The sequence below is a fragment of the Triturus cristatus genome, chromosome 9 (assembly GCF_964204655.1).
Source record: "Triturus cristatus chromosome 9, aTriCri1.1, whole genome shotgun sequence".
Lineage (NCBI taxonomy): Eukaryota > Metazoa > Chordata > Amphibia > Caudata > Salamandridae > Triturus > Triturus cristatus.
The window spans coordinates 193,091,875-193,236,053 of NC_140592.1; positions in this window are offsets into that span (position 1 = coordinate 193,091,875).

Consider the following 144,179-nt stretch of genomic DNA (forward strand, 5'->3'; position numbering starts at 1 on the left):
TCACACTGATAAAGTTCCCTTCTCAAAGTCCAGCATAAAGAGTCCGGTTTGTGGTGGAGGAGGCCATGAGGAGGAGGCAGAGCGTCGGCGATGATCGTCTCTGTAGCGCAAAGTGCAGATCTAGTGTTGCCAGTCATCACAGTTGGTCATTGTAGTATGAACAGTCGGGTTCACTGGAGCTTCACGTTGATGGTTGGTCTGGCTCAAGATCTCAGTGTGAACTGGCCTGTTCGTGGTCAAGAAGACATCAACACTTCGGGATTTCTCTTTTTTTGTCCAGAGGAATGCACTCTGATGCCAACCAAGGGTTCAGTACTTGGGCATCACTTGGGGGTCAGGGATTCACTCTTGTAGAGGCCAGAAGAACTCAGCAGGTTGCAGCAGGTCAGTAAGTCCTCTGGAACTTGTTGAGTCCCTGTATTTTTGACAGATCAGCCAACTGACCCTTTGAGTCATTCAGATTCAGGTAGCCTGGGAGGAAGGGAACAGGTCCAGTCATTCTTCTCAGACAGCAGGTTAGGCATCAAGCAGCAGGGCAGTCCTCTGGCAGCAATGCAGTCCTTCTCCTTTAGTGGCTAAAGGTCCAGGAGTGTTCTGAAGAGTTGCTACCAGGGTCCAATATTTATACCTGGTGCTAGCTTTGAATTTCTAGAGTTTGTGGTAAATAATTTTCCTTTACCTGGACATAATTTGATACAGAAACATAATTAAATAGCTCAGTAAAATGAGAGGCAGAATCCGTGGTATTAGAGGTTCGGAATGGGCTTTATTCCAATAATCGATTATAATCGGTTGCTCCAAGTTCCATCACCACGGAGGTTCAGGAAGTGAAGTACATACTTTATTGACATGAAGTAACCTTTATAGTACATACATTACAATGAAGCGAATGCAATAGGCGTAACAATTGATAAGGAAAATGACGATTTGTCTGCGTAACCAAAAAATGGGTGTAATAAGGAGTAAAAAGGAACGTAATTGGTTATGATGTCACCTATAGGTGGATCTATAAGATAATACTTGGCATAGATGCGCGCGCAGCAGTATGACGTGTGATTGACGTGCAACTAGGGGGTGAAGGGGACTTGACATTTAGCTCTACATGTGGAGACAAAAAGTCTGGGGGGTCAAGTCAACCTAATCCCAAATCATATCTAACATCCTATGTTTAAAGAACTATGTTATCCACAAAAGAAGGACTCTCGGACAGAATCTATTCTATACTGACTGTGCGTGCGTGTACAAGCGTCTAAATGTCTACACTGAAAGCGAGGGGGTAGGAATATTCCATGGTAACAGGGCTATGAATTAATTGCATGAGGACAGAGAAGTCGAGCCTTTTGCTCGGTAGCTGGAAGAATGTTTACTTAAACTACTAGACAGGAATGCATCGGCTGAGGGGGAAGCAGATAACTCGAAGGCGAAATACAGTTCTTGGCAGAGAATAGGCTGATGTCAGGCTTCGTGAGCCGCGCAGAGAATGAGACAAAGTTCATGGTCACAGATGCAGGCTCGAACTGGAGTTTTCAGAGGCAGAAAGCAAGAGGAGTTTGATGACAGAATCTGGGCCTACTTGCCTGGACTGTAAAATGGCATAAGTGAACCATACAAAGCCGGTGGCCTTTCATATTTAGGAATGGAATATCCGGCCTAGTCATGGCGGATCTGACAGAGGGCATGTTGACGGTGGACGCACATGTATTTGCGTCTTCATAACTGGAACTGGAGGGAACATACATGTACTTGTGACATGCACATAGAACCGTTGGGGTCCAAGATAGGGGACATAACTGATCGGAAAAATCCATATTTCCACATTCCCTCCTTGTCCCCTACTTGCCCGTTAAGAGATATCAATCTTCATCAATCCATTGATCTGTTAATATAACATCATTTGTTCTTCTTTCTTCTTCCGGGACGAACGAAATCTTGGTGGTGGAATACACGATGTGGTACACAGACCACAAATCGCTGGTCCACATTGCAGACATAGACAGCAACTGAATAGTATGAGAAGGCCAATACCTAGGAAGGATAAAACTCTCCATCCCCAGGCTGATATCACACTCCAAAACCAACTGGACCAAGTCCAAGTGCCTGGGTTCTGGTGTATCTGGTTTACAATCTTATGAAGGCGAGTGATGGCTTTATATACAGATGGCGAATTTTCTGGTATGAATACGCAGCAGCTTGATCCGATGACCCTACAAGCTCCGCCCCTATCAGCCAGGATGACGTCAAGAACAAGACGATTTTGAAGCACAACAATCCGCATAGCAGACTGCTCTTCCGTTAAATTGCCTAAGGCGGAAATAGTCTCATTCACTACTGCTTCAAGGGTTCTAGTTAATCTACGTATCAGTTTACTATTAGTAACAGTACCTATATAAGGAAAGATGCCTTTATTGAAATCTGTGTATTTTTCCCATGCTGTTTCAGTGTAATCGACAATTGGGAGATCTCTCCGCTCTCTGTTGTGTATTAAATGAATATTTCTGTAATAATCAGGAGGAGCTAGGAAAACAGGTGGCAAAAGGAATGCAATGTAGCAGGTACCATCCCAGTCTAGAGGTAGACGCATATATGCAGTCTGACCACATATAAAGTAGGAGTGGCGATAAGCTCTAAATGAAGATTTGCCTCGATCACTGAATTCTACTATAGTAGTGCATTTACTATGGCCCATATGTATGGAACCAACCTTTCTTACACATAATTCACCCTTCGCTGGGAATACTGACATGGTGGGCAAGACTAGTTCAACTTCGGATACGACATTTAGAATCATGAGATTAGGTGTAAAATTACCTAATCCATATACTTCATTTTCTAGATCAGTTCCTGTTCTCTTGGGGCGACCCTCCTTGTCAGGGTAGCAGACCTTGAGTAAAACTAGGTTCAGATTTCCCCATACCCAATGATCTTGGTAAACTGCTGTGTCTGAGTCTATGGAATTGATTAAACTAAACCATGCTCCACAGGATCCATTATGTGTAAACGGATGTGGAAAAAAAGGCAGGACTCCTTCATAATTCTGATAGGGAGGGAGTCGGCCACACACCCAACAATTAGTGGCATTACTAGTCTGATGGGAATGATGTAACATACTAATGAAAGTGTTATTGCGCAGCGCAAGTCTATAAGACAATTCATGCGGAGGTAAGTCACTAAAAGAATGTTCAGCAGTAACATTATAAACATGTCTAGAAATAGGGTAATATATGTGCAACAATATGCTTGCAGTAATTATTAAAAGACTCAAGAAAAACAAGATTATTAATGTCACTATGCAATGGCTACGCAGTGATTTACAATACGCCTGTCGTTTCATCATTTTTCGCGACTGTCCATGATTCAGGTCTAGAGGATACATGTCAGAGACAGATTCAACCGCTTCACCTAGGAGAGGACTTAAACAATCAAATCGTCTGACGTTCTAGGCCTCAATTTAACTCTATAGAGTTCGGTTTCAGTCTGTTCAACCAAAGGAAGTTTTGAATCAGTCTGTGAGGGAGTGCAGGGCACAATGTCTATATCCGAGGATTGTCCATGAAATTTCTTGATATGACTTGAATGAATCCAGCCCTTGCGGCCCTCGATCTTCACGGCTGTTCTTGTGGTCAGCAGAACCAACTTGGGTGTCTTCCACCTGGGCTCCAGCTGAGTCTTTCGGTCGAAATTTTTCACAAACACGAAATCACCCGGAACTACGTCATGGGGTTTCACCTCAGTGTTGTCGGGAAATGCTGCAGCAACCTGTGAACGACAAGATTGTAGTGCAGACATCAAGGAAGCCAAGTAATCTGTCAGCATATTACAGTCAATATCAGTTATTTTGCGTGGTATGGGCGTCCCCCACATATTTGGTGGTCTGCCGAAGATCACCTCATACGGGGATAGCCCTGTTCGAGAGTGTGCTACCATTCTCATGTAAAAGAGTGCAACTGGTAATGCTACTATCCAGTCGACACCTTTCTCTCTGCATATTTTGGACAGTCTGATTTTCAGTATCTGATTATGTCTTTCTACGAGACCTGCTGCCTCGGGGTGTCGAACACAGTGAAATTTCCACTGATATCCTAGCAGAAGTAAAACATGTTTCATTAATTCGGATGAGAACGGCTGGCCGTTATCTGAGTAGACAACACGTGGTAAACCGTATCGTGGGAAGAATTCTCGAACCAACTGTTTGGCAGTAGTCGGGGCAGTGTAATCTGAAACCGGGTATGCCTCCGTCCAACGGGACAGAGCGCAGACAACTACGAGAACATATTTGAATCCTCGACATCGTTCCATCTGGACATAATCCATCTGGAGGACTTCAAAAGGGTGGTCAGGAGGATGAAATCCACCCTGTTCTACGGGAACGCTTTTTCCTGGGTTGAACTGGCAACAGATCATACAGGTACGGACCTTTTGTTTGGCTGCTGCTCGTAAATGTTTATTGAACCAGATGTGTTGAATGCTGTCTAGCATAGCTTTTTCTCCTAGATGCGCTGGACTATGTATAGTGTTAATTATAACTTGGACCATTGAATCAGGAAGGAACCATACAGACTTTTCCTTCATCATCCATCCTTGGTCCGTTTGGATCCCTCCTAATTCAGTCCATTTCTTTATTTCGTCTGGTGTAGCATGTGTCTGTATGTCAATTACGTCAAGGGTAGGATCTTTAACTGTCATACAATGTGTCGGTGTCGGGACTATTGTCTTTGTCATGTCGGGGGTTTGAGTTTGAGCAGTCTGTTTAGCTGTTCTGTCGGCTAGATCATTGCCTTGGGAAATGATATCAGTAATCTTCGTATGAGCCTTACATTTCATAATTGATATTGCAGTGGGTAGATGTATTGCATCTAATAAGGCATGAATGAGGGGTCCGTGCTGAATGTGGGCACCGTGGGAAGTTAAATAACCTCTCTCTCGCCACAGCACGCCGAAGTCATGTACAACTCCGAATGCATAACGTGAGTCAGTGTATATGTTGACTTTTTTATTTGTGGCTTGAATACAGGCTTGTGTCAGAGCGATGAGCTCTGCGGCTTGAGCTGACAAAGTATTTATACGATTAGTTTCAATGACTTCAGTATCTGTGGTGACTGCGTAAGCAGCCACTAACTCTCCTGTACTTGTTCTCATACATGAACCATCTACATACAACGTCAGGTCTGGATCTGACAATGGGACATCTGTCAAGTCTTGTCTGGGTTTTGTCGTTATAGTAATAACTTCAATACAGTCATGAGCTAGTGGGTCTGTTCCGGTTACTGGCAAAAGTGTGGCAGGATTCAATGTGTTACAGCGTCTGATTTCTATATGTGGCTGAAACAATGTAAGTTCATACCCTGTAAGTCGCGCTATAGTCAAGTGTTGTGTTTGCGTTCTATTTACAAGGACCTCTACTGTGTGTGGTACTTGAACTGTCAATGGATGTCCTAACACTATGGCATCGCTTTGTCTGATTGCTAAAGCTGTCGCTGCTACTGATTTCAGGCATGCAGGCAAAGCCTGAGCTACTGGATCTAATGTACTAGAAAAATAAGCACATGGTTTGTGTGCTCCTGCTTGTTCCTGTGTGAGTACTGACAAGGCAGTACCTTCGCGTTCTGTAACAAAAAGTGTAAACTGTTTTCTGTAACATGGTGTTGCTAAAACAGGTGCTTGACATAAAGCTTTCTTTAGGCTTTCAAAAGCTTGTGTATGTTCTTGAGTCCAAGGGAGAACAGTCGATGTGGCTGCCTCCTGTGTTGTCAACTGAATGAGTGGTTTTGCTAGAAATGCATACTGAGGGATCCACTGCCTACAATATGAAGTGAGGCCTATGAAAGCCCGTACCTCCTTTTGTGTCTTGGGTATTGGCATGTTAGCTATTAACTGAATGCGGTCGGGTGTAAGCTGCCTTCCCTCCTTGGACAGCGAGTGTCCAAGATAAACAACTCGCTGGACACAGAATTGCAGCTTAGAAGGGGACACCTTGTGCCCCTTTTCGGCTAGAAATTGTAAAACTGTCAGTGATGCTTTTTCACATTCCGGTTCGCTTCTCGCGGTGATCAGCAGATCATCGACGTATTGAAGCAGAGCAGTGTTAACTGGCATGTGGATACTATCGAGTTCTCGTTTCAGTGCTTGGCTATAGATGCTGGGGCTTTCTGTAAATCCTTGAGGTGCGCGTGAGAATTTAAAGCTACGTCCATTTAAACTAAATCCGAACAAATATTGGCTTTCCGGATCTATTGGGACGCTGAAAAAGGCATTCTTGAGATCAATTACAGTAAAGAATGTTGCTTCGGAATCAATAGCTGTCAGTAATGACGAGATATCTGGGACCACAGGAAATTGTGGCACAATGCATTTGTTTAACTCGCGCAGATCAATAACCAATCGATATACTGGCGGGGCCTTAGGATCTGTTCGTTTAAGAATCGGAATTATCGGTGAATTACATACATTGGAGTCTGTTTCTACAACTACTCCTTGGGCAATAAGCTCGTCAATGATTTGTAGTAAAGCCACTACAGCATCTGGTGGTAACTTGTATTGTCGCATTCGTGGTAGCACCACTCCTGCCTTTAATGTGACTCTATATGGTGTAATATTCATGCAACCAACATCAGTAGGGCCTTGTGCCCATAGACGTGTAGGTAAAGTCTGCAGTCGGGGATCCATGTCTCTAGACACATAGTGACCTTTAAAATCACGTAAAAACAACCTTACTCCTTCCGGAGAACAACATATTATGGCTCCTAGAGCTTTCAATGTTTTTATTCCTAGCAAGTTTTCTGGACATGATTTAGTAAGCAATAAATCTGTAGTTCGGGTCAGAGGTCCTATCGTAAGTGGCAGAGGTTGTGACACTTCATTAACAATAGGTTTTCCTGAAAAACCAAGGGAAATATTCTGTGAGCCTGAGAGGGGTGCCCCTGGAACTTCACTACGTTTTATAGTTGTTCGACTTGCCCCTGTATCGAGTAAAAATTTCCTATCTTGGCCTAATAATTCACTATGTACATAAGGTCCTTCTTGATCTACAGGAATCTCGATAAGAGGTAAATCAACTTCCCTCTCTAGGCTAGTTCATGCGTAACGCTGATACTCAGGATATTCATACTGTGCGGTCTGATACATTTGTCGTGTTGTTGTCTGTGTGGCAGCAACAGGCAACGGTGGTGCAGCTGGCACAAACTGTATTGGCTGTTGTGCGGCTGGCATGGCCTGGGCATGCTGCAGAGCTCCTTGTTCATTCTGCTCTTGTCTAAATGGCCGTGGTCTTTCTTGTGTTTTACCTATGGCGATATTATGTTTTAAAACTGGACAATCGTGTACATAATGACCTGGCTTTTTACAATAATTGCATGTCCCTTTTACAGGTCCTGCTGAATCGGAATGTGTCATACCCTTTTTATGTCCTTCAGCTGGAACTGTCTGGGAAACTAACATTTTCATTTTCGTGTCTTTCATGCGTCTGTGTTCATGTTCTTGTTCCTCTCTAATTCTATTGTGATGGTACTGTAACATTTGTAACATTTGTGATGGAGTGTTACCTTGCCAGGTACTCTCGAATTTTAATACTCTATTCTTTACTGGTGGCAGGGCATTTTCTACTAATTTTGTTACAAACAGATGTGGGTATGATTCGCTACTTGCTTTTATGCCACTATTTATACCAAAACATTTCTCAAATCGGGCATAGTAATCACTAGTGTCTTCATCTTGCTTCTGTTTACAGGCTGAAATTGTACCCCAATCTTCCTTTTTCGTAGTTAATAAACGTGGCAGTACCTGTACTAATAAACCTGGCAGTGCTTTAGTTTTATCCCCAAGTCCTGCTCCTGCAGTTCGGGCCTTTTCTTCCGCTTCTAACACTGACCATTCTATCTTTTGGTCTCCTACCTCCCACTCTTTTTCCTTGAGTTTCTCATAAATACCAGCAGGCATCAATACCTTTAATATTGTCATAATGTCGGGATAGGTATACTCTCCCATGAGTAACATGTCTTTAATTTCTCGGTGAAAACCCGCTGGATCTTTGTCATGACTGGGTACCACTTTCTTCATTTGTAACAATTCTATTTTCGATATGGGCGTATATACAAATACGCGCTTGAACTCGTTGTCCTCGCCTTTTATTGGGTGCACTTCTCGTAAGGGATTCTGTCTATCCATGTGATACGTGGTTCTTTCCTTGACGGGCAATGAGACATGCTCTGCGCATACAAAAAGAATATACTGCTTTCTTGATTCTAGAATTTCTTTAATTAATTTAGTACCTGCACCTCTCCATTTATTCATAAGCAATTCAGTCAGTATGTCAGGTAAGGGACCAGGGTCCGAATGCTGACTTCGATATAGTATAATGAGTTGTTGAATCATATAAATCCCAGCTAACCTCTGTTCATCTGGGGTAAGATTCAAAAATGTGCGTACTACTGTATCATCACTATATTTTCCGGGACTGTCCACCCAATGGACAGCTGCCCTGGCTAAATCTTGTTCATCCATAGAATCGAGAAAATGATAACCCCTTCGTTCTCGGAGTAGTTTGTCGGCGGTTTGGAATGAATGCTCGTTAGACTTTATATTAATTATAGGTATTTGGAAATTCCTGTTATTATCTGGACATATCGGACGTATCGAGTCAGTAAGACGTCTATTATTATTACAAGATCTTCCTCTACCTACATAGGCTATGGTGTCTGACTGTCCTGTGGGCAGTCCTGACCCTTCTTCCTCGCTTTGTTCGAACTCGTCTACCTCTAATCTCTCTTCGTGTAGACGTTCTATTTCTTTACGGATCTTTCGGCACATGGCTATTATACAATTTTGTTTATCATGTCTCCCTTCTGATATATTCTGGCTCCATCTTGTAAGAATTTGCATTGCTTCCGGGTCTACCCCCGGTCGGTCTTGATTTCTGATCACACAGTTTATGAGGAAACGTAACAGTTCCCCCTGTATCTCTACATTCTGGTATTCCATAGCTCTGTTAATACATTCTGGATCTCGCCCTGTTTGGACAAAATGATATATATTATCTAGATGCGCAGTCATTCCTGGTAACTTTCCTAAATACACTGCGGCTCGTCTGATACGCAATGATGCCAGGGTCATTTCGTCCTCTTTACCGGGCACAGGGTCATATCTGCAATCTATAAGAAGTTCCTTCAGCGTACGGGCACTTATGAGTTTGGGTGTACGTGAATGTGCTGACTCTTGAAAAGTAAGTTTATTTATTCTGGGTGGCGTAGAAAAGATATTGGTAGCACCTCCCGTGGCCCCATCTGGGGTGTCGGGTGTGAAAGGATTCGTCGAACGTGACACAGCAACTACAGGTGTGGACACAGCTATAGAAGTAGCTGTAGGAGCGGATGCAGAAACAGATGTGCTTGCCAGAACTTGTGACTCGATTTGTTGCTGTAGGGATACGGGTGCTGGATCTTGGCGTTGGACCTCCCTGGTATGCGGTCTATGCGGGGCGGAATTTGCATATTCGGGAGCTGCGTCATCTAAATATGAGGAAAGAAAAACATCTTCTGCGGTTCTAGGATGCCCCTTAGGATGTACCTTTATTGGGAACAATGGGGGTGGCAAGTCTTTCGGTATTTCTGGAGTAGCCTTAGGTAATCCTTCGGCCAGAAGGGGATACATACCATTCATAAGGGCGTTTCTTTGTCTGTCTACTTGTTCTGATTTCACTCGGATACCTTCCTCAATTAATAGATTTTCTCGAACTTTATTTGAACTTTCTTTATTCCTTTCTTCCTGTCTACGTGCTTTTTCTGTGCGTCTATGAGATTCTTTACGCCATAAGTCAACGGCGTCTTTCTGTGACTGTCTGACTTTCCTTTTCCATAACTCTTCCTCGACTTTCATGATGCACTCTGCATCCCAGGTTCCCGCTGCGGGCCACCTCTGACTTTCTGGTAATCCCTTGGTGTAGTCTACCCATAAATCAAGAAATAATATAGCGTCTAAGCCATGTTTGTGATACATGAAGTGCCCTGGAGTGTCCCTAGGAGGAATAGGGACGGCTTCTTCGAGAACCCCTTTTCTAGTAGTGATCTGTCTTAATTTCGAAAAGAGCGGCATATTGACAACTGATCCGATACTTAATCTTGAACACACTTAATACAAAAGCACAATAATGAACAACCATTCATACCACAATATGCAGGACGTTTAACACATTTAACATTAAACATTAAAACATTTTTAACCTTTAAAATAACCAACAATGATGATCGTCTGCATAACTAATCACCAAGCTTAATTCTTGACAATAACTAGATACTTCGGAATACTTGATATACTGCTAAACAGTACAGATACACTGCTAAAACAGTGCAGACCGGATTTGTGTACCCAAACCCGTCTTGACCGGCACAACCTATGTGCACGTCAGAAATGCCTCCCCAGCAATGGTACTCACCGGGTAGCTTCGGAAACGGAAGGCCTCGGTAACTTGAACTTGAACCGGACTGGACTCGACTCGACTCGTCGGACACTGGGCTTGACTTCGAACTGGTGGGTCTCTGTATACCTCGGATCTTGCTCTCTCAGCTAGGCTCTGGTCGGGATACTTCGCACTTCTCACCGCCTCGTCTGGGTGTTGATCGCAGTCTCAGTCGCCCCCGCTTGACCGGAGGGAGATACAGGAAATCCTGCTGGTACGCGTTATTGTCCGTCCAGCTGTGGCAGGAGACCGGGCCTGCAACTCACCGCCGGCGCGTGAGATGAGAAAGTGTCCCTATTCGGGCGCCATTCATGTGGTAAATAATTTTCCTTTACCTGGACATAATTTGATACAGAAACATAATTAAATAGCTCAGTAAAATGAGAGGCAGAATCCGTGGTATTAGAGGTTCGGAATGGGCTTTATTCCAATAATCGATTATAATCGGTTGCTCCAAGTTCCATCACCACGGAGGTTCAGGAAGTGAAGTACATACTTTATTGACATGAAGTAACCTTTATAGTACATACATTACAATGAAGCGAATGCAATAGGCGTAACAATTGATAAGGAAAATGACGATTTGTCTGCGTAACCAAAAAATGGGTGTAATAAGGAGTAAAAAGGAACGTAATTGGTTATGATGTCACCTATAGGTGGATCTATAAGATAATACTTGGCATAGATGCGCGCGCAGCAGTATGACGTGTGATTGACGTGCAACTAGGGGGTGAAGGGGACTTGACATTTAGCTCTACATGTGGAGACAAAAAGTCTGGGGGGTCAAGTCAACCTAATCCCAAATCATATCTAACATCCTATGTTTAAAGAACTATGTTATCCACAAAAGAAGGACTCTCGGACAGAATCTATTCTATACTGACTGTGCGTGCGTGTACAAGCGTCTAAATGTCTACACTGAAAGCGAGGGGGTAGGAATATTCCATGGTAACAGGGCTATGAATTACTTGCATGAGGACAGAGAAGTCGAGCCTTTTGCTCGGTAGCTGGAAGAATGTTTACTTAAACTACTAGACAGGAATGCATCGGCTGAGGGGGAAGCAGATAACTCGAAGGCGAAATACAGTTCTTGGCAGAGAATAGGCTGATGTCAGGCTTCGTGAGCCGCGCAGAGAATGAGACAAAGTTCATGGTCACAGATGCAGGCTCGAACTGGAGTTTTCAGAGGCAGAAAGCAAGAGGAGTTTGATGACAGAATCTGGGCCTACTTGCCTGGACTGTAAAATGGCATAAGTGAACCATACAAAGCCGGTGGCCTTTCATATTTAGGAATGGAATATCCGGCCTAGTCATGGCGGATCTGACAGAGGGCATGTTGACGGTGGACGCACATGTATTTGCGTCTTCATAACTGGAACTGGAGGGAACATACATGTACTTGTGACATGCACATAGAACCGTTGGGGTCCAAGATAGGGGACATAACTGATCGGAAAAATCCATATTTCCACAAGTTTTCCCCCACAGATGGTTCTGGAATTTCCTTCCTCTTTCCACTGTTGCACGCCGATGTAACGGCTGAATTTTCTTTTATTGGTGAATCACCACATTCATTTCTCCATCTGTACCGTGATGTCACTACATGGCCTTGTATCTTAAAAATATGACACTAATATATGTGACATGGGCTTTAAAGTGGCGATCATTAAAAACCAACGCGTAACCAGAAAACTTTTCATCTAGGGAAGGTACACAAAGAACAAACGAGGATTCCGCTTTTTAGTTCATGGTGGTTCTAGGCGTTTTATTTGTTTGTTGGCTGTGTACATTCCCGAGTTGAAAAATTCACACAATCATGTGGTGATTTGCCAATGAAAGAACATTCAGCACTGCCATCGGAGTGCAACAGGTATCCATTTGGGATCAGTCCCCTCTTGAAGATATGAGGTAATATTCACCTTTCAGGCAGTTCCCATGTAACTTTATTGAGAGAGGTTGTTGATGACACATTAGAAAGCAGTGTTATGTATATTCTTGTTTAGATATAAATGTACCATCACCAGTCCAAAGCCCTGAAGAGAACCCTGAGTGACCATTGACTGACCTGTGAGCGCGAGCTCTGTCCTGCGAGGTCCTTCCTGTTGGGCTGTTTGTTCTGCGGCTGCACCTCGCGGAACCCGCTCCGCGGGTCCCGCTTCGCCCGTGTGCCTGGGCGCATCGTTGCTGATTCCTGACAGGGGAGCTGCCTGAATCTCGGGGAGCAGGGCTGCGAGCGCCAGGTGAGGATCAGGGACTCCATTGCCCAGGAGTCCCTGTGCTGCCATCATTTCCTGCACCTGGACGCTCTCCCTGCTGGCCACGCCCCCTAAGCACAGCTGAAAAGAGCCTGCTTGTCCCTAGCTCTTTGGGAGACATTGACTGACCTGTGAGCGCGAGCTCTGTCCTGCGAGGTCCTTCCTGTTGGGCTGTTTGTTCTGCGGCTGCACCTCGCGGAACCCGCTCCGCGGGTCCCGCTTCGCCCGTGTGCCTGGGCGCATCGTTGCTGATTCCTGACAGGGGAGCTGCCTGAATCTCGGGGAGCAGGGCTGCGAGCGCCAGGTGAGGATCAGGGACTCCATTGCCCAGGAGTCCCTGTGCTGCCATCATTTCCTGCACCTGGACGCTCTCCCTGCTGGCCACGCCCCCTAAGCACAGCTGAAAAGAGCCTGCTTGTCCCTAGCTCTTTGGGAGACATTGACTGACCTGTGAGCGCGAGCTCTGTCCTGCGAGGTCCTTCCTGTTGGGCTGTTTGTTCTGCGGCTGCACCTCGCGGAACCCGCTCCGTGGATCCCGCTTCGCCCGTGTGCCTGGGCGCGTCGTTGCTGATTCCTGACAGGGGAGCTGCCTGAATCTCGGGGAGCAGGGCTGCGAGCGCCAGGTGAGGATCAGGGACTCCATTGCCCAGGAGTCCCTGTGCTGCCATCATTTCCTGCACCTGGACGCTCTCCCTGCTGGCCACGCCCCCTAAGCACCCTCCCCCTATATCAGGTGCAGCTTCTTCCGCGGCGCGGGAGCGCGCGGGAGGGCGCCGGGAGAAGCCCGGGACAAGGGCGGGACCGTCTGTGGCCGTCCGGGGCCGAAGGTGGCCGGGCTGGGCCTACCCTCTTGGATTGTGCCTCCGACCCCTGGTCTCTTACACTCGGTGGAGCCGCCCGCCGAGTTTAATTTATTGTGAACATTATGCCGTCCCCTGCAAGGGAGAGCACCCCACTAAAACCGGGTGGAGCAAAGAATAGGACTCTAGAGAATTATTTCTCCCGGGCAGTGGGGGAGGGGGACAAAGAGTGTAATCTGTCCAGGTTAAGGGCAGAACGGAGACGCTCAATAGATAATATGAAAAACACGCCCCTCGGAGACCAACTTATTTTACCAAGGGAGGAGTTGTCCCGAATTGATGATGTCCCACTATTGCTGAGGGATTGCACTAACATGTCACCAGTTGAAGCCTTGAGTATAGCCCCAGAAATTAGTTCTAGCCCCCCAAGGGTGACCATTGATTTAGTGTCCCAACCCCCTCCGGCCCCTCCAGCCTCGAAGATTAGGAAAACTAAATCTAAGCCAACTAACACACAAGTAGCCTTTGGACCTCCTCCAAATAAACGCAGGAGGAAATCGAGGGGAGTTCAAGGAAAGAGCAAACCCAAGGTTCCACACTCGGATTTTGGGAAGTTTTTAAAAACCCCCACATTAGTAGAGAAACCATTGGTCGATTTACACCCTAAACCTATTGCTCATGAGGATCCAGCTCCTACTATGATAAAAGACACAGGAGTTGGTATTGCTAATATTCCCTTGTCTGTTGTCCCGCTGGGAAACCTAGAATTTTTGCTAAGGTCCCTGTTATTACCGATCAGCGAGAGTATTAAAAAGATTGAGATCAGACTAACCATTTTAGAGGCCACATTGGGCAGTCTGAAAACTCCAGCTGGCAGACAGGGAAGGCAATCAGAGTCCACTCCCTCCACTGTAGCCCCTAAGCAGTCGGCAAATAGTGTCGCCAATCCAGTCCCTCCACAAGCTGTGAATGTGACACCCTCGCAACAACCCACAAGGCCAAAGCCTGCAACAGCTAAGCCCCCTAACACCAATATGCCCAACCCTCCTTTAGGATCTGTACCCCCGGCACAGCCGGTAGACAAGAGCACCCCGACCCCTTTAATGAAGCTCACCCTGAGACCACGCAGACCCAATTTACCTCCAGAGACCAATGCTTTTACTGTCGTTATGGCAGGTGTCCCCCCACTTGAGGAAGGTGAAACGGAGGACTTTTGTGCCCTAAAAAGTAGGGTAATCAAGTGGTTAAACATAAACAGACCCCTCCCGACACACTTTAATAACGAAATTATAATGGTAAGAAGGGTACCATGGGTGGGAAGAACACAAAAATCCATTAAAGGGGACTGCATACTGGTGAGTTTTAGGGACACAGGAACGGTGTCCCATATATGTCAAGGGAAAAACAGATCTAGGGAATCCACCATCCAAACCCTCCATGTGTCGTTCTTTTTTCCCATCATCCCAGTCCTATCTCAGCAACCCCAAACTCATGACAACTGGGAGAGGGTTGGCAGGAGGGGGAGTCACCAGGCCTTTAACCCTAGGCCGTTTTTTTGGCCGACCTGAACAACCCTTTTTTTCCTATAACCGGTTCCATTGCCTAAATGGCCTTGAAGGGGTCGATTGACAGACAGACAATGCCCCCCAGGGTTGTATAGAAATTGGAGGTACGGTAGAAAGACTGGAGGAGCAAAGATCCAAGGCTCAGCAAATCCAGGTGGTTGGTGAGGGGGAATCAAACTGCGTTGTGCCAAAGGAAATAGTTGTAGACAAGACAGGAGGGGGACATGGGCAGGGAATGCAAAGATCAATGTGGGAAAGAAGACCAAGGGCCCAGGGGGGTGCTGAATGGAGTGGAGAGGGTGTGAGACTTATCTCATGGAATATAGCGGGTATAGTGGGCAAATTCAACAATAAGGAATGGGTGGACTTCATTAGAACATTTCACATTATATGTGTACAGGAGACATGGGCTGTGGAGAATAACTACCATCTGCAGGGGTACAAGTGTTTTTTTGTTCCCGCCCGAAAATCTAGCTCAGGGAGAGCAATGGGCGGTTTGTCCATCTATGTAGATTTAGACCTGCCAGGCACCTGGTCCTTTCCAGACTGGTTCTCATATGGGATACAGGCGGTTCGGTTCCAGGGAAAGGGGTTACGTTTCTCTGTTTTTAACATATATAGCACCGAGATAGAAAATAGCCACACCCCGGTATTAACTGAACTCGACCAAAGGTTAGGAAAAGAAATCATATCCCAGAACAAGGGACCGTCTGGTGGACTGCTTGTGGTGGGGGATTTTAATTGTCACCTTTGTCCGGCACTGGTCAAAAAGAACACAGATTGGGCGCAATGCCCAATTGAGAAGGGACCGCATTTTTCTCACTCGCCTACTGGGTCGGCTCTTAGGTTGCTTCGGCTTAAGTACGACCTAGAGCACACCATTAATATGGTAGACCCACAGTCGGATGGTACACTCCCACCAACTTTTAAGGGCAGGGGCTGCTCGTCTATTATAGATTATATTCTGGTCTCGAGATCCCTGGTTAATAAAGTAGTCAGTGTAGGGATAGACTGGAACACTTTCAGCGACCATAACCCGCTTGTTTTAATGCTCGCATATAGGGCGGGTATTGGCTCCAATGCCCATCGTTCAATCGTGGAGAGGGTCACCGATCAAGGCAGGAGACTGAAATGGTCCAAAATAGATGGGGCAAAGTTCTATAAAAACCTGAGCGATAAGGGTCTGCTGGCCATAAATGAATGTTTGGATCTGGAAGTCCAGGGACCAAGGTTATTAGAAGCATTTAACCATATTGCCAACCTGATAGACGGATTACTAAGGTCCAGTGCGCCCACGCGTAATCTGGTCAATCCCCGGTGGTTTGATAAAGATTGTTCCAAGGCACTGAGGGAACTGAAATGCTCCCTTAAGTCAAAACCACGAGATCCACAAGTAATCAGGGCATGCAGAGAAAAATATAAAAAAGAGACCAAAAGGAGGAAACTCACCCTGCAGGCAGAAGCTTGGGCAGATCTGAGAGAGGCAGGGGAAAGAAGGGACCTAGCGGGGTTCTGGAGAATCATCAATAAACCGACCTTTCAAGAAAATGATTCTCCGGAGGTAGGGGCTAACATCCTCCCGGAGCAGTGGGTTACACACTTTAGGAGCCTGTATAACCATGAATCGGGTCCCCACGTAGAGTCATCAGTAACCCCAAGTCAGGCTCCTCCGGTAGTATTTACCCTTAAGGAGATCACGGCAGGGATGGAGAGTCTAACTAAGAATAAAGCCCCGGGCCCAGATGGAATTCCCCCTGACCTTTTTCTTAGTAATATAGATCTTTGGGCCCCACTGATGACCAGGGTCCTAAACACTGCTATCACCTGCGGTCTCCCTCCATCATGGTCTAAAGCGATCATTGTGCCAATCTTTAAAAAGGGCAACAAGGACGACCCCAAGTGTTATCGGCCTATTTCCCTGATTGACGTCTCGGCTAAACTTCTGGGAAGGGCACTCCTGAACAGATTGTCCGAGTGGACCGAAGAGAACAACATCTTCTCGGACACTCAATATGGGTTCAGGTCAGGGAGGTCCACTAGCGACCAATGCCTGAACCTATATATGCTGACTGCCAAATATACTCTGGCCAGTAAGGAACCCATTTATATGGGATTCATGGACCTGGCAGCAGCATTCGATCACGTCAACAGAGGGAAGTTGTGGGACATGATGGCAGGGATGGGGATCGAGAGCGGCCTAATTACCATACTAAGAGAGCTGCATAGCGACACCACGGCTAGAGTTAGATTTAACAGGGAGGGAGGTTTGACGGACTCCTTTCCATGCAAAAGTGGAGTCAGACAAGGTTGTATTCTTGCCCCTTTTTTGTTCTCCCTTTACATTAATAATTTGGAACAGTTTCTTTTGGGCTTAAAGGCAGATTCCCCAAGGGTTGGGACGCGGCAAATCCCTGTCCTGCTTTACGCAGACGACGCGGTCTTGCTGGCGCGTACACCACGAAGCCTACAGATTCTGATAGATGGGTTCGTCAAGTTTATGAGCGATCTGGACTTATCTGTCAACCTAAGCAAATCTTACGTGCTCCTGGCAGGCAAAAAACCTTCCTCAAAATTTTCTTACACAATAGGCTCCCATTGTTTAGAGGAGGTTAAAACGTTCTCCTATCTCGGAGTAACCTTTGATGGTGCTCTTCAATTTAACTCCTTGGTGGAAGAGCGCTGTAACAAAATGATTGCCTCTAACGGGGCAATAGCCGGATATGGCAGGAGGTTGGGCAGATGGAGTCCGGAACAGGTGATGAACCTGTACGGCTCCATAACATGCGCTAAAGTAAGCTATGGGGCAGAAGTTTGGGGCTTCGTGAATACCTCTAGAATTGACCAGGAAGAGAACAAACATCTGAAATCTATCCTGAGGGTACCACCCAGCACTGCTGGACTCATAGCTCACAGGGAGCTAGGGAGGCCATATCTGGTCGATTTGTTAAAACTTAGGCCAATTGTGGCGTGGCTAAAAATCTGGGTAAATCCAGACGCGCATCTAAGTAGAAAAATCTTACTGGACTGCCTAGGTAGGACCCGCTGCATGCGCATCCCATGGCTCAAATATGTGAGAAACACTCTTGAGGAACTAGGGTTTGGAAACCTCTTCAAGAACCCCACCACCATTTCAGCACAGCACAAGAAACAAGTAGGGGAAATTTTCCTAGAGCGGAAAACCCAATGCCGTGCTCTGGCTGAAGGGGAAAAAAAGTCAATAAGGGCTCATACTTTGGTGAGGAGTGTGGAGGGTATGGAGCCCTACCTGTATCTTGTACACAATACACAGGACAGATTTCTTATGTGCCGTTTCAGACTGAGCCTACTTCCTTTTATGTTGGCCTCGCCAGCAGGTTTTACCATGTCAATCGAGCAGAAGGGACCCTGCGGCTGCGACAATCGGTCTACGCAGGACTCCCTTCATTTTACTTTGCTCTGTCCCTATTATTCAATGCCCAGGCGTAGATTCCTAGTAGACATCCTAAAAAAGGCCCACCTGGAACATGCCAGAGATGCACTAATCTACTTGCAAAAAGCTTCTGACCCGCTAACCTTGTGTTGTGTTATGAATTTTATCAAGGTTGCGGTCCGACTAAGGAAGACGAGGGGAGAGGATTAAAAGACTTGTGACTCCCTGTTTTAAATTTACAGCCTTGTATGTTAGTATTTTATTGTTATTTATGCACAAGGATCTTGACTAATATTTAATGCCGTTTTATCTATGTATATGTATGTGTGCTTTTATGGTGTTTTTTAATCACCGAATAAAGATTCTTGAATTGAAAAAATTGAGTGACCAGCGGTTCGAAACACGTAGGCTACAGTTATCAGAGATTCCACTCATTGTACATCTATATGAACTGTAGAATTAAATTGTACAATTGTCATCCATCCGTAATAGATAGCTTGGGACCCTATTGCCAGTACCGATAGGGTCAGGTTTTTTAATAGCCTTGGTATGACCCTCCGGTTTTGAAATTATGTACAGGTTTGAATAAGTTATGTGTATTTTCAAATGTACCAAAACCTTTGTTTTTAATGTGAAAAAGTAGTGGAATTATTTACATGTCACGTTATCAAGGTTGCACTATTAATGCTGATTCATTTGATTTATTAGGTTAACGTGGTTTGTGTTAAAAAAAGTGTGCTGTGGCTTTTTGAAGACTTGTTTAATGTATTAACCATTTTTAATGAAGGGTGATATGAACACATAGGTCCAGAGTATTGACTAACTGGGTCTTTAGTAACATGTTTTATATCAATACCAACCACCTTTTCCAGTTGTTTTCATTTTCTAAACGTGGCATTTTCAGAATTGTGACTTTAATTTCGACTTTACAATTAAAGAGGATTTTAAATTACAAGTCGTTTGCGACCGAACAGGACATTGCTACCTGTTCCCAAGCAAAAGTTATCATTTATTAAATGCAATTATGTGACACAATGCTATCCTGTGGGAGACGTAGGCTTTGCAGTAGTAAAAAATTAATTTAAAAGATTTTCACTAACAAGATGTGTAAAACTTAAAAAGAAAATTTCTGACTTTTTAAATCCAGTGCACCCTGCCCTATGGTCCGTTTAGGGCCTACCCTACAGGTGACTTATATGTATTAAAAAGGAAGGTTTAGGCCTGTCAAAAGGTAGAAATGGCAGTTAAAAACTGCACACAGGCTGCATGTGCAGGCCTCAGACATGTTTTAAGAGGGCTACTTAAGTGGGTAGCACATAAAGTGCTGTAAGCCTACTCGTGGCATTTAAGTTACAGACCCTGGGTATGTAGTACTGCTGCACGAAGGACTTATAAGTAAATGAAATGTGCCAATTGGATAGGTAAGCCGATTTTACCATGTATAAAGAAGAAAGCACAAGCAGATTAGTACTGGTTAGCATAGGTAAAATTTACAAAGTCCTAAAAGCCAACAAAATGGGTTCAGAAAACTGTAGGGGTGAAGGCAAAACTTTTGGGGATGACCCTGCAGAGAGGGCCAAGTCCAGCAACAAGCATATGATACTGAACGTCACATTTTGTTGCAGGTACAATCTCCTGATGTGGTGGACAGAGTATGAACAGGCTCTGACATGCCAAGTGTTGTCATATTTGATCTCTCAGGTGTGAACACATCTTTTACTGATGGAGTTTTAGTTGCCGTGTATTTATTAGATGTCTCAGTGTGAAACAACAATTTTGCATGTGGCTCTGTAACTGCAGAAGCTACAGGCTTTCTTTACAGCTGTGTGGGACAGAGGTAATTTGATGTCACACAAATGGAAGACCTTAGTGGGGAATACCTGAGTTTTATTTTTTTTTAAATTTTATAAAATCCCCTAGGAGCTACTTCCATTTTCTTATCAACGAGAAAACTGTTAGGTCTGTTAGTCATCTCTCCTTTTGTCAATCTGTGTTCAGAGCCAATTGCTGCAGGTACTAGGTCTGCAGTTGTGTATAGGATCATAATTAAGGCTCCCTGTTTTCTGTTTTTACAGATAAATACAGACAGAAAACAATTTATTTTCCTGTCTGTATCTATTTTTAAATGTGGATAAAAACGAAAATTGGGTTGTTTTTGAGTGATTCTAAATGCTGTCAATCATGCCTGCCAGGCCAATAGCTGTGCAGATTGAAATGTAAGTGGGTGTAACTAAATAAAGGAACATTAAACAGCAGTATATATATATATATGCAACCTTGGTACTAACCTTTGCATGTTTTCCTATAAGTGCATATTTTATCATCTGAGTGTGCTTGTAAATCATTGAAACCGGGACAGGCGACCGGGCATTTTGTGCATATATATTGGTTAAATAAATGTCGAAATATACTAATTTCAGCTTCACTTTTTCACATAACCCAAAATAAATATGGATAAATACAGATAAAATTAGCAAAAAATAAAAATGGATAAATACAGACGGAAATGTCAAAAAAATAAATACCATAAAACGGGGAGCCCTAATCATAATAAAGAGATCGGTCCTAGAGTCATCAGTTGCACACTGAAAGTTCATATCTTAATTGGTTTAATTTAGTCTGCTCCTTGGTACATTATTTGTTTGTCAATGTCATTTGTCCCCATATAATTCATACGGGAGGGTCTCCTGCCGTACACCCTTAAACTTGAGTCCTCTCCTTTTTCCACAGAGCCCTTCCGCTACCTCACCTCTTCACTGGACCTCAATTGGCGCTCAACTGGCTTCTCTCTGGTGAGAGATCCCTGTGTCACTAAGTCAACTGGAGGCCAAGGTCCTTCTGCATGCCCAGGGCGTGACCCAACTGTTGGTCCAATCTTCTCTGGGCAAGGTGGTTGATTGCAGGGGAGGGCGATGTCCTGCTCCTCTGCGCTCCAGTTCGGGGTGCAGGCCAGGTATGATGCTGCCAGTGTCTCCCCTTTTTTCACTTTCTTTGCTGGAGTGAATATTCAGTCTGACATGACCCCAAACTCTTGGTGATATTCTCAATGACTCTGCTTTGTCCACTGGTGTGAGTCAGTGCCTTGTTCCCATTTTCCCAGACACCAAGAAGTCTCCGAAGCCCTCTTTTTTGTCCCCCTTTTCTCTGGAGCATCGGTAGCGGGACCCAACGGTCGTACCTCTGGCTGCACCTGTCTCACAGCTTGCTTCAGCGGAAGGAGCTCCAGAATAGGCTAGAGCCCGGCTACAGGATGTGCGGAGGCTCCACGCGAGGCTCGTCATGATTGGCGACAACAGAGGGCAGGGGCCATCTTGCTTCTGGGGATCTGGGATCCGAAATCTGGTGGATCAAAATGGCGCCTCCTGACACAGTCCTTGCCCATCCAGGTGGTGCTCCGAGCTGTCTAATCACATCTGATATCTTTTTCATTCTTCAGACTTTATTCTTCACTTTTTGTCCCTTTTTCTGGGTCCCGGGACTGGAAGCATAGCGAAGTCGCATGTACTCAGGTCTCTAACAAGACCACACCACACACCGCATTTTTGCTAATTTACCAAGAAGGCATATTCAATTTCCAGTGCCAGACTGTTCAAAATACAATAGTGAAAATAGGAAATATGGAAGTTACATCTCCACCATTGCTATGGCGGAAGCATGATTGGAGCAGTGATGTAATTCTAACACCTATGAAACTTCCAAATACATCGTTTGTGAAATGTAATTTGTGATGCTGTGTGTAGTGTCCGGCGTGCGCGAGGCGTTCTAGCCTTCCGCGCTGCCGGTACGCGCTAGCACTGACGCGTGACGTCAGACGCTAGCGAGGTTAAATAAAGGGGCGTGGCCTCGACGAAGTTAGTCGGAGCCGCGTGCATACGAACCACAAGTCGGCTCCGGTGTATTATTAAGCGCCTATGCGCTGCCATGCAAATTAGGCCTCTAAAGGCATTACACTGGCGACGAGGGTCCTTTTGAGCCCTGATGTGCTTTTTGTGCCCCACAATACCCATTCTGGCCACCCAGTTGTCCTGAGCCTGTGTGTGCAGGCCCCCTCCTGGTGTCCTGGTGGAGCCTGCTATGCGGCCTGGTGAGGATCACTGCAAGTGCCCTGGAGGCCCACCGAACCGTCGACGGTGATGCTGTGTGCGCCCTGGTGCCCCAATCCACGGCCGGTGAGGAGTATGTCTCGCCCAGGTGGTGCCACACCTGCCCCAAGAGGTGCCTGACGACGACCGCGCCCTCCTACGGTTCGGGCCCATGCCGGGTGTGCTCGCCCCAACCCAGAAGCGCTGAAGGGGTCCCGCGGATGACGTCTGGAGGTAGGCACGCCCTCCATTGGGTATAGACGCGCGAGGGAAGTCTACGCGCCGCGGCTGGAGAGGGTGCACGCCTGGTGGCGTCGACGCAGAGGAGCGGAAGCCAGTTCCACCGCGTGCTGCGCACGTGCCAAGATGGCGTCCATTCCTGCCATTGAGCCGTTTGCCGTTGACGGTGCCCTGTCATCCCTGGCCCCGCGCTGAAGGGATTGGACAGACCATCTACAGATCTACTTCGAAAGCGCTGGCATCGCGAGGGAACGGCGCAGAGCGTTGCTGCTCCACCTAGGAGGAAAAGACATCCACCGCATCTACAAGACTCTCGTGGAAGCCACGCCAAAAACATACCACCCACTGCTGAACGCGCTCAACGCCCACTTCGAGCCCATGGCGAACAGAGACTACGAACAGTTCATCTTCCGTCAGGCCAAACAAGAGGTGGATGAGTCCCTGGATGCGTTCCATGGCAGGCTGAAGGAGTTAGCAAGCACGTGTGGGTTCCGCGACGAACAGGAGGAGATCCGAGGGCAGATCATACAGGGTTGTTACTCGTCTAAGCTCCGTATCACGGTCCTCCAGGAAGAAGGAAAGCCCCTGGGGGACATCCTCACCCTCGGACGGTCAAAGGAGCTATCGCAAGCGAGAGCCTCGCATATGGAGGCGGCCCTACATCGCCCTATCAAGACGGAGCAAGTGCAGGTGGCGGAAGCGGTGAACTTAGTGCGGCCAAAAGGAAGGCAAGCCGGAGGGAAACGGCAGCCGGAGGCAAAGAAGAAAGACTGTGGGTACTGTGGCGGCCAACCCCACCGCATGCAAGACTGCCCGGCCAGAGGGAAAAAGTGCGGCGCCTGCGGGTGGATGAACCACTTTGCGGCGGTGTGCCGGTCCACCAGAGCCAAGAAGGAGGCGGCCCATGCGGTACGAGAAGAAGCAGACAGTGAGGACATGGACGATGACACCGAAGAGTTCCCAGTCCATTATGTGTTCACAATACATCAACCATAGAAGAAGAAGCGCAGACTTCCGAAATGTCGCATCCTAGTACAAAGTCAAGAGGTAAAGGCGACAATTGACACTGGGGCCTCCATCGAGCTGATGGCCGCCAATGTCTACCACCAACTGCGGGTCAAACCCCCGCTGAGAGAGGCGAAGATTCGGGTGTTCGCATACGGCCAGAAGACGCCCATTCCCCTCATCGGGTGCTTCAAAACAGAGCTACAACATGGGGAGAGGAGCATCAACACCACCGTCTATGTCACGGAAGAGGGCAGCGGGATGCTGCTGAGCGGGTAGTCGGCCGAAGAATTGAGACTGATCTCGTTCGCCATGGCAGTCCTGGAGGAAGAACTGGATACAATCATGGAAGAATTTGGAGAAGTCTTTAACGGCATCGGGTACCTGAAAGGAAAGGAAGTATCCTTACACATCGACCCATCGGTCCAACCAGTGGCGTTGAGACACTGGAGGATCGCTTTCCACCTGCGGCAGAAGGTCGAGGAGGAGCTGGAGGCCCTGGAGAGACAAGGCATCATCGAGAAGGTCAGTGGGCCAACCCCGTGGGTATCCCCGATCGTCATCGCCAGGAAGCCGAAGCAGCCAGGACAAGTCTGCATCTGTGTGGACATGCGCCTCCCTAACGCCGCGGTCAAAAGAGAGCGACACCTGACGCCCACCATTGACGACATCCTGGGGGAGCTGAACGGGGCCAGGTGGTTTTCGAAGATGGACCTACGGTCAGGCTACCACCAATTACCACTTCATCCGGACTCGAGGTACATCACCACGTTTTCCACCCATGTGGGCCTCAGACGGTATCGGCGCCTGAACTTCGGCATCTCGAGTGCCGCTGAGGTATTCCAAAATACCATCAGAGAAGTGCTCAGTGGGCTCCCCGGCGTGCTCAATGTGAGCGACGACCTGCTCATATACGCGTCAACCATAGAGGAACACCACCAGCGGTTGAGAGGGGTCCTCAAGAGGATTCAGGAGTCAGGTTTGACCCTGCACCGGGAGAAGTGTCAGTTCCTGCAGAAAAAGATCAGCTTCTTTGGGTACACCTTCTCGGACCAAGGGGTGGCCCCAGACCCGGACAAGGTGAAGGATGTCCAAGATGCCCCAGCTCCGACGAACATCTCGGAGGCCCGGAGTTTCCTGGGCATGGTCAACTTCTGCGGCCGCTTCATCCCGGACCTCTCCAACCTCACCAAACCCCTCAGAGAGTTGACCAAATCGTCCACCACGTGGCAGTGGGGCCAGGAACAGGAGCAGGCGTTTCAAGCAACGAAGGCGGCCCTGTCCGAGGACACTACCCTCTCATACTTCGACCCGGTGAAGCCCACCAACGTGGCGGTCGACGCGAGCCCGTTTGGGCTGGGAGCAGTCCTGACACAGCTGCAGGACAACGAGGAGTGGGCACCCATTGCTTACGCCAGCCGGTCCCTGACCGAAACAGAGCAGCGGTACTCGCAAATCGAGCGAGAAGCCATCGCCATCCACTGGGCATGCCGGCATTTTCACGTGTACGTGTATGGACACCACTTCACGGTAACAACCGATCACAAGCCACTCATTCCTCTGTTCCAAGGGTCGTCCTCAAAGCCGCCACCCCGGATTGAAAAGTGGATACTCCAACTAAAAGGGTATGACTACCGAGTGGAGTACAAACCCGGGGCCACGAACCCGGCGGACTACCTGTCACGGCACCCGCGGAAAGCCACAACAGAAGAGAAGGAGGAGGCCGAGGACACAGAGGAGTACGTCCGGTATGTGACGGAGCGGTCACGACCCCTCCCAATGAGCCTAGCCGCAATCATAGAAGCCTCCGAAGGTGATGAATGCGTGAGAGCAGCGGTGGAGGCTGTCAGGTCGGGAGATTGGAGGGCAATCCAAGCCTCGCTCAACAGAAAGATGCCCCAAGCCAAGCTGACACTGGAGTCATTCCTGAAAGTGCAGAGTGAGCTGTCCGTCGACGCCCAAGGATGTCTTCTGCGAGGCCCGAGACTAGTCATGCCAGCCAGCCTCGCTCAACAGGCGGTGGACCTCGCCCACAGGGGACATCAAGGAATGGTCAAGACAAAGGGCAGGCTCCGAGCCAAAGTCTGGTTCCCAGGCATGGATGCGAAGGTTGAGCAGACGGTGAGAACCTGCACGTGGTGCCAAGCCGCAGGACAGCCGGAATGCCCTCACCCCGTGGCGACCGAAGATAACCCCCTGAGACCGTGGGAGTGTGTGAGTGCCGACTTCGGACACCTCCCCGATGGACGGTATGCGTTGGTCATCATCGATGATTTCACCAAGTACCCAGAGGTTGAAATTGTGGGGAGCCAGACAGCCACGGAAGTCATAGCAAAATTCGAGAAAACCATCGCCACTCATGGCATCTTCGGGGTGGTCAAGACCGACAATGGATCGCCTTTCCAGGGGCAGGAGTTTGCCGAGTATCTCAAGAGCTGGGGGATCCACCACCGAAAAATAACACCAAGGTGGCCCCAAGCCAATGGAGAGGTGGAGAGGTTTATGAGGACACTCAACAAAACCATTCGCATCGCCATGGCCGATGGATCTCCACTGGAGAGGGCGATATACAGTTTCCTGCGGGAATACCGGATGACCCCCCATGTCACAACCGAGGCAGCACCAGGAACAGCCACCATGGGACGAATTGTAAGTGACACGATCCCACACCACCCCACTTGGGTTCCGGCACAAGCCTCAAATAAGAAGACCCTAGCCAATCGGATGCGCTCGAATGACCACGCCAGCCAGCGAAGGGGTGCTAAAGAGTCCACAATACAACGACAGGACCGAGTGTATGTAAAGGACCGCTACCCAGGCAGCAAGTTCAGACTCCCATTTGAACCACAACCATGGGTTGTCACCCGCCGGACAGGCACGATGGTGACCGCTCAAAGAGGAGCTGAAACGGTCAAGCGAGATGTGTCGTTCTTCAAAAAGGTCCACCCCGGAACACCTTCACGTCCCGGGGCCGAGCCAGAGGGGCCGGACCCCGACCAGCCAAGCGGAGATCAGGAGGGGGAGGACGCTCGGAGTGAGGATGGTGGTTCCCAGTCCATCCCAGCCACCCCGGGGGGTAGTCTGCCTGGCGGTTCCCCAGCCTGGGCAGAGCCTAACACCCCAAGGCGCAGAGCCCCCGAGGTGGCCCTTTCCAGAGGCAGTCCGTCCCGCTACAACCTGAGGAAGAACCCGGCACCGTCATCCCAGCTGGCGGACTATATTGTGTAACCCGTAAGGACTGGCAGACTGGTAACATCGTTGAATTTTTGGTCCTATGTTTTGTTTAATGTTTATAAAGGTTGGAAGGAGTGTAGTGTCCGGCGTGCGCGAGGCGTTCTAGCCTTCCGCGCTGCCGGGACGCGCTAGCGGTGACGCGTGACGTCAGATGCTAGCGAGGTTAAATAAAGGGGCGTGGCCTCGACGAAGTTAGTCGGAGCCGCGTGCATAGGAACCACAAGTCGGCTCCGGTGTATTATTAAGCGCCTATGCGCTGCCATGCAAATTAGGCCTCTAAAGGCATTACACTGTGTAAACTGGCTTTTTGTTATAATAATGACTGTTTGCCATAAAGTTACCCCCAGTTCTACCATTGTAATATCTGGAAATGTCCAAGGCATTGAACGGCAAGGCAAAAACAAGGGTTTGAGACTGGTTCTGTAGTGTGAATAAACCGAGCCTCGGCGTGTTTTCCACATGCACCCTCTTAAAAATGTCCTACGACTACGAAAACCTTGATTAATGCCACACACATTATCGCGAACGGTTTCTAACCACCACAAATCAATGTTGTGCTTCTTGTCGATGTTTATGCACTGGGTACTGCGTGTCAGTTCCTCAATACGAACTAAATGCCCTACTCAAAGCTATTGGCACCGCACAATTAATTTACTAGGCAAGCGTGTGCATGTCCCCGAGTTGCTTTTTGTTATGTTCTCTGTGATGAAAAACACTTCTTGAAGCTGTGCTTAGGAGCTATAATTAGGAAATCCGCTGGTGCATGTCTCCCAAAACATAACAGCTCCAGACAGTTATTATGCACACACTTGGAGGGCCAGATAGATCCACCGTGTTAGCTTTCAGTAATTATTTGAAAACTCGTATTTGGAGCTATTTATACTGATAGAGATCATATCCACTAATGGTTCTATAACCACGAACGCATCCCCAATAACCTGCCAGCTACGCTCATTAGCTGCAGAACGCCGCATAAATCACGAGCCTAACCCTTAGAGCATTACAATTGGGTTAGTAGATTTTCAGTAAAATGTCCATGGGTAATTTAGTTTGAGCTCGAGGCACATAATAACAGTGCAGTACATTGTTTAATTACCGCCCTTCCCCCGTTCACTTCCGTTACAGAGTCACAGTGAAAATGTGCATTCAAAAGATAGGCTTCAGTTCCTGTTTAGTGCGGTCCAAGCTTTAGAGAAAGTAAACGTCATAAAACCAGGCATGATTTCAATTGAAGTGGGTAAAAATAGCACCTATTTGCTTACAGCGCTTAGAAATAGAATTGTCGCATGCAGCGCTATAAACACCTTATTATTATTATTATTATTTTCACCATCATCATCGGCAATTCTGGGCTGCACTGTCATTTTCGTTAAGTCACTCACTAGTATTGAATATTGGAAATGCAGTAACATGCACACAGAAAAAAAAGACAATGTGTAAGGCAAAGACTTAAAATGAAATTAAAAAGACATTAAAAGAAGCAAACTTTTTTTATGAAATGGATATTTTATCAAAAGTAGGTTTTATGTAGACTGACCCCTTTTTTGTTGTTGCAATTTATACCGACTATTTACTTATCGATTGCACTGCATGAATCAATGATACATTTATTTTACAATAAAGAGGCAACTAAAGAGATTAAATAAAATCGATTTGTATTTCACCCCGATGCTTTTTTGGACCTGAGTGTCAGCTCCAAGGCCTCAAGTGACTGCTGGTGATGTAGGGTCACACAGAATAAAATGCAGTTTCACTGCCGCTTACCCGATCAAATGCACCTTGGAGTAGCTGGTTGTTGTAAACAACATGCTCAGATGTGGTGACGAAAATACATCCGAGCAACAACCTAATTATCCGTCATTTACTTTGATTTTTGGGTCTCAGCGCAGATAAGACTAATCTAAAATTAGCCATATTGATAGCGGCCTAATTGGGTGTAGCCGATAGCCTGACAACACTCAATAGCCATCCGCCTCACTCTGAGCGCTGCACGAATATCCGGATCAGAGCAAGCACTGTCGTTTGTGGGAACATCAGACAAGCCACATGTTTGCACACCTGCAATTTTGCCAAAAGCATTTTGTGTCAGGCAAAGGAGGTTGGGAAGATGGACAAACACGTGTCTAATGTGGTAGAACTCAAAGATGATTTTCTGCGTTGTATCCTGTGGAATGGGAATCAGGAGATAAGGCCACGCAGGGCTAATCCCGCAATGTGCAGTATCTGTAAATCCCGCGGGTTATTCTTACAGGTGTGCCCACCACAGTAATACAAATCAGGGTCAGAGCTGGGAAGAACAAGAGGCTGAAAGTGTGCAGATAATCAAATACGTATCTCGCTTATGTAGAAATTATCTAGAATACGCTTGGACACAGATTTTTCCCTCACAGTGGCTACAAGAGGTGCTGCCAAGGCATAGACACAACTAAGAGAGGACACGTTTTTCAACTGCACGTTATGGGGCCTATCCACAGCTGCATTTTGTAGTATGTTTTGTAGTACTACGATAGTACACCAAAATGCTATTCACAAACCTACGTGCGATAACCCACGCCTCCACCTACCCTATCTTTTTGGAGATCTTCGCTGCGAGCCCCGCACATGTAGATATACGTTTTATTAGTAAATGAGGGATGGACAGAGGGGAGTGGGGTGAAAAGGGGGCAATACTTATCACTAAAGGTGAGGTGGGAAAGGTAAGAGTAAGGAAGGATTAAGGTAAGGCCAACATGGGTCAGGGAGGGGTTTAGGAAGGCAGGTTCACCCATCTACAAAAGACCAGTGCTGTTAACAGCAACTGCATTTCTAAAGTTACTACAGGCAAAAAGGGACCAAAAACAGTAGTAAGTTCCTCTAGCTCAGAGCTGGACTAAGCTCAGCACCGCACATGGCCAACCACTGGAAGTGCAACACCTTCCCATAGGGAATGAATACGTTAGGGAGGTACATTTTTACCCTGTATGAAATAATGTTATATTAAGTTATTTAAAACAGTTAAATGTATTAAATATAATTTAATCTTAAACATATTCTAATAAGCCTTTTTTAATGTAAAAACTTAATGTAACATTAATGGTTATTAAACTATAATTGAATTGGTTTTAATTGATTCTGTACATCACTTTTAATAATTATTAATGCATAATAAAAAATATATTATTACTGTAGGTGGGAATGTATTTTTTAATGTTAATTTCAGAAAAAGAAATTAAATTTGCTTTAATATATTAACCATCATCATCATCATTTACTTTATTTCGACCACAAGATCATAAAAGTACACACAGCATGATAAAAGTACACTCAAAAAATGGTCAATACCAGATAATCCTTTAAAAAGATACAGATAAAATACAAAGATAAAAATGACAATCAATAAAATCAAGAAGAGACGAGTGGGCCATCAAATAGTCCAAATTGGGTGATCATATGTGGTTTCCGTACTCTAAAGTGCATGTTAATTTACCCACCACTTTACAGTGTCATTCAGGGCAGATATTTGGACCTTTTCAGCCACAGCGCATACCAATATCTTGATAAACCAAAAACCACAACCCTGCTTGTATCCGTGCTCAAAAGTCTAAGCACCTCCAAATAGTGTCCGGTACCAACAATCTTACAGAGTGGAAAAATCCACTTGGCCCTCAATGATTTATACATTGGACAGAAAAAAATGATCATTGTTTTCTATATCCTTCCTCCATTTTTTGCAAAATGATTTAATATGTTAACAATAATTAAAGGTATAATTCAAATCTAAGATGATAGCACTAGAGCATGCTTTTCTTTAGTATTATATTTAAAGTAAATTAGATTAATATTTAACATAAACATATTTTTACGAAATGTTTTTAAGTTTTATAACCTTTTTACATTTTCCCTATATTTTACCATAGGGAGACTTGTTATCAACCTTTCCTGTCAAAAACAGACCTGATTATTAAATGAATTTAAAGAAATCAACCAAACTCAGACCTATTTGAAAACTAGACACTGGAGGGAGGCCAGGGTGGTGTACCTTGTGTGGATCCTATGATATTGTATTATCCACAATGCTCTGCAAACCTCAAACTTTCCCTGAAATCATGCATTTTCTTTACATTTCTTTGATGGAAACTTCTGGAATCTGCAGGGATTAACATACTTTCTACTACCCTGCATTCCCCCACTTATCTCGACAAAAACGCGACCCCAGTTTTGTAAGTGGGTCTAGTGAAGACCCGACCAGGGGCAATTTGAGTCCTTGCTTAAAGACTGCTCTCCCTATCAGAGGATCTGTGGTGTCTAGTGGAAGTGTCAGGCGATCACGTCCCACTGTGATCGTCTGACTCTCTGCATGTCAAGAGAGACATTGCTGGAAAGCTGAGTTTGTCTGCTTTCCAGTGATACTCCCTTTTGGCACAATACCTTGTGAGAACAGAGAATGGGCCGGTTTCAACCCCACTGCACTTACAGGTAAGCCAGGAATTCATTACCTGGGTGTTGGACCCGCAACTGATGTCATTGGATCACTGACGTGATCGTGGCAGTTGAAGGGCTGCCAGCTTGCCTGGACCAGAGCAGGAGGTTCCCCAGATCTGAACCGGGGGAAGTGACAAGGGGGGTGGCATTGGTGCAGCAGACAACAGCTGCTGCTCTGATGCCAGGTACTTGGAAGTGACTTCCAAGTTCACAGCACCTGGTTGTAAGCCCTGTAAATGCAGAGGTCATGTCCAGATTACTGAAGGGGCTTAAATAAATTGAAGTTTACATTAATTTTCCTTTATTCTACAATGCTCCAACGCAGTTAATACTCCAAGTAAACTGGTTGCTACAGGTGGGGCAGGAATAATTCCTCATGTGTCAATTTAACATTCATGGCCTGTCCCGTAACACAGTCCTTACACTAGGAACGTCACTATTATACCATAGGAGATTTCTATACCTGATCTTTACTAATACGTATCCCATGATTTTCCTTTCACTACATCTTGTGTGTGGTAATTGAAATTTACATTTTATTTTAAATGTGATGTCATTATGGTTTAATGATTATCATTCTTTCATTTCTGTCTACTTTGACATCTTTTATGTCAAATACCACTTTAAAATTTTTGATTCATAAATCTTTATTTAGCATTTCACATTAATCTTCACTCCAGCTGCTGGATCAGGGGTTACCTTGCCAACTCCCCTGTCAATGACACTTGTTCAGCAGCCAGGGGGTCATACAGAAAGTTTGGATCCATGGCTGGAGTGAATGAGTAAATGCTGTATTTATGTAATAATTCCATACAATTATCAACCACTACCTTCACATCTTATTTTAGTTCTCATATCATTAACTTAATGTTAATGTATTCTCAACTTTTTAGTTACGATAGTTCATTCAAGTATTGAGGCAATTTTATGCATTTCCCTTTTTTCATCGTCCTCTTACAAGTACTAGGGACACTGTGCTTAACAATGATGCATAACCATCCACAAGCAGACGATGGTAGGTATTCTAAGGAGAACACACTCATCAAAAGGTAATTAGTGTGCATTGCCAGGTAAACCTTATACTACCTCTATCTTTACAAACAGATCTTTAACCCCTCGCCTTTCATCCTGCCATTTTACCTTGCTGTCTACAGAGTGTGTCCCTCCACCTCAATGTAACACACACTTTCAATGACCTCCTGCCACATGGCCTCCTTCTATGCTTCACTGAGGGTGTGTGGCAGCAAACTATGTAGAACCCTGTAGTTGTCAGCTACATGATTTATTACAATATCTGTCTCGTTCGTGAAGCAAATGGGACAGTGGGAAAACCTAAGGGACGGGCCGTATTTGTATGCTTATACTCGTTTGTAATGATTGTCATGTATGTATTAAATCACTCAGGGGATACCTAATTCCCATTCTTTTCAATTTCCATTTCTATTCATCAAAGGTTGAGCTCTTTTACTACTCTTCAAAGAAGTACGTTCGGCAGAGTTATGCCTGAAATAAGCCTGTAATGTTACTATTAGTAACTTCATGGTCATAGTAAGTCTTAAAGCTCCCGCACCCGCATTTCTTTAGTTGCAAATATATGCTGTCTACAAACTGCAAAATACTGTATGCAGTTTGTGAATTATATCTGAGTGTAGAACTAAGTACAGTTATAGATGTACACTTGAAAAGTTACCATTATATTCCCCCACACTGTGAAGATTGTGTTCTTTCCAGATTTCACATCCATAGAGAAAATGATAGTGGATGTTTTGGTTTTTTTTCCAAATAGGAGTATATTTGTGTATACCAGATATCAACAGATCCCTGTAATTCAATCTGTGCGATTAAACACTCAGTAGTAATCAGTTTTAGCTGAACTTCTTTAAAATAGGTAAGGTACTGAAACTTGACATGAAATCTATACAGAGGTTAGGCAAATGTCATAGGCAAATGTCATGCTGGCAAGAAAGGAGCTATGATATTCTTTGCAGTTTTCATCACTGATTAAGACCCAATATTTATACTGTCCCAACATATGTTTCTATAGTGGTGACATCTAGACCTGATAGATGAAAGTCAACTATGCATGCATGCTGGGAAATCAACGTCCCATGAATGAATATATGGTAACCATATATACCAGGACAGAATGGTTTAATGATGGCTGGTATATCAAGAACAGATTTTCAATGTACTCAACTTTCCTCTTATTATTTTTGTTTCAGCATTACTACAAGTGTTTTGGGACCTTGATATCAGTCCCCTATTCTGTATGGCTGTCTGTCAACTCACTCATCAAGACATATCTGCCCAATTCTTCAACAGAGGGCAACCAATCAGATCCACTTTTGTGGAGGGTCAACTATTCAACACACTGCGTTAATTTCCCCTTCTTCTCACTGCCCGTAGATAATGGTTGGGACCACTGGGGTGGGCAACAGCGCAGAGACCAATGTTGGTCTGTTTATTTTAAAACAGGTATTCTCTTTGAACACCAGCAAGTCAAAATTACTTTTCATTAGACACACCTATCTTTTCCTTTCTCTTTCCTGGGTGAAATGAAAGATTTTGAATCAAGTAGCATCATTTCAATGTGTATGCTGGAGTGATGCCTTCATCATCCACGCTCAACCAAACAACAAATGTTCATGTTTTGGTCATCTTAATCTATATTTCAAAGTAAAACTATAAACATACACCCGTGATATATCTGTGATAGAAAACATTCTCCAGGCATAAAGCCTTAATTATTGCCTGTAACAATCAAGATAGGATTTTCATTTTGCTCTGATGATTATCTTGAACAAATAGTCACGGTAATACTTCTTGACATATAAATTGTACTGACAACATTATATTGTCAAGTCTTTCAAAATGTGAAAGTGTACATAATATACCCCTGAGATGTTTGTTAGCAACAACTATGCTTGGATAAAAACAACAGACTCCAGATTGGATTTCTTAGCTCTCTTCAGCTTTTTTTTGTGTCAAGTTATGATATGCGATCTGTGCCTAAAAGATGTTCAAGATTTGCCTTTCAGTAAAAGATGTAGGAGCATATCTACAAGGGCTTATTGCCACCGGAACGTCACTTTTTGTGACATTCCTGTGGCGATAAACCCTCCACCGCAACACCCATTGATTTTGACACTGCCCCCTATGTACAAGATTGGCGTAAAAGACCCAAAATAACCTCGTCTTAACATGAAGAGACGAGGAGAAATGATCCATTTCTCCTTGTTTTTGCTGTTTCTATGTGTGCTGCATTGTGCAGCCTGCATAGAAACAGCAAATCGCCATGAATGATTGTTTATGTACAGGAAGGTGTCCCTTCCTGCACATAAACAATAATAAAAAAATGGCGATTTTCAACTTCAATGTGTGCTGTACAATGTAGCACGCCTAGAAGTTACAAATCACCATTAGTGATTCCGACACAGGCCCTGCTGTGTTGCTGCAAGAACCAACGCATTGTGGGACCACAACTGGAGAGACCAATGCAGCACCATTGCCGCTGCATCGAGAACCAGAACATTCCCGATCCTCACGCATTGCACCTGAGCGCCAAGTCTACAAGAACAGCGTGGCTGCAGTAAGAAACCGAAGCATAATTTCTATGCACAGTAAGAAACCAACGCATTACCTCCCCTTCAGTAAGGAACCGACGCATCACCTCGCCTGCATGGCAGTAAAGAACTAACACATCACCTCCCCTGAAATAAGGAACAGACGCATCACCTTTCCTGGGCGTAAGGAACCAATGCATCACCTTCCCTGTGGCTGTTTTTGTTGATGATTGTGACACACCCAAGGTACTTTGTGTTGAAAGTGTTTCATCTATAGTTTGCTATGGACATGACTGTATTTACCTTCTAAGAATCAAATTTTTATTATTGTATGTTGGATTTTTATCATTTTGGTCTTGTTTGGTTTAGATTAAGATTACTTATTTTTGCTAAATTGGTGTTGTGTCAATTTGTAGTGTTTTCACTGTGTTACTGTATGTGTGCACAAATGCTCTTCACACTGCCTTTGAGATAAGCCTGTCTGCTCGTGCCAAGCTACCAAGGGGGTGAGCAGGGTTTATTTTAGAAGTGTATTCCCCTTACCCTGACTAGGAAGAAGGTTCCCTACTTGGACAAAGGTGCAAATCATTGCCAACCAGAGACCTCATTTCTAACATTGGTGGTCAGCGGTGAGGATTAGGACTTGCATTTGTGCTTTACATACAGTGAATGGTGTACACTACTAGTATAGTGCCGATCATTACGCAACCACATACTATTTCGCGATTTCTTAATTTTGGACTTTTTTGCAACTTGTGAACTGCCAATTTTCACCATGGCAAAACCAGCATTAATTGCATCAGCGGATATAAAGTTTAAAGAGGATAGGGTGGAAACCTACACTGTGCCACAACTGAAAGCCATCTGCAAAAAAATTGAATCTCATTAAGAGGTCTCACCAGAAAGTAAGAATACCAAAAGGGGCTGAGGGTCTGGTAAGAATCAAGGAAGGCCAGTGAACATACCGAGGAGCCTATGGTGGAGGCAGAAAATGTAAATGGGCAGCAGGATGGGCCATTGGTTCTGCCTGGAGGAAGGGTGCTTTACAGGGTGTGCAGCAGTGTGTCTTCAAGGGGTCTGTCTCCAGAGAAGATGGAGGATAGAGAAAGAAGCAGAGTGTATGAGATGGAGCTTGCTAAGCTCGGGTTGGGGAAGGAGAGTGACATGGAGGATAAGAAATTGAAGTTAGAGAGGCAGAAACTTGCCATGTAGGAATAGAGAATGCTCTTAGTGCATGGGAGAAGTTTGAAGGAACTGGACATAACAGCCAAGAGTGTGGAGTCCCGTTCCAATGGTGGCAGCTTGTCTTCAGTGCCTGGGGAAGGGAGGGTGTACATCCCTAAGGAAGTGATCAAGAATTATGTGAAAAATTATGACATTCGTCAGTGTTTCAAGGGCGATGAGGTAGCAATGAGGTCCCACAGAGTCCCCGAGAGAAACTGGGGAGCGGCTTGTGGAGCCGCTTCATGGCAGAAGGGAGGAATACCTTGCTAGACTTACCAGAGGATGATACGATGGTTTATGCTCCTCAGAAGGAAGCATTAATCAGGAGATATAGCATGACTCCAAAACTATGTAGGCAGAAGTTCAGGGCCTGTAAGAAACTTGAATCACACACTTGAGCTTAGTATGTTGCCTACTTTTGCAGAGCACTGGATGGTTGGGTGAAGAGTGGCCAGGTAAATTATTTTTAGGGGGTCTTTGATTTTATGGCATGGGAGCACTTGTCTGCTAATTGTTTTCCAGAGCTACACCAGCACTTGATTGACAGTAAGCTGACTGACTGACCCCAGGAAGCTTGCTGTGGAGACAGACCACTGGGTCAGCACCATGGTCCACAAGGGACATGTGGGCAGGGTCCCCAGCAGAAGAATGGGGAGTTCCAAAAAGTGCCCCAAAGTAATTGCTAAGGCAATTAAGGGGATGTTTTGCAGCCCCCTGGTGGTAAGAAACCATGGGTCTATACAGGAACGCCTGCAGAGAAGGGTGCCTGTACGTGTTATGCTTGTGATCAGGTGCATCACTTCATGGGGGACCTTTGTGTCCCAAATCCACAACTTCACCCACTAGTGCACTGCCCCGTGGGTTGACTAGCATAGCCTTGGGAGAGGAGTTGGGTCCTCAGGGAGGGTGGGAGCTAGCAGGATTGACCCTTGTCTCACTAGTGGACAGTAAGATGGTCCCGAGGACCAACCTGCCCGCTAACACTAAGGAATATGGGCAGTGTGTGAACATTAATGGCCATTGCGTTCAGGCTCTGAGAGACACTGGAGCCAGTGTGACAGCTGTCAGTTGTCGGATAGTGTCTGAAGAGCTGGTGGTCCCCAACGTACTTTACTCAGTAGTTGCAGCTGACAACTCAGTGTGCCTCTGCAAAGTGGCACAAGTTCCCTTTGAGTGGGGGGTGGTCTCAGGTACCTTGAAAGTAGTTGTAAGACCAGCCATGCCTGTTGACTGTCTGCTTGGTATTAACCTGGAGAGTTCCTCTTGGGAGAAGGTGGAACACATGTTTCATCTGAGATGTGGGGCTGCCTGAGTGGCGTGTTTGACCACTCGGTCAATGGCAGCCAGTAAGGGCAATCAAGGGGACCTGGAGCCAACAAGAGTGGCCGAGGTCCCTACCAGAAAGAGAAGAGGCAGGGGTTGTGGTAAACCTGCCCCCGAAGTCCCCACAGTCCAGAAGGAGGCAGACATTGAGGGGGATGCACTGGAGCCTACAGGGGAGCAAGAGGCCAAACCTGGGGACCTGCCTGAGCTGACCCATTGGCAGAAGGAAGGGGGCCCTTCCAGGGAGGAATTCTGCAAGGAGCAGCAGTGATGCCCTTCTCTTGGTGGTTTGCAGCAGCAGGCTGTAAACCAGGCAGCAGGTTATCAGTCTAGATCACATTGGACTTACTGGGAGAATGGTCTCCTGTATAGTGAGCCTAAGGTTGCTGAGCCTGTGTCAGCCCATGTGCTGGTGGTACCCAAGCACTTCAGAGCCTTCCTACTGGGTCATGATGTACCGTTGGCAGGGGATTTGCAGCACGACAAGACCTTTGGAGATTTGTCACCCACTTTTACTGGCACCAAATGTGTAAGGACTCTACCATGCATTGTAGGACTTGACAGGCAATTGGTAAGAGTGGGAGGAAGGGCAAGGATCTTTTCCAACCTTTTCCTGTAGTCAGCACCCCCTTTCAGGGAGTGGGCATTGACATTGTGGGGCCATGGGCAACATGTTCATCCTTGTCTTGGTAGACCATGCCATCCTGTACCCCAAGGCTATCCCTTTTCAGACTACAACAGCCCCTTGGTGGGCCAGACATTGATGGAGATCTTTTCCCTTTAGGGGTTCCCCAGAGAGGTGGTATCTGACCGGGGTTCCAACTTCATATCCAAGTATAAGAAGTCTTTGTGACAGGAGTACGGTGTTATCTATAAGTTCACCACTTCATCCCCTACCCACAAGGTAATTAGCTGGTTGAGAGATTCAACAGGACCTTAAAAGGCATGATTATGGGTCTTGAAAAACCCATGAGGCCCAAGTACTTCCTCTTACCATGGCTGCTGTTTGCTTACAGGGAGGTACCGCAGAAGTCCCTTTGAACTCCTGTATGGGCATCCTGTAAGAGGACCTCTGAGTCTGGTCAAGGAAGGCTGAGAGAAAGCTCCTAGTAAACCTCACCAGGATGTATATAGCAGCATGCTGGCTTTCAGGAACCAGACTAAGCACTTCAGACAACCAGTTCAGTCGAATTTGGAAGCCAACTAGGAAGAGATGAAGCGGTGGTATGGTCAGAATGCCACTCCGAATGAGTTTCAGCCTGCTCAAAAAGTGTGGGTCATGGCCCCAGTGGAGCCTTGTGTGGCTCTAGGACAAGTGGACTGGGCTCTTTGAGGTGGTGGAGTGCAAAAGTAAAGTCACCTACCTGGTGGACTTGCAGCTCCCAGGAACCCTTTGAAGGTCCTACACGTGAACCGCCTCAAGCCCCACTTGGAGAGGTCCCAAGTTGGCATGCTCCTAGCGACAGATGATGGAATGGAAAAGGAGAGTGAGCCTCTCCATGACCTACTGTCTGCTAAGGAGCATGATAGGTCAGTGGATGGGGTAAACCTCTCCCCGCCCTGACCCCTGAACAGCAGAGGGACTGCCGCCCACTGCCGGGAAAGTTTGCTACTCTGTTCTCCCTGACCCCTGGTGTCACTCAGTTGTGTGCCCATGATGTGGGCACTGGGGACAGTCCTCCTGTAAAACACAAAATCTACAAGTTGACTGACAGGGCCAAAGCTAGCATCAAGGAGGAAGTCTGCAAGATGTTGGCTCTATTGGTGATTGAGCCCTCAAACAACCCTTGGGCCAGCCCAGTGGTCTTGGTCCCGAAGGTTGCTGTACCGGGTGCCACAACAGAACGCCAGTTCACTGTGGACTACCGAGGGCTCAATTCAGTCATGAGGACTGATACACACCCCATCCCCAGAGCTGATGAGCTCATAGATCAGTTCGGAGCTGCTTAGTACCTTAGTAAGTTTGACTTAAAGTCTGGGTACTAGCAGATTGCATTAACTGATTGGGCCAAGGAGAGGTCTTCATTTTCAACCTCAGAAGGGCACTACCAGTTCCGGGTGAGGCCCTCTGGTTTGAAAAATGCCCCTGCACCTTACAGAGGTTTGTCAACCAGTTTTTGGCCTGGACTGAAGGATTTCAGTGCCGGGTACCTGGATAACATTGCAGTGTTCATTCCCACTTGGGACCAACATCTGCACCACCTCTGGGAAGTGTTGAAGGTCCTGCAGAGGGCAAGTCTCACGACCAAGTCCAGTGAGTGCCAGATCAGGCAGGGATCAGTGATGTACTGGGGGCACCAGGTAGGAAGTGGCCAGGTGGCACCCCTGCAGCCTAAGATTTACACCATTCTGTCTTGGGAACCCCCCAAGACCTAGATAGAGGTGAGAGCCTTTTTAGGCCTCACCGGATATTACGAGAGGTTTGTCAAGGGGTATGGCACCATTGTTGCCACCTTCACTGAGATGACTTCCAGGAAGCAGCCCAAGAAGGTGAACTGGACTGATGCCTGTCAGAAAGCTTTTGATACCCTGAAATCTGCCATGTGCACGGCACCCGTGCTCAAGGCGCCCAACTTCTTGAAAGAATTTGTGGAGCAGACAGATGTTTCAGAGCATGGTGTGGGGGCTGTTCTCTCACAACTAAATGATGAGGGCCTAGACCAACCTGTAGCCTTCATTAGTAGGAGGTTACTTCCCCAGAAACCTACGTGGAATGAGAGGCTTTTGCTGTGGTCTGAATGCTGAAGGAGCTGAGTTCCTACTTGTTTGGGACTCACTTCAGTGTTCAGACCGACCACAGGCCCCTCAGATGGTTGATGCAGATGAGGGGTGAGAACCCAAAACTGTTGAGGTCGTCCATTTCCCTTCAGGGTATGGGCTTTATGGTGGAACACCATCCTGGTACAGAACACACCAATGCTGATGGTCTGTCCACATTTTTTCACCTTGGTGAAGAGAACTCCCAGGAGGGTGGGTTGTTATCCCCAGTTATCAGCTGGAGCGGATACGTGTTAGACCTGGCATCCTTGGCATGGTTTTCCCTATATTTTTGCCTCTGCCTCCTGTATTTTTGCTGTGTGCTGAATTTTGTTTTTGCTGGTCTAGATGCTTTGGGCACTTTGCCACTGCTGATCAGTTCCAAAGTGCAAGTGCTCCCGCTATAAATTGTAAATGTGGATTGGTATTTCCATGATTGGATTGTTTGACTTACTACTAAGTCCCTAGTACAGTGCACTGTGTGTGCCCAGGGCCTAAAAGTCAAATGCTGCTAGTGGGCCTGCAGCACTGGTTATCCCACTCACACAATCAGGCCTTTCAAAGGGTTCTCAGACCTGCCACCACAGTTTCTGGGCTCAGTTTTTACTGCCATGTCAACTTGGCAAGTGCTTCCCTTTTATTGCATGTGAGTCACCCACAAGGTAGGCCCAAGGTACCCATGTGGGTAGGTTGCAGTGTATGTGAAAGGTATGACATGCACAGATGTATTTCATTTTTCACTATTGAAAGGCTATCTGTCCCTTAGGACAGAATGGGAGTTTATTTGTAGGATCTTATAAATATAACTTCTCATTGGGACAAAGTAGAAAGATGGAGTTTAGTATGCCTGAACTCAGAATATAAAAATGCATCTTTTAGTAAAGATGATTTTTATATTGTATGTTTGAAAATTCCACTTTTAGAATGAGGGTATTTTCTTGCAAAGCCATCCTCTGTGCCTCCAGTGGTTTGTGGATGGACTGTCTGTCTTTAGAGTGACAGGGGTTGGGGATGTGCATTTACTGTAGACATCTACTGAGGGGGTTGAGGTGTGTCCTGCCTTTGCTGGATGAGTCAGGGCTGGGCTGAATAGACCTGGGCTCCATTTAGAGTAGGGAGAGGAGATTTCCTTGCACCTGGATGGGCCTTGTCTGCCTTACACAATGCTGTTTCCACCTCCTGGCGGGAAGCTGGACCAGAGAGAACAGAACTGGTTTTGACTGAGCACCTAGCCTCTCTGTTGCAAGAAAACAAAGAGAAATTGAACATACATAGTGGGGCTCAGAGCCCAGAACTTTAGATTACTTCAGGACTCAAGAGGAACCTCTGCCAAGGAGAAAAGCAGGGAAAACTGAAGGAGAAGTACTACCCCTTTGCTGTGTGCTGTCTGGGGTTGGCCTGCAGTAGTTATTTCTTCCAACGAGAGGACAAAGACTTTGCTGTGTGCTGTGTATCCTGCTTGAAGAAGATCTCCAAGGGCTTGAAGTAGAGCTTGACTCCTGTTCTTAAGTTTGAGGCACACAAATACTTCACTACCAGCTCCCTTGTGCTTCCTTGCTGGGAGGTCTGACCTGCTAAGAGGTGCCTGTTGCATTGTTGGGCCTCTGGAGGTTGTTCCGGCTGTTGGGTGCTGGAAAAGAGACACAACTAAGAGAAGTGAAGTACTGGGTATTTTAAGCCCAGCGGTGCAGGGGAACACACCCTATGACTTCGGGGTTCTTCCTGTTTCAGACCTACAGAAACACAGAGTCTTCTGGGTGAAGTCAAAGATCAGTTTATTGGCTGCAGACCAATTACAGGCGTCCTAGAAGTACAACAGCGTGTATGTTCTCAGGAGACTGCTGAAAATCACAGAAACGGGCTTCTCCTTAAATACAGAATTTCCTGCCTCAGGCATACATTCTTTAGTTTATGATATGGCTATTACACGTATACATTACAAAACGAAAAGGCAGAGTCATGATGACCATCCCACATTCCAGTTAAGCCAGCCCGCAATTATTTACACAGCAAAGCTCAGATCCCACATCAGATATCGATAGGCCCCAATAAACATGAGCATCTCCTGTTTTGGGAAACAAGCCATAAAGCAGGAACAGTCAGATGTGAAAGAGATTAGCTGGGGGCTTGTGTAGGATGAAAAGACTTTATGGTGTGTCAAGCCCTGATGCTAATCACAGGTGGCCAGAGGACGGGGAACTCGTGAGACCAGTTTGACCTGGGGCAGCGGAGCCGAGCTGCCCAGGTCACAGAAAAGTCAAGGAAAGGCACATGTGCTCTAAAAGGCCCGTTTTAGCTTCATGCTATATAGCCTATGTGAGGGCAACCATAAGATGGCCACCGCTACAAAATGGAACCCACGCAGTGATGTGAAATAGCGTATACGCAGTGCATTCATAGCTAAAACATTACAGAAAGCACTCGTACATACCGCATTAACCATTCGCGGTTCACTACTACCGGGATAGACAGGGGTAAGGCCCTGCCTCCTACGCGGTCCCAAATTCAAAAGTACGACAGACCCTCCTTTTGCCCTTACATAGGCAATAACTACACTCATTTCAATCCGAGTCTAGGTCAATATTCACGAAGTCATGGAGATGTTGCTGTAGCATCATCCTATTACTTAGCTCGTCCCTCGATACAGGTTTCCTTACACATAATGTAGCACAGAGGCCACATATCGCAGGAGCACACTGTATGCACAGACAGAACAGGAAAAGGATGGATAAAATCATTCCAATGACCATCAGAACTTTCCTACCCCAGGCAGATATCAGTTCCCAGAACCATCCCACCAGTGACCAATCTCCTTTATCCACGTGTATGGACTCAGATATTTTATGCAGTTTGGAGATGGCTTGATAAACTGTTGGAGAATTGTCTGGTATGAAAATGCAACAACTGGATTGGATAACCTTACATACCCCACCACGGTCTGCAAGTATGACGTCTAGAACCATGCGGTTCTGCAAAGTCATGAGGCGATCCGCTTGGAGCTCAGCTGTCAAATTACCAAGGGCACCAGCCGTAACATTAACAGTGGATTCAACCACACAAGTCAGTTGTCTCAGGTTCCTACTATTGACCATAGGTCCCCAAAACGGCAGGAAACCCAAAAAGAAATCTCCTGCTTCCTGACCGGCAGTATCTTCCTTACTAATCACGCCTCTCACAACTCTGGTCTTGTGATAGTCAGAGGTGGCAGTAAATGTTGGCGGTAGCAGATTTGCAATATAACATGTGCCCGAGAAATCAGGGGGCAACCATGTATATGCTCGGTCATTGCAGATAAAATATGTACCCTTGGCAGCCAAAAACGCAGGGGAAAACTGTGACGGAAAAGTGTACGTTTCAGTACAGTCACTTCTTCCCAGTTGAGCTCTAGGATTCTGACCATTACCTTGCAAACAGAACCGACCTATGTGGGGTACGACCCAGATTGGGGATGAGATTTTCTGCTGTCTTTCACCTAGACTAATACTATACCCCGTTGCGTTCCACCCTACATAAGCTCTCAACTCTTCTTTGGGAATGGATGAGTATGCATCGATATCTCTACTCATATCGGCAACTCCTTTCACTAAAGCTTTGTTATTGGTGCTAGGTCTGATGGAACGCGGTTGTCGCGGGGAGTACGCATCTAGTGCATAGAGAAACATGGTCTGGAATGCCCATGACGATCCATTGTAACTATACGGCAGCACCAGATAGGGAATACCCTTATTAATGGTATGTGGCATTAAACCACACACCCAACAATTTGTTGTATTCATGACTAGTTGGTGCTGGTGCAGGAGCTGAATAAACGAGTTATTTACAAACTCTGATCGTCTAACTTGTTCATGTTCAGGCAGAGGGTGAAAAGAGTGTGAGGAGATAGTAGGAGGAGGTATAGGCTGTACAGTGGGTGCAATGGGCTCTTGAGAGGAGAAGAATACAAATCCTACAGTAAACACTACCATACTACATAATACAAACAGGCATAAAAATACAAAACGTTTGCTTGTCATGATTTTACACATTCTTGTTCTAAAGTTCATTTCCTCAGTGAGTCTCTCCATCTTAAAAAACTCCATCCTCTAATCGTGCCGCTCGCGGCGGGTGAGTATCTTCTGCTAAGGAGTACGCCTGTCAGTCCAGGGAACGCCCTAGACCAACCAGAACCGTCAACCTAACGTCTTCGGCCTGTACCCCAAAGTCTTGGCACCGCGACCCTGCGGCTGAACCCGGATGGTGGTTCGAAAAACAAAAATCAAGAAAGTCCTTCAGATGGGAGAGCTCTGGTTATCAAAAAATAAAAAGGTAAAGAAAAAGAATATTTATTTGTCCGTGGGCCTTGGCCTCAGATTGTAACGAAAACGGCCAGGCACTGTTTGATCTTGAAACAAAAGTTCAGGCTCTGTAGTGTCCAATCGAATTGACGGTGGCACAGCTTCTTGTAAAATATCGTCACTTTCCTGCGCTGAAGCTGTGCCTTTTATGCGTGCATCACTGAACGGCACAAAACGAGGTACAGTGTCTGTTTCAGAGTCTGCGATACCCTCCTGGACCCACTGGTCATACGGCAGAGGCAAAGGGATCCTCTTCACGTGGGCGCCGTGGATCCAGTTTTTCTTCCCCTTCACTCGAACGGCTGATCTTGTCGACAGCAGTACGAGGTGAGGGCCAATCCAGCGGGGCTCCTCATTGGTTTTCCGCTGAAAGTTTCTCACCAAGACCCACGTGCCAGGGTCGATAGGGTGTCCTGGAGCCTCAGAAGCCGGAGGGAGAGTATCATGCACCTGTTGGTGTAAAACACGCAGTTTAACCGTCAAATCATACAAGTAATCAAGTAACACTGGATGCTCGATCTCACTGAATTTCATCGGTCTTGGCACACCCCATACATTGGCCGGGCGGCCAAAAACGACCTCGTAGGGACTAAGTTCCACCCGTGAATGCACGGTCATTCTAGTGGACAGGAGTGCTAAAGGCAGGGCGTCAGGCCATTTAAGACCTGAGCTCGCCTGGATTTTGGCCAGCTTGAGTTTGAGAGCACCATTGTAGCGCTCTACTAATCCAGCTGATTGGGGGTGATTTGCAGCGTGAAACTTCTGCCTTACACCTAGTCCCTCACACACATTCTTCATCACTTTACCCACAAACTCACTTCCATTATCACTCCACACCATTCTTGGCATTCCAAACCTAGGGAAAAATTCCTTCACAAGGGCTTTGGCTGTGGACAGAGCAGTGTTATCTTTTAGAGGATAGGCCTCTATCCATTTTGAGAAAGCGCAAACAACCACCAATACATGTTTCAGGTTGTTGCACCTTTCCATGTGGATAAAATCTAGCTGCAAAACTTCAAATGGATATGATGGAGGCGCAAAATGACCAGCTGGAGTGGGGGTTCCCCTACCAGGGTTGTACTTCAAGCATACCATACAATTCTTGACCACATTCTCTGCACACTTAGGAATTCCAGCATTCTGCCATACTGGAGCCAACAACTTACAGATTCCTTTCGTACTGATATGTGCCATTCCATGTGCCATAGTAACTACTGGAAGCACATATGCATCAGGTAACAACCATCGCCTATGTTCTGACAAATCAATCCAACAACCATTCTCATCTAACTTACCCATACTTTCTCTCCACTTGCTTAACTCTTTCTCTGTGGCTTCAGCTTGAAGGGACTTTACACTCTCTATTGTGTTTTCACACATTCCAATATCACCAACCCATCTGGCAGGGCCTGCAACATACATTCGAGTCTTCACATCTTTTGCTGTTTCTTTCGCGACTTCATCAGCAAACGCATTACCACGACCAACATCATCAGTGATTTTCTTGTGCGCACTGCATTTCATAATCGGGACTTGCAACGGTAGGGTCAGCGACTCAAGGAGATCATTCACCAACTTGCCATTCTGAATCTTAGCTCCATGCGAAGTCAGGAACCCACGTTCCTTCCACAATCGCCCAAAACTATGAGCCACGCCAAAGGCGTACTGGCTATCTGTGTATATATTCACTTTCATTCCTTCAGACAACACGCATGCTCTCGTAAGGGCAATCAATTCTGCTGCTTGAGCCGAATTCTGTGGCACACGCGCAGTTTCAACAATCGTGTGCAAAGTCGTGATAGCATATGCAGCAGTCGTATCACCATTCGGAAGCTTGAAACACGAACCATCCACCCATAAAGTACCATCACACTCAGTTAGGGGAGTATCTTTAAGATCTACTCTCCCTTTCGTTTCTTCTTCCGTTCTGAACAAACAATCATGTTGCTCTATCTCATCTAGGTCTGCTGGAATTGGTAATAGTGTAGCTGGATTCAACGTGTTACATCTCTTTATGTGTATATGGTTTGCTAACAGTGTCAGCTCATAGCCAGATAATCACGCACTAGTTAAGTGTTGTGTCTTGGTCCTGTTTAACAATGTGTCCACAGCATGTGGAACCATGAAAAGCAATGTATTATCCATTACCAGTCCAGCAGACTGTCGAATAGACATAGCTGCGGCGGCTGTGGTTCTCAGACAACTTGGCAATGCCCTCGCTACAGGGTCCAAGGTTGATGAAAAATATGCGCATGGACGCGGTCTGTCGCCAAAAGGCTGTGTTAACACTGATAATGCGCAACCATCTTTCTCATGAACAAACAATGTAAAAGGCTTACTGTAGTCAGGGGTACCCAACACAGGAGCTAAACACAATGCATTACGCAATTCCACAAAACTTTTCTGACACTCTTCAGACCATGGGATAGGATTCGGTGTGTCTTTGCATGTCAATGCTAACAAAGGGTTTGCCAACAAGGAAAAATTAGGAATCCAATGCCTACAGTATGAAGTAATGCCCAAGAAAGCACGCACTTCTCTCTGTGTTCTTGGCACACTCAACTGTGCAATGGCTTGAATTCTTTCTGGGGTCAGTTTCCTTCCCTCCTTCGATAAGAGATGACCTAAGTAGGTCACTTCTTGTCGACAATATTGCAGCTTTGAGAGAGACACTTTGTGATGGAAGGCAGACAAATGACGCAACAATGACAAGGTAGCGTTTTTGCAAATCTTTTCAGTATCCGCGGCGATTAGTAAATCGTCAACGTACTGAATGAGGATAGCACCACTGGGTAAAAGCAGTGCATCAAGCTGCGCTTTTAAAGCCTGACTGTATATTGATGGACTCTCACAGTAGCCCTGGGGAGCGCGTTTAAAGCGGAAGCTGCGACCTCCTAAACTGAAGCCAAAAATGTCTCTGCTCTCCTCTGCAATTGGGATGCTAAAGAAAGCATTTTTTAAATCGATCACTGAAAACCATGCAGCGGAGGCTGGGATCATAGTTAACAAGGCAGTTATATCAGGGACAACTGGAAACTGTGGTACAACAATCTTATTAACCTCTCTAAGATCAATCACAAATCTGTAAACAGGTGGCTGTGAAGGGTCCGTTCGTTTTAAGACAGGTAAAACAGGACTATTGCAAACGTTGCCTCTTGTCTCTTCAATTACACCCTTCTTAATCAAATCACTGACAATTGCTAACAATGCTTTCTGACCTTCATTGGAGATCTTGTACTGAGGAATGCGTGGCAATCTGACATTGGCTTTTAAAGTGACCACATATGGCGGTATTTCCAAAAGACCCACATCATTGGGACCAGTAGCCCAAAGGGCATCCGGAAGGGATGACAATTCAGGTGGCATTGCATTTTTAGACAAATACATCGGGGAAATCACTTTCTTGCCTAATGTAAGTTGTACTCCTGAAGGAGAACAATATAGCGTGGCATGCAATCTTTTTAGCAAATCTAAGCCTAGCAAATTTTCACCACAACCTGTTGTTAGAATGAGGGGTGCTTTTAGCTCACAAGGTCCAACAGAAAGAGACATAGGACTAGAAATCGGGTTCCTAACTGGGGCGCCAGAAAAACCTACTGAGACATTCATTTCGCCAGACAAAGGCGCGCCAGGGAGTTTTGAATGCATGATTGAACTCTTTGCAGCACCAGTATCCAGCAGAAAGGGCTCCGTTACATTTGCTGTAGTTACTTTAACATAAGGTCCGCTCTGATCCACTGGCACTGAAACAACTCCCTCTCTCTGTCTACGGCTGTCCTAGTAATCATCATCTACTACATTGTCATCTTCTGCATAATAATCATTATTGTAGTACTGAGCTGTATTACCAGTCGCGTTGGCTTGCTGATCAAAGCTATTTATGGTATTTTGAGGCGGAAGAGGACGCGCGTTCTGGAGAACATTTCCACGCCCTCTGCCTCTAGGAGCTTGTTGACCACCTCTACCTCTTGCGCCATACGCATTACTGTTACGCTGCATTAATTTAGGGCAACTATATTTAAAATGACCTTCCTCTTTGCAATATGAACATTGGTTGGGACCTACAGGGATTCGTGGTTGATAATACCCATTCATTTGCTGACTATTCTGAAACTGTTGGGGCTGGTGATAGACACCTTGTGTTTGCCTATAATTATTCTGTCCTCCACGTGGCGGATAGGCCTGCTGCAAGAGGACCTTTGTTTTTAGTTCTTTCGTTTTCTTATCTGTTCTATCCTTCTCATCTTTGTCTCTATTCTCATAATACTGTGCAGTAGACAGTATTTGCGCTGAAGAGGAAACAGCCCAAGAACTTTCTGAGTCTTTTAGTTTCTTACACAACTCGGGGAGTAGATTCTGCACAAATTTATCAACAAATAGCCGTTGGCCACCTTCAGTACTCATGTCTTGACCACTGTGGTCGATAAACGTTTCTTCAAACCTGGTAAAGAAATCGGACACTGTCTCATCTTTCTTCTGCTTACATGCAGATAGTTTGTCCCAATTTACGCGCATCGCAGGCATTATAGTTTTCATGTAGGTAATAATTCTACCAGGGAGGTCTGCTACCAAAGGCTCAGGTTTTGCACCACCAACTTGTCTAGCGTCTGCAGCAACGATATTAGCCCATGTGTCACCTAGTTCTGCAGCGTGATCTATATTACGAATGGATCCCCATAAAGGCTGTGGAACCACATTCCCAAACAGCATATCTATGTCGGCCAAATTCATGACACACGACTCTGCAGTTTGGGATAACTCCTTATAATAACCGGTGGGGTTTTTACGGGGGTCAGGCAATGTCTGTTTAAGCGCTATTACTTCAGATCGTTTCCAAGGGACATGCACCCAAACACGCTGAAAATGTGCTGGGACAGCTGGATTAGCATTCGGATCAGCAGGTCTCCAAACTGGGGGAACCTCACGCATCGGATATTGGCGTGCTTTTACCTCCTTCCCCACAGGGAAATCCTGGTCAAACAATGATTGCTGACAATCGCCATTTCTGAGGGACAGTAAAGTCGCAACTGCTTTATCTACCTTGGGGCCCACAATTACACCTGTTTCGAAATCAAATCGCACTCGACACAATTCCTGTGGGTTTGGGTTTGCACCCTTATCCTCCAATTCCTCACAGAGGAATTCACACATTTTATCAAAGACATACCTCTGTTTTGGGGCATCCCATTGGTGAAAAACGTTAACAACCTGTTCCACATCATAGAGTGAAGGGAAACCAATCCACCTACGCGCCAAATGATCTAACACCTCTTTCTCTTCGGGACCAGGTAGCTGACTGCGCAATTGCTTACGCTGTAAACCGGGTGTCGCACTAGATGACCCAAAGAGAGGCGACATTAAACTAGTAACTACATTAGCCAGTCGTTGTCGTGCTGAAGGAGAAGTTGAGGCGAAAACGGGGGGATAGACAGAGGGAAGAAAAACAGATTCAGATACAGGTACCGGGGTAGTGTGAGAAGGAGCGCCAGGGTAAACCGCTGGTGGGCTAGGCAAAGTCGCAGAAAGCGTGGGGGTAACAGGTAGCAAAACTGGCGGCCCTTAAGAGGGCTGCACTGCAGGGATAGGAGCCAGCTGAAGAGGAGCTGGCAGCTGCGGGAAGGCTTGCGGCATATTTACTAGAGGCTGCGCATTTACAAGCTGTGGAGGTGCGGTGGCATTTTGCGCATATGGGGGTGGTGAACTTAACAAGTGGGACATTAGGGAATCTTTTTCTTTCTCTTTTATCTCATCTTGCACAAGGGATGACAAAACAGGGTGACATTTATCAATCCCTAGTTTGCGCTGTCTATGTAACTGTTCCTTCATTTGTTCCTCCTCATTATCTTTAAATTGCACAGCTGCTTGCATCACTGACATACCTCTTTCCTTCTTATCCCTTTTCGCTAGCTTTATTTCCTTCTATTTGGCTTCCTTTCGCCATAGGCGGAAAGAATCAAACATCGCCGGCCGGGCTTTCTTTTTAAACAATTTAACTTCCAAATTATCTAAGATATCTGTATCGAAACTACCATTTTGAGGCCATTTTAAAACACCGTCCTTTCTGGTGTATCGGATCCATATTTCATTATATGCAATGGGGCCCACGCCATGTTTTACATAAAGCTCATAAGTTGGAGTTCCAATTGGAGGAACCGGACATGAATCCTTCAACTGGAAATCCCTTCCACAACCCAAACAAAACAATCTACAAAATACACTAGAACCAGGCATCTTCGCTCACTAGTCTAGTTTCAAACGTCAAAGGATTATCGAATACGATAGTCTCGTGAATACACGAGTCCTCTGGCTTTGGGACTTGCAAGCACCAAATCAAAATGATCCCGAAGGATACCAAATTCAAACTGGGAGACGCTCCACTTATACTTAACTGAATATTGATGATCGATGGCGTCACCAGAAGACTCTCTCGATTGTTTCGCTCTACCAAAATCGTCAAGGGTCCAAAACAGGGCGATTAATCAGGGCAGCAGTCCTTCGTAGCCGTCGGGACGCGGAGAAACTCGCAGAAAAGACTTTTGGACCACGTCGACATGCAGGGGTCGATGAAGTGGCGGCCTTCCTCCAGAATTTCCACACGAAGCTCCTCACGAAACTCTGGCTTGGACCGGTACCGCTGAAATCGCGCCGAGTTGGGCGCCAACTGAAGTACTGGGTATTTTAAGCCCAGCGGTGCAGGGGAACACACCCTATGACTTCGGGGTTCTTCCTGTTTCAGACCTACAGAAACACAGAGTCTTCTGGGTGAAGTCAAAGATCAGTTTATTGGCTGCAGACCAATTACAGGCGTCCTAGAAGTACAACAGCGTGTATGTTCTCAGGAGACTGCTGAAAATCACAGAAACGGGCTTCTCCTTAAATACAGAATTTCCTGCCTCAGGCATACATTCTTTAGTTTGTGATATGGCTATTACACGTATACATTACAAAACGAAAAGGCAGAGTCATGATGACCATCCCACATTCCAGTTAAGCCAGCCCGCAATTATTTACACAGCAAAGCTCAGATCCCACATCAGATATCGATAGCCCCCAATAAACATGAGCATCTCCTGTTTTGGGAAACAAGCCATAAAGCAGGAACAGTCAGATGTGAAAGAGATTAGCTGGGGGCTTGTGTAGGATGAAAAGACTTTATGGTGTGTCAAGCCCTGATGCTAATCACAGGTGGCCAGAGGACGGGGAATTCGTGAGACCAGTTTGACCTGGGGCAGCGGAGCCGAGCTGCCCAGGTCACAGAAAAGTCAAGGAAAGGCACATGTGCTCTAAAAGGCCCGTTTTAGCTTCATGCTATATAGCCTATGTGAGGGCAACCATAAGATGGCCACCGCTACAAAATGGAACCCACGCAGTGATGTGAAATAGCGTATACGCAGTGCATTCATAGCTAAAACGTTACAGAAAGCACTCGTACATACCGCATTAACCATTCGCGGTTCACTACTACCGGGATAGACAGGGGTAGGGCCCTGCCTCCTACGCGGTCCCAAATTCAAAAGTACGACAGAAGCGCAAATGGAGAAATCGATGAACGCTGAATTTTGTGCACCGATCTCCGAAGTTCGAGATCCCCGCACCGATTCTGACGCTGGCCGTGCTGTGCGGCTGCAAGAACCAACGCATCATGGGACCGCAGCTGGATAGACCAACGCAGCGCCTTTGCTGCCCCTGCTGCACTGAGAACCGACGCATCCCCAAACCTTGTGCATCGCACCGGGGTGCCAAGACTAGAAGGAATCCAGGGCCACAGTAAGAAACCGATGCATCACCTCCCCGTACAGTAAGAAAATGATGCCTCTGCTCCCCGTCAGTAAGGAACCGACACATCAACTCCCCTGCAGGGCAGTTAGGAACCAACGCATCACCTCCCCTGAAGAAAGGAAACGATGAATCACCTTCCCTGGGCATAAGGAACCAATAAATCACCTTTCCTGTGGCTGTTTTTCTTTATGATTATGAAGCACCCAAGGTGCTTTGTGTTGAAAGTGTTGCATCTATAGTTTGCTTCGGACAATACTGTTTTTACCTTCTAAGAATCACATTTTTACTATTGTATGTTGGAATTTTGTTGTTTTGGTCTTGTTTGGTTTAGATAAAAAATACTTATTTTTCTAAACTGGTGTGGTGTCCATTTGTAGTGTTTTCACAGTGTTACTGTATGTGTGCACAAATGCTTTACACACTGCCTCTGAGATAAGCCTGTCTGCTCGTATCAAGCTATGAAGGGGTGAGCAGAGGTTAATTTAGAAGTGTATCCCCCTCAATTGACACTACCCCAGAAAACAGAGTGATACTTCTGTTTGTAGACTCCTGTTCTTGCATTCATACCTCACTTGTGGCCCAGCAGGGTTGAACCTGATCTGTTCTACATAAGAATGATAAAACCTGTTAAGAATTATTCTTAATGATCTACCCAACAGTGATTATGTCACCTGAGGTGAAAGTTGTGCCTTATTTACATGAACCACACAGAAGGTAAGGTACCACCAAGCCAGATAGTGGTCACAGGGGTATGTTTCTTGGGCTGCGTAAGACTCCATTCTGAAATCAGGAGCGTTATCTGTCTGGTGATCAGACACTTTTTTGGTCATTTTATTTCAAAACTCAATGACACAGGAAGATGCCCGAAAAAGAAATGCATTAATTTTTTCCAGCTTGGTAGGACAGAAACACATTGAGTACAGATTGTCCTTTTTTGTAAGGAAGCAGATTCAAAATATGCTCACATCTGTGAAATCTGTTAAGCCAACAGACCATGCTGAAGTACTTGCAGTCATATCTTAATGAAAGAGTACCGCATAAAAATGATTTGCAATACCTACGTTGTCTTGAAGCAAACAATCCTTGCTTGTTAGTAAACATCACTTGTTTTACAAAATAAAATATGTGAATATGAAGCAAGCAGTCTTTAACTAAATCTATCATGAAAGTAGCAAATTAGCCACAACTGTAGCAATCAATAGGCCAGTACTGAAAATAGTAGAGTACAGAGAAATGCCGTATCTTTCAAAGATGTATTAGTGGTTTCAGTATTATATTAAACAATAGGCCATTAGTCTGTATTTGCCTAGCACGAATAGTAAGGATGCTTTCTCAGTTAGTCTGGGATCTAAATTAACCTCGTTGTGTTCTATGTAAGAAGTGTATTTGCTCATCTTTTAATCAACAATTTGGATATCTTACTTCTTTGCACATTTCATAATATCACATATGGCCTCTTTGGTACAACAACAGATTGATTTAGTTGGATAAAAAGTAAGTATTGCATGCTTTAATCTATTGAGGGAACCATAGCATGTGTCTTCCACTTGTAGCTGCATGGTAACCTTTCACAGAGTTAAACCTCACCCATGTTCACTATTAATACCATCATCACATCAATCCATAGCCTTTTTCAGCTATCATGGCATCTGAAGGATATTAAAACGAGAGTAAGTGTGGAGCACAATTGTTGACTGATATATTGCTACAACTCAACAATCACTCTATTGTGCCTAGTTCCTTCCCCTTTTTTAGAAAAGATGTTGCATGTGTTACTGTGAAAAAAGATATGGGCTTCTACATTTTTTATTCTTTTTTCAGAAACTTTTAATTAAACAATTTCTTTCAAATAACCTCCAAAATGTGCATATAAGTATCTATGCTAAAATGAATGATTCCCTTTAAAAATGGAAAACTGTTTGTGCATCTCATGATTTATCAATCCAAAGTCTCTTTTGTCATCATTGATGGCTGCCACCATGCAGTGATTTTACACACTTGATTAAATTTAGCATAAGGAGTCAATAATCGGGTCATCCTCTCATGACTTTGATTGAATTTTGCTCTTGCTTTTAACACACATGCAATTTCTTTGCTTTTGACATATGTTTTGTCATGAATCTATCTTGTCCAACCTCAATGTTTTTCTAAATTGTACTTGCTCGGTTTATTGTTTTGGTAGCAGCAAAAACATCAATGAAATTGGCACAAACCAAGCAGTGTTGGTTATAGTATTAATTTAAAAAAAATCACCAGCCAGTTACATTTTAGTATGGGTTTTCCTTCATTTAGTTACATATAAAGATTGGTAGTTGAATTACAGATAGGTGATACTCATATTGAGACTTTGTCCAGTGATCCTTTTGACAGAACAAATATAGTGAGTACGCTTCCAATGCATTTAGATAAACTCTTTGAGAACAGAGGAATGCTTAGAAAGAAGATAGAAGTTTCACCGGTAGTGATTCAATGAAGCAGAAGTGAAATCATGGCTTTGATCAAGGGGGGGCTATACAGGATAGATTGGGAGTATTAGGAAACCCATGAGAGTGACTGGGATTAAGAGACAGAAAAGAAGGTCCATTGAGCCAATCCATGATTGTTGTACCATCTTGGGAAAAAGTATGATAGAAAAATATTTAGCTGGAAGGAACTCAAACAATTACAAATTGTATCTGGCTTAGAATAAGGTAAGTATATTGATAGTTGATTTTCTGGTCAACACGGCTAGCTTTATAACTTTAATATAGCCTTGTCTTTTAGTAGGGTTTCAACAATTATTGACAGTCAGAACCTGGCTGATTTGCCAAATTTAGCGGCTGCAAAACATGAAAATTGTGGCTAAAAAAGAAAAAAACTGCAATATTTTTACAACAAGTACATAATGTGCCTTTCACGAAAACATTTTGATCCAACCAACAAGTCAGCATTGTGCAGCAAACATTAGCTGGTGCCAGAGAGAGTGCAGAGTGCAGTTTAAAATCTGCACTCTCTGGCACCATCCAAGCAGGTCCCTGCCCATTGTGTCTTACATGCTGCTGGAGGGAACTGTTAATGTAGCTCCCCCTACCCTCCTGCCATCGTAACGTAAGGTGGGAGGAGGGTGTCACAGGCCCCTGCATTAGCATGTATTTCAGGCTGCTCAGTGATACTGAGGGGTGGGTGAGGAGGGGGAGGGAGTAGAATGGTAACAGAGGGGCAGCAAAACAATGATGGAAGGTAAGGGGTCCAGGAAATAAAAAAAGGGGAAAGGGGTTGGCCCCAAAAGCAAGGAAGAGGACTTCTGGGGGCTTGGAGGGCCCGAAGATGTTTGCCAGGCAAGAGGGCTGACAGGCAAAAGAAAAGGCAGATGAGTGGTGGGACCAGGAGAAAGACCGCCAAAAGAGGCTTGGGGCCATATTATCAAGAACGGCGATAACATTATCGCCGTTTTAGCTGCAGGAAACTGCCGCTAAAGCGGCGATAAGGGGCTTGATAATATGCCCTTGAGAATTCCAATAGAAGCCCAGGTTCTGGTGTGAAGGACATCAAACCTGGGCTTCTATTAGAATTCACAAGGGCATATTATCAAGCTTTAGTGGCAGTTTCCTGTCGCTACAGCGGCGATAATGTTATCGCCATTCTTGATAGTATGGCCCTGAGACTTTCACTTACCTGCTGTGTCCCTATCTCCAGCAGTCTTTGTTTCTCTTTTTAGTAAAATATTGACATGGCTTGTTTTAATTAGAGCTTATTGGAGGCAGGAAACAGGGCAGGAGAGAGAAATTGAAAACATCTCATTCCTGCCCAGTCTCCTTCATTGACCCAGCGCTGTACCATTTAAAGGCGGATCAAATAAGCTTCCAAGTGATTTGTTAAAAGTTTTTACTAGGGGCTTTTGTAAAAAAAGTACCAATTGTGAGATATTTTTTGCAAATCGCTAAATCGCAAAATTCTGGACGGTTTGGACAGTATTATTAAAGTTGAATGTATGAACTCTTCTGAAAGCAAATCTTGTCACATCCATAGGGCTGAACAGAGGATTAAGGTAAGAATGATTACCTTTTTTATTTTGTTAATACAAGCCAAATGTTATTAAAAGAGCACATTATATGTACTGATGCTACCATACGATTTGCAGTATATTTTACAACAGAACAATTGTAATAAGGTCTCTTTAAAAAATGTGCTAACCGAAGTATGCCAGTTTTGTGACTTGGCTAAGTAATTTGACATTGAATCGATCAGAATACTAACACATTTAGAAAAAAAAACGTACTTCTAGAGAGTGATGGGAGGAATGTGGTAAGATATTCAAGATAATCACAGCCTTTAAACACTCGAGAGCGTATTTATTAAGCAAATTTCCATCGGCTGTTTCTTTGCCATGTCTTGTAAATTATTTGTTCATTTAAAGATATGTGCATTGTAGTCTAGGGTCCAGTTAAATAAGGAAGACTTTTGGGCTTGACAACAAGAAATCGCTAGTAAAATTGCATATTATTGTAAGACTGTTCTTAAAACATTGTTTTAAACTACACGACTGGCTGCATGATTTCTATTCTATGTTTTGTTTGCTTAATACATTTCCATGTGCCTAAAGGTTCAAAACCCACCTTTCCAATAAAGATCACATCGAATTGAGAATGTAGGTGCACTTCCTTGATGTATATTGAGGAGACTCTTGCATGAAATGATTGGCACTCTACCCTGACACTCCACTCTACGAGACTCCACTCGACTCGACTCCACTCAACGGGACTCCACACTCCACCCTACACCATGACACTCTACCCCACCACACTTTATGACATGATACTCTACGGCATGCCACTCAATGCCACTCCACTCAACGACACTGTACTACACTCTATGATACTCTATGCCTCTCCAGTCTACTCCACTCTACTCCACTGTATGCTACTCCACTCTACAAGACTCTACACCACTCTACACCACTCTATTCCACTCTATTCCACTCACCTCCACTCTATGAAAGTCTCTGACACGCCACTGCATTACACACCACTCCATTCTATGACAAGACACTACACTCTATGTCACTTCACTCTAGGACACTCCATGCTAATGCACTTTACGACACACCACTCTACTTTATGACACGTCACTTCACTGTTAGATGTATGACTTCCCATTCAACTCTATGACACTCCACTCTGTGCCCATCCAATCTAGAAAACTATAATAAATGCTAGTCTATGACACACTACTCCACTCTACTCTATGACACACCACTCCACTGTAAGCCACTCCATCCTAACACACTCTACTCCACTGTGTGCTCTTCCACTCTGTGAAATGCCACTCCACTCTATGACATGCCACTCCACAGTACGACATGTCACTCCACTCTAAAACACGTCACTCCACTCTACGACACGCTACTTCACTGTACGACTTGCCACTCCTTGTACAACATGCCATTCGACTCTATGCCACTCCACTCTGTGGCACTCCACTCTAAGACCTTCTACAACTCTATGACACACCACTCCACTATACTCTATGACATGTCACTCCACTCCAAAGTACACCTCACCTATTCTATAGCAATCTACACCACTCCACTCTGCACCACTCCACTCTATGCCAATCCACTCTGCGCCACTTCACTCTACGCCACAACACTCTACAACACAACACTGTATGCCACTCCACTCTATGCTACTCCTATGTACCCCACTGTACGACACACTGCTCCACTCTGGCACTCCATGCCCCTACATTCTATGTCTATGCCACTCTTCTCAACTCTATGCATCTCCACTCTACAACACTCTACTCACTCTATGCCACTCTGCAACACTGTATTCTCCTCTATGCTCTCTATGACATTAAGCTCCACTCTACCCAACTCCCTCTAAGCCACTCCGCACCCCTTTACTCCACTCTACTCTACGACACACTACTCCACTGTACTATACTACTCCACTCTACGATGCTCCACCCTATGACACTGTATGCCACTTCACTATACCACACTGAATGACACGCTGCTCCACTCTACAACATTCCGCTGTAGAATACTCTACTCGTCTCTGCCACTCCACTCTACTCCACTCTGCGACATTCTATGACACTCCACTCTACTCCCCTTCCACTAAACTCTACGGCACTTCACTCAACGACACTCCACTTGACGACACTCCACTCTACTATTTGAAACACATTTTTATTTTTTTAAAACATTCAAATTCAGTGAAAAAACAAAGGTTGAGGATAACTTGTGTTCAGGAAAACAAAAAACGTTATTAATAATTTTTACACAAAACCAGCTTACACTACACAAACATAAAAAATTCTAAAGTTTTAGTTTTACATTAAAGTTGTAATTTGCGCCCCACCCAAAACGTAGTACGACTCATGCAACCCCGTACACAGTTATGTGTTTGCACTAACTAGACTTCATGAACTATAACTTGTGCCTTTCCCAGGCATAGCTTATTTCCTTTCATATTACCTCACTTATACCATGTTCATGCATCAAATTCATAGCAACAGTCATGCCATCTCAAATAACATCATTTATTAGAACAATCTGCATGGTAGCATGGCCAGTTATAGTTCATGCAGTCTGGATAGCAAGTTCACAACTATGGGCTACATTACGATGTCGGGCGAAACATTCCGCACAACACCGTCTTGGATTCGTAACCAACCGACTCGCGGATGGTGGTTTTGCCAACCGATTATGATGCGACCGAACACTGTTTGGTCTAGGTTCCATTGTTTCCTATGGCAGCCTGTGTTCTGGCCGACAACCGTCCGTAACACAAGCTCCTATGGGGAAATCAGGTGTTTTCCGAAAACCCTGTAACAGGCACCCCACAGTGCCTGCCACACAGTGCAGGGTTTTACAGGGGGGTCCCATGGTAGGCCGTGCACCAAAGTTGGCCCTGCTAGGGGCCCCCAAAGTCACTTTCCAACAGACTTTTCGTAGAGGTGTACGATGAGGTTCCGACTGGCAGGACTTCTCCGAGAGCCTGTCAGACTGATTCGGAAAGATCCCGTGGGTTGCATTCCGACTGAGAACATCATAGTTGGTCGGTCGTAAGGGTTCCGACGCAGTCTAGGAGAATCCGACTGTCGGTCGCAGGCTTTCCGACTGACATCGTAATGAGGCCCTATGTACGGTGGTACATGAGCCATTGTAAGTTTTGGATGAGGCACAAATTATAACTTTGTTAACCCTATAACTTTAGCTTTAGAATGTCTAATGCTTGTGTTGTTTAAGCTGAGTTGGTATACAACAAATTAATAAAGTTTTCCTAACTATCCATTTTAATCATTATTTTATTATTATGGAATTTAGCATTTTACATAAATTACGTACAATGCTATCTATTTTAATATTTTGATATACTTTCTTTTTTTATGATATTGTATTCCACTATATTTGTGACATTATATTTGGGAAGTTTACTTACAAAGTAGGTAAACACTTTTCTTTTGTTGACAATATTTTTGACACAATATTCTTGTTTCATGATATTGTGCTGACAACTATTTTGTCATTCAGCTGCACGAGCCACCACAACATAGACACAATGAAGTGTGAGATTTCTGCAGCTGGGTGTCATCAGCATGTTTGGAGTAGTTAATCAGGGACAGTCAAATGGATTGGCCTGGCCTAGAAAAGTCCTCATCTTGAACAACAGCAGTCCTTAGAAAAACTAATGAGCAACCCCTTACTAATAAAGTCTTTATGGAATTTCTAAGGATAGACCTGTCACCTTCCTCCTTACTTCAGAGTCTGTGTCTCCACCATCCAGTCCCTGGGTTGCAGGTAATAAACATCTCCTGTCTTTGGAAGCTATCCTCATCCTCCATCTTTTGTCATGCTACAACTAGGGGCATCCAAAATAGCTCTCACTGGCTTCAGTGCTCAGACTCGCCCACTTGCTACATGCATGCCCTCAATGTGCACAAAGGATGTCAATGCAAGGTACTATTATAGCAGAACTTTACAAAACAGGAGTCAATAGATCTCACTCTCACAGAAAAAAGATCTGGTCACAGTAAAAATTCACTAAACATGGTTAGCTACCACCACCGCTTTAGGTGCTGTAGTCAGGGAAAATACATTAGTCCACTGTCTCCTATAAGGGCACAGTTGATGCACCCTTACATGTTACAGGCAGGTCCTAGACTTTGCATTGACAGAGGGAGTCCTAGGCCTCTGCACCCACACTAGATTAGCTTGATGACAGTAGCGGAATAAATTTCAGGATACCAATTTCGCATGCAATCAAAACGTGCAGCAACATACTCATAAATTAATTACTGAATTGCTTCCATTGCCTACTGAGTGTTTTCTATCGAAAGGACCATGACCTCCAGCGATTAAAGCATACATGTTGATGCTTTTCTTAGTATGATGCCATGGTGATAAAATGCAAAATTGTAAAAAAAATTAAGATGCAATGTAATGCCTTTTGTAACATCGTCAACTACTGTCTATTAGATTTACCTCTGAAGAAAGAAGCTGATAAGTTTACCACCCTTCTGTGTATGAAATCTGGCTTAGAAGCTGAAATCTTGAATATTTGTATAGTTCTACCTTCAAAATGATAGGGACATTTGAAAACAACCAAACTTAATGTTGTGTAATACGTTCAAACTTTTGAAGCAATTTGTGGTGATCGTTTCAGGAGTACTTTCTGTTTCTGGGACAGTAGAATGGTCTCATTTGAAGTCTAAGGATACTCAAATGACAGGTAAGGGTAAAACCTCCGTATTTAAAATTTTCTTTTGATACAACATCCTTAAGTGAACTTATTTGAAGTCTGACATCACTCATAAGGAATGTAACATTCACAAGATGTACAATAATTAATTCTTCATCTGCTTAAGCCAAGGTCACCTTTGGAAAGGGCTTACAAATGCACAATAATGTGTTTGAGTTTTTTTGAGTGAATTTAGGTCCTTAGGTTTTTTATTTTTTTATTGCAAGTTATGCAATCGAAAATTACACAAAAAGGTTGTGAACTTAGAATTACATAATTACAGTGGACCTATTTCAATAAAGTTACATTGGGAAATCGATGCGTTTGAAAGCGTGTATATTAGTGAAAAGTTTAATTGACTTATCCAGGCTTTTATTTTATTTCTTGAAGTGAAATTTGATAGCAGATTAACTTGGAAAGGGGTAAATGTTTTTCAAGTTTGTAAATGTTATCTCTTACTTGATGTGTCTAAATACTACATATGTTGTCTGTCTATTAATTATATTCAATGTTTCATTCAATATATGAAGCCAAACTAGTAATGATGGTTATGAATGTTCTACTTATCACATTACTCCAATTTAACCATTCACATTGATCAAATACATCATTTATGCTTTTGATTTTTAGTACATGAATCCCAAGTAATATTAGTAAAATTGAACCATAATAAAAATAGGAGAAAGAAAGGACATAAAACAAAGGAAAGAAGTAGGCAGAGGTTGGTGCATTAACTAGCAGGAAATTAAACTAGCTGCTTTTGAATTCAGCCTGAGATCATCGTACATAATTGAATTGCTCTGCCATTGGCTGCTTTGATAAAATACGATGACTCTAGTCATCTGTGAAAGTGCATTTGGAAGATTTCTACTGTATGAAGTGATGCTTTTTGGACGCCATTGCTGATTCATGATTCTACATTATGCTGGCTTTATTAATGCACTCCACAATATTTAGTCCATGCATTACTATCTTCAGCTTAAATGGCCAGGCAGCTGTGAATGTTATCAAGAATATTTCATTTAAAAAGTGCTCACACTCGTATACACATTAAGAGATATATTTGACAGGGATGTACATTCGATCTTACATATACATTCTCAATGATATTTTGGCGTGATCCCATATGATAAATGCTAATCTTTACTATTTCATTGTGTGAAAGATATTGACCTATCCATTTCTAAGCATTTCATGTGGTATATTAAAACAAAATAGAGCCCCCTTGATATATTTACCAATGTCCTTGGTGGAGTACTTAAGAATTGTTTTTCTCTGCCATTGGGAAACTGAAAATTAAAGCTGTCATGCTGTTTTCTACAACACAGGAATGAGACTTTTTACTACCCTCAGTAATTGGTAGGAGAGCATCACTTTCTTGGTTGAGATATAGAGTGTTTGATCCTCATTCCGAATTACAAGGCAGAACTTGGTCGTATTACCCCCAGGGAAAATAATGATAGTGAAAGCAGGTGTTTATCCGCAGTGAAGTATCACCACCCTCAAAGGAGGACCGCAAGTTGGAATAAGGCATAACGCAGTAATACCCAACAATTTCAGACACAAATGGCCTAATTCAAAAAGGGGCCCTCACTTGTGGCAGAGACCCCGCAGTCATGTGGAGCCTCTGCACTTGGGGAGATTCTTCCTGGAGTGCGGAGACTCCCCCACGACTGCGGGGCCTCTGCCATGAGTGATGAGGTCCTTTGTGAATCAGGCAGGCACTGAGTAGCAAAACTTAGATTCTTGCATTTTTTGTCCACATACATCTTCCCACATAAACTTAATCAAGTACTATCAGTGCAACATTTGAGCATTATTTGCCAGTTGCAATACATAGACCCATTTGTCCCTAAATCTGCATTTAAATTTTTCAAATGGTTTTATCTCCATTTTGTCAAATGGCCTAATCAAGTAGATATTCTTTCCAAACACTGACAATCCTTGGAGATTATGGGGCCAATCCCAAATCAGCCCGTAATCCTGATTCACCTTGTAACTGCTGTTAGCAGCCTAATCGAGATTTCGAGTTTTATGGGAACATTTTGATTGTTCCACAAAAACTTGAAATGTCTGAGTGAAATTCTGGTTGAAAAAGGGGAATAGATTATAGGAATCAGCACAGAAACATTGTTTCCCTCAAGTTATTCCATGTTTCAGCAGCAAAACCCAGAATGTCTCTGTACAGTGAGAGAAATACAGTTGGAAAATGTACAGTGGTGTAACAAAAGCCCCCTTAGCCCCTGCAGTGTGAGGGGCCACCTCGAGCTCTGGGGCAGGGACCCCTCCATTACTGACAGGCCTCTGCACTGAGAGCTTCAGACTGGGTCCGGAGCAGGTCCCCAACATGTACTTTGCAGGGGGCCCCCTCAAGTTTTGTTACAGATCTAGTAATGTAATACAGCACACAATCCTGCTGTGCCCCCTTTTGTTGGGCCACTTATGATCAGGCACCATACGAACTACTTAAATATTTTAGGAAGATGTATGTGGTTAGGTTCTGGGTCCATCTTTTGTGATATATTATGGTAATAGCATACATTTAAAATATTAAAACAGCAGGAGGATGCACCATGAGCTGTACAGAAACTAATATAATTGCAGTCTAATACGTGGGAGCCTGCAATCTGTGTATAAAAGACCATCTGTAATCTCCTTATTACAATCGAGTTGTGACATCTCTAGTCACCTGTAATTGAAAATTAACTTACTGTAATAAGATATTACATTTGAGTTTTGATGTCACAATGCCTGCTGCCAGAGCCAGCTGCCAGGTTGTAAGGCATGTCATTGAGCACCATTACAATGGCGGTTTAAACAAAGAAAATGGGAACCAGATTTTCCTTCTTCTGATATGTTTTTCTAAAAAGAAGTGCTCTACAGATAGGTGATCTTTATGGCAACACTCCATGCTACAGGTCATTACTCGAAAGATTGAATCTCTGCATGTTTCCATACAATCTGAGCCATTGCATTTTACATTAAATTGATTGCAATATCTTTAAAAAAAAAAAAAGAAATACTAACTCCATTTGGGTGTATTTAATTTCAAATTACAGATTTTTCTTTTATTCTTCATGTTTTTGATGAACATGAAAGGGTAAGACAGCAAGGATTTGGGTGGTTTGAGTGAACCATGATAGTGGGATCATGTACTTTAACTAATAAAATATCATCTGGCATACTTTAAAAGGATATTGCAAGTCACGATGGAGTACCATGACATTATCAAGGAATTCTGCCTTTGGACTTGTTTACTATATGGATATGGACTGCATTGGTCACTTGCAATATCCTTATGATGTACGACAGGGGGCACTTTATGCCATATCTAATAATATTGTGAAAATATTTTAAGGGCTCATGCAATTAATTACATTACTGGCAGATACCAGTCACACAGAACAGTATAGGGCTTTGTCTCATCAGCAGGGTCTTAGAAAAGATGTGCTTGCTTGTATGCATGCAAATTATGTAAAAACCGGAGGCTGACCACAGTAGCAGGTTTTCAGCACAACAGTGGTGAACATGACCCAAAGGTGTTGACTTTGCAGCAGGGCATAGTAAAAAGTGTGAAACCCTGGGGTCTGTGTTGTGTCTGAAAAGTGTGAGCCACTATAACAACAACCTATCAAAAATATTTTTTGAAGAAAGATGTTTTTAAGAATGAAACGACACCTACAAAATTAAATGGGCATATCCCTTAGTAGGATGAAATCCCTCACTCACCAAAGGTGACATGTTTCATCCTATGGGATTCTCCATCCCAGAGGAAATACCTAGTTCCTCTGGGGGCTACAACTTCCTCACTGTGAGGAAGGAGCTCAGGGATGTTTTGATTGATAAGATATCAGGATATACTAAATCCACAAATGAAGAGCTAATAAAGTGAGTGAGAGCGCAGCGCAAAGAAAATATGGTGGTAAGTGCAAGTAAAGGTTAAAACTAGCTCAAGAGCGTGGGTTATAACATTATTCGTAATACGTGCTTGGCTAGCGTTAAAAGAATAGCAAACCAACAGTCAACCAGATATATTGAAGACCGTGGTAGTGAAATAACTTGTCAACATGTTTCAGCCATTCTGCCACATGGAGGCACGGCTTTCATCAGGACATAGACAGCTACTGCGTGCAAATAAACCAAAGTAAAGGATACTCTAGGTGTACGTTCTTTAAATACGTTCACAGTCAATGCGAAATACCTAGAAAACCAAAAACATAGTGTCAAAAATAGGTGTCATAACAAACCAATATTCTCAAAGATGAGAACGAAAAGAGTGGAGATCAACTTACCAGTGAATACTGGGTAAGTCGCCACACCTCTACCTGGCAACCGCTCAGGAAAGGAGCACCGCTCTACAAGGGAGGAGGTGATCAATGAATTAGTAGGGATAGTTTCAATCATAGGGGGCAAGTAAGTTTCAGTGAATTGTAACCCCTCAGGAGAACCTCCCTAAAAAATATCAGGCAATCAAAATTAGAAGACAGAACTGGAAAAGAGAAATTCTGTTTTTTGGGGGAACAAACCCTGTGAGGTCTTAAAAAGTTTCCCTCAGACCCTCCGGTTGTTGAACCATTTATGTTAGCATAGTAAAAAGTGCTCTGTCCACTGTAGTGAATATCATTGAAAGTGTCCGGCTTAGGTGCAGGAAGTACCACATTTGAATGCTCACATTTCTACCATACCCTTGACCAGTGCTCCGATACACCTGTTCCAGAACTAATCCATTAGTTTTGCATTGCAGCATATTTAACGCCAATGAAAGATATGTTCTTTGTACAATGTAGAGAATGGTAATGCTGTGAACATTCATGTTTAACTTCTAAATGCCTTTCTGATATTTAGAATAGTCGATCTTTTACTTTCCCTACTGATTACCACATCCCTGATTATTTGGCTATTAATGAAAGAACAAATATTGAATCATTTCTCTGTTACAAATTTTGCTAAAAAATATTTTACTGTCCAATTTTTGAAAGTGGTCATTTGACCTTTTTTGTTTTGGAGACGTCTTATTGTAATTTATGTGCAATTGCTTGGTGAAAGTAGAAGATATGTTTGAGAGAGCTCACTAGTTCTGGATTTCTAACTGAATATGATTTTGCAAGACTGATCCCTTTTGGCAAAATTCCAAGATGGACCATGCCACTCTGATGACTCCAGGCTAGTGAATGTCTATTTTGGTAAATACTAAGGGCCATATGTAGGTGGCCTAACATTTACCACTTCATAAATACCGAATTTTACCGATTCGGTATTTATGAAGTGGTAAATGCTATGTAGGTAAACCATCGGTAATATTAACCGAATCGGAATGGGTCGGTATTTACCGAATCGGTATTTACCGATTCGGTAATGGTAACTGGCTTCCCATTGATTCCCATGGGCCAGGAGGCCCATAGGAATCAATGGGAAGCCAGTTACCATTACCGAATCGGTAAATACCGATTCGGTAATGGGGGGAGCACAATCAGGGGTGGCAGGGTGTCACAGTGACACCCTGTTGCACCCCTGATTCCTGCATGTGTGCACATGTGGCACACATACATGCCCTAAGGGCATGTATGTCTGCCACATTGCACACTTCTAAGTGCCAAAAGATGCTTTTTCAAAGCCATTCGTCATTTACCACCAACTTTTAGTTGGTGGTAAATAACGAATCCACACAACACCCACACACTCCCCCTACATCTCATTTCAGGATTCGGTATTTACCGAATCGGTAAAATTACCGAATCGGTAATTTTATCGATTCGGTAAATTACCGAATCATGGAATGTCCCCCCTACATACCAAAAGCCTGAATACTGGTCGGTAACGGGATTTTTACCGAAAATCGGCCGTTACCGACCGGTATTAGGCTACCTACATATGGCCACTAATGTGGAAACATGTTTTGGATGGAAAGCAGAAAATTGTGGAAATCCTGCTCTGGACCCAGTATCTATTCCAGGGGCCAGTGCTTAAAAATATACCTTTTACAATCCAAATGAATTGGGAAATTGAACTAGTATCAAAAGAGGTACAGTAGGAAGGTTTGTCATCTATAACTAATATGATGAATAGGAAGTAGAGAACATCAATGGACTAAAACAGAGTCAAACAGATAAGTAGGATCAGTGGCAGTAGCAGTTTTTGGACTCAGGAGTGTGTCAGGCCCAGAATACTTACAAGTAAGTGGAATTTACTCTGATGCATCCCCAACTTTTAAGCAGTCATCACCAGATGAACTGAGCAGGACTTAACACAAAGAGACTTAGGGGGAGGGGCTTAAGAAAAGGTCCCAAGGGAGTTCAGCCTGATGACAGGCAGATGCAGTTACTACCAGTTCCCTTTTGGGGTCATTGTAATTCTCTCCTACCTACATTTCCCAAGGCAGTGTAGGATAACCACCTGGCCTATAAAGTTGTGAAGGGATGAAGGAGGAATGCTTTCTGGCTGAACCGAAGCCTTTTAAAGTTAATGCACAATTATCACAAATATTCTAGCAATAAGGCTTGATTTAGAGTTTGGCAGGCAGCTGAATGTCTGTCAGGGTGATGGAGGACTTTCTATGTCTCCCTAGTGAACACCCCATCTACCAATTTGAAAGATGGATGCTAATCCCCTGAACATTTCTATATGTTGGCAGTCCTGTGAATGCTGATAACATTTGATGGATGGCTCCATCAAAGATGACAGCTAATCAGCAAACGTTTTCAAAGTTTTTAAGATTTTCAAAAATAAAGTCCTGTTAGAAATGGGATTTCTGGTTGGCTAGGGCTTGCGCCTAAGCCAGGCAGAAACCACCACTCTAATCAGGGCAATGGAGTTACACACTGAAGATAACCCTTGCTCACCCTCTTGGTAGCTTGGCACAAGCAGTCAGGCTTATCCCAGAGGCAATGTGTAAAGCGTTTGCGCAACACACACACACAGCAGCAACACACTAGGCAAACCACAAAAGAAACTCCACACAAGGTTATTTCAAAAATAGCCTTTGTATTATCATAAACACATTAGAAACATAATCACACATTTACACGGTGCCAACTGGCATGAGGCAATATTCACAGGGGATTATATACAGGACCAGGCCAATGGGGCCACGGTCAGAACCATCAGAACAGGTAAGTAAAGGTAAAACACAACCAGTACCTACTGGCACCATAATGACCTAAGCATTATCATATTAGCATTAGACACCATCCTGAAATATCATAGCATGACATTAGGCAATAAATCACATGAGGCCCACACCTCATTAGCATAAACACATTATGCATAAACATCTTAAATATAAACACATAATGTCATAGGCATCACAAACATAAAAACACATTATGCATCTCATTAGGCCTAAACATATAACACCTAAATCACAAAGGCATTATCATCACTTTAGGCATCACATCCGGGTCACCACCCTGTACATAAATCATTAGCAACAGTGCCCCCACCATACCCACTCTCAGCGGGCACACCTAAGGGAAAAGCATTAGGCATAAATCATGAGCATAAACATATCAGGCATCATCACTGTAGGCATAAAACACATTATGCAATAAAACAGCAGTACACCACAGTACACTGACCAGGTGTACACATCACCTTACTCTAGGGCCTTGCCTTGCGCCCTCCTGGTACACAGAGGTACCACCTGCCCCCAGGCCAACTGGCCTTTCACCTGGGCCCTAAATGCCCTTTTTCCAGAATGTCAGGGCAGGGCAGGAGTGTATCTTACTACTTCATCTCAAAAATGCCCCCAAAGAAAAAGAATGGTGCTCGCACTACTGTACCTCTTGGGTTCCCCACTGGGACTCTTCAAAACAAATGCGCCCAACATGGAAGATTCCCGCGCTGGTGCGGTGCAGCTGTAATTATGGGGCCTGGCACCAACTTGGCCTGTGAGCTCCCACTCTGGGACTCCTGCAACCAAAACTGCCCCCACGTTGTAGTTGCCCGCTACGTCGGCGCAACTGAGAAACAAGAGGCACTGGCACTACTGTGCCACCTGAGCCCCACTCCGGGACTCTATACCACCAAAAGTACCCCCAAATGTTGCAGCTGCCCACTGTCAGGCGGGCTGCTGTGAAAGCCACATGGGCACTCACGGGGCCCTCAGAGTGGCCACGGAGGGCGGGCACCAACAGTGTGCCCCGACACGCCCCGCCAACAGTGTTACAACTGAGCCCGCACTCACTGGGGCTCTGTGGATGATTCTGCTGGCTTCGCTGGTAAGTCGGTGGTCCCCTGGCACAGACAATGTGCCTCTCTCTTTGTTTCTCTTGCTGGAGCAAAGGCGGGGAGCAGCAGAGAGGAGCCCACGAGACACCTTCTCTCCTCAGTGCTGGTGCGCGGGACTTCTCCTCTCGGGGGAGGCTTCTTCTGGCTGGTGCAGCACACGCGGGGCACTCCCTTCACCACAGGAGCCCTGCTGCTCAGCTTTACTCCCTCTCCTCCCTTTCGGCAGCTCTCCTCTGGCCACGAGAGCAAAGGGGGGCGGAAAGGGAGCCCGCAAGGCTCTCTAGGCCCCACCCACAGTCAGACGGACGCGCCTGGCTTCCTGGTCGCCGCACGATCGCGGCGGCCATTTCTCTTCCTACTCTCGGTGCGAGGCGGGGTGGGCACCCGCCAGACTCAAGGCAGACGCAGGGCGGGCACCCGCATTCAAAATCGCACAAGAGTGGTTTGGGCTCCCGTTTCCAAATAAAACGCAAATGCGGGGTGGGCCCCAGCTTTTTTAAATGTACATCAAGCAGCGTAGGCTCTTGCTCGGCACCTCGATGCGTGGTGCGCACCTGCCTCCAATTAAACGTATAAAGCGGGGTGGGCACCCGCTCGGCTGCACAAACTGCATGGTGGGCTCCCGCTCCATCAAGCAGTATGGGGGTGAATCCCTACACCTTGGATTCCCTCTCCAGGATGTGCAGCGCTGCAGATGCAGGAAAACAGGCTCCTCTCTCCTCGGAGCAAAAGGAAAGCGCTCACAAGTCGCTAGGAGCCACAGCTCAAGCAGGAAAAGTCCTTAGGGATCAAGGGGCATAGCGGGGCCCAGGGAGACCAGCACACAGGGCCCTCCAGCAGGGAGGCAAGCCCTCGTGTCGGTTCCTCCTGGGCCCCCAGCAGCAGCAAGCCCCCAGCAAGTCCAGCACAGGGATTTGGAGAACCAGTTCCAACTGGTTCAGGGGGGAAATGGAGCACTTGTTTTACAAGGCTCCTCTTCCCCTTTGTCAGGTGGGGGCTCGTCATCAGAAACACCACAGGGGGCAGAGCCAGCATTGTACAGGCTAGGCATAGGGCTATTCAGGGACCAGTGACTCCTCCTCCCACTACTCCAAATGCAGATGCCCTATTCAGCCTAACGCTGACTCACCCTGCCCCTCCTGGAGCCACACACACCTCACCAGCCCCTGTCACTCCAAGGCCAGACATACAATACACATCAGGCAGGCAGACACATAGCACACAGAAATTCCAACTTTTGAAAATGGCATTTCTAAAATAGTTATATTAAGGGCAGCCCAACAGTAGTGAGAAACGAAAAATGGCTGTTTGTCACTACCAGGACATGTCACACACTTAAGGTACATGTCCTATTTTTTACCTATGATGCACCCTGCCCATAGGGCTAGCTAGGGTCTACCTTAGGGGTGACAGACATGTAGAAAAAGGGGGGTCACGGACATGGCACACACTTAAGTTGCCACATCACAGCGGCAGTAACACTGCTTGCACAGTCCCTGCAATGGCAGAGTCCTGAGATTTGGTGGGTGGCGCAATCAGCGCTGCAAGCCCACCAGTAGCATTTAATTTACCAGCCCTGGGTATATGAGATACCACTTTACAAGGGACTGAAAGATGAATTAAATAGGCCAAACAGGTGTAGATCAATCTTACCATATTTAACACAGAGAGCACACGCACTTTACACTGGACAGCAGTGCTAAAGTGCCCAGAGACCTAAAACCACCAACACCATGTCAGAAAAAGGCTAGGAGAAAGGCAAAAAAGTTTAGGGATGACCCTGCAAAAAGGGCCAAGTCCAACAAGTCCCAATGTCAGTTGTTTTTGAATAATGTAAAACTAATGGCCGCCACTTGATTGGAGGGTTCTCCCATGCAGTAGGTGTAAATCTTTACATTTCTAGTGTTCCTCACTGCGAGGTTTTACCTGCGAGTAACAGAGAGCAAAAAAAGAGCCATCCATCAACCTACTTTACATTAGGTAAATAGTCCTTGGCTTACCTCCGACGGCTCGTACTCCATTCGGCCATAGGACTATGCTGGTGACAGAGCTGGAGTAGGCTCTGTTGTCAACATTCTGTTGATCCTCCTTACTCAAGAAGAGATGGGTGGACCGATAGCTAAGCGGGGAGGTTACTCCATCACCCTTGCGATGAAGTACCCTCTCTGCCACACTCTAAAGCAGCCCCATAATGGTTTTCTTTAATTTACGTCCTATTCTCACATGCACACTTGTACCTGCTGTCACCCAAAAAGGTAGCTCGCAGGCTAAGTTAACCAATTCTTGTCCTGTTAGTAGCAAGCATTGTTCAAATCAGGTGACTGTGGTTCTTATTTCTTGAAGACTAGACCTTACATCAAACCTGCTAGGTCTCAAGATAGTTCAAACAATACCAAACGGTTAACTAGGTTTTCTAGTATGGCTCAATAATTCTTATTAAAAACAATGCAAATATTTCCTTCTCCTGAACGAAGTGCTCCAAAAAGGAATCAGAAGGTCTCTCAGGAAGACCTACACTAACATGCATGCATCCCTAAAGTTCTCCCACCTGTAAATGCTCACCCTTTGGTATTGTTTGAACAATCTTGAGACCTAGCAGTTTTGATGTAATGTCTGTAAATGCTCAGATGTTGCAGGGAAAAGGCTGATCTCCAAGACGTGCTTCAACAAGTAACTACTGCCATCAAATAGTCATTGACTGATTGTTGCTTTCCGGGTGTATGTCTTTAAATAAAATGGTCCTGCCTTATATGGCCGCCACTCTCATGGTAAGTGAAATGCCACCAAATTTTGGCCTGAGTCTTAACCTCAAATGAATGGGCTAAATCAAGCTCAAAATACTCTGGGCAAGGCTTAACCCAGATTGGGGATAGTACTAGAACATGGATCTCCAACCTTTTCAATGGTGAGAGCTACTTTAGATCCATTGAAACCATCCTGAGCTACTGCCTAATATATGGATGAACTACTAGCTCAAAAAGGCCAAGCCGTTTAACCACTGCTCCCCTCTAGAAGACCTAGTTCTGCTGTAGTCAGCAAACACCATTTATGGCAGGAGAGCTACATCAGGGTTTATCTATTTCATGTCCAAGGACTAGTTTTCATTTTACTCTTCTCTATGAATCTTCTGTGAGACTTGAGTGTCACACTGGGGTTCATGTTTTCTTTGTCTTGGGGTGGCACTTCTCTCATGAGAGAGATAGCCCAAAAAGCCAATCATTATTTGAGTAATTGCTCTAAACTCCTTTGATTGATGTCCAGAAACTGGCACAGCCTGAATTACTCTAGATAATAAAATTGGTATATTAAGATTTCACAGTGCTCTGCAAGTAAACATTTCTCTGCTGCCATCCCCATACCCTTCAATAGACCTCAGTGGCAAAGATAACAGATAAATCAAAGAATGAAGAAATCATTCAAGGAAGGAGAAAAGAAAGAGGGAAAAAGAGGGTGAGAGCAAGCGAGAGAAACAAAAACAGAAAGAAAGAGAAAAACAAAGAAAATGAAAGAGAAAGAAAGAAGGAGAAAGAGAAAGAAAGGAGAAGAGGAAGAAAAAGGGAGATGAGGATGAGAAAGACAAAAAGAAAGAGAGAAAGGAAAGATAAGAGACGAGGAAGAGAAAGAATATTTGAAGTAAAGTAAAGGCAGGATGAAGGAAGAGAGCAAATAAAGAAATGGGAGTGAAAAAAGTAATATAGAGAAGAAGCGAATGAAAGGAAGAAATAGGATGAGAGAAAGGAGGAAAGAAAGGAGGAAAGAAAGAAGGAAAGAAAGAAGGAAAGGAAGAAAGAAAGAAAGACATTAAGAGTACATAAACAAGGAAATGAAGAGGAGAGGAAGAAAGAAAGAAATTAAGGGGTGTAGAAGAAAGAAAAAATGGGAAGAGGAGAGGAAGAGAAAAACAGGCGGAGAAGAAGAGAGAAAGGAAGAGAGGAGGAGAAGAAGAAAGAAAGAAATAAGGGGAAAGGAAGAAAGAATGCAAGAAAAATAGATAAACCCCGGAGAAAAGCAACAGAGAAAAAAAAAGAAAGAAAAAAAGGAAAAAAGAAAAAGAAAAAGCAAAAGAGAACGAAAGAGGAAGAAAGATTCCAACATAGAGTAACTCTCCGCCAAGTATTTTATTGCCTTCAATTTTAAGTGAATAAACCTCTGATACTCCTCATCATGGATGCAATATTTTTCCAAGGTGAAGATTTTTAAACAGATCTTTGATGTGAGGCGTTTATTTATTGTAATTCAAGGCTGCTTATTAGGCAGCAGCACATTGTTTTTTACTAAACGAGTGCGTTGCATGTTGCTCATGCACTGTCTCCTTTTATTTAGCTGCACAGCATCATATTCCAGAACTGAATTGACAGCGAGCTACTGCAAGACATCCTGCGAGTTACCAGTAGCTTGTGATCGATCTGTTGGAGACTCCTCCACTAGCACAACCCATATACCCGATGCCACAAAAAAATGTACAGCAGTGCAGTCCGCAGATGTTTTGTTCTTAATATTTACACAGTACTGCAGCAGTGTAGGTGTCACACTTTCTACTCAATGTCAAGAGGAAACTAAATCCTGAAGCAGTGCAGGCATCAGCCATTTCTCACTATTTAATTCAACAAATAAATGGAGAGAATTGTAGAAGTGTAGGCTTTAGATATATTGACCTCAATTATACCAAAAAGTAGCAGTACTGCAACGGTACAGGACTTTGAGACTTATTACTCTTTCATTCCACAACAGAAGCAACTAATTCAACACTGCAGGATGCAGACAGTGTCCCATAGCTCACCAAGAAAGCATAGGTTTTCCACAGAGCAGGTTGCAGACACATCCTTCTCAGTGCCAGCAAAAAGGGACCCTACTGTTGCAGTGCAGGATTCAGAAGCAAGGACTTCCTAGGTAGCAAGCATCAAACACTTTGGGGCTCATTTAGAAGAAGCTCACGCCGCAAATGCGGCAAACATTTTGACTCATTGGGAATACTGACAGTACTTTTTGGAGTCCTGCATCAAAAGGAAACTGTGTCAGAACTGCTTGCATCACGTAAGTCTTAAAATATGCAAGGTAAGTTTTCCGTTGTTATTTCCACTGTAAAAATGACACATGGATATTTAAAAATGTTTGCCAAAGTGATGCAGGTGCAGCTTTAGTGGCGCTGAGGTTTGATAACGTCAAAAATCATGCGCCTGTGAAACCCATGCATATGAAATGATGCATTGACATTGCCACATAAAGACAAGCTGGGCAGGAGAGTGTTGCAACCACAACTACAACATGCAGGTACTACTTTTTCAGCTGAGAGTTGGAAGGAGATGACCATCGCCCTGAACCCCAACCACTCACCCTACACCCCCTCCCCACCACAAAGGCAACGCGGTAGAAGAGAGCACGTTTAACGCCAGCAGACTACTCTGATAGGACTCAGGGAGGATGAGGTAACCATCTATTTCCTGCTGAGGAGGTAGCCAACATCTGACAGGTTTACCAACATCCCTCCACTGGGGAAGCTTCTGGAGGTACTACACGTGCTGGCTTCTGGGTATTTCCAGATAACAGCCACCAGAGTGGCAGTAATCTCCCAGCCATCTTTCTCCTCATTCCTTCCCTCCATCCTGGAAGGCATCATCCGTCTGATACCCTGTCACCTCCTTTTCCTTAACACCCATGAATTGCAGCTGGAAACAAAACAAGGGTTTTATGTCATCGCTGGGTTCCCACATCTTCTGGGTGCCATGGACTGCACTCATGTGCAACTGGTTCTACCTGCTGCAACATCCCATCTCTATCAGAACAGGAGACATACCCACTCCAACAATGTGCACCATCAGGGTCTATTCACTAAGGTGCTGCCCAAATATCCTGTGAGTGTGCATGATGCTAACATATTCTGGTTCTCCATCATAAATTAATGCTTCCAGAATGGACAATATGGAATGGACAATATGGAATGGACAATATGTAATGGCCTACTTGTAGGTAAGCAAAACTCAAATACTTAACACACCTACTAACAGTTAGAAATGGATGACATAATATCCATCACTGTGTCTGCAGACGCAGATAGGAACATAGATAAGAGGGGTGTTGCTCATATATGCACCGTGCATCATGGTACATGTGTCATGCAAACCCACAAGTTACCAATGTCAAGACTTGCAAAGCCACTATCGTTGCAGTTTAGTGGTGAAAGGGTACAGAGTAATGCATTGCTGGGCCAAATGCTGCGCAGTATTACTGTGTTCAAGAGAGGGGTTCCATGGGGGTGTTTATAAGCCACTCCCATGGTTCATCAGGCATGTCATGTGTCCCACCACCGACATCTGGGATTTACCATGGACATATGCATGTGTCAGTGTAAGGCATGTCTTCCATGTCATTACATACTTAGGGAGAACTAACTACCCAGATATTTGATCCACAATCGGCCACTTCACACATGTAGTGGGAGCACTTAACATAGACTGGTCAGAAGCATCTCCAAATAGACATCACATAAAACTACAGGATCACAATGACAGCCAGGATGTAGTAGTGTACAATGTATCAGCCCATGCGCAGCATTTGCTATAACACAAAGGAATGGAAGAGAAATGTGTCAACCTATGAACAACTGTATGAATAACATATATTGTGAGCCCTCAGAAGTTTACAATCAGGTCAGAAGCCAGGCATCAATGTCAAAGCCTCAGAAACCATGCACTGTGCATTGTCATGTGTTGTGTGCCACTTGCGCCTTTCCCATTTCTATAGCAATGTGTCAGTAGAAAATCAAGCTTGAGCAGGAAAGGTGATACTCTAGTAGGTGAGGTGTCACTTTTCTAGGAAACGTGACGTTTTAGCAGTAAACGTGATGCTTTTGTAGGAAAAGTGACACCTCTAAACGTGACACTTGAGTAGAAAGAGCATCGTGCAGAAGCCACGCATCAGCGCCAAGCGTTAAAAACAATGCATTGCAATGACTTTGGGCCTAATTACGATGGTGGCGAATCCACCACCGGCAGGCTGCCGGTGGTGGGTTCACCGCCATCGTAAGGCCATTCCTCGCCCGCCAGATAAGGACGGCGGGCGGTGGGATGGCAGGCGGAAAGCCCATCCGCCACGGGTCGGACATAGGCAATTGTTCCGATTGCCTTTTGGACCCGCCTGCATCCCTAGAATGGTGGCGGTGCCTAGCAGGGACCGTCCACTACATTAGGATGCTGCATCCTGCGAGCCTTTCCATGATGGTTCCCCTGCCATGGAAAAGTTGGTGGGGATTGACTTTAAGGGCCCGTTGTGGGCCCCCCTTTGTGCAGGGGCTAAATGTTTGTGCACTTGGGGGCACCTATGGTACCCCCCTATATTTGCCTGCCACGTAGTGCAGTGAAACGCAAACAGTGCATTTCTAACATTGCGGCGGATGCTGCACGTAGCAACACCCGCCGCATTGTAAAAATTGCCATATGCGGCAGCCGTGGGGGCAGACACATTGTAATTTCGCTTGCGGGACCAATCCCCGGGACGATGGCGGGCGGCCTTCAGTCCGTCCGCCATCGTATGACACCCTTAATTATTTCTCTAGCGAGGCACCAGAAATAAAGGAAGCTTTAGTAGGAAATATGACGCATACATTGGAAACGTGACACATCCATACAGGAAATGATGCAATGTCTCAACCATGTTGCAAACCAGGAAGTGTGAAGTTCCTTTCATTTTAACTCACTGTAGTTTTGTCTGTGCTTGCTGGTGGAGGAGTTTATTGTTTGCTGGAGAGTTTGGTCTTGTTGGTGTCTGTGCTGTCATGTCCCTAAACTGTCACATTTGTCCTGTAATTGTATTTAGTGTTGTTCTGTGCAGTGTATTGTTGGGTGTTAATCTCAATAGGGGTAAATAGTTATAGGGGTAGGGGGAAGGGATAGCGTTAATGGGTTCAGGGTGGCTAGGGGGTTATGGAGATGTTGGGCATGGGCATGGCCAAGAACCTGACAGAGGAGGAGTTTGGGGGCCTGCTGTGGCTGTTGGTCAAGTACTTGCCCAACATGATCGGAAGTGGAGCCAGGGTTAGCCAAGGCTGCCCAGTCCATGAAAGGTGGAACTGGTGGAAGAAGGTGTGGTATCTGATTAGCTGAGTTTTTGGTGTCGAGCGGACCATCCACCAACACAAACACCGATGGGCAGATATCACCAGACGGAGCAGGAACTCCTGGATCACAAGAGAATTGAAGTTGGTGGTGCTATCAGTAAGTTACTATATATATCTGTGTGACTGTAGCAAAGTACTCTTAATAGTTTTGTTTCTGAAAGGGACAGAAATGTACATAGGTAATTATGTCATGATACTGGCTAACTGCCTTGCATATACTGAACATGCCACAGGGGGACTGTTTACAGGGGCATTACAATAACCAAAACAGATCATGCAGTACAGGGGAGGACCATAGGTGATGTGGGACCCATCCCACACTCTGCAGGGAATATTGTCATCCGGCCTGCTAGGTCATTACTGAATCAGAACTGTGTGGGCCACCTGCCATGTATGTTGCAGGGGAGTGCATTCACATCATCAGGTCACAGGTTGGACAGTGTGGGCCCGATTCACAGAACTAACTTAAGACAAAATCCTAAATTTACTACCATTTTGGTATTCACAGAAGGCACTTACTTACTCATTTTGAGTAACTTACTCATTTTGAGTAACTTATTCATTTTGAGTAACTTACTCATTTTGGTATTCAAGAAGGCACTTACTCACTGATGAGTAAGTGCCTTTTGTGAATACCAAAATGAGTAGGTTCCACAAAATTAGTAAGTTCCACAAAATGAGTAAGTTACCCATTTTGGTATTCACAGAAGGCACTTACTCATCAATGAGTAAGTGCCTTCTGTGAATACCAAAATGAGTAAGTGCCTCTGTGAATACCAAAATGGTAGTAAGTTTAGGATTTTGTCTTAAGTTAGTTCTGTGAATCGGGCCCTGGGTTTTTCCCTCCAAATAGTCACACATACATCTCTGTTACATAAAAACATCATCAACCTTTATGAGCCTGTATGGCCCTTGGTTGGCCATTGTTCATTTACAGTGTACTGGTCACATGTAAGGAGCTAAGTGAAGGAGCAAAACAAGCATGGGTGCTGTCTGATGTGTGCAGCATGATAAAGTACACATATAAACTTGAAAAGGCCCAAGCATTATCATGCAGAGTGTAGTAATTCAAATTGGACTGTTGGCATTGGCATCAAAGCCTGACACCCTTGCACCATGTTGCAAGCTAGGGTGGTTGTGTATCTTTTTTGCACTCTGTGCAGCTCATATGTGATGTACCTACTATAATCTGCATACACTGCAACATGGCATAAGTATGCCCATCATGAGGGCATTCCAACTGTGCCTTATGCTATAAGTATAGACAATATCAGGCATTTATGAAGCTAATGTACTGTGCTTCATATGTAAATAGTGTACATGTTCAGCATTCACAGAGCTATGTACAATGTGTTTTGTCTATAGGTGGACCAAACCCATACACCATTGGTGACGTGGTGACATTCCTGTGAGTGTCACCTCATTGTTTCTGTGATCTGTAGGTATTTTGTGTGTTTGCTGAAATAGTTTGAAGTGAGACGTGCAAAGGGTATTATCACTCTTTGGAAACAAGTTGCACCTTACATGGGGACTTATTTCAGAAGTGGAACAAATTTGTATGTGCCAGTGACAGGGCTGAATTGCTATTGTGGAAGCATTAGCAATGTATGTAGACCCACATGATGGATGTCTCTTAATATGCTGTGCTACTGTGATGGCAGCTTTGGTGTGGATACTTATGGCTCATGTGCCATCACCTGCCCCAAAACCTGGCTCTAATGTCTCCCACCCATACTATGGACCATAATTGCAACCATGTTACTCCAAATATGTTAGACAAATTTTGCAGGATATAGGTTCGAAATTCCCTGACACAGTATGTTTGTCCAAGTCCAAGTTTGAGCAGGACACAGGTGTGGTTGGGGTGTAACATATATCCTAGACCAAACTTCCAGTAGTCAACAGCTCATTGAAAGTTGACATGTGCACAATGGACATTTACCCAATATATGTGTTCTCATATTGTATGTTCACATCATACCAAGCAGATTACTGTCCTCTACCCAGCCAACAGTGGTACAGTCTAAATGTTAGGAGGCATGTCATACATTCATGCCACTCAATTAGCATATTGTTTGGTGCTCCATTCATGTACCTGTAGTACAGTGTCTAGCCAAAGTTTGGACTACAATGGACGTGGGTGACAATGTGATCAGGCTCCCTATAACAAAACATGATTCTACCCTAGTATGTATTTGGGAGATGGCCTAGTGAGCATGTATTATTCAAGATAGCATAATCAGTGGGCAAGCCACATAAACCTATGTGTTGCAGTGAGTGCATAAGCCAATTGTCCATGCCAATAACATACTTGGGTCATATGTGGCAACTGTCATCCTACATCATGGGTGCCAGCACATCCCTCAGAGTACTGCATATCGGTGACATGTGAGATTGGAGAGATTGGCAAAATGGCATGGTGCTACAATGAAAGCTGTGATTAAACTCAATGTAAACATGGAATCATAGGGATGGATGCATGTCTGCTGGACATTGCTATTGTATGCGTACACAGGGCAATTTATGGAACTCTTTTGTGTGACAGGTCCACACAGGCTGTGATGTATCCTACACCAGTGCAGACTGAATAGGTATGAGTGAATGAAAGACATGTCACCATTACACACATGGCAATGCCTGACTCCTGTCCCATATATCTACTGGCCTGTAATAGACACATTTCCGTACCTTTGTAGTGTTTTGTGAGACGTAAGGGCAATGTGTAAAGCACCACAGGCATGTATGAACTGTGTTGTCAGCATACAGGCCGTTCCACATTCCACCAAATGGTGTTGTTACACATACTTTATCCCCAGGATTTCTCTGCCATTGAACAAAATCTGGCCAATTACCTGAATGATACAGCTCAATACACTAAAAAATCTGCACTTTACAGCATGCATCTACACACTCATCACATGGAGTAAGTATGAGTTGATATGCTTCTAGGTAACAATCCATAGAGGAAGGTTAGGACAGACTATTGGGTATGTCAAGGAGAACAAGCTCTTTCATGATTTTCATTAGGTGCTCTATGTTATACTGTCCCAGGTATGATAATGTGTAATTCTTGGAAAAGTAACCAACAGATCTGTTGAATGGGAGGTAGCTAGCCACACTCTGTCTATGTATCAGCTACCTGGCACTGGGCCAATCTATGCTGCTATGTGTGTGGCATTGTGTATATGCCATAAGAGTAATGTATTGCTGGGGCACAATACATGGACTTGCTACACATCACTCATTTCACATAGGTAATTGGACATAGATTTTGCCATCTTGCATGATATATGACTTTCCTCAGGTAGCATCTAGATGGGCCATGTGTACCATTCCGTGTGTACACAACATCATAGATCCAAATCTGCCTTTATATGCACATGAGTACATGGCAATGAGGCAAGCCACTGCCATTTCCTGTGCCTTCAAGGCCAAAACCTGGGCTATTTACTATTGTTATCTTAGGGGAAGTAAGTTCATGCTTCTCATGATGGTTGGTCATGATACGTTACCTAGATGTAATTGTTATTGTCAGGCCATTCTACTTTTGCTGCTAATAGTAATTAATGCATGTAAATGTTGACAATTGTGACAAATAAGCTTGGTCAGATTCATGTATCCTTCCTCTACAACAGACAAAATGACTACAGAGCAGGAAAAGGCACATTGGATCTACCTGGAGAGATACAGGCACATACGCCACGTTGCCAAGACCTTCAGGAGCATGGGGCACAGGTTTAACAGAGAAAGGGCAGCAGGGACCTGGAATTCACCACCTCAGGGACAGGAGCCTACCAACAGGAGCCTTTAAGTGGAGTATTTGCATGGTGGGGATCCAAGTCCAGTTGCAGGACCCTCCACAGCGCCACCAGCAGTGGCACCACAGCCAGTCACCACTACCTCACAGCTCCCAATAGAGATAGAGAGGCAGTTTCCTAAGGTCCAGCTGGACAGTAATTGGAAGTTGGCAGGACCTCAATTGCAGGTGGCAGCCCTCATGCAAATGGTCAAGACTTTACAGCAGACTATGGACCATATTGAATATAAAATGTAGGTCCTCCCTCTTACTTTCAGGCCCTCCCCAGTTCTTCTTAATTGTTTTCATAATATAGACATTTAGCATAGGTTAGGATAGTTGATAGCATATGGTATGGTTGTTTTAGTGTTTTTATAGATTTTACTGTTTATCTGTTTTTAGGTAGTAATATGGGTCTGTAGGTTGTTAAGTGGGTGGGGGTTAATGTTCAGTATGTGTATTAACAAGTACAACAATATATATCCATATATATATTTGTTTAGGTTTTAATGTTTAGGTAGTCTGTGTATAGCAGTAGTTTATGTCAGTCTCATGTGCAAATGTGTTATAAGGTGTGGGGTGTTTTGATGTTTAACATATCAGTTGTTGTATATGTGTATAGTAGGATAGGTTAAGGTTAGGTGAGTTTTAAATTAGGTTAATATAGGTAAGTTAGATTAGGTTAGGCATAGTTTAGATAGTTATAATTAGTGAAGGTTGTAGCTTTTAGATGTTAAGATTAGTATTGTTTTGAATGAATTCTGTTATACACTTTCACAACTGCTCACTTATTTTCTGCTTGCCAGTTGTGGCATCTGCTTAGGATGGATTTAGCACATCCTGTAGGAGTTCCTGCCAGTGTTTGTATATGTGTGTTACTAGGTGGAGCACCTAAGGAGTCAATCATTTCAAGTTAGCAATGGAGTCACTTAAGGGATCTTCAAACGTGATTAGTCACTGTAAGTGGCATACTTGTTGTGAATGGACACACAGCCCAAAATAGGTATTATCCTTACTTAGCACTGTGTGTGTACATGATGCTACATGTTTTGTATGGATGATAGAGTCAAACCATTGTGACTATTCTAGGTAGTGTTTGGTGCCGCACTAATGGCAGTTGCTTACACACTCTCCTTAGCACCATTTTGTAGTTGCTTCACTGTTTTACCATTGACTTATTGACAATTGTTGCACTTCATGCATGCGACCATGGGTAAAAACTTGCTATTTTAGTAGTAGATAGGGATCATTTAAATGATTTAGCATGCACTGTGCATATTTACCTCTGAGTTGCACAAACGCTTTTTTCCTTTAGATGTTAGGCAGTGTCTTTAAGAGTCAGCACATCCACCATGGTCAATTTACTCCAGTCATGACCAGAAATACAATATGCTGATTCCTGAAAGTAGTTTTATTGTTATGTTATATTAAAGGTTTTGTAGGCCACACAAATGCCCGGCGGCATCTTGGCGCTGGCAGAGCTGCAAGGGGGAGACCAGAAATAATATTAGAGGGAAAAAGAAAGTTTAGATGGTGGAAAATGCCAGGTTTTCAGAGATATCCTGAAGACTAAGAGATTTGGCTGAGCCTTGATGGAGAGAGGAAGGTCATACCAAAGTTTAGCAGCATTACAAACACAGCCTCTGCCATCCCAAGTGTCCTGCCTAAAGCTGAGCACCATGCCACGCAGTGCAGAGGCTGAGCTAAGAGATCTGGCAGGCATGTACCAGATAAAGCTCTTTTGAAGAAAAAAGGGGCCCTGGCTGTACAGAGCTATAAAAACAATACAAAGTGCCTTAAAACATACCCTATGACTGATGAGCAGCCAGTGGAGCATCTCAAGAAATTTGGAGACAGATTGACATTTGGGTATTGTTCAGAAGCAGCCGTGCTGACGCGTTTTCCAGAGACTGGAGTTTGTTTAAGACATGTTGGTGGGAGTTTAGATAAAAATGGCAACAATAGTCAATCTTAGAGAGAATAAGTGATATAACTAATGATTTCTGGAAAGTGGCAGGAATGAAAGGTAAGCTTTTATTTACAATCCGGAGTGTGTAAAAGGCAGAAGACATGACCGTATTTGCCTGGTCATGATATGAAAAATTGTCATTGATCGTGATGCCAATATTTTTGACTGCCCTCACAGGGGTAGAGAGAATACCTAGATCAGAGGGCCACCAAGTGGGGGACCAGAAAGAAGGAGATGGACTGAAAGTCAAAACCTCTGGAATTCAATTTCAAACAGTTAGAGGACATCCAGGAACTGACAGCCTGCATGCAGTCCTAGAAGAAAGATGCAGTTTTCCTGCCGTCAGAACCTAATACGAGGACGATTTGAGTATCATTCACATATGAGGTCAAAGAGAAGCCAAAACACTTTATACGTTTTGCCAGAGGAGTGACATAAATATTGAAAAACGTAGGACTGAGCGAGGACCCCTGGGGGACCCCGCACGGTGAGGAGAAGGTGTCAGAAATTAAACCGCCTAGTCAAACCAATTGTTCCTGTCCATTGAGGAGGGAATGGTGAAGCATCTAGCCAGGATCTGTCACTCCCAACCTGCTCAGTTGATGCATCAGTAGCCCATGATCGACCGTTCTGAAGACTGCTGATAAGTCAAGTAGGATGAGGGCAGCTATGCTGCCCTGATTTAACGAGAGTCTGATTTCTTGTGTCGCTTTAATGAGTGTAGTCTCTGTGCTATGGTCTGTACGAATGCCTAATTGAATGTCGTCTAGAAGGTTGTTAGCCTGCTCATAATTCATGAGTTGTTTGTTTAGTACTTTCTCAATCAACTTAGCCGGCAGGGCAGACAGGAGACTGATCGATAGTTATTGGGATATTTCAGATCCAGAGATGGTTTCTTGATAAGAGGTGATACAATAGCTCTTTTCCAAATCGATGGGAAGGAGCCAGAATAGCACATGAGATGAAAGATGTGACTCAGCATAGGAGCGATGGTCTCAGCTACCAGGGATAGAACTTTGAGGTGACAGGGATAAGTGAGGGATCCTTATTTGGAAATTTTGACCAAAGTAATAACCTTGTCAAAGGCAGGTGGATTAAATTTGTCGAAAGAGCATGATAGCAAAGCAGATAGACTTGCATCAGGCATCCTTGCAGAAGCAGGTGGTTAAGTGGAGAAGTTATTAAAAATATCTCTGACTTACCTCCGGAAAGTGTCAGCCACAGTATTACTATAGGACAGACTGAAATTATTTGAAATGTTAGTTGGAATAGTAGTGAGCTTTTTAACAGTGGAGAAGAGTTCTATGGACAAATTATTAGCTGCTTCAATTTTGCTTGTAAAATAAGCAGATTTATATGACGGAGGCATGCACATATCAGGGGCATATGCATCCCCTGTTCCCTGCACCATTTCCCTGCGGCAACCAATAAGGCAGCAAAGCACTGAGAAGGACCTGCTGGTTTGCCAGCACAGCTGCAACATCATGGTGGTAGGTACCATTTGTTGATATGTAGGAGTCCTGCTTCTGCTCCATGGACTCCAGGATGTTGAGTATTGCTCCCAGCTGGTTGGCAACCTTGTGGTGCTACTTTGGCAGGGCATTTGATCATGCCTCTGCCTCTGCCTCATGACACCAGTGATGCCAGTCAGTAACTGATTCAAGCCATGGAGCGGAGGGTAGGTGCCTCCTACAGCCTCCGAGCTGTCCTTATTGGGATGGAGGCACCTACAGCCTCCCACTAGGGTGCCCGCCATCGTCTCCAGCCCCACCCACACCTCATCTACCAGTTCCTACTGAACTCCTACCACACAAAGTTGGAAGTCTATTTGAGGGTCCTGAGCATCCAGGGCTGGGGGTGGGCTGGCAGGTAGTCTTTGTTGGGTGATAGGCAGATCATCTGGAGACCCTGCAATACTGCTGGCCCATCTCATGACCAGATATGGTGTTTGAATGGAGTCCAAGGTTTGCTGGAGGGTGTCTTGGTTGAGGATTGTCAGTCTTTCATTCTCTGTGGGATTCACATCCAGGACATGCAGCTGGTCATGAGATGGTGGCACATCCTCTGGAATTGAAAAGATGGATGTTGATGGTGATCCATGTCAGTTTTTCACATGAGTTTTCAGGGTGGCATTCAGGGTCTAATTTGCCATCAGGCAGTGCTGTAAACCTTCCTGCTGCACTGCATTCCTGTCCTTTTCCACAGCACTGGGGCACAGATCTCTGCCATGCACCAATGGAGGCACAGAATACAGCACAGATAGAAAGAGGAAAAAAACAAGGAGAAAAATTGCTATTTCTCCTCGTTGCACCTACCCTGCACATCTTCTGGGGAGGCATCAGCTTTTGACGCATTCCCAGGTTTTTAGCTTGTTGTAAATCTGAGAATGTGTTAAATGAAATGGGTGTTACGTGGGAACATCCACCTTAATATCCATAGCACACCTCCCCATCGTAGTGTGAGGCAACGCAGCAACTAGTGCTGTTTTGCCTCACTGCATACCTACAAGGCCATGAAAAGCCATGCAGGGTTGCTTTACTTGGCCTTATAGATATGAGTAAGCCCAGTGCGTAGCTGCAACATCATAAAAAGTGAAGTTGTGGTGGTGCACTGGGCTTGTAAATATACCCCCATATATTGGGACGCATTGATTCCACTACTATGCACATTCCACCTAATTCCCAGAGAGCCTGCATTCCCTGTGACCAGTACTCAGACCTTTGCTCCCACGAAAGTGATGTGGCTTGAGACATTAATTAGTTTAAAACCTGCAGTATGCCTTTCACACAGGACACCACAACACTCTGCCTTTCTGTGCTGTTTTGCATGCACATTATGTACAGAAAAAACAATAGGACCCAACTTATTCTTAGAGAAATTATTGTTTCTTCACATGGGAAAAACATAACGTTTTTCATAAAACCCTCACCCACCAGGGTTACCCCTTGATGCCATGCTTCCTCATAGGGTCCTTCCCGTTCCGCTACGGAACGTGGCATGCTGCGACCAGATGAACTACGTGGGAGCACTGAGTTTCTTTGTCTATGAGAGGCAGATTACAACTGGGGGAGGAGTGAAGTGAAGGAACGTGTTGTTTAAAAATACCTGGCTAATGGGTAATACTACTTTATTCCGACCCCTAGTCGGTATGGTTAAAAAACAGGGGAAAGTTTAGGTTTTCTGGAATTAATGTTTCGAACACCTAATGGTCGACATGTTTCTAGCCTACCGCTATTGGCTATTCTTCAGGACCTAGCGTATTAAATGTCTGATACCTAGTTCCACTCCTATAGTTGTTCTACAAATCACAACTTTCAAAAGTGCATCATTCGCAAGTGAACAAACAGGTGCATAAATAATTAATACCACCTGGACTCGTATTCTTAGAATTTCTGAAAGAGTAAAAGGAACAATAAATAACGTCTCCCAAGTTGGCATTGCCGCTGTAAATAGGCTTTTTGCCAACATGTTTTTCATCCATGTATGCACTTCCTGGGTGAAGAGACAGACCAATGGCGACTTGTCCACACGTTCATTCGTGGTTACCCGTGGCACATCTAGTGGGCGAAAGCAATCACAAGCAAAGTGTTCTTTCTTATCCAATTGGACATACAACATATACACTCTCATACACCGTATCCGAGATTCTGGGCGGCACATTCAATGAGTCAAGACTAACACAAGCGATTTGCAGTGTTATCCCAAAGTTAAGACACACAACACAACATATGTGTCCACACACACCCCACGTACATATTGGTTTGGAAGCCAGCGCTTCATGGATTCAGCAGCGGGAAATACGGTCTGGAGTCAAACTTTGTTTTGAGAGATCATTGTCACATTATGCATTCTTGTGGCCAGGGGCTCTGTATTTCACACATATCCTGCACACCTCTACACAGCTTCCAACCTTGATAAACTGCAAGAATGTGTTAGTGCATATTCTTATTATGGTTCTCCGAGTGTTGCATACTCGTGTGAGTTCATTACTCACACAGTTTACTCCTGGGGGATGGGCCCAGTCAAACTGTGTAGATTGCTAGTATTGATGCTCACCCACTTCATCATTACAAAAGCTGTTTATCTTCAGAGTATCGCACATTTTTTGACTCAAGTGCCCTCACTTGTATATGTACATGTCTCCTCTGGCAATTCTTATTTATTCCCAGGGACACAACCTACTGCCACACACTGATGGAAACCAGATCCTACATTGACTCTCATGTGCATACAACACCAACAATATGCATGACTATATCCAGTAGACTAACATGCCAGCCTGTTTTTGAAGGCTCTGGATCAACCTGAACCCTACATGGTAGTAGTGCTGGAATTGGTGACATTACCTACCGAGGTTTGCCACACAAATGGACCCATCCACCTCAGCCTCCTACCATCCCTGATTCATGGGCTTTGTGTTGGCAAACTACCTTGACTGATCCCTATTTCACATCCTCTGGTTTTGCCACTTGTGGCATGGTGAGACTATTTGACTCCAGACTTCCTCCTCCCACATGCTACATCGTCACCCATGGCCACATCACATGTAGTAAGTAGTGCCCAAATGGTCTCCTAGCTACGACACCAGTGTGACACTGTCAGACACAGCAGTGCTAGTGTATTTGTCAGGCTACCTTGCTGCACACATATGCCTTCACACCTCCTTCCTAAGCAATGTATGCCCATTTACACACAGTGGCAGTAGAACATTCTCAGTCAGTGCTTACAATGCACTGCACTACCAGGGGCCCACCAGGGCCACACACCATCTTTTGTTTCAACACACATGGTCCTCTCACTTGCATCCACCCCCATACCCGGGTACTATTTACAAACCCAGTGCACCCCAGAGCGTCACATTTCTTGATGTTCCGGAGGCTCACAGTGGTGATCCATATCTGGGAGGCCATGCAAAGCCATATTGTATAGTAAAGCAAGGAAGCGATTTGCACTGCTTTGCCTTAATCCATTCCTATTGGGCCATTCAAAACCACGCGGAGTAGCTTTGTGGCCTCATTACAATTGAGGGTCCGGTAGCACAGGCCCCCAGTAACTGAGGCCCCATGTTTTTTGCTTGGCATTGTGGGACTTGTACTTCTGGTGACTCATGTTGTACATTTGACTACAAGTGCCAGTTTGCAGAAGTGACTGTGGACTGGTGCAGCACTTCATACATGGAAGGGAGAAACATGACAGAGCTGGAGCGAGGCGTGCAACATGTAACTGGGCAGTGTGACTTACATTTATGTGATGCTTAATGGTACGTGACCCACATACTTACCCTTTGCCCTGCACATGGTGCAGTGGTGTGCCACCACGTAGCTAACTGCACTGCACGCCGTGACCTTTTTGCCCACATTTTCCCTTGTTGCGACTTATTCTGTAGGTCTTCTTGCTCCTCCTGGGATGCACTGTCTTGTCCCGGAACTCCTGCCACTAACTCCTCTGGGATCACAGCTGCCACCACCTCCTCCAAGGCATTCAGCTCCTCCTATTGCCCTGGTCTTCCTTATCTGGTCTGCATTTCTGCCTTCAGGTTGTTGGCCAGTTTCTCCTTCATCCTGAGTTTTATGTCATGCCAGTGTTTTTTTAAGTCAGTTACTGTCCCCGACGCTTGTCCCAAGCTGATGGCCTTTGCCAATATAGACAGCCAAATGGCCTCTTTCTTTCCTAATGGCAAATTTGAAGTGACAAATAGCTGATGTTGGTGGTCTGTCACCTTAGTGATCAGGATCTCATTCTCCTCACTGAAGTTGCACTTCCTCTTCCACTTCTCCTGCGAGTCTGTCTAGATATCCTGGTTCGTGCTGGGGGTTTTGGGCTGTTGTCCTGGCTGCTGCTCTCTTCTCTCCACTCAATGGCTGGCTTCAGTGAAGTGTAGCATTTGTTGAACATTTAGTGGCAATTTTTAGACGGTTTTTCAAGTTTCACAAACTGAAAAGTGACGCTAAGATGGTTTGGGTTGCGTTACAGGACGCAAATCTGCCTAATGACACTTTTCAGGCCCATACCTCAGTTTTTGCTGTGCCATAATGCCCGTGGCAGTGACATTTTTCTTCCTGCGTAGCCCGAAGCTGACGCAATGGTTCACCATACCGTAAATATGGCACATCCATTGCTTTTTTTAAATACATAGCAATTTGTCACTCATGTTGATGCATCGCTGATGCAGCACAGTGATAAGTCACTTCTTGTAAATGAGGCCCTTTGTGTTCAAGGTTACGAAGAAAGTGGCAGTACAGTGAAAGTGCATGACACAGACACTCTCAAAAGGGGTCTTGCTTCCTTGATCATTGCACCATACACTGACTGATATTCCCGAGACAGGGATAAGTGCTGTATTTATATCCCAGACATCTTTTGTAAATCTTTTGCTGTTTTTGGATAACCTGCACTATTCGTCCGGGATTTATATAATCAACACTGAGTATGAATTTTAAGGATAATCGAGAAGCCATGCTTGGCGACTTATTTAACAAAAATCCAGGCACGACAGTTAATACTAATTTGAGGGTCCCACGCAATGAGGGCCTCAAAGATAAATTTATTAAACTTGAACGCCTAAGGAAGCAAGAGCTTAGCAAATGGTGGGATGGGAACACCATGCGCAAATATCTGGAGAACAGGAGAATCCCTAGAGGGTTGTGTATATTAATTTTTCCCAATTTTGAAGATCTTGATGCTGATTTAGTAAAAGATTGGGAAGAGGGATTGTATGATGCATCCTACAAGACGATGGAATTGCTAGTCAAAAACGCAGAAAGAAAAGTAGCTAAACTAAGGGAAGACATTGATAAACTAGAGAGAGAGATTAAAGAAATGAAACTGGACGATGCAACAAAGAAAAATTATGAAATTTTGAAAAATGAGCTGGCCAGCTATCAAACTTATCTAAGGGATAAAAAACAGAAAAAAATTATTCGAGATGAAGGTGATTATTCAAAGGGGAGGATATTTACCTTTGCAAGGAAATACAATGAGGTTCCGAGCAGACAAGATAATACTGACCTAAATAGATCTAGAGATCGCAGCGTTACATCAAGTGACATTTCACTTTCTTCAATCGAGAGTGATCACAGTGGAGCCACAGGAACAGATGTTCCAGAACATCAGACTTCCCTTTTTTAAGGGAAGTTCAGAGATATCGATTGGGCAACAAAAAGAAGCCCATGGGAAGAGGAGAACCAGGAGGGGTGGACGCAAACATAAAAGCAGGCGTCCAAACCAGACAGCAAACAAAATTCAATCAGAACAGGAGGTAGCCCGTTCGATAGGAAATGGCATTCCTCAAACAGCAAATGATAATGACAGCAATAATCTGAAAATTGTAAACTTGTCTAAACGTAATCTGTCCATGATGGAAGAAAATGTGTTAACGAAAGGTCTAAACTTCTGCATGTCTGAAAAATGTGATTTCACGAATGCCCATATTGACTTGTTTAAATTTGTGCGGAAAGTAAAATTAAAACAATTTTTTCATGAAAATCAAATCAACCAAACTCGTATGCCTAATATTTCCGAGACATTTTCTGAGTCTTTGCTTTCCATCAAAGAGGTAAATACTATTCACACATTGCTGACTTTGGAAGATGAGGACCTGTCTGATGATATCAGAGTGACGGCAGATGATCTAAACATAGAGGAGAATCTTACCTTGGATAGTGGTTTGAGACCTACATCTAAATTCATTCCACAACTATGCAATAATACAGCAATAGAAAAATTCTATAAAAAGGTCACGACTGATCTCCATTCACTGGAAGACAAGTTTCTGAATAACAAATTATATACCTGTCCCCCTAATCTCTCTAAAAAAGAGAAAGAGACTTTGTCTGATCTCCGCAATGATGATAGTATTGTCATACGTGAGGCAGACAAAGGGGGTAATGTTGTCATCTTAAACAAAGAGGATTATCTGGGTGAACTATTAACACAACTAAACAATGAGGTTTGCTATGAGAAACTGAGGGGCAACCCAATCCCTGAAATTGAAAACAGCATAAATATACACTTAAGGGAATGGCATGAGATATGCCTTTTGTCGGATAGGGAGTACGAGTATCTAAAAACGAATAACTCAAGGTTTCCATGCATTTATTCGCTCCCTAAAATTCACAAGACACTTATGAACCCCCCTGGGAGACCAATAATCTCTGGGAATGGTAGCCCAACGGAACATCTAGCAGAATATTTGGATGGGTTTTTGCAACCACATGTGAAAAATCTACCATCCTACCTGAGAGATAGTGGTGATGTTTTGGATAAATTAGAGGACTTTAACTGGGACAGTGATGATCTGTTATTTGTTACCATGGACGTTGAAAGTCTTTATACCTGTATCCAGCTGAGAAACGGGCTGGAAGCCTTAAGATTTTTCCTGTACAGAATAAGTGCTAGTCACTTAGATCACACCCAAATGCTAATAAAGATGGCAGAATTGATACTTACAAACAATGTCTTTCTGCATGACGGAACATGGTTCTTGCAGAAGCAAGGCACAGCAATGGGTTCGAAGTTTGCTCCATCTTATGCAAACCTTTTCATGGGTTTGTATGAGGTGGAGCAGACTTTTGGTAGAGGGGCCCATGCCTGGTTGGATAAAATCATCTTTTATGGTCGTTATATCGACGACATTTTGATGATTTGGAATGGAAGTGCTGAAAGCCTTAGAGAATACCATGCCTATCTTAACAATAACAAATTTAATGTCAAGCTTACCATAGCTTATAGTAAACAGGGCATTGACTTTCTTGACCTCAATCTGTATATCAAACTTGGTAAAATTGAAAGTAAGGTCTTTAAAAAACCTACGGCATGCAATAGTGTGCTTCATGCCTTGAGCTTTCATCCTCGGAGCACCATCAATGCCATACCTTATGGTGAGATGGTTCGAGCCCGTAGGAATTGTAGTGAAGAAACGGAATTTGTACATACTGTGAATAATATTAAATCGAATTTCACAGCTCGGGGCTATGAACATGAATGTTTGGAAAAGGCAGAGAAAAAAGTCAAAATGCTTGATAGAAAACAAACATTAAAGGGCAATGTACATAAAACGAATGGTAAAAAGAAAGGCATGGAACTAGAGAAGAGTGTACTATTTATCACACAGTACAATCAACATAGCAATCATATTTACAATGTACTAAAGAAAAACTGGTCCCTGTTAGGTATGGATACAAGCCTCTCTAATATTGTGCCTTGCAAACCTAAGGCTGTCTATCGGAAAGGTCCCACCATCAAACAGAAGCTCTGTCCTAGCTATGTAAGAACAAAGGATATAGACAAGACTCTGGTCACGTGGTTACCTAGTAAACCAAATGGTTTTTTTGTGTGCGGCAACTGTTCAGTTTGCAAAATAGGTAAAAATAGAACCAGTGAATTCTCACATAACACAAGCAAGACATATAAGATCATGTCATTTATCAACTGTAATACGACCTGTTCCATTTACATTATAGGCTGTGCTTGTGGCAAGATCTATGTGGGCAGCAGTATACGTTGCCTGAAGGTGAGGATACAAGAGCACGTGCGAGCAATAAAAAACATGGATGAAAGATACTCAGTTGCTATGCACATAAAAAATGATCATCCTGAGAATAAGAACATCTGGTTTCATGCAATTGAACATGTGGGTGTAGGTGAAAGAGGGGGGAATAGAGAACTTTTCCTCAGACAGAGAGAGGTGAAATGGATATGTGTTTTTAGGACTATGCATCAGGGACTGAATGTGAACTCAGAAATGCATTATTTTCTGTAGAAATGTAACTGTATTTCCCATCCAATAAGACTCTGGTAATGGGATGTCTCGTTGTGAGATTTCTGAAGTCTACAAGTACTTTCCATAACGATATATACAATCTGCTGTCTTTATTCAATTTTGTGATGCATTTATGTCACTGTTGATAAAATTATGGATAGGATAATTTCTATGATGTAAGAGACAGACATTTGTTAAATAATTATGTCTCCTGTACTTACAACATGACACTAATTATGATATTGACTGATTTGTGATGAAATTTTCCAAATTATGATTTTATGTTCAAACACTGTCACATTGCCATGTAGTTTCACTATAATAATACTTAAGTAGTGAACTTGTATCATGGATCTCGTAATATAGTTACTGTGTGAGAACTGGGCCTTGACATAACAATGTAGTGACAGCTTTTCTAATCACACTTATGGCAAACAAGGGCGAGAACTTTCTGTTCTACATATGTACGCATGCATATGATTATTTCCTTCTAACCAATATTAGAGGTTGGTATTAGCACTTCGTATTAGGAGTAGCGATTTGGGATCTAGATTTTTGTGCTTGAGTCTGTCCTACAAGCCTTTCTAAGATGGCGGATACATTTTACAAGTAATTTGCCTGACAGCGCATGCGCTAACCATGAGGTTTAGCGTCTTAAGCCCGTGGCCTATTGAACTCGTCTTGCCTGTTTAGCATGACGATGGAGTGACAGCTCTTACAAAACCACACTTACGGTAAATAAGGCCGAGTACTTTTTACTTTATACATCTGTGCGCGTATTTGATCACTTCCCTCTATACAATATTAGAGGTCGATATTTGCACGTCGCAATAAGAACAACTATTTGGTTTTTAGAACTTTGTACTTGAGCCTGATTTAAAAGCCTTTTCAAGATGGCGGATATCTTCTATACGATATTCGTTTGATAGCGCATGCGCCAACCCTGGGGTTTAGCGTCTTAAGCCCGTGGCCCGCTGTATTCGTCTTGCTTGTGCAGCATGACGATGGAGTGACAGCTCTTATAAAATCACGCTTACGGTAAATTAGGGCGAGAACTTTTTGTATTATATACTTATGTACGTATGTGTGTATCTTTCTTCAAACTACATTAGGGGTTGATAATAGTATGCTGTAACAAGAATAGCTGTGTGGCATCTAGAATTTTGTGCTTGACATTGTTTATTTTACGTGTAGAGATCGTTGTACGCCGGATGTTATGTTTCAAATAGGAATGTAGACTGGTTTTCCAATGCACACTGTTCACATGTACAGTTGAGTCTGATTAAAAAGCCTTTCGAAGATGGCGGGTATCCTTTACACGTGCCTGACAGCGCATGCGCCAATCGTGTGGTTTAATGTCTTAAGCCCGCGGCTTGCTGAACTCGCCTTGCTTGTGCAGCATGATAATAGATTTACCGCTCCTTTGAAACCATTGATTTTTCTTAGGTGTGGTATAATTAGTTAGTAAATCTGTCTGCCTACAGGTGCAGGAGTTCGCTGATTGAAAAATTTAAATCTACATCATCATTGTAATATGATGATAGAGTGATACTTCATCGCGGTACACTGCTCCTTCGAAGAAGGATGATAATGATGTTTAGAATAGCCTTGTTTTTCGGTTACTTGGGGCTAATGAGGACAGTCTGCTTATCTTGCTGCATATAATTATATTGACTTAGATTTATGCAGCTCTTTTACTATAAGTGCATGGTGATGCACATATACATTTATATATATACATATACGCTTGTCAAGTATACACAAGAGGGTTTACTTTTTACCTTTGTTTATTAGATGCCTGAAATAGCGATGACCTAAAGAAAGCTATCAAAAGACATTTCATCCTACATTTAGGATGTTCTCCTACCTGTCTTCATATTATCAAATACGACTGAATACTATCTAAGGTATGATGTTATGGATTGATTTTAAAGATATTTGAATTTCGTATAAAATACGTTGTGATTACCATGTTCTAGCCCCTAATATTCCTAAAAATTATAAATAAGAAACTTGAGACTTTTGTTGATATTTAAATATGAATCCTATTTCAACATAGGAAATGGACTGATACATAATTGACATTTGAAATATGACTAAGGATACCATGTAATCATTGTAACGAACATATTCTTGTAGAGAGAAAAACGAGGTAGAATCAACGAAATGAGAATCAATCAAATTCTTATATGAAGATCATCGGCTGAGGTATTGAAATTGTAATTGGTGCTGTATATAAATGTAAAACAAGAAATACGTAATAATGTATAGGATTACTATGTGGCTAGATACAAAGGAAATGAAACATAGGACCTCCCCCTTTTCTTCAAAAGAAAGACGCATGAGCATATGATTTTAATGTAACAAAACGAAAAAATGAAATCTGCTTTGTTTCAGTATGGCTTGTTTATTAATCGTTAGACAGTACTCTATGAGTTTCCCATACTGTCTGATTTCCATACTGATATACGTGGTACCTTTTTTAACCTCTTGAGTGCCCATGACGAGATGGTCTCGTCATAGGCCGCGGTTGCGCTGTGCCCATGACGAGACTATCTCGTCATGAACCCCGCCCGCTAATGAAAGGGCCGGCACAGGGCAGGGAAAGGGCGGGGCACTCAAGGGGTTAATACTGCTATGATGGATTATGTGCCTGGTGGAATAGATCTATGAACCTTTAGGAATTCAAAAATGTATCGATATGTAACTATACACCTGACTGTATTTATATAAAAAAAAGGATAAAAAAAAGGAAAAAAAAGTTTTTATGGCTAATGGTTTTTAACAATATTTATTATTTATGTTGTAGCCCTGAAGAAGTCCCTAAACAGGACGAAACGCGTTGGCTATTAGGAAGGCTACTAGAAGGAAGAATATGAAAATAAAGAACAATTTAAAAATATACAAATTGGATGGACTTGTGTTTTGCATTTGAGTGCGGATCAAAAATTTTATAAACTCTCAAAACTCTAATGCCAGAAATTGAGTGGCACGTCTGTGAGAGCACATGACTCTTAACATTCAGAGAATGTGATAGGCTGAAAATGGGCAGACCAAAGGTACTTTTTAGTCAAATTTACAGAGAATGTGCTAAAACTGCAAAGTGAATGCCTCAGACTATTTCTACTCATTAATAAACAAATAAATTAACAATGCTCCATCTGTGCAGGCTGCAGGCACTTCCACCTCAAAACTGCAATGAAAGTGGTGGTACTGTGACAGGAGTAGGAGAGCTTCCTTTCCTTAATGAGACAAAGAACATTACAGTACTGTAATAGTGAAGGCATTAGATGCCTACATAGCCACTCATTATGACCCGCCCAGTAACTGGCATGATGCTTACTGGATGTAACACAATCCAGCTCCACCAGGTCAGAATTTATACGGTGTGACAAGTATCACACAATAACTAGGTTTTGGGGAATATTTGAGGATTTTGCTGCTTACTGCACCAAAGTCTGCATGTTTAGGTCAATGCTGGGTGCCTTACACCAATAAATATTGACAGGTTGACTTGCCCATATTTATCACAAAACTCATAATTGCAACATGCATGGTAACATAAATTATTGGACGTATTATAATTGAACTGGGGCGCTTGAAATGAGTGTAACAAATAATGTGTTAGTACTGTAACCTTACAGGATCCAGTGGCTCTCTGCTGCTTTTTCATTTTGTTAAGCCACAAAACCATCCAAATAAACAGCCCAAATCGTGAGGCAACATTGAAGAATTATAAGATTGTACCAATATATCCAGAAGGGCCAGTGGCGACAATAAGCATGTCACATCAGCATGAATGATTTTAACAAATAGAAGAGGAGAGGGGTGGTGATGACCTTGGCACGGGTTGGAACAGTTACAGGCTATATGCGAATGGGGTGGTTTCCAATCACTTACATAGTTACAGTATCATCACATTTCAGTTTGAATCTGTGGGCTTCAGCAACAACAGATAATCTCAAAGTGACTGCCAGATGTCAGTATGCCGAGCAGAAGAAGGCGGCAACATGGCATAAGTTTCACTGGTGGTATCACAACATGTCAGGCTGCTCAACCGAGCAGTTATGGTCGGGCAGCGGCAACTACACCAATGTAGTGCAATCTATCACTTTTTCAGCAGTAAAGCAACAGCAGTGAACCTGCAAACTTCCTTTGGTATGTCCTTAACATAACTTAGCAGGGCCAGGACTGGGTCAGGAACATGTTTGTACCCTATCATTTAGGAGAGATGGGGGAATACGGCATGCCAGAACGCCCCTATGTGCACGGGCGTCTGCAGAAATGTTTCCAGGTGGGGGCTAACCTGGCAAATGAAGGGGCGTGGCTAATGTTAATCAATAAGTGCGAGGCTAAAATAGCAGACAATCAGGATCGGGTAATGCTCAGGGCAAGCTGAGAAAAAAAGTTATGAATTCTGCATTTGAAACTGGACAACAATTAGAGCACACATGAACCCTAAAATTACCCCCCTGACTCCTTAAAACTCATACATTCCCTGATCCCTAAAATTTGCCCCCTGGCACCCCAAAACCCATAACCCATACCCACCCTGACCCCTAAAATTGTCCCCCTGATACCCCAAAACTCATACCCACCCTGAACCCTAAAATGTCCCCCCTGGTACCCCAAAACCCATACCCATCATGAACCCTAAAATTATCCCCCTGGCACCCCAAAACACATACGCACCCTGAACCCTAAAATTACCCCTGCCCCCCCAAAACTCATACCCGCCCAGAACCCTAAAATTACCCCATGGCCCTTAAAATTCATACCCACCCTGAACCCTAAAATTACCCCCCCTGGTACCCCAAAACCCATACCCACCCTGAACCCTAAAATTATCCCCCTGGCCCCCCAAAACCCATACTCACACTGAACCCTAAAATTACCCCTGGCACACAAACAGCCATACCCACCTGGAACCCTAAAATTACCCCCTGGCACCCCAAAACCATACCCACCCAGAACCCTAAAATGACCCCCTAGTACCCCAAAACCAAATACCCACCATGAACCCTAAAATTATCCCATGGCACCCCAAAACCCATACCCACTCTGAACCCCCTGGCACCTCAATCCCTAACCCACCCTGAACCCTAAAATGACTCCCTGGTACCCTAAAACTCACACCCAACCTGAACCCTAAAGTTACCCCCTGGCACATCAAAAGCTGAACACTACAAGCTTACACTACATTTGCATATTCGCAGGGGACTGTCCTCCTTGACGTTTTCATGTATGTAAGTCTAGAACACCTAGATATGAAGCCAGTAGGTAATGCTGATGCTGTAGAATGCATTTAAGTTACTGAAACTTACTTACAAAACTGCTGCCTACTCTTCTGATACTATTCAGTGGAGTCGGGCAGATCAGCAGCACTGTCGTCCTGGCATCCAGCCTCTCCCGAAGGTCTCACAGTGTAGCTAGATGTGGGTCAAATGTCTCCTGGTTTCTCCTTGCCAGGGCCTCCTGACTTCTTCGTCTGTGCCCTTGGATGCAAAAAGAGACAGATCCATAGCCCTGTTCACCATTCATCTGGTGAGCAGCGTAGTGGATGTGTATTCCATACAAGTGCACAGACAGCAGGGGAAAAGGGATGGCAGTGCAGGTGATGCTTTTCCTTTGTAAAGTAATTCCTGCTGGCTTCATAGCCCAGGGTTTGCGTTCTGTGCACTTGTATGGAATACAGAAACAACAGTTGATGGACAGAATGCAGAACAATGTCATACATTCACCCCAGTACAGAGATCTGGTCCTAAATCCATCGTTTTTTTGCTCACCATGCCACTCCAGTTTGAACCCAGCCATATGCAAATCAGTCTTTACCCTGTGCCTCATGGGACCAGTCCAGCCCGAACTGCCAAGCCGGGTCCTCCCTGGACTGGAACACGCATCCTAGGACCGGTTTCGGGGTTTCACCCTTCTTCAGCCAGGATAGCTTGATTCCAGTGGCATGGAGAGCACAGGACTCACGTCTGAGCATACCCGTCCCACTCGGGGTGACAAATGCAAAAACAACAGTTGAAGGACAGAATGCAGAACAATGTCATACATTCACCCCAGTACAGAGATCTGGGCATAAATCCATCGTTTTTTGCTCACCATGCCATTCCAGTTTGAACCCAGCCATATGCAAATCAGTCTTGACCCTGTGCCTCATGGGAACAGTCCAGCCTGAACTGCCAAGCCAGGTCCTCCCTGGACTGGAACAAGCATCCTAGGACCGGTTTCGGGGTTTTGCCATGTCTGAACTGGGGTGGCGTGGTGAGCCAGATAACGATGGATTAAACCCAGATCTGTGACTGGGGGTGAATGTTTTGCCAATGTGCAACATTCCGTCCATCATCTTGTGTGATTTGCTGTTCACCCTATGTGGGAAGGGTATGCCCAGACGTGGGTCCCTTGCTCACTACGCCACTGGAGTCAAGCTATCCTGGCTGAATAGGGGTGAAACCCCAAAACCGGTCCTAGGATGTTTGATTCCGGTCCAGGGAAGACATGGCTTAGCAGTTCGGGCTGGACTGTTCCCATGAGGCACAGGGTCAAGACTGATTTGCATATGGCCATGTCTGAACTGGGGTGGCGTGGTGAGCAAAATAACGATGGATTAAATCCAGATCTGTGACTGGGGGTGAATGTTTTGCCAATGTGCAACATTCCGTCCATCATCTTGTGTGATTCACTTGTATGGAATGCACATCTATACAAGTGCACAGACAGCACACCCTGGGCTATGACACCAGCAGAAATTCCTACACAAAAGAAAAGCATCACCTTCACTGGCCATCCCTTTTCCCCTGCTGTGCACATCTTCCCACTCCCACCCCGTGCTCACATTCACAACACATCAAGGGGCAGATTTATGTTGCACTTGCGCCACTTTTGCGCCGCCGTTGCGTCACTTTTGTGACGCAGCAGCGGCGCAAATCCTGCGCCATGGTGCGGGGTATTTACAACGTGACGCATCTGGGAGATGCGTCACGTTGTAAAGCCCTGCGCCACATGTAGGCGTTCCAGGGCAGGTGGGGGCGTTCCGGCGCAGGAATGCCTCCTAAAAGTGGCTGAGTGAAATCTACAAGATTTCACTCAGTCACTTTTAGGCCCATGCTTCCTCAAAACCCTGCGTCTGCTTGAAGCAGGCGTAAGGATTGACGCAGCATTGTACAGATAGGGCCCCCCAGAGCATTGCTGGAGCTGCGTCGCGCTTGCGACGCAACTCCAGCAATGCGCCACTTTTACGGCACAGAGGCGTCACGCATCTGTGCCGTTTTTGCCCCATGGTGCGCCGCATTATAAATGTGGCGCATCCATGGTGGCGCAGCTGTGGCGCATAATAACTGGCGCATCCCTGCTGATATGCAGGGATGCGCCAGTTGTCATATATCTGCCCCCAAGTGCTTAGGTGAAATCCCTGCCTTCAGGCAAGAATATCACCTCAGTGGCACCAGTCTAAAAGAAAACAAAGGGTGGGGGCAGGGAGGGTCGCTGAAACCGTTTAGTGCCGGGCTGGCTCGGGCTGCTTCTGGGCCCTTCAGAAGGGGTCATAAAAATCACATTCTCAGATGCTTAGCATTCAACCATGAGTCGTTCTTAGCACCTGGTGGTGGCTCAGGTCAAAGTAGGTGCTTTGCAAGCGTAATATGCTACACGGAAAAAATACAAAAACACAACATCCGGGAAATCGTTAACACTCTAAGGGAATGAAATATTAAGTAAAACGTCAAACACAAACAGGAACTAAATCGCTGACATGGATTGCCTTTTTACATTCATTATTTAGAAATCGATCAGTGTTTAAGTCAGAATAAAGGGTATGACGTTAAAGCCCGATAAGGACCCGTTGCAACGTCCTCTGCGACCCGGGGTGACCCGGCCCATTTAAAGCCCTGGCTCCGGGGTCACTTCAATGTGAGATGAAGATCGGCAACAAAAGGGCCCCCCACATGCAGAAGATTTCGTGAGAAATCCCTGTTCTGGAATGGGGGCTGAGCAGGACGTTTGTGGTAGAGGAGGAGGCTCATTGTTCCTGCGCTGCTTGTAGCGTGTCTTTTCCCTGCTAGTGGAGGTGCATGTTTCAGTCATGCTTCTGGGCTTCAGTCTTGTCCAGATCTGCGCATCCGAGCATTTCACATGGTAAGAACCATGGATGTGTTGGTAAATGCTGTACTTTTGGTGACGTCATGTGTGAACGCAGCGCTCCAAAGTGAGCTCACCAGTTAATGTAGGTTGACCAACTGGCATGGTTGCAAATTCAGGACGGTAAGTGTAAAAATTCAGGACAAATCTTCGGAACAAAAGGTACGTTTTACAGACACATCAGAGGAAGTTGTGCAACAGTATAGAAGTAAGTAAATAGACAACCACTTAAGTACAAGTCAAAATAAGTTTATATTAGGTTGAGGCAATCGTGCACTTCACGGTTTTTCGGTATGCATACAGCTTTGAGCAACTGTGCAGGTCTTTTTCAAGTATCTCATATCTGAGTGCCATTGTGAGACGTAACGTGGCAAGCATAGGTGAACTAAAGGGAGGATTGCTGTGATGAACCCACTATAGGGAACGCATTATGGGTGTTTCATCAAGTGGAACTTAAAATATGGAATCTGACTTTGCTTATGGGGTCTTCGCAGAGAGTTGCACTAGCTGACGGAAGTCACAAAGGTGCTTTTTTCTGCAGATTTCTTAAAGAAGGCACTGTCAATATACTATTACATAGTTTATTTTTGACACCTTGCCTATTGTTGCAAACACAATATACATCTCAAGCGCAGCTCATGGCACTATGAGGCTCTCCCTAAAACCTTACACCTAAAACAAAGCATGCAAACATTTACAATTACTAGTGTAACATTCAAGTAGCAGTTGGGTGTCACTCAAAATGTCGTATGCATGATGTTTGGATCCACCACATAAGCACACAGCAAATACAGAATAGTAATGCATAGGCAAGGGAGTAGCCAGAAAATTGAAATACCTCCCACTTTGAACTAAAGCTGGCACCAAGAAAGCAAAGTAAGTCATCACAACCTTCCCCAGAAGAGCTCTAATGCTCAAGGATCTAGCCATTCATCCTTCCATCAAATCCCTGATGTACTTTCTGTTATCTATTAATTTTTTCATCTACCATTGAGTCTTTCACCATTCATTCTGTCTTTCCATCTGTGTTCCCATCCATAACCAAACCTTTTCAACCATTTGCAAACCTATCCAACGTCTATTCTTTCATCCATCATTTCACTCATCCATCCCTCCGTCCACCCTTTCACTAAATCCATCCATCATCCATCCACCCATTCACCGAATCCATTCTTTCACTCATCCATCCACTCTTCCACCAATCCATCCATTCACTCATCCATCCAACCATTTACGCTTTTCCCAAGCCATCCTTTCACTCATCCATCCACTCTTCCACCCATCCATCCATTCCTCCATCCAACCACTTACCCTTTCACCCATCCAGCCTCCCTTTCACTTATCCATCCATCAACCATCCACCCTTTCACCCAATCCATCCTTTCACTCATCCATCATCCATCCACTCTTTCACCCAATCCATCCTCTCACTCATCCACCCACTCTTCCACTCATCCATACAACCATTTACCTTTTCACCCAAGCCACCCTTTCACTCATCCATCCACTCTTCCACCCATCCATCCATTCAGTCATCCATCCGTCCATTTATTCACCCTTTCACGTATTAATTCATCAATCCATCCATCATTTCTCTCATCCATCCACCCATTAATTTGCCCATCATCCACCCTTTCACTCATCAATCCCTCCTTTTACTGATCTATCTTTCATAATTGGTGGTGTGAAGGGTGGGAACCCCCAGGACAGCGCACACATGCGCACGCTACTGTTCTTTCACATTCCCTACTGCTCACCTTTACTGGCACGATCAAATCTTTTCTACTGCTGCGTGCAGTCAGTCTGGTATTTTTCTAAATGGCCCTTGTATTTTTATTGGAGCTGTTTGTGTTTATTCTTGTATACAGACAGACATGCACAAACATTTCTCTATCTTGCTCTTTCATTACAGACAATTAAAACAACAGATTGATTTACATTTCTTCAACAGTTTCATAGCAAGATAAAGCGTTGTCCGTTGTTAGAAGATACGCGTCTTCCTATAAGAGAAGGGGCGAGATTATGCTTTCAACTGAACGAATCCCCTACTTGCATTTTTTCCAGGACCGTAACCCCCCAGGGTACCCCCACTGCCTTCACTGTGCTCCCCAACTGCAAGAGGAGACTTCTTTTAATCCCGCAGTACTCTTCTGCTTCTCCTACCATTTGTGTCATATTTAAGCTTCAACTTTGAACTTTACCTTCCGCTGGGCTCTTCAGTGATTTTAAGCTAAGGCGCTTTAGAGGTTCAGGGTGGGATGTATGCTTTAGCAGCTCAAACTGGCAATTGTCATTCTGTATGTGATAATCAGCCACAGACAGAATGACAATGTGTGGGACGGACTACGAGGAGGATTTTGAGGCGCCCCATCAGGGAGTTTAGGCCTCTGGCAGGGAACAGCTCTGCACCCTGCAAGACCCAGAATTACGGACAAAAGGCGTCCGTAAAAGCATGGGTGTATGCAGGGGGGGCAAGGAGGGGTGCTGGGGGGGCAAGCGCCCCTCCTTGTCCCGCCCCCCTGCGGACACCCATGCCTATGTGGCTGCATAGCCATGTCAGGTGTACAAAATCAGAACGGTTGTCATGGAATTTGGGGTAAGTAGAGGGTTGCAGTGGGTAAATTCTAGCTAGTGCACCAGGCGTGGTGTATGTGCTGCAGATCAGAGCATATAAATTCTCCCTACTTCCATGGACAGAGTAATTCCACAGTCATACGCGCATACACTCACCATACGCTAGGGCCCATCACACCAACATTCATTCTATTACTCTATCCACACTGAATATACGAGAGAACTCCTGAATCAATCTGCATCTAAACTGAGGTCAATGCAACCTAATTGATTTGTCTCGAGTCATGATTTAAACAATAAGAACACATTTGAGATCTCAATAAATTGACAAAGCAATAACCACCCGACACTGTAATTCAAACAAAGGTTATTTTATCTAAATTAATTCAAGTGAAAGTCATCTATTAGCAAAATCATTATTCTCATAGTTACCTATTCTAGCTAAATGTCAGGACAGGTCTCTCAAAGAGTCTCCCGAGTCGCCGTCCTCTCGATCAGCATCGATCCTTTCGAGCATAAGTTCGGGAAGAAGTGGCCTTAGACCCTCACTAGTCTAACAATATTTATACTAAAACTTACACATTAAAAGTTACAAACAAGCTCTAAACATCCGTTGAGCAGAGCGAGCAGGAAACGATGTTGGCTCGCAACATTTAGGAAAAACCTCCGCTCTCGAATATCTCAAAAATAAAAACACGGAAAAAGGAAGCACAAACTAAATCCGCAACATTCATGGATGCTCTTCTCCGGAATTATAGTGAAGCCACCGCAAGTTTATCAAAATGTTCATTGTGACAATTGTTCTTTTCCAAGGATATCCGGCGATGAGCCCAGAGCTGCTGTCCTTTCATAACTGTTAGCTTCAGACAGAGGCCGAGGTCATGTTTTCAACCATATTCAGCGAGGCCTCTCTTCGTATTTCATCTACTCAAATGCAGGCTGTAAATGTCGGCCATCTTTCAATAGGCCAGAATGGACAATCTTAATTAAAAGAAACACAAAACAATGTTACTACATCGTATTAATTATACAGTGTTTATTCCCACTAATACTCTTATGTGTATGTAATTATCCAGCCATTTGCGACACAAAGAAGCATTAAAGCATATTATTTTCAAGCGCAAACACATAACAAATAGCACTTTAGCCACACATATTTAATTAATTTGCTCACCAACTTAGTTCACGTATTAATTAAGCCACACAATTGCATTCCCAAGTGTAATTCTTTCATTAGTAAGGTTGATTAGTCAAAACACTCGACAACAATTAATATTTAATAATTAGTTCTTAGTAATTTTAATTATGACATATAAAAATATAAACTGAAGTTTGAGTTTAAATAGAAAACCCTGCTCCAGCAATCCCCCCTTTGGTGATATATCATCACCACAAAAATCCAACCCAAAAAATGTTGGCCCCTTTACTTAGGAGAAGTTCAAATGTCTTTTTGCATTTATACTACACACCAGTTTCTTTCTCATCATCCCTTTTAGTCTCCAAATACATGCTCTCCCTAAATTCTTCTAATTCAATTTCTTGTGGGTCTCTTTTTGACCTCTTTTGTCTCCTTTCAGTATTTTCTCTCATTATTTTCTTTTTACTCTTCCTGTATTTACAACATAAACACCCTAATCTAAGAATCAATAAAGCAACAATCACACATGTCAATGGAAATAGTACCTTACCAAAATTGGTACTACCTATCTTAGCAATAAAATTCGTAACAGCAATCATATTATTAGCCATTTTAGTCCAGATACTTTCAGCTTCCAGTGGTACTAATTCTTCATGCAAATCAGTAATATTTTTGATATAGACCTTCAGATCTTTGCTTTTGTCAGGACTGTAAGTGCAACAATGTTGAACTTTCAGCATTCCACAGACTCCACCCTCTTTGTTAATAGAATATCAAGGGCAAGTCGATTTTGCATAGACATGGCGCGTAAGGCAACCATCTCCGTGTTTACCAACAGAAACCCTCCAGCGGTGCTTGTCGATAAGCGATCCACCACTGTTGACAGCTTCCGAATTCCATATGCATTTAATGAAATACCCACTGCTGGAATCAAAGCTCCAAAAATATCTCCTACAATTTCTGACCAAGTTTCTCTTTTAAAGCGTGTTAGTAGATTAATTTGTTCTGCATCTTCTATTCTATCTATATGAAAAATCTTTGGAAAGACCAGGCCAACATAACATGTGCCATACCAATGGTCAGGCAACCTGTAATAAGCCTTATTCCCACAAATATAATACACTCCCGGGAAAACTGGATCTTCTCCTCCCTTGAATCCCCATCCTGTTGCAATAAAATATGTATCATGACACTCACTAATCCCAACAAAATGACTATCATATTGGGATTTCCTTCTAGTAATGCATAGTTTGCCCTTCTGTGGTGCATCTAAAGCCAAAGTTGGACTGGCCCCATTTTTCAACTCCTTTCCCATCTCAAGGTCCCACACTGTCTCACTCATTTTATATCCTCCTGCCTTTTCATGCATGCTCACTCTCCTTTTCTCTACCATGTCTAGGAAAGCTTTTTCTTCTTCTTTCAAACTACAGGTTAAATTGTTTCTAAAAATATAATCTAATGTTAATTCTTCTGTTTCAATAAAAATCTCACCAAAAATGTTAGCTTCTTTAGCAGGATTCAGTTTTTTATTCATAGGCAATTGCCCAAAAATGTTATCCTTATTAGACATTTCATAATCTATTTTCCCTAACAAATAAAAAATACTACTCAACACACTACATGAAATCCCATACGTAGCTGGAAGATGATGATAAGTAACTCCCTCTGAAACGGATGCAGGCAATTGCATACAGACGTAGCAATCCCTTACTTCCATTGTCTTTACGTATTCATACAACAATTTTGAAAAAACATTGCTAGAAAAATCATTAATTGATCTATCCTTATGTATGTATATGTTACTAATTCTAGTTGGCACTACTTTCTGTGAATTCTTCCCTATGTTAGTCATATTCTCAGTATGTATTCCAAAAGTGTCTATTGTAACCCTAAAAGTAACTAATAAAGCAAGTACACTCCATAATAGCATTAGTAATCCTGTACAGCAGCAGCACATTCTACACCATCTTTTCAAGAAGGTACATCTACTTTGATTATTTTCTGTGTTAGCCATCTTATTACTTTGGCAGTGTCTTTTGACTTAGCCTCTACTACTCCACTACTGAATTTCTAGAACACTAGATTATTCCAATCTGTTAATTTTTAAATCTCTCCTTCTTCTCTCTTCTCCAAGTGACTCCTTTAGTTCACTCAATTTGGATTTTCATCACTTTTCACTTCTTCTTCAGCAACATCAAATTGTATCAGATCCTGAACATCCTGAGCATCTGACTCTTCTCCAAATTCAGTCAAGATAACTTTCAGGATTCCAACATTCTTCTCTTCCTCAACCACTCGCCGTAAGGTCCCCTCTGGATTTCCTTGACTTTCTGCCTCTTTTTCTCCTTCAGACAGCACCACATACGTCCATTCCGGTGACCTATACTTCTGGTTGGGTTTTCTGATTCTCTTGATCTCCTCTGGTTCCTTTGATTTCTTTTGTTCTTCCTCTTTTGCTTGATTTTGACTTGACACCTCGTTCACCTGTTCAGCTTTCGATGAATTTACTCGCGTCAGTCGATACCTCAGCCTCTTTATCTTGTTAGGCCAAAGATCTCCTTTTACACTTCTTTTCTGTTTCACTTCTCTGTTGTTTCTTTCTCCAATCCAAGTTCTCTTTCTCAGAACTCGACCCTCTGGTTTCTCATTCTCACTCTCATCAGATTCCGTCTCATTTGCCTCTTGTTCATCAACGATTCTCTCTTTTTCCGCAGTCTTCTTCTCCACCGATTGAGATTTCCCTACTACTTTCCCTCCTCGGGTCTCCGACACGCAATCTTCTTGCTGTCTACTTGTCCCTTCACCTAGCTTATCAGGAATGTTCCCTACACCTCCTCGGGGGTCTTCCGCAATCTGTCCCTCTCTATCTTCTTCTGACCCTACTTCCTCAGGAGTAATCTCAGGTGGATCCTCAATCTCTTCATCTGACTCAGGTGTAGTTTCTGCGGAATTACTCTTTTCTCTTCTTTCTTTCTCTTTTCCTTTTTCACTGCTCGTTGAAACTTCAGGCACCTTTCCAGAATCTGAACTCTCCTCCGAGGTTCTCAATGTTCCTCTTGAAGCCTCTCTTGGTAAGAAAAAAGAATCACCTGACTCTCTTTCTGACTCTCTTTCCCCCCTTTCAGGATTCTTTTTTCTTCTCACTGTTTCAGTGTCTGCATCATCACTGGACTCTGACTCTTCAAAGTACTCCTTCCCAGTCCCATCCTTTGGATTTGGAACTCTCAGAGTATGACTCGCATGAACCCAGTTCTTCACTCCTGCACACTTCACAGCAGTCGTCGTAGTCAGAATGACTGGTCTTGGCCTTCCCCACCTTGGAACCAAGCAATTTCTTCTTCTGTGCACTTTTATTCTCACCCAGTCCCCTGGACTCAGATCATGGGCTTGCTTCTTTTCAAGTGTGGTGGCGTCTTCTCCAACCTGGTGAAACACAGAATGAACTGCGTCAGCCAGGCCTTTACAGTAATCCAAAATCATGTCATCAGTTATAGTCATCAGCTTGTTGACAGGCACGAATGCATGTCTCATAGCACGTCCCATCAATATTTCATGTGGACTCAACCCTGTAGTTCTGTCTGGAGTAGACCTTATAGTCATTAGCACTAGAAGCAAGACATCAGGCCATTTCATTCCAGTGGCTAAGCACATCTTGCCAATTCTGTTTTTGATTGTACCGTTCATCTGTTCAACAACACCAGAAGCCTCTGGTCTGTATGCACAATGTAGCTTCTGCTGCATACTCAATGCTTCACAAATTAAACTCATGAGCTCATTGTAGAAGTGTCCCCCTCTGTCTGACTCAATTGTCACTGGGAACCCGTACCTAGGAATCAACTCTCTTAACAGTAACTTCGCCACTGTTAGTCCATCATTTCTCCTAGTCGGATAAGCTTCCACCCACCTTGAGAACAAACAGACTACCACTAGAACATACCTCAATCTATTGACTAGGGGCATTTCAATGAAATCTATTTGCATTCTGGTAAAAGGACCTCCTTCTCTGCCTATTGTTCCTAGGCTCACCACTGTTTTCTTTCCAGTATTGAATTGCTGACAAATCAAACATCTTTGACAGATGCTTTCTGCAATCAGCCTGAACTTTGCATTGTACCATGTTTGTTTAAAGGACCTAATCATAGCATCCCTCCCCAGGTGTCCCTGGCCATGATACATTCTTGCCATTGTTGACAACATGGAATTTGGCATGACTGGTCTTCCATCCCTATAGATCCAAACATGATCTTTTTCTCTTGGAGCACAACCTGCTTTGATCCAATCTCTCATTTCCTCATCTCCTGCTTCATCCTGCAACTGCTTCACCTCATCCCATGTTTCCAGGACATTAGTAAACATCTCTGAACAAAAAGACATTTCCTTCTCTCTTCCCTTGTTAATCGAATTATCGTTCTTTGCACAATACTGTGCTATGTCATTTGCGAACCGATTACCAAGAGTAACAAAATCATTTCCCTGTCCATGAGCAGCACATTTTACAACTGCTAATTCTTTAGGCAGCTGTATCGTATTCAAGCAATTTCCCAATCACTTCAGCATTCTTTATAGGAGTTCCACTCGAGGTCAGGAAACCTCTCTGTAGCCAAAGCTGGCCAAAGTCGTGAACAACTCCAAATCCGTATTGACTATCAGTCATCACAGTCACTCTCATATTCTTCCCAATCTTGCAAGCTTTTGTCAATGCTATCAATTCAGCCACTTGAGCAGATTTAACTCCCTTCAAAGATGAAGCCTCCATAACTTCTGAGACTTTACACACCGCATACGCTGCACTCAGCACACCTTTTTCTGTTCTCAAACATGATCCATCCACAAACAGGACATGATCACTCTCAGGCAGTGGCAGATCTCTTATGTCTGGTCTCGGTTTTGTGCAATAATCAAGCACATCCAAACAATCATGATCAACATCATCTCTCACACTCACATTTTCAGCATCTGGCAACAGTATTGCTGGATTCACATTCACACATCTCTCAAGAGTCACCTTTGATGCTCCCAGAATGATTTTCTCATATTTAGTCAGCCGACTATGTGACATATATTGAGTTCTGCTTCTCGTCAAAAGAATTGCCACATCATGAAGTACGAATACCCTTACAGGATATCCCATTATTATACCCTCACTCTGTTCCAAGCGTCTGCATGTAGCAGCTACTGCTTTCAGGCAACCTGAAAAACCCCCACAGTTACTAGTTCAAGTGTTGAAGAGAAGTACGCAATTGGCCTCCTCAGACGTCCATGTTTCTGGATTAACACTGAAAGTGCACATCCATTTCTCTCACTACAGTACAGTTCAAACTCCTTCTCATAGTCTGGAATTCCCAGAGCAGGAGCTTCACATAATCTGCTCTTTAATTCTTCGAATGCTGCCATTTGTTCTGCATTCAGTTCCAAGGGGTCTTTTACCTCACTTTTGGTCAATTTAATCAGTGGCTTTGCTATCAGGGAAAAATTACTTATCCACTGACGACAGTAACCCACCATTCCCAGAAACATTCTTACTTCTCTCTGGGTCATTGGGGCTCTCATTCCTCTGATAATTTTGATCCTGTCATTGGTCACTTTCCTCAGACCTTTTTCAATATTGTGTCCAAGATAATGTACTTCTTTCTTGCAAAATTGCAACTTGGCTGGAGAAACCTTTAACCCTCCATCTGCCAGATGATTCAGTAAAGCTATGGTATGGTATCTACTTCACAGGCTTCACGTGTCTTTGATGCCACAAGTAGGTCATCAATATACTATACTAGTACTGAGCTTTCAGGCATAATCAGACTCTCTAAAGACTTTTTCAGCAACTGATTGAATATTGAAGGACTCTCTGTATACCCCTGTGGGATTCGGCACCATGCCAAAATACGCTGTCCAAACCAAAATGCAAAAATCGGCTGGCTGTCATGATGCAATGGAATTGAAAAGAAAGCATGGCACAAATCAATTACCGTGTACCATTCAGCATCATGAGGAATCTGATACAAAATCACTGATGGATTTGGCACAATGGGACAGCATGATACCACAATTTTGTTAACTTTTCTCAAATCCTGTGCAATCCTGAACTTCCCATTAGGTTTCTTTAACCCCATTATCGGTGAATTACATGGGCTACTCAGTAACTCTCTCAAAACACCCTGCTGGATCATCTTGTCAGTTATAGGCATTATTCCTTCAATTATCTCTGGTGTCAGTCTGTATTGTGGGATATTAGGATAAGTGATTCCCTCTTTCACTGTAATCTTTACTGGATCTACATTATTCATCAAACCCACATCTTCTCCAGTAAAATCCCAAACTGCTGCTTTTACTGTATTTCTCAACTCTTGAGGCAAATCATCTGGATTAAACACAGCATAAGTTCCAACAATCTCACTTTCTCTATTATCTAGAGTCATCCTGTACAAAACATCCTCGTCTGGTGTCTCAAAAGCTATTCCATCCGGAGTACAAAAAATTGTGCAATTCATTTTACACAATAAGTCCCTACCTAACAAGTTCACTGGACTAGTGTCACAGACCACAAACCTGTGCATATCTGAAAATTTCCCTATTCTTACCCTTACTGGTTCAGTAAGACGAGTCTTAATCTGTGTATTAGCTACACCAACCACTTGGATTGCTTCGTCCGAGAGAGGAAGATTTCTTATATCTGCTGACCTGACAGTTGATCTCATCGCTCCTGTGTCTACTAAAAAAGTAACACTTTCCCCATTTATTTTCCCATCTACAAATGGTCCTGCCTGGTCTATTTCTAGAGTTGCTCCAAGTATGCACTCTTCCTCCCCTCTTCGGCAACGTCAGTAGTCCCCTTCAGACTCACTCCCCTCATTCTTTAACCAGTATTGCTGTACTGGATTAGTACGTCTTGGTTTGTTTACCTGCTCATCATTGTAGAATCCTGAGTCCTGGTTATATTTCTGGGACCCTCTATTCTGTGGCAAGGGCGGTTTTGGCTCTTGATTCTGCTGCTTGACAACCTTCTGCTGTTGCTGCTGATGATTACACCCCTCGTTCTGCACCTGCTGATTCAAAGATTTATTCTCATTACTCACTAATGGTGGATTCGTACACTCGGATCTCCAATGCCCCAATTGTCCACAGTTGTGACATGGGAATTTCTTCTTGGTCTCTTCTAAGTTCCCCTTACCTTTTCCTGTACCATATCTAGGCCTATTTCCTGGATTATTTGCTTGTTCCACCAGCTGTGCTTCTTGTCTTTCTGCAACTTTCACCTGTGCCCACATTGCTTTCTCCTTCAGCTTTCTTTGCTTTGCCTCAATTTCATCACTGAAGTACTTTGCATGTCTCAAGATCTCATCAATCTTCTTACTCTGCCAATCAACTGTGTGCTCACGAATCATTTCACTGATTTCAGGTCTCAAGCCATATACAAATCTGTATACAAAATGACTCAAATCCTTATCACCCAGGTGTTCATCTCCACTGAACTGTTTAAAAGCCAGTATTAGCCTTTCATAGAAAGCATGAACTGATTCTTTTGCTTCCTGATGTGTTCGATCTATTTTAACCCAATCTGTCTCTTTAGGGGGTACCTTATTTTTCAGGAACACAATAACCTGCTCGTATTTCTTCATTACCTCCGGGTCTGGAGCTCCTGTTCTCTGATCTCTCGGGTATTCTTTAGCAGGCCAATCTACAACTATTTTACACTCTGCCCACAAGTCTGCTGGAATAATTATATCAAACAGACTATTCAGATCAATCCACAGCACTTTTGACAATTTCACAAATCTATCTACCTGCCTATACCACTCGACGGGCTTTTCTCTCAGTCGAGGGAAATCATTTGTAAATGACAAAATATCCTGTCTATTCCATGGGACATGTACATATCCTCCTCCAGGAATCTCTCTCATAGGATAAGCATCCACTGTTTTTTCCTTTTCTCTCATGGGAAATGCTGAGTAAGTCCTGTCCACTGAATCTTCTCTTTTCTTATACCACCTATCCTTCCACTTTTCCACATCACTCTATTTTCGCAATAAGGAAATCATTTCCTTAATCTGCCCTGTTCTGCCAACATCATTTAGATTCTCGATATCTTCATCAGAAAAATCCACTCGGTAAGGCTTCTGCAAAGCTTTCACCTTATCCATGTCAACTCCCATTTCACTCGCTATACCCTTTAACCGATCATGTGTACTCTTAGCCCTCCAGGTGATACTCTTGCACATGAATAACAACTCTCCATCATGATGATTCTTCAACATTTCTGTAGGAATTGTTCCTGCTATGATCTCCTCCAATTCTATGCGCAACCTGGCTACATCAATTGCCTGAGAATCTTTAGCCTTCTTTTGGAGAACTTTCAACCAATCATTCAAATCCTCAGCCGTTATTTCTGTAGACTTTTTCACTGTACCCACTTGTTCTGCCATCCTCTGTGGTTCCAAAATTGATCCTCCTAAACAACCAGTATTCAATCCTGAATTAGGCTGTACATTTGACCCTCCACTACATGTGTCATGTCTCAGCTGTCTCAAATGATTCTCTTCCGTCCTCATTCCTGACTCTCCCGAAGAACCAACCAAACCATTTCCTACATAGGGAACCGTCAAACCATTTTCACCCATTCTTTGCTTATCAAAAATAGGCATAACCGGACCTATGGTTACAGGCACTGTAACTGCTTCTAGATTCTTTGTCAATTCTCTAATTTTCTCAGTCAATTCGGATGTGGTTTTTGCTAATTCTCTTGTTTTCTCGTCCCCGATTGCATTCTCTCTCTCTCGCTCTCTCTCTCTCTCCCTTTCCGTGAAAGAGCTACCACTTTTCAGATCTGGTGTCACAATTTCTGTTTTAACGATTCGGAAAGTATCTCTTATGGGAGTAGCAACTGGTGTTCTCTCTTCTGGTTCTGGTCTATATGGAGGTGGTCTCTTATAGATCATGTCATCCAAGACTTCATCCTCATAGTCATTAGCCCCATACCTCCTCAATTCTGCATCAGGTATCTTTTCTGTACCTTTCCTCCCTTCCGTCTCTTCAACAGTTCTCATAGGATACAGTCCCTCTGACATACTAGCATCTCGCCATCTCCTCATTCGATCATGATGAGTTTCACGATCATATTTCCTCCCAAAAATGTACCTATAATTACCTCCACTCCTCTGCTTTTCTCGCTCATGCACCTCATCTTCCCATTCTACCAATGCCTCGAACTGTGTCGGCCTTGGTCTAGGCTCTAGACACATCATCTTTTCCCATAAATTTCTCAACACGGCCAGATTAAATGAACCATGTTCCGGAAATGCTAGAACACCATCTTCTCTAGTGTACTTAGCCCAATTGTCTAACCAGATATAGGTATGATACCCATATTTCGCAACCATGAAGGATGCAGGGGTTCTTGTCGGAGGTAGTAATTCACCTTCTCTAGTTATTATGTCCTTATCCTTGTCGAACCACTTTTTAATTTTACCGAACAAGGATTTCTTATTCTTTTCCTCCGTTTGGTAATACATTTTTGCCTTTACCACAACCCTCTAGTCCTTTCCGCAACTGTACGATCTTTTGTCCAATAACAGCGCGACTCACACCAACGCACCAATCCCGGAGCGTCTACGTCACCCTGTACTTCTTCCAGTCCCTGCGCGGCTCACACCAACGCACCAATCACAGCGCGAGCACCGTTCTAACCCACTGTCCAATCACAGCGCGGTCTTTCTGACGTCAGTAGTCGCTGCAGTCGCTTCTACTCCTGTCTCTTGTCACTCGTCTACCCCTCCTTTACAAAGTCTTCTCAGTAGACTCTGTTTCAGATTCTACAAAATCTATTAGTTACAACATATAAACATCTCCATTGTCTGCTTCGCTAACCACAGAATAGTAAAGACCTTTCTCACAAGAATCCCGCTTCTCTCCAGAACAGCGCTTACCTCTGCTCCACTACGGAATTATTACTTTCGTAGACACAGTAGCACATTCCTCTACTCTGCCCTTCTAACATGCATCCATTAACTGTTTCCTCCCAGAATACTCCAAGGAGTCTCACAATCAACTAAATGCTCATACATTCACGCACTTTCACACCAGAAAATGTAGCACATTTACACAGAATCCTGCCTTTCCCGAGAACAGCGAACAATCTGTCCTGCTACAGAATTATAACACCCATTAACCAAGCAGCGCTTACCTCTGCTCAATCCTCCAAACAAGCTCAGAGAATACCTATATCTTCTCCAGCAGTAAGCTTTAACGGCAAACCTTATGGATCCCTGGGACTTAAGATCAGAGTTTCACAGATAACCTTTGCTACCATACACACTCCTTTTATACAAAAGAATATATCTCTAGTAGTAACACACGGCGATGTCACTGATTCCGAACCCAGACAATGCGACGCGCAACTTCAATGGTCACACGCTTTTCCCTGCATATGTACAGGGCCAACAGTCCCGTCTTTCCCGAGAGCAGCACCCACTTCCCTCTGCCCTACTACGGAACCGTCACCAGCTCCCTACGTTCCAGAAGCCGTACACACTACATATAACTCAATACGATGACTTCAACATTTAGTATTAGTACATGTATCAACATCAATCAATAAGTCAATAAATCCGAAAGCCTATGTACAAGCAATCTATCAGATCAAGACAATAATCAAAACCATCATACTGCTACCAGGAAACTGCTGCAGATCAGAGCATATAAATTCTCCCTACTTCCATGGACAGAGTAATTCCACAGTCATACGCGCATACACTCACCATACGCTAGGGCCCATCACACCAACATTCATTCTATTACTCTATCCACACTGAATATACGAGAGAACTCCTGAATCAATCTGCATCTAAACTGAGGTCAATGCAACCTAATTGATTTGTCTCGAGTCATGATTTAAACAATAAGAACACATTTGAGATCTCAATAGATTGACAAAGAAATAACCACCCAACACTGTAATTCAAACAAAGGTTATTTTATCTAAATTAATTCAAGTGAAAGTCATCTATTAGCAAAATCATTATTCTCATAGTTACCTATTCTAGCTAAATGTCAGGACAGGTCTATCAAAGAGACTCCCGAGTCGCCGTCCTCTCGATCAGCATCGATCCTCTCGAGCATAAGTTCGGGAAGAAGTGGCCTTAGACCCTCACTAGTCTAACAATATTTATACTAAAACTTACACATTAAAAGTTACAAACAAGCTCTAAACGTCCGTTGAGCAGAGCGAGCAGGAAAGGATGTTGGCTCGCAACATTTAGGAAAAACCTCCGCTCTCGAATATCTCAAAAATAAAAACACGGAAAAAGGAAGCACAAACTAAATCCGCAACATTCATGGATGCTCTTCTCCGGAATTATAGTGAAGCCACCGCAAGTTTATCAAAATGTTCATTGTGACAATTGTTCTCTTCCAAGGATATCTGGCGATGAGCCCAGAGCTGCTGTCCTTTCATAACTTTTAGCTTCATACAGAGGCCGAGGTCATGTTTTCAACCATATTCAGCGAGGCCTCTCTTCGTATTTCATCTACTCAAATGCAGGCTGTAAATGTCGGCCATCTTTCAATAGGCCAGAATGGACAATCTTAATTAAAAGAAAAACAAAACAATGTTACTACATCGTATTAATTATACAGTGTTAATTCCCACTAATACCCTTATGTGTATGTAATTATCTAGCCATTTGCGACACAAAGAAACATTAAAGCATATTATTTTAAAGCGCAAACACATAACAAATAGCACTTTAGCCACACATATTTAATTAATTTGCTCGCCAACTTAGTTCACGTATTAATTAAGCCACACAATTGCATTCCCAAGTGTAATTCTTTCATTAGTAAGGTTGATTAGTCAAAACACTCGACAACAATTAATATTTAATAATTAATTCTTAGTAATTTTAATTATGACATATAAAAATATAAACTGAAGTTTGAGTTTAAATAAAAAACCCTGCTCCAGCATATGCCCTACATAAAACTTTATATTGAATGACTTTATGTCTATGATTAGAGGAGACAAATTGGGCTTGGGTGCAGCATTAGTACCAAATTTTGTCTGTCAGTGCCCGTCCCAGTTTGTGCTTCCAAGCCTCCCTGAGTTTCTCATCTAGTGGGCGCAAGAGAGCTATGCTGGTGCAATACAGATTGGAAACCACCTTTGCCCACTTGTTGTCTGTTATCACCAAAGTCAGTGGAGTGTACAATTCTGGGGCAGGTGTGTAAAAGCGAACGTGGGCACGCAGCGCACTATGTATGCTCCGCAATACAAAAAGGTCCATATGAGTAGCATTCGTGAACCTAGCATCGTCGGTAAGTGAGTGGAAGTTGTCATCTGAAAAAAGATCTCCTAAGGTGTGTAATTTGTGCCACAACAAGGTGCGTTGACAGATTTTTCTTGCGCGAGGGGGAGCCGTTGTTTATCAACCAGCAGCAGTGCAGGAGAATAGAGAAGAGCCCTCCCAAGCAATTATGTGAGCTTTCTCCATGCCTAACTGGTAGTTGAGAGCATTTGGATATTGGTGGAGTCTAACGGGAGGCCCTTTGGGAGATCTAAACGCTGTGGTACTGGTCCCGCCTGATCTCTCTTGGGCTAGGCATAGGGGAGGCACACATTCACGTAGTACCAGTGATGAGCAAGGTGACACTGCAGCAAGGTGGTAGAAATGAAAATTGGGTACATGGAAACCTCCATGAATGTGTTCCAGACAATATGGGGTCTATGACCCGCTCTAATGAGCCACAGTAGGAGGCCCCGCAGGGTATCGAAGAAGGCGTTTGTAAAAGAAATGGCTATGTTTAAGAAAATGTTCAAGAATCAGGGGATTACAACCATTATAATGATGGCAATATGATCGGCCATAGAAAGTGGGAGCCAGAACCATGTTTTATTTCAGTGGTCAACTGATCTATGGCTGGGCCATAGTTCAGGCACATTACTTGTTCCTTTTCACGGTGTAGTATAGGTAAACAGACATAATATCGAATAAAAAATATCGACTGGACAGAATATCGAGTTTTTAATATAGAATGGACAGAATATCGAATTGCCAAAATATAGTGGTGAAGAATATCGAAAATCAGGTAAGACATATCGATTTAAATAATATAAAAGTAAGTAATATCAACAGTCATAATATAGTTGTTAAAAATATCGAATTTTTTTATAGTGTTTTAAGTGTTAGTATATGTGTTAAAAGTATGTATTAATTTTGGAATATATGTTTGAATATTTTTAAAGTAATGAATTTTATGTTATTTAATTTTTGTGTAATTTAATTCCGTAGCGGGTTGTGGGTTTATAGGGGATTAGGGTGGGAAGTAATGTAATTATAGTACATTAAATTATAATTTTTAGGAATTATAAATTATTTGTAATTTAATTTTGCGTTTTACTTCTTTAGCGGGTTGTGGGTTTATAGGGGAATAGGGTGGGAAGTAATTTAATTGTTATTAGGTAATTATTAATTGGTATTGAAATTTAATTGGTTGTTGATTAATTATTAATTGGTAAATAATTTGTATTAATTGGCAATTAATTTGTATTAATTGTTTAATTGATAATTATGTTAATTGTATTAATTTATTATTTGTAGCGGGTTGTGGGTTTATAGGGGAATATGGTGGGAAGTAATTTAATTATTGTATATTGATAATTAATTTATTATTAATTAATTATCAATTGGAATTATTTGTATTTATTAATTTTTGGTATTGAAAATTAATTGGTTGGTAATTAATTATTAATAGGTAATTAATTAAAAAAATATTGGTATTTATAATTAATTATTATTAAATATTGTGTGATTGGTAATTAATTTAAAAACTTTTTTGGTATTAATAATTCATTTATTTTTAATAAAATATTAAATTATTATTTTCCCTACTATTGCACTCACTGGAGTGGGAATAGTAATTTTTACCCCTACGCTATCCAATGCTTTCCGTACTATTGCACTCACTGGAGTGGGAATAGTAAATTTTGCCCTCCCGCTATCCAACGCTTTCCCTACTGTTGCACTCTCTGGAGTGGCAATAGTCATTTTTACCCCTACGCTTTCCAACGCTTTCCCTACTGTTGCACTCTCTGGAGTGGGAATAGTAATTTTTAGCCCTACTCTATCCAACGCTTTCCCTACTGTTGCACTCTCTGGAGTGGGAATAGTAATTTTTAGCCCTACTCTATCCAATGCTTTCCCTACTGTTGCACTCTTTGGAGTGGGAACAGTAATTTTTACCCCTACGCTATCCAACGCTTTCCCTACTGTTGCACTCACTGGAGTGGGAATAGTAAATTTTACCCTCCCGCTATCCAACGCTTTCCCTACTGTTGCACTCTCTGGAGTGGGAATAGTAATTTTTACCCCAACGCTATCCAATGCTTTCCCTATTATTGCACTCTCTAGAGTGTGAATAGTAATTTTTACCCTCCCGCTATCCAACGCTTTCCCTACTGTTGCACTCTCTGGAGTGGGAATAGTAATTTTTACCCTCCCGCTATCCAACGCTTTCCCTACTATTGCACTTACTGGAGTGGTAATAGTAAATTTTATCCGCCCGCTATCCTACGCAAAAAATATTTTTAATTAATATTACATTAATATATATGTATTCATGTATTTTTTTACTTACATTAATTATTTATTAATTTTAAAGTTATTTAAGTATTTTTAAGTATGTTTCAGTTAATTATATGTATTATTTCATTAATTTTACATTACTTTTAAGACATTTAAAAAATTCAATATTTTGACTAACTATATTTTTTACAACGATATTTTGGATTCTATATTTTTGTACTTACCTGTTTGGAGATAGGGATTCGATATTTTGGCATTCTATATTTTTTCCTCGATATTTTTGTAGGTCGATATTCTCCTTCTCGATATTTTGTCAGTGATCAGTAGTATAATGTGCAAAAACGTACCTGGGCCATCATACTATGTCAAGGGGAATTTGCATGAAACAGGAATTGTGGTGTCTGTGAGTGGGAGTAATTTGGGCTCGTTCCAGTTTATTTTATGGCCAGAGAATCCACTGAACCCAACAATTTCACTAACAATTGGGGGCAGGTTGTCTGCTGGGTCGTGGATGAACAGCGATATATCATCAGCTTATAGGGAAAGAAGTAGGGTGCCAGGTTTGAAGTGTATGCCATAGTGGAGGTGGTTCTCCTGTGGCTGCCAGATCACAGGGTCCATGGTATTGATGACAAGGAGCAGGGACAGGGGAAACCTTGCCTGGTCCCTCTAGTGATGTCAAAGGGAGTTGTAAGGGAGCCAATGGCTCAAATGCGGGACACCGGCTGTGAGTATAATAGCATGACAAGCGTAACAAACCCACATGGTAAGCCCAATTTGAGCAGTGTCATAAGTAGAACGGGCCATTCTAAAGAGTCAAATGCCTTCTCTGCGTCTAGCATGGCAACAGCAGCTAGCACAATCGGGAAAACTCAATTGAGCACCAAAAATACAGTGCGCGTGTTCAATGTGTTGAACAGATAAGGAATAAAGCCCAAGTGCATGGGCGAGATAATATGGTCCAACAGTAGCTTTAAGCGGTTCGCAAGGACCTTGGCGAGTATTTTGTTATCGATGTTGATGAATGACAAATGGTGATATGAGGGTTCTCACCCGGATTCAACAGTAGCATAATCACCACCTCTCGCAACATCGGGGGGAGAACTCCCGAGTCCAGAGACTCAGAGTACATGGCCAATAGGTATGGAGCAAGGAGATGTTTTTAGGTCTTATAAAATATCCCCGTGACCCCGTCCAGACTAGGGGCCTTGGACCCGTAAAGGGAATCAATTGCCTGTAGTACCTCATCACTCGACATAGGTTCACTAAGAAATTGCCTCTGGACATAGGTGATCCTGACCATTGCAATTTCAGAGTGATAGTCTGCCAGTGCCTTGCCATCTCTAGGTATGCGGGATGAGCATACATCAGTAAAATATCAAAGGAGTGCTGCAAAAATACCACTATTGTCAGTCACATGTGTCCCATTTGATGTTCAGAGCTCTGGTAAATGTAAAATGTAAATGTCAAGGTACTTATAGAGCGCACTGTCACCAGACGGCCACCTTGCAGTGTCGCCTTTGCGGTTTCCTGGCGCTGATACTCATACCGCTGTGGAACCCCTCCTGGCTTTCCCTGTGAAGTGTCCACTCCTGGGCACCCCCAGGGTGAAGCCAGGCATCCTTAGCGCTGTTGGGGCCGGTGTGGAGGCTAAGCAAGCTATTGCCCAGAGTTGCAGCGTGGGGCCCGTGATTAGAATAGGCACCGAGGCGAGAATAGACAGGTCCGAGGAAATTGAGCCCGAGTCCCGCCAAGGCGGGAATCGAACACTGGTCCCTGGCCAGAACTCTGCTTCAGGGTCTGCCGCTCTAACCATTGAGCCACACTCCTCCACAACCCTTGGGCCCCCTTGGGCGGGGGTTGGAGTCTCGCCAATGTATGGCCCCGGACACTCACCCTCCCCATGTTGTCTGGCCCTGGTGTATTTCCCCAGGTAGGACGCCTTGCACTTGACCAACTCCTGAAATTCATCCAGTAGTGTAGCACGACAAAGTAACAGGATCCTAAAGCGTTGTTGAGTGTCCACTCAATCGATATCTGTCAGTTTGACTTCTATATGAGCCAAACTGTTATGAGAGTCCTGCATGTTGAGATATGCATACTCCTGGATGTATGACATGAAGGCCTCCCATAGGGTGGCCCGTTTGGGTACGGAACCCACTTTGAGCTCAAAGTATGCAACAATGGCTACATGTAACTCAGAACGGAACACCTCCTCATGGAGAGCAACAACTAACAACAACTATTGGCCTGATAGTGTTCTGGATACTATGATGCGCCAGCCCTCACCGTTGCGAAAGCTGGTGGATGGGTGAGAAGGAGATAGTGGCTCCCTGGTATTGTATCAGGTCCTGTTCATGTGCCAGTCGGAGTGCTGTATTTCGGACCCAGAAGTTAAGACGATGGGTGATTATAGGGTGTGGTGGGGCACCCGGGGGAGGACGTGGGCTGAGAGACCCGTATGCTCATTCCACCGCAAAGGTTTTGGTGGCCAAAGAAGTCTGAAAGTAGACACCCAACAAACAGGTCAGGGTGGCATGTATCCATGTACTCCCTTATACCCAGTATGCTGAGGTTATTGCGGTGGGATTTGGGTTCCAAATCCTCATTCTTGATGGCTACTGTTTTTAGAAGGCGCTCTACTTTCTCCAGCCACTTGGCAACCGTCGCAACAACATCTTCCAGGCTTGATTTGCATTCCTCTGTGCTGTGTATTCCAATGTTTTGTCAATTCAGTATTCCCCCATGTAGTCAAGCCTGTTTGTAAGGGTGTTGTTCCTGGCATCAATGGAGGGAAAGCCCATGTGGAGCTCTGCCATGATGGCCTTTGCACCAATCACCTGAACTGAATTATTGGGCCCAACTGCTCCCGTCTACATGTCTGTCTGGGCCTCTGGTTCATCGGCAGCCCTGGATAGGAGCTGTGATTGGGAGGAGTGGGAGAAGCACCATTCCGTGTTCCTACTATTAGAAGCACACTGGTTTGCAGGATGCAGAAGGAGCAGGGGTCAGTGGATACAGCCGGGTTTAGAACAGGGGGGGCATAAGTGTAGGAGAGTAGGATCTACTTCACATGTTTACCCCCACTTTTTGCTGGTGTTTCACTGTTTTTCGACTTTAGTCTGGCTGGGGCCCTGCTATTCAGGGCCCCAGCCTAGCTGCTTCCTCTCTAATATGATTCCATGTACTTTAGGTACAGTTCAGATTGGATCTGAGGTGCCGCTATAAGTCCCTAGTATATGATATACTATGCACCCAGGGCATAGGTACCCCAGAGGCCTACCCGGGGCTGAAGCATGTATTATGCCACCCCTGGAAAGCCACCCAAAATAACACCACAGGTCTGCTACTGCAGCCTGGGTAAGGTGGTGCATGCACCCCTTACTGAGTTATGGGTTAACTATATCTCACCATATACTGCACATACAAACCTATCAGTCACCCCTAAGGCAGGCCTTAACAATCCTGAAGGCAGGGTGCTTGGTTATATGTAAGGGGGTGACGAGGCATGAGCTGAGCCGCTCTGCAGCCTTCGAAATCTCTTCTCCGGGGTTGTCAGTAGTGCAGCCTGACCATATACTCTTAAGTGCATTATAACCATGCGGTAAATGCTAACTTTGGACTGGCTGCACGGAAACATGTCGTGTTTGGTGTCAAACACCTTGGAATCATACCCCCACACCAGTAACTGGTATGGGAGTATGATCCCACCCTTCTAGAGGGAGAGACATGACATCACTTGTATACCCGGTAGAAACTTAATAGAGCCCTGGCATCACAAAATGGATGCTGCACCCACAGACACGGGTCTGGCCTCCTGCTGCTGACAGAAACTCCGGCAGGGGAGGCCTGGACAATAGGTTCCCTGTCACAGGGAGGTTTAACCACCTCCCAGACTGGCTTGTGTGTATTGGGGCTGGGTGGGAGCACTCTCTGAGTGCTTTGAAGTCCTGCACTGTGGGCACATTTGGTGTCCCTGTGCATAGTCGAGCTCAAACCGGTTCAGGGGCTTCCAGCCCCTGCTCTGGCGTGAAACTGGACAAAGGAAATTGGTGTAGCCACACCTCTTTCCAAACCCTCCCATAGGTGGGTCCCCAAAGTATGTACAACCCCCTACCTTAGTATAAGTATGGGACCCCAGTCCTTAGGACTTCAGATTACCATGTACGAAACTCTGAAGCTGAATCCTGGACCTTTGACACTCTGCTCAAGACCAGAGGACTGAAGAAATCTCCCTTGGGGTCAAGGAGTGACTCCCCTGCTTGGCAGGCACCAACAAAGCAATTTGCTGGTCTGCATTATCGAAGCTCCCGCCGGACTCTGAAGTATATGCAGCCCAGGAAGAATATTTCCAGACATCTCAGAGGCCGTCCCGAGTCTTCAGCAAAGCTGAGATCCGCATCCCTTGTGAGTAGCGTGGAATTGGAACTCCTGGTCACTGTGTATTTCAACGTCTCTTGAAGTCGTGGTTGGGCTGACTTGTAGCCCCCACCTCGAGCACTGAATCCACCGAAGACTGTTGGCCTGGTCATTCTGAGTGACCCGTGGGCCGCCATTTTGTGTTTCGTCTTGAGGTCCCTTTGAGATCCATGGTCTGTTGACTGGTGGGTCCCTGAGGGGGTAACTTTGCATTTCCTTGGACTTTCCTGATTGCTCCAGACGTGCCCTGACTCCCAACCAAGTGGTGAGTCCCACAGACCTTGCTGGTCTGCACCAAAGCATCTTTCTTGTTTCTGTGTGGGTTGCTGTTGCCAAGGCTTGTTGTGTCCAATATGGGCACCGATGCTGCAGCACTCGACATCCTTTGCGGGACAGCTCGAATCCAGCTTCTGGTTGTCCTCGACCCTCCTGGTCCTCGTGGCTGAAGAGTCAAGCTTCACCTCTTTCACCTGAAATCACCCGACATCGGTGGGCATCTGCTCATCGCCTTCCTGGTCACTGGCTAGTGACCCAGACTCTGTCCCCTCTGCTGTCAGGTTCTTCTCATCTTTGATCGAGGCTTGGATCTCTTCGGACACTTCGCATCTTCACGGCAGCAGCACTTCTTCGCCAGCTCCCATTGAAATCGACGACGCGACCTGACACCAAAAGACACCTATGCACCCGGCTTCCCTGGGTGAGGTAACACGAGTACTCCGGTGCTCCCGTGGGTGCAAGCCCTAGAACTTCCTAAGTCCAAAAGGGCTTGGTCCTGACTCATTTCTAAGTGTCCCTAATCTTTAAAAATCTAACTGCGACTTTCCCCATAGAAGCTAACGGGAGCTTGCGGCTATGTTCACACACTGCACACGACCCCCGTGGGTCCCCTGTGTCACTACCTTGGGTGGTTCCTTGGGGTCCCAGCAATTCTACGGGCTCTAGGCCTTGTGTCTAGTTAAGTGGTGGTTCTTATACCACTATTTTAGTATATGGTTTGGCTCGCCCCTAGGGCCTGACGTGTATTTGTGCTATTTTACTGTGATTATTGAAGTGTAACTTATGTGTTTTGACCTCTCATAAAGAGACTAGGAGGGTGTGTTTAGTAATAAATACATATATTTTATATATATACCTGGTGTGGATATCTTTCATTTAGTGACACAAGAGATTATAGACTGGTAAAACAAGCTGCTTTACATTCCTTCAAGACTTAGCCTGAAGGCTGCTCTCCATAGCTACCACTAGGATAGCTTTCAATAAAGGTTGTCTTTAATCTATAACCAATAAGGGGTTGTTTGGACTGATACAAGGTGCCCACTATAACTAGTGGACAGCATATATCAGGCCAACTTCTCACAGTAAGCTTGCTATGTCATGCAGGTCAATGGCTGATAAGTAAATGTCCATCCAGGGCCCCAGTGGAAGATCATGCCAAGCAGGGCCATGTCTCAGAGATGCAGATAGTATGGCAGAGGGTCCACGGTCAGGCCAGGTGTATGTAGGATGGCCCTGACCTTCTCAACCCTTTGGGCATGGCCTAGATAGCAGGCATTTTACCTGGACCAGCTGAGATGTGGGGATGGTAGTATGAGGCCACCGACATGCATGGGGAGGCAGATCAAGCCTCATGGCAAGGCCCCACTCTAGCACACTCAGCAATATCTCAGGGCACCACAGGGCCTGCACTGCAGGTCAAAGCAACCCCTCATTTCTGCTGCTGGCAAACACACCCCAGGGCCGATCTTCAAGCCCCGGGATGGGGTGCATCAGGATGGTGAGCATGGAGCGAGTGGTCCAGAAGGGCTCGGTAGCCTGGGACCTCAGGCTCACTATCGGTCCCTGTCACTGTGGTCCTCTGAGGTAGAGGCCAGACAACCGACCATGCAAGGTCCCAGCCTCGCTCAGTAACAGAGGTCCTGATCCAGTGGCAGGCTTCTTACTGGGAACAGCGGGAATGCAGAGATGCTGATGTGAGACCGACGGCTCATGTGGGGACACAGACTGCGTATCAATGCCGGGCCCCACACAAGAGTGCCCAATAGTGCTTCAGGCCACAGGGCCCACCCAGATTGTCAGAGCAGCTCTGGGTCACAGCAACCAGTAAGCCCCCTGGTGGGGGGGCTGTCAGGATGGTGAATGCGGTGTAGGCAGCCCAGCAGGGCTCGGCAGCCCCAAGCCTTTATAGGTTCACTTGTGGCCCCTATAGTTGTGAGGCCTATGAGGTAGAAGCTGGACCACCGACCGTACATGTCGATATGCCACTCTCCATACAGTCAAACACAGTGAATCATGATATCTCCTGACCTGCATGGTAGAGTCTATGCGTCCATGTTATAGATGGCCTTGGATGAGGGGGGGGACCCAAATTCTAAAAATTAGGGGCTGTATTTGCCAGGGCTTCACTGCCAAGCGGCTATCTGGGTTGCTGGTATGGCCAAGCCACTGAGGCTCTCTTCACTGTAAATGCTACAAAGTTGCTGTGGGCGTTCCACCACAACACCCATTTCTTTTTGACGCTGCTCCAGATTTACAAGGCTGAGGCAGCGTCATAAACTTACGTCAAAGAATACTAGGCATGAGAATGGCGATACGACTAGGGGCAAAAAGAAACCTGGGGAGGAACATGGCGGCGGGCTGACGCCGGTCGCGGGAGCTCCCGATGCCGCGAGGCAGAGATGAAGATTAAGCAAGCGAGAAAAGCCCGTAACAAAAGCCCACAGGTACATATGATGCTGTAGTGGTTTAAAATAAGTCTAATTTTTTCTAAATACCTTTTTTCTCTCTTTCTTGGTACGTTGAGTATACCGCTTCCGTCATCTTTGAGCCCCGGGGATTCCCTCGATGTGAGGACGCTGCCGTGAATGGGGTGATCCAGGGATTCAATCCATGAATTTCGGGTGAGACGTTGGCTCCCTTTCACTCGCACTCGCTCTCCCTCAGTTTGTCGCTGAGTGGCCGTGTCTGGTTCGTGGTGCTCCCGAGTGGACACGTGGTCGCATGGGGCTGAATGAGGGAGATCTCTCTGGCACTGGAAGACGCCGAGCCGCGCTGTGGAGGAGGGTGCAGGCAGTGATTAGCAGGATTAGCTTCCGGGTCGGCGGAGGCAGAGGCAGAACAGTTTACTGGGGGCTGGAAACCAAACAAAGTGCTGCTGGTGATGCAATGCAGGATTTGTTGTTGGGCTGCTGTGTGAGTGGGACAAGGTCTGCGTTTAATACGGGTGAGAGCCAGCAGATGGAAAAAGTGATATGCTTTTCTAACCCCAGGATATCTAACTCCCTCAATGAGTTAATCCCTGTGAATAGGGGAGCAAGACGGGGTCAGGGAAAGGAGGTAGCCTCTGCAGAGAAATGTGTAGAGGATGAATTAATTTCGGAAGGCCAAGAGACACAAAAAAATACTAGTGATCCACCTATTGAAGGAATCCCTGTCCCCCTCTCAAGAAGCAGTAGTAGAAATAGATATCAGCTGCGCTCCCAACTGGATATCAAGGGAAAATCAGCGGTAGAGGGAAAAGGCGCAGGGGGAGTACTCCCTGTCACCCCCAGGAAGAAGAAGGTGGTGACAAAACCAGCGGAGAGTAAGAAGCGACGGGAGCCTAAGGCAACGCTTTTACCAGTTAAAACTACCCCCTCATTAAAATCTTATTTTAAAATAATGGAGCAGGAGCAGGTGGCGGCCTCTACAGGGGGGGTGCTGGGACCTCAACAGACCCCCTTACTAACTTTAGAAAATCGGTACGCACCGCTAACAGTAGATGAAGGGGGAGATGAGGAGGTTTATCAGGTTGCAGCAGAAGGGCTATTGGATCTGGGAAGTTCTATCCCTGGTATAGGTCTCCCCCCTAACACGAATTTAGCACCAGAATCTATACAAATACCGGGAAATGGTGTTCCTCTGGATAAAGAAAAAATAACCACTCCCCCGAGGGTAGGAGATAAGCCTGATCTGGAGTCAATATTATTAAATCTAAGAGGGGACCTATTTTCAAAATTTGAGATCTCTGAGGCCAATCAAAGAGGGATTCATGAAAAATGTGAGATTTTAGAAGGGAAACTAGACAATATAGCCCTACGTACTGGAGCCCTGGAGTCTGAAGTCAAGATCCTCTCGGAGGCGGTATCAGAAAATACCAGAGATTTAGAGAAATTGAAAACTCAAAATAAAACTTTACAGGAGGACCTGGAGAGGTTGGAGATGCAGGCAAGACGAAATAACTTAAGAGTCCTTAAAATTCCGGAGGGGACTGAAGGTGGAGACATTATAGGATTTATCTGTAAACTTCTTCAGGAGGGGATTCTAAAAGACAGATTGGATATAGATCTGGATAAGGAGATCCAAAGAGTTCACAGAGATCCCTTCAAGAGATGCACCCTGCGAGAAAAGCCCCAAGGAAAATCCTGATAAACTTTCTATCTTATGTAGTCAAGGAGTTGGTTTTGGGGAGAGCATTAAAGGAAACAAGTTTACAATGGGACATTATTGAATATTAGATCAGGTCGGATCTTGGAAAGAGGACTGCACAGAGGCAGTGGGATTTAGGGACTAGGATGCCTGAGTTGAGAAGCAGAGGAGCCCAGGTTCAAATGAAATTTCCGGCCATGTTAAAAGTAATGTGGTAAAATAAGATGCATCATTTTACCTCCCCGAAGAAGTGGATGTCTTCCTAGCACAAATGAAGCAGTAAAAGTGAATTTAGATTAAAATTTAGATTTAGTTTAACTTAAGTATAGCATTAAAAAAAAGTGGAAAAAAAGTATAATAATAGCAACAACAAAAAAAGGGGAGAAGAGGGAGGGAAAAAGGAAAAAAAAATATAGAATAAGAATATACTAGTCAACAGAATATAGAAGTAATAATGGTTCTTCTCTTCTTTTTTCTTTTTTTTGGGCGGGCATATCATGGGACGACGCCTCGTGATGCAAGTGGAGGGTCCCGAAAGGCGATACAATCGCTGATGGGTTAGAAGGGGGGTTCCTCATGGGTGTTAGTGGGGGGGCACGGGGTGTAGGGAGCAAAGGGGAAAAAATAAAAAAAATACATAGTCCTCATACAAGTCTAAAAAACCCCAAAAATCCCAAGAGTCATGGAGGAAGAGCCTAGGGTACAGCAAGGTGAATAGGTTAAATAAAGTTAAGATGATAACATGGAATGTTAATGGGTTAAGGAATAAGAGAAAGAGGTCTCGGGTAAAGGAATTTTTAAAGGATAGTGAGGCCCACCTTTGTTTTTTAGAGGAGACACATCTAGAATCCCAGGAATGTAAACAGGAATTAAGTAAGGCGAGATGGATCCTGGAGGTGCTTTGCTCTGATCAAAGGGGGACGACTAGGGGAGTGGCTTTAATCATTATGAGCAATGTTGGAATAAAGGTTGTGAAACAAGAGTCAGACCAGTCTGGGAGATGGCTGGTCGCCACCTTAACAGTTCAGGGTACACCCCTTGTATGTGCCGTATATTATGGCCCGAATCAGGATAATCCTGGGGGACTTTTGAAACTTGAGGCCAGTCTGCTGAGTACCTCTACACCGATAATAATAGGGGGAGATTTTAACCTGGTCCTAAATAAAAAAATTGATTGTACGTCTAAAGTCAGATATAATAGTCCACCTAAGACTTCTGCTGTGTTAAAAAACATAATTAAAGATTTTAATCTATCTGATATATGGAGAACCAAAAATAGAGAAACTAGAGATTTCACGTTTTATAGCAAAAAGTATAAACATCACTCAAGAATAGACTTCGTTCTTGTAGACCAGGCACTGTTTTCAGAGGTCAAGGAGATATACCACATTCCAGCTATCTTATCAGACCACTCAGCTGTAGCCTTGTTGTTGGAGTTTAAGCAAAGAGAAATACAAAGAAGGTGAACTTTAGATAGGACCATGCTACTCGATGATGAGGTGATAGGGAAGATCTGTGATAAAACAAAAGAGTATTTCAAATTTAATAACAGACTGTGTGGGAGGCCTTTAAAGCTTATATAAGAGGGATGCTTATATCTATATCAGTTGGGAGAAAGAGGACTATGAAAATTGAGGAGGCAGACAGGATAAGCAAGATAAAGGAGAAAGAAATAGAAGTACAGAAAGCATCTATAGAGAATAGGGGTACAGTGTTAAGTTTGGAGAAAGAGCTGGAAAATCTGCAGGCTGAATACCAAGCAAATCTCGACAGGAAGCTCTCTGAAAGGTGGAAAGTTAGCAAGTTGCAGCATTTCTCTTATGGTGAGAAATGCGGTCCTCTGTTAGCTTGGAAAGCGAGAGCCGATAGAACTAGGAATTCGATAAAGCTACTAATTCAAAGAGGCTCGGGAAGTATAATTTATGAGGATGAAAAAATTGGAGAGGAGGCTAGAACCTTTATGAAAGATCTATATAAGGAGGATATCGAACTAGGACAAGGGGTAGCTCAGGAGTGGTTAAAATTGACTGCCCTCCCTCAATTGACTGAAGAATATAGGGTACTGTTTCAGAGGAGTATAACTGAGGAAGAAGTCAGAGCACAATGTAAAAAAATAGTTAGGGGAAAAGCTGCAGGCCCTGACGGACTTCCAATCGAGTTTTATATAACTATTTTAGAAATTGTAGTGCCAGTCCTAAAGGGTCTGTTCAATAAAATATATATTGAGGGGGAAGATATCCCGGGTTCTTGGGCGGAAGCTACGGTGACACTGATTTTAAAACCTAATACAGATCCGCAGTCGATTGAGTCATATAGACCAATATCCCTACTAAATTCAGATTACAAGGTTTTTACAGGTATATTGGCAGCTAGAGTGGCAAAGGTTATAAAGGCGATAGTCCACTCCGATCAGAGAGGTTTCATACCAGGGAGACAACTAAATGAGCTCACCTTTCAGGTAGAGGGGGCCATCGATATGGCAGAAGCAAAGAGGGCTCCCCTGACGATAGTAGCTATAGACGCTGCAAAAGCTTTTGACCAGGTTAACTGGGTATATCTCTGGGAAACTCTAAATAATTGTGCTTTCCCTAATAATTTTGTTCAGGCAGTTAGGAACCTGTACTCTGGTCCTAAAGCTAGGGTTCTGGTTAATGATGTTCTGACTGACTGGTTTAACATTTCAAGGGGGACCAGGCAGGGGTATCCTTTGTCACCACTCTTATTTAACTTGTATATCGAGTCTTTTGTCAGCTGGCTTAGGAGGGATCCGGGTATACATCCTTTTATAATGGCAGATATGGAATTGAAGCTTGCCCTTTATGCAGACGATCTGCTTCTGTACACAACAAACCCAACAGAGGCTATTCCTAGGTTAATTGAGAAGGCAGAAAAATATGGTGAAGTTTCAGGGTATAAAATCAATAAAGGAAAAACTGAAATAATGGAATGGAACCAAGTGAAAGGAAGTCAGGGGCTGAGAAGTCATATGAGGTATTTAGGGGTCCAGTTGGTACAGAAGCTCGAGGATATTCCTAATGTAAATTGGAGGAGGGTCTCTAAAGAGGTGACTAGTTTACTTACACGCTGGTCGAACCTCCCTCTTAATATCTATGGGAGGGTTAACCTCGTGAAAATGATAATCTTGCCAAAAATCACTTTTCTATATAATTCAATTCCATTGCTATTTAGGACTGAGGATATAGCTACGCTACAAGGAAAAATAGGTACCTTTATTTGGGCATCGAAGAGTCCTAGAATAGCCTGGAAAAAACTTAGAAAAGGTCTCACAGCGGGTGGGTTAGCATTACCAGACCTACTTACATATTGCTATTCTTTCCAATTTAAAAATTTTAGGATGCTGGCTAATAAAACAGACTCATCCTCTTTAGGCTTACTATTTCAGGCCTTGTTAAAAGATATAGCGAAAGGTCAGAATTTTTTTTTATTCAAATATGGAAATCCGAAGTTTTTCAAAAAAGTTAGGCTGAAGATTTTGAGGGCGGCTCTAAAGATTTGGATGCGTATAAGAAGTAGATTGAGAATCCCACACTATGCGCAACAAGCCCCCGTCTGGGATTCTCCTGGGACACCTGAGTGCCTACAAGATCAATTAAGTTTGCCTCTAAAAATGGGGGGTATAAAATTTTGGGGCGATATGCAAGAGGGTGGTAAACTAATGAGTTGTGAGGCTTTTAGCAGGTTATCTCAAGGAACCCTGTCGAGATTCAAGTTTTATCAGATCTCATCCTGGTGGATGTCGCAGGATTGGCAGGAGGAGGAGGAGGAGGTAAACTGTAAGGCGGACTTAATCACTAGAACAGGTGTATGGAAAAAGGAAGTTTCCTTTTGGTACAGAGCACTCTTGGAAGGAGAGGTTGAAGGGGAATCCGATGTCATAAGAGTATGGGGTAAAGAGTTTGGAGATAATGAAGTGGATTTGTATAAATTATGGTCTGATTCTTTTGTTATGCTACAGGCCATAGTTAAACCAGCTGCACTGAGGAGGAATCATCTGTATACTATGTATCGAGTGTATTGGTCTCCAAAAAAGTTAACTAAGGTGATGGGGAAAGTGTACTGCTGTCCGAGGTGTAAGTATCCAGCTGCAGATGACATCCACATATTTATGGAATGTCCAAGAATTAAGTCTTATTGGATGGAGGTTTGTAAATTTCTGGAAGCTGTTTTGGAAAGGCCGATAGAAGTAAGTATTAGCCTGATTTTCTTCGGTCTAATGAATAATTACCATGTGAATTTAATGGGATCTAACTTTACACTCTATGTTATAATATTGGCAAGGAGAGAATTATGTAGGGCCTGGAAGTCAGAACATCCCCCGGCCTTTACTGAATGTCTGAAAAATATTATTTATACCAGCAAATCAGATATGGCATGTGACCAACAAAGCAAAAGTAAAGTTTGGGTGGCTCTATTAAATTGGATTGAGCAGCAAATTTGATTCCTATGATTAAGCCGTTACACCATTGGACCTGGTCTCCCTAGTAACTCCCAAGGGCCTTCACCGATATGTGAACGGGATGGGGATATGGTAATGGTGTGATCTAGGAGGGAAATCTCTCCTCCCCCCCGGGTCGCAGAGGTTAGAGGAATCCCATCTAGTGACTTGGCTGTATGAGGACAAATCAAAAAAAGAGCATGGCGATACGAGGAGAAATGATTAATTTCTCCTCATTTTTTGCTCTTTCTATGTGTGCTGCATTCTGCAGCACACATAGAAGATGCAAATCGCAATTATTGAATCTTTAAGTGCAGGATGGGGTCCCTTCCTGCACATAAACAATTATCCCTGCAACGGAGGCACCCTTGCAATATTTTGCCAGGGTGCCTGCGCTGGCGCTAGGCAGCTTTTTGGGCAACAGTGGAAACACAGGGGTGTGCCGTATTCTTGTGAATACTGCGCATCCCTGTGTTTTGAAATTGTCAGATTGCGTCGCTGTCAAATTGGGCACAGCTCCACGCTGCGATATTTTATGATGAATATGCCACTTAGCATAAACTCGCACAGGCTGATAAAATACAGTCATTTTTCCCTGTTTGTAGGAACAATAGCCTTAACCGCACTCTACTAAACTTGGTTTGGGTTTCATCCTCTTCTTAGACAAAACATGCTGTAAATAATCTTTCTTCCATGCTTTAAAAACATATTTGACTTCCCGTAGAGTAATGCCTTTTACTTTCAAAACGTAAAACTTTACAAAGTGCTTTGCCATATTCATTTTTGTAAAAGATCAGCATATTGTGCTGCAATGAATGAAGAAATTATGGAAGGAAGGAGAAAAAGAGAACAATAGACATAGAAACAAAAAGAAAGAACAGTGAGAGAAAGAGAAAAAGGAGGAGCAAGGGGAAGGGAAAAGAGAGAATGATAAAGAGAAAAAGAAAGAGAAAGAGAAAGAAGGGCGAAGGAGAGAAAGGACGGAAAAGGCCAAAGCAATGGGAAAGATAAACGGACACTAATTAATTGCCGTGAAAAATCCTAGACATGGGTTTTTGAAAAAACAACAGCTGTGAAAGCTAGAACGAGTGGCATTTTACAAATTGTAAAATGCCATTTGCAGTCACAAATGCCCTGAGGTGACTTGACTCAGGACGTAGGTCTACCTGATCATAAGCTGCCCTTATGTTTAGGTTGGAGAACCAACTGACCTGACAAACTTTCATTATGAAATCCTCAGTTTTAAATCCAAATTGAATTATTTCGTATTCAGAGATCAGCACAAAGACACAGTCAAGCAGATCTGTTTTATTCCAGAATTAATGGCGAGATCAAGATTGTAAACAGCCTCCGTGCCCCCCCCCCCCCCGAACATATCTGTTGGAACATTGTCAACAAATCTTTCCTCACGATGTATTGCACCTTATGTATGCTGTATTTACAAGTATGGTATTGTCTTTGACTTTGATTGCAAGAATAAAGCATTTCACTTCACCAATATTTTCTTTAAAGATTGGACTACATTGCCTTTCCAGTTGACATACATACAGGTCTCTCACATTTGTTATACTGTACCGGTCCAAAATATGATTCCTCAAAAAGGTGCAGTTTTAATTTGAAACTCAACCTGATGCCATCCATTTTACTCTTAACTAATTGCCGGGCACTAGACACATGTGTTTTGCCTTCACATCACCATTCTACTGCTCTCTTGGACACTATTGTTTACTATCGTGATATGGATTTCTTGGTCTACTATCTTGATATGGATTACTGTCTTGATTTAAAATTCTGCAGCAGGAGTGGTTTCGAAGAACAATGGGGCATATTATCAAGCAGGACGTTAAACATTATCGCTGGTTTAGCGGCAGAAAATATGCCCTAGAGAATTCCCATAGAAGCCCATGTTCTGGTGTCAACATGGGCTTCTATTGGAATTCTCTGCGGCATATTATCAAGCCCATTATCGCTGCTTTAGCGGCAGTTTTCTGCCGCTAAAGCGGCGATAATATTAATGCCCTGCTTGATAATATGCCCCACCGTCTGCTAATGAAACTACTAGCTATTTTGCATCCAATTTTCAGTGCTTTCAGCAATATCCACAGCCAACAATCAAGGGTCTGGTCTTTGCATGTGAGAACACATTCCTGATTTTTCTGGAAATATCATCTGGCAACCAGCGGGTCTCTCTTTAGCAGTGATATAAAATCCTCAAAATCGATGATTGCCAATAACACCTTGAGATTAGTGCCATAATTATCCAGAGACTCGTTCTGACTCTTAACTACTCAGATTTTGAACCCATGCTCACCCCCAAATACATTTCTAGATGCTTGACTCCGTTTTTAAATTTATCAAGGTCCTCACCATGTGATCAGGCCTGGGCGGAGCTTGTGGAGTTTCACGCTGTGGAATAGTGACCACACCGTCATCCGCTCCACTCAACACGCATGCACAGACGTCACCCAAAGATTACACTGACACATTTGTTATGGGTGAAGAACTGCTGCAGGTTTATTTCATACAACATAAGTATGACGATAAGTGGGTTATCTTACGGGCGATCCAGGGCAAGCAGCCCCTCGCTGCTCGCCCGCCTTGCGAGCCAGCACGCACGGTGGGTCGATGCCCGGCAGTGCGGCACATTTTTTTCAGATCCTCCTTTGGATCACGTGATCTGTCTAATACTCCCGCCCCTTTTAACGGGAGCGGAGCGTGTTATGGCACACCCCCGGTTGGTCAGGCCCCCCAACCACCCGAAGGACTAACGGGGCGCCGTCGCGGTCTTCCCAGAACCTCCTTCGGCTCCCGGACCTTGGCTCGGGCACCCTTACTGTGCCGGACAGGGGTACCCATACTGTGCCGCCTGTCGCAGAGGTACCCTTACTGTACCCTTCTGCCTCCAGATCGCCCTGTAACTCTGCCTGCAACGCAAGAAAAAACATTACAACATTCCAATAGCGCGCTGCCTCCACCGCGCAGGGTAAGCGGAAAGGGTGGAAATTCGCGTGGCCAGGAGGAGCGCAGGAAGCAGAGGGCGATCTGCGGGGGAGAGATGCTTAAAAGGGGGGTCTAGCCTCGCCCAGCCCCGCGGCACGCCTCCCCGAGCCAAACCCATTGGGGCCTCCCCTCCCCGAGGCGTGGCCTCAAGAGAGAGGCGGAGCAGGGGGGGGGAGGCTCTGACGGGTGGCCACTAGAGGGCTGCCCTGCTCATGTCCCCCTGCGTGGGACGCGGACAGCGGCATTCCATGGAGTTACTGGAGTTTCACAAGCGGGCGTGTATTGCTCAGCCACCCCTACTTATAAGGGACTTCTTAGCTATTACAGCATTTCTCGGAAAGCACTACGAGGGAGAAAACAGGCTATTATGGCTCGTCCAGGTCACTTTGCTCCACTCCGCCGGCGGTTGGCAGAGTTATTGGCCGAACTCTGCATTTCAAATGTAGTGCGGAGTGGCAAAACCCTGCAAACTCCGCTGATGTAAACGTGAGCATGATGGGAATCGAAGAAAGATTGCAATTCTATCCTAGGAATCTCAAGCACGCTAAAGCTGGCTACATTGCGTAAATGCTTAGGGAAGTTTCCCTCCTGCCTGGGTGCGCAGGATGGTGAAGTCACACTCCCCTCACTAGCCTCCCCCAGCCAGCTGCAGATGTCTGAAGGGAGAGCTGAAGCGTGGCAGCTGCTAGCACCATTCTCCTGGACCTGAGCATCTATCTTGTACTCCTGTGACCAAAAGAAGCGCCGCAGCCACCAGGGACCAACAGCACCTGAGTCTGTTGCAAGCAAGAAGCCAGACATGGGTAAGCACAGATAGAGTATGCGCCCCATCAGCATTTTCGCTGTCGCTGCAGTGTTGTGTAGAAGGGGCGTGTGAAGCAGTCGGTACCAGCCAGGCAAGATCCAAAAGTGCCAAAAACGTTGCAAAGATCACTCCTTTGACAAAGGGGCTCTTCAAAGAGGTGGGCCAGGGACGTTGTGGGTGTTCAAATACCTTTTTAAATACTTATACATTTTCTTCTTTTTACGCATACTGCTATCCCTTTATTGCACATGAGCTTTAAAATTTTAGCTGCAGAATTCCCAATTTGATGGAGGGACACCACCCCTCTTTATCCCAGCCGTCTGTACAAGGGAACCTGGAATTATAGGCAACTTAAGTGCTCCCAAGGCCAGTGAGACAGTTTTTTCTGTGAAAAGTGGTATTGAGACTGGCTGGCACTGGCCGCCTGAGACAGCCCCTCTCCCACCCGGTCGGACAGCCCCGGTGAGGTGTGAACAAGTAGGCATGTTATTTACCCTGATGTTTTGATGTGAAGCAGCAGGGCCAGGTCTTCCCACACCCTTCCACTCTGAGTCCCCTCCAGGCAAATGGCAGGCCGCTTAACCAGAACATGGCCTTTCAGCATCCGTGCACATGTCTTGAAACAAAAACAACTGAGTTAATTTACCGAGACATGAATGGTTTGGAAGGATACACAAGAAGAGTTTGGCCATTTAAGGAAGCAAACAGTGAGATGTTGTGCACATAGACTGAGTCGAAGGAGGGAGAGAATAATGGAAACCAATCACTGAAGAGAAATTCACCACACCAGTACTTTCCATGATAACTGAAAAAATAGAGAGAATCGCGCCATCATTCAAGGCCATCACCATAGTGTGTACTCTAGTAAGTGATCAGAAACATTTAGACTCTCTACCTGCAAGGAATAGTACAAAAGATTTTTCTTTCTTTCACATCTAAAATGTTGTGCATCAGTTGCCCAAGATATGTATTAAATGATTTGTGCATAATATGCCACTCCTTAGAAGGATCCCCAGGGTCTTGATGAAAAGGTGGCGATGGTGGCTACAGGTAAGACCAATGCAAATGTTAGGGAAAATGTTCACAAAGTACTGAGAAATGTATCTTATTTTTTTTCTCTTATAAGATACCTTGTAGAGAGCATCAAATACACATGCACATTGCTATCAATTCATCTGCACTGAATTAACTTACTTTTTAAAACATATTATCAGAGTACAGGAGAAAACATCAATCTAGAAAATGTGTCATTAGAAAAATTCTTACCATATGGTGTGACCAGCTCACGATGCAGCTCTAAACCAACTCTTCATAAGAGCCACAGCAAGCAACAGTAGATGCCACCTTCTTTCCTCAACTGTCTGCCTGCAAATGTTGACCTTCGACCGCCTTCTCTGAACTCCTGCTAGCCTTCTGGCACTCTACACCAACCTCCAAGACCTCTGTCTGTTTCTATTAACAAGAGAAGGCAGCTGCGTGGGGTGAGCCTTCAGTCCTCTGGAGACAGGCAGTTATATAAGCAGGAAGAAAGTGGAGGGAAGGAGAGGGACCAGCTACACATCCACAAGCTATATGACATGGCCTGTCCTGGCATAGCCTTCTCAGGCCACAAAATTCAAAATCAATATGGGCTGCAACAACCTAACCCGTATAACCGCACGCTACCAGTGTCTCCCTCCAGTACTCCAGTGCCTTTGTTGGCCTCGTTGATGTGGCGTACCCGCCATTTTTCCTCTGAGATACTCGTTCTACTTGAGTGCACTCCCTGCGGTTTTTTATCCGTGCACCACTCACCACTGCTCCAATAATCGCCACAGACCCCCTTTACTATTTGAGGACTACAGATTACTTTGGGCCAACCCGTCCTCGTTTGCTCTCACTCCCCCTTCTCCACCCTACCCTGCCATGGACCATTGTTCTTGGTCCTCCTCGGACTACCTTCGCCGGGTTGGAATTATCACCGGCCTACGGATACCACCTGTACTTGAAACCGCCTCACAGCCCTGAAGAGTCATGGGTTACAACCCTTGTGTGACGAAACACGTGTTGGCTGGTTGCTTTTTCTTTGTTGCAAAATTAAAGACTTGTGAATAACATTCTGGGGTAGACCATTAACATTCCTACAAGAACAATACCTTTAAGATAAGGTTATACCTTCATTACATGTGCCCAGGACCTTGCTTGCAACAACCTAACAACCCAATCAGCAAGAGTGCTGCTGCTTCTACTGCTAGCGGTTACCGGGAACAGTACTTAACAAAATAGCTACATTATCTGCTTCTTCAGTTGTGTGAGCTGAGTCACTATGTGACTGAAATGTAAAGAGAAGCAGCTATTTCCAGATCTCATTTGTACAGTGTGGTTTAGCAGCGAAGGAATGCAATTATATCTGCCAAGTTAGATTGATGTGTGAATAGAGGGGACAGTCTTAAGCAGTGTCAAATGCTTCATACATTTTTGGGTGCACATTTACAGATTACTATTAGTACAACATTCTATCCTTTTGATTGTTTCATCATAACATCAAGATATTTCTTAATGAAATTGTGAAGATTGTCTTACTGAGTTTTAAAAAATGTTTTATTGTGTTTACTAGTCTCACTGCTAAATTATCTCTGATTTGATGGTTTTTGAATTTTGTAAAGGTAAGGGTTTTGAATTCACACCCTTCTTTTCTCACATATGCACATTAGCTGCGAGGGGGGCTTTGATTTTATAGATGATCCTTGTCCGAAGGACTTTGACTAAGGCCTGCTTTAGTGTTGGTGCCCTGTGAGACAATCTTTTTTTAGCGTCCCCCAAAAACCTCCTTCTTAACAAATTCCCTCACTCCCACGCACCATTAGTGCCCCTCATCTCTCCAATGCCCCTCTCTCACATGCATTTAATCTATTTTATAGCACTACTCATACTAGTGTAGGGTGTCAGAGCACTTTGCATCACACACACTCATTATACAGAGTCAATGAATCATACGTGTGTAAATCATTCTATAGGAAATTGTACATAAGACAATAAGGATTACAAGGTGTAGGAGTCACAAGTCATCAATACTAGTAGGCAGTGAATGTAAAGAGTGTTTGGATTGAAGAAGCACAAACTCAGGATGTAAAACGCACCATGATGGTTGGCTTTATTAATAAGAATGTAATTCTACCCAAATTACCCCTTTTTAGCAACATTAGGATAATGAAAGACGGGAAAAACGTAACGTTAAATCCTCTACCATAAAATTTGCATGCAGTACTTTGATGACAGTTCATTAGTCAGTGTTCTATATTTGGGTTGGAACAAAAGGATCTCTGTTACAAAAACAGTAAAGTACTATGGTAAATAGTGATCCAGATAAAATACAGTTCAGTGATATGTGCAGTACACTTCTTTGCAGCAAGCACATTAACCCTTGCAGTACTTTATCATGAATAGGAACTGCCGCTAGACAAAAGTCAAATCTCTCTCCAGCAGGAACAATAATCACCATATTTAACTCTTTATTGCTGTTTGACAACTGCTGAGCACAGGAGGAACTCTGCAGCAGGTGCTTTTTAAACTCGTGTTATTCCCCCCCCCCATGGTCAGCGCCAGTTGCAGCTGCACCAGTTCCATCACCCTAGAGCTGGTTCTGAGTTTGACACTCATTGCCTACCTGACTCAGGGACTATAACATCCTCCTCTGCTGAGATCCTCTCTTTTCTAAGGCCCTCAAGTTCTTTGATTACTTTAATCTGAGTGGCTCTATTTTAGGATTTTTTTCTGTATGAAGGCATTGCTCTCTCACACACTTGAGCTTAAAGAGATGTAACACCATTCTTTAATGCAAGACTCAGACTGATACCCTTCTTATCTAAGAACTCCGATATATATATAACTAAGTGATGAACAATTGCTTAATACAAATTTTATTCCATGACAATACATTATAACACTATGCAAATTTTCAATATACAAATTTGCAACATATTTTACACAAATACTATGGAATACATGAAAAGATTGAAAAAGGAAATTTGCCAAAAGTAGCAAAAAGAAAGAAAAATACTTTATACTTCTTAAAATCGCCCCTTCATACATAATTTAGAATCTCAATAAGTGGAAGACCAGCAGTGTTTTATGGTGAACATGTTCCCATTTATCTCAAATTTATCAACCAAATCTATCTGAAGCTATTGTGGAGTGACGAGAATAAGAACAACCAACCACTTTTTATTTCTTGATGCTCGTGAATGTGCAGTATTATGAGTCCTCAGTCACCACCAACTTCTTGTGGCTACTAAAATCCATCACCAGAAGCACCCCAGTGTTGCATTATTTTTTTGTGGTGTTTTCACTGTTTTACTGTATTAGGTGTTGCACAAATACTTTACACATTGCTGCTTAAGTTGAGCCTGCCTGCTCTTTGCCCAGTTGCCATTGGGTGAGCACAGGTTAATTTAGGGTGTGTATCTGATTTACCCTGACTATGATTGTGGTCCCTACTTGGACAGGGTGCATACCCCTGCCAACTGAAGACCCAATCCATATCTACAACCAATTGGAGTCAATTCTTCCTGATTGCCCAGTTCAAGGATTTCTGCAAGGGGTTTGAACTTTCTATTAAAGGCTTCACCAGGAAGGTATAAAAAGTCTGGATAAAAGCTTGTGGTACAGTACCTCTGACCCCAGAGAAGGAGTATGAGGATCTAGATAATGATAACGAGATGGACCAAGATTCACTGGAGAATCTAGGTCTGCCTGTGGGACAGGGGGCCAATATCCTGCCAAGAGCAGTAGTTCCCACCAGGGCAGGGAGCAGTGTATCATCCAGATGTCTGTCCCTGGGGAGCTGGAGGATAGGAGGGAGGAGAGAAATTTGAAATTGTAGCTGCCCTAGCTCAAAACGGAGAAGCCTTTAAAGGGGAAAAGGCTAGCCCCGGAATAAGAGAAAAATGCCTTTGAGGAAAGGAAACTGGCAATGGAGGAAAAGATTGCTTTGGAACATCTGGCTTACGAGACGACCCTGAAGAAACTGCAAGTAGAGTCCAGTGGTGGCAGCAATTCTTCGGTGCCCTCTGACAGGGTCTGGTGTCTGACTTTGTGGTGGGAGATGACATAGATAGATTTAAGGTTTATGAATTTTGCCCTACAGTTGCACAAGGTCCCTGAAGAGGATTGGGGGAGCTACTCTGTGGAGGCATATTCCTAGTGAGAGTAGGGAAACCCTACTGGCCCTAGAGGGGGTCACAGGATGAGGTATCCCCCCATGAAGGAAGCCCTAATCAGGAAATTTGGTTTGACCAGAGAAGTGCAGGCAGAGTTTCAGGGAAAGTCGATAGCTATCCCAACAGACCGGATTGTGTGGATTCTTTTTGCAAGGCACTGGATGATTGGGTGAACCGTAGTGAGAAAAAGGATTACCAGGGGCTGTATAATGTGTTTGCAAAGGAGCACATGTTCAGTCTTTGTTTTCCAGATCTGCACCAACACCTTGTTGACAGTATGGTTTCTGACCTCAGGGAGCTTGCTAAGGAGCTAGACCTCTAGATCAGCACCACAGTCCAAACGAAGGTACCTGGAAGTGACATCAAGAAGGGAGGCTCAGGCTCCCGCAGCAGTGTGTGGGGGAGGTCAAGGGAGACGTAGACAGGTTCCAGGGTAAGGGGCAAGAAAGGCTTCCCATGCCCCTTATGAGAAACAGGGATGGGTTTCTGGTGAGCTGTGATCCTGGGCACCCCATTTCCAACCCCACTGATTTGATTGTTCCCAGCTAGGACACAAGCAAGGGGACTTTATCTGTCCTAAGAAACTACCCACTGGTGGTACATCTGCAGGTACATCTGCAGGGATGGCCAATGTGGCCAGAGGGGTAAGTAGTCCCCAGGGGAAGGCCATAGACTATGCCATGAACACCCTTAGCTGGAAGGTGGACTCAGAAGGTGAGTTGATGATCCCGGAAGGGGATGTTGTCATGTCCACCAAGTAAAAGTGAATGAGGTCCCAGTAACTGCTCTGAGGGACAAGGGGCTACCCAGATCATGGTTGTGGAGAAGCTAGTTTCCTCAGAGCAGTACACCAGTCAGGTGTGTGGGGTGACACTGGCCCAGGGGAAGTACTTTGTCCACCCCATGGCCCTGACATCCCTGGTGTGGGGTGGGGAGGTCACCCAGAGAAGGGTGATAGTTAGTCCCCAGTTGCTCATAAACTGCATTCTGGGAAATTAGCTGCCCCCGGTGTCAGGGGAACTCATGAATCAGGGTTCTTGTAAAGCACAACTACTCACCCATTAGGGTCTCAAGGCACTGAGGGGGTGGATCTGTGGTTCAGTCGAAGAGCCAAGTCTTGAGGTCCTTCCTGAATTGAGGCAGAGACAGTGATTGCCTGAGTTGTAGAGGCAGGGAGTTCCAGGTTCTCGCAAGGAGGGAGGAGAAGGATATTCCTCCAGCTGTGGTCTCGCAGATCTATGGGAACTAACAGGGGAGCCTGCCCAGGGCACCCAGACAGTTCAGTTTTCTGGGAGTACCACTTCCAAGCGGAACAGGATACAGATCCTGGGTTGAAGGACCAGTTTCAGCATACCACCCCTGAACTGGTGGGGGTGGAGTGGAAAAGCGGTGCAAGGCATCTGGGGCTACTGCCCTCACTCTGAGAAACCACAGAGGTCAGAGACTCCTGGTTGACCTGGGGCCTGGTTTTGAACACTGACAGCTGTCAATGGCCTCTGTTGGTTGTTGTCCTTGTGAACAGAGTTTTCACTGGGTTGGTGATAGGAGTCATACCCAAAGGTGTGGAATAGGCCACATTACTTTGTTGGCCCTGATAGTTCTGTCTGCTTGCATCTGTGAGCAAAGTATGGTAGGTGCAGCACAGATTGGGTCCACAGATGAGAAGGGTTCCCCATGGGTCAGTTTGGTGGCTAAGGAAAGTATAGACACAGAGGAATCCAACAGAGTTCAGTGAGGCGTAGAACTGACAAGTGCCACTGTACTAGTAGCCATTGTCCATTTTCTATCGTCTAAGCAGGGAAGGCCATCAAGGTATTGATTAGTTTATCCTGGCTTTAGGCTGGAGTGGGGTTGTGTTGGACATTGCCCTATCTGCAGGGTCACCCCCAAGCATTTTGTCTTCCTCCTCTCCTTTTTACTGAATTTGTTTGTGTTGGTTTTATGACTCTGAGCACTTTACCACTGCTAACCAGTGCAAAAGTGCACATACTCGCTACTTAAAAAATGGTAACATCTGTTTATCCACTATTTGTTTATTTAATTTACTTATAAGCCCCTATTACAGTGCACTAAATGTGTAGTAAGACCTTGACCTCGGTGACAGTCCTGCACTCTCCCCGACAGCTTCATCACCTCTGACGTCGTTGCTGAGCCCCCAGCCTAGGTGTTCTAGGCTGCTGTCTGCCCTGTTGTGTGCTTTGGCTGCCCTGTGTGCCACGACAAGTTTTTTTTTTACCATCTCATTCTGCGGTTGCACATCTCATTGCAGTTGTCATTATTGTGTACTTTGTGTCCATATCTTTATTCTTTACTGCATTTTTCGTACTGTGCTCATTGTGTTTATAATTTACTGCTCCTCTCTTATCCCTTCTCCGTTCACCTCCCTACTCCCGCCGCTGCTGACC